The sequence below is a fragment of the Gorilla gorilla genome, chromosome 6 (genome assembly GCF_029281585.2).
Source record: "Gorilla gorilla gorilla isolate KB3781 chromosome 6, NHGRI_mGorGor1-v2.1_pri, whole genome shotgun sequence".
Classification (NCBI taxonomy): domain Eukaryota; kingdom Metazoa; phylum Chordata; class Mammalia; order Primates; family Hominidae; genus Gorilla; species Gorilla gorilla.
Genome location: NC_073230.2, coordinates 135174058 through 135318236, shown reverse-complemented (window position 1 = coordinate 135318236; position 144179 = coordinate 135174058).

Sequence of the window (144179 nt, the reverse complement as noted above, 5' to 3'; positions counted from 1 at the left end):
TAAAATTTTGTATGAATGGAAACTACATTATGTATTATTTTGTGAAGTTTATTTTGCTTACTGTAGTTCTCTTATTTCCAATTTTAGGCTGTTGAAATAGTGCTTATGTGAACTTCTAAATGTGTTTGTGTATGCGTATGTGTTTTGACAAACATACATATTTCGGGAAATATATACCATAGGGTGGAATCACTGTATTGTAGGCTGTGTCTGTGTTCATGGATAATAGTGAGCACTTTTTCAAATGATGTTGCAAACTCTCCTCAGAAGCATATGAGAGTTCTAGTTGCTGAATATCCTTGCCACTGCTTTGTTATTTTATTTTTATTTTTGTCATTTTAGCCTTTCTGGTGGGTGTTTCATGGTATTTCATTGTGGATTTAGAGCACCTTTCCATTTGTTATATTTCAATATTATATTCGTTAAATGCTTGTATATTTTGTACATTTTTGGGTGGCATTTGTCTGCATTTTTAATTGGTTTGTGCTATTCAGGATACAATTATTTTGCAATACGTATGTATATCAAATAAATTTTCCTTCCAGTGGCTTCATGATATGTTCTCTCAATGGAGGGAAGTTCTTAATATTAATGTATCTCAATTATTAGGGATTCTATGTTTAGCATATTAAATATTTACCTATAGCAAAGTCATAAGGATTTTCGTTTTTTTCTTTTAAAAGTAGAGATGTTTGATTTTTCGATTTTTTATGTTTAAAATTAAAATATATAAGGTAAATAATAAGTTTTTTCATATAGACAATTTCTCAAGCACTGTTTTTTAAAAAGATCATGCTTTTCTTATCATTTTATATGTTATATTTGTCAGAAATGTATGCAGATCTGTTCTGGGCTCTGTATTTCTCTGGCATATATGTCTATCCTTGGGAACAAATCAACAAAATGAAAGTTGGTTTTGGAAAAGAAAAACAATGATAAACTACTACTTAGACTATCTAAGAAAAAAAAGAGGAAAAAAACCCAGATGAATAAAATCAGAAATGAAAAAGTAGACATACCAGAGAAACACAAAAAAATCATGATAACCTATTATAAAAAACTATATGCTAACAAATTGGAAAACCTAGAGGAAACAAATAAACTCCTAAACACATACAACCTACCAAGAATAAACCAGGAAGAAATAGAAATCCTGAGCACACCAACACAAAGTAACATGATTGAAGCAGTAATAAGATGTCTCCCAACAAAGGAAAGCTCAGGAACAAATGGTTTTACTACTAAATTCCACCAAACTTATAAAGAAAAACTAACATTATTTTTTCTCAAACTATTCTAAAAAATTGAAGAGACTACAAACCTTCCTAACTCATTCTATGAACCATTGTTATCCTGATACTAAAACTAGACATGGACACAACAAAAAAGAAAGCTACAGGCCAATATTCCTGATAAACCAAGTTGAAAACACCCTCAACAGAATACCAGAAAACTTAATTCAAGAACATATCAAGTCTGGGCACAGTGGCTCATGCCTGTAATCCCAGCACTTTGGGAGGCCAAGGCAGGCGGATCATGAGGTCTGGAGTTCGAGACCATCCTGGCTGACATGGTGAAACCCTGTCTCTACTAAAAATACAAAAATGAGCCAGGCATGGTGGCATGTGCCTGTAGTCCTAGCTACTTGGGAGGCTGAGGCAGGAGAATTGCTTGAACCCAGGAGGCGGAGGTTGCAGTGAGCCCAGATGTCGCCACTGCACTCCAGCCTGGTGACAAAGTGAGACTCCATCTAAAAAAACAAACCAAAAAAAAAAAAAAAACAAAAGATAACACACCACACCATGATCAAGTGGGACTTACTCCTGGGATGCAAGGATGGCTCAACATACACATATCAATAACGACAATATATTGCATCAACAGGATGCAGGACAAAAATCATATGATCATCTCGATAGATGCAGAAAATGAATTGGATACAATTCAACCTCCCTTCCTGATAAAAACGCTCAACAAATTAGGCATAGAAAAAAAAACATACTTCAACATCATAAAAGATATATATGACAAACTAACAGATGACGTACTGAATGAGGTCTGAATGCCTTTTCTGTAAGAACTGCAACAAGACAAGAATGCCAACTTTCACTCCTGTTAGTCAACATAGTACTGGAAGTCCTACCCAGAGTGATTGAGCAAGCGAAAGAAATAAAAGAGGAAGTCAAATTGTCCCTTTTCATTGGTGACATGATCTCATATATAGAAAAATCTAAAGACTTCACCAAAAATCTCAGAACTATATACAAATGTTAGTAAAGATTCAAAATCAGTATACAAAAACCTATAGTATTCCTATATGCTAATTTTAAAAACTAGCTGAAAAAGACATCAAAAAAGGAATCCCATTTACAATCAGTATAAGAAAATAAAACATTGGAATAAGTTAAGCAATATGGGGACTGTCCTCTATAATGAAAGCTACAAAATACTGATTAAAGAATTTTAATGGCTGGTCTTGGTGGCTCACGCCTGTAATCCCAGCACTTTGGGAGGCCGAGGCGGGCGGATCACCAGGTCAGGAGATCGAGACCATCCTGGCTAACATGGTGAAACCCCATCTCTACTAAAAATACAAAAAATTAGCGGGGCGTGCTGGCAGGCACCTGTATTCCCAGCTACTCGGGAGGCTGAGGCAGGAGAATGGCGTGAACCTGGGAGGCGGAGCTTGCAGTGAGCTGAGATCATGCCACTGCACTCCAGCCTGGGCGACAGAGTGAGACTCTGTCTCAAAAAAATAAAAAATAAAAAAAATAAAAAATAAAAACAAAAGAATTTTAAGAGGAGACAAAAAATGGAAAGACATGCCATACTTTTGGATTGGAAGAATTAATAATGTTAAAATATCCATAATACCAGGAAGAAATAGAAATCCTGAGCACACCAACACGAAGTAACATGAGTTAAGTTATTTACATATTTAATGCAATCCCTATTAAAATACCAATGGCATTCTTCATTTTCTTAGGGAGAAAACACCTTAAAATTCATGTGGAACTAGAAAGGCCCAAGTCGCCAAGGTACCTGAGGGAAAAGAACAAAGCCAGAAGTGTCACACCACCTGACTTGAAAATATGCTACAAAGCTATAGTAACCGAAACAGTTTGGTATTGCTATGAAAATAGACACATAGACCAATGAAGCAGAATAGAGTGCCAAGAAAGAAATCCATGTATTTATAGCCAGCTGATATTGTCAAAAACACTAAGAACATACATTGCAGGAAGGACACCTTCTTTAACACATGGTTCTGGGAAAACAGATTAACTGTATGCAGAAGAATGACGCTAAACCCCTATCTCATACCATATACAAATATCAACTTAAAGTTGACTAAAGACTAACACATAAGACTCAAAACTATAAAATTACTAGAAGAAAATAATATGGAAAACTCTTCAGCACATTAGTGTAGGAAAAGATATTATGGCTAAGGATTTAAAAGCAAAAACAACAAAAACAAAAATAGACAAATAAGGCTTAAACTAAAAGCTTCTGCACAGCAAAGAAAACAATCTAGATAGTAAAGAGACAACCTATGAAATGTGAGAAAATATTTGCAAACTATTCATCCAACAAGGGACCAACATCCAGAATAGACAAAACACTCACACAACTCAACAGCAACAAAACAAATACTCACAAAACAAATGCTCCCACTAAAAAGTGGTCAAAGCATCCGAATAGCTAATTCTCAAAAGAAAACAAAGAGCCAGAAGATGTATGAAGAAAAGGCCCAACATTACTAATAACCAAGGATATGCAAGTTAAAACCACAATAAGATCATATAATCTCGTCCCAGTTAGAATGCCTATTATCAAAAGACTAAAATAACAAATACTTGCAAGTCTGAAGAGAAAAGGGAACTCTCATACACGATTGGTAGTAAATTAGTCAAGCCATTATGGAAAACAAATAGAGGTTTGTTAAAAAATTGAAAGTAGAACTGTCATGCAATCCAGCAACAACACTACTACATATTTATCCAAAGAAAAGGAAATTAGTATATCATTGGGAACCCTGCACCCGCATCTTTATTGCAGCACTATCCACAATAGCAGGAGATACAGTATCAACCTAAGTGTTCACCAATGGATGAATGGGTAAACAAAATGTGGTATATATATATATACACAATGAAATGCTATTCAAAAGTTTGTAAAAATAATGAACTTCTGTAATTGAAGGCAACAAGGATGGAATTGGAGGTCTTTATGTTAAGTGAAATAAACCAAGCATAAAAAGATAAATATTACCTGTTCTCAGGCATATGTGGGAGCCACAGAAGTTGATCTCATTGAAGTAGAGAATAGAATGATTACCAGAAGCTGGAAATGACTGGTGTGGGAGAAGGGATCATGAATAGAGATTGGTCAATGGGTGCAAATACAGTTAGAAAGAATATGTGTTAGTGTTTGATAGCATAGTAGAGTGACTATAGATACAAATCATTTATTGTGTATTCAAAATAGCTAGAAGAGAAGACTGGAAATCTTCCCAACACAATCAAAAGACTAAAGTTTCAGGTGATAGATATCCTAAGTACCCCAATTTGATCATTACACACTGTATGAACGTTTCAAAATATCACATGTACTCCAAAAATATATATTATTATTACATATCAATAAAAAATAAGGGAGAGCAATATCATCTTTACATTCCTGATATTAGCAATCTTGTTTTCTGTGTTTTTATTGATTTATTTCACTCATTTATTTTACTTATGGAGTGAATTGTTAATCCTTACAATTTACTAAATTTTGTATTAATTACTATGTATTTATCACTATTTTATTTCTACTTTAAAAATTTTTTATTTATTAATTTTTTAGCTTTTTAAAATCGGAACAACTAATTAATTTTCAGTCTTACATTCCTGACAGTGTGTATGTAAGACCATACATTTTCCTCTGTAATGTGTTAGCTGTTTTGATATGCATGTCTTCATTGTCATTCATTTCATAATGTCTTCTACATTCAGTGGTTGTTTTTGACCCTTGCACAATAGAGTTTATTGCTTAATTTTCAGGTAGTTATAGATTTTCTAAATGTACTTTTGTTAGGTATGTCTACCTTAATTCATTTGTTAATGGTCAGATAATATATTCTTTTTTTTTTTTTTTTTTTGAGACGGAGTCTCGCTCTGTCGCCCAAGCTGGAGTGCAGTGGCGCTATCTCGGCTCACTGCAAGCTCCACCTCCTGGGTTCACGCCATTCTCCTGCCTCAGCCTCTCAAGTAGCTGGGACTACAGGTGCCCACCACCATGCCTGGCTAATTTTTTTGTATTTTTAGTAGAGACGGGGTTTCACCGTGTTAGCCAGGATGGTCTCGATCTCCTGACCTTGTGATCTGCCCACCTTGGCCTCCCAACAGAATCGAGTGAATATTATTTAAGCTTTCTCTGTAAACTACAATATGAGCAATATTGGTAAATGTTCCATTTGCACCTGAAAACTATATGTAGTCTTTAATTTTTGAGTGCAGTGCTTTATGTATGTCAACTGTGTCACGTGTATCAGTTATTTATACCTACTTGATTAGCAGTATTGATAGTTTGTATATTTTTTCTATCAGCTATTCAGAATAGTCTGTAGAAGTTTCCCACTATAATTGTATATCTATTTATTATTGTATTTCTTAAGAGTATGAAATTGAGTATACGCATGTGTTATAGCTTCCACATGGACACATAAAGGGGAACAATCTATTGAAGGTTGGAGAGTGGGATGAGGGAAAGGATCAGGAAAAATAACTAATGGGTACTAGGCTTAATACCTGGAAGATGAAATAACCTGTACAACAAACCCCCATGATACAAGTTTACCTATATAACAAACCTGCACATGTACCCATGAACTTAAAATAAAAGTAAAAAAAGATAAAATTGTTATAGCTTCCTAGAGAACTGTCATTTTATGTCTATAGTAATTTTTTGACCAAATCAATTTTCAAAATATTACAGGGCTGAATGTGGTGGTACATGTCTGTAATCTCAGTTCTTTGGGATGCTGAGGGGAAAGGATCACTTAAGGACAGAAGTTTGAGACCAGCCTGGCCAATATGGCAAGAACCTGCCTCTACCAAAAAAACAAATATATATATATAGCCAAGAAGAGGCAAGTGGCAAATGCCTTTCATCTTAGCTACTTGGGAGGCTTAGGCAGGAGTGTCACTTGAGCCTAAGAGTTTGAGGCAGCAGTGAGCTATGATCAGGCCACTGCACTCCAGTCTGGGCAACAGTGTGAGATCCTGTCTCTTAGAAATAAAATTATATAGTAATATCAGTCTTCTTTTGGTTACATGTTGCATAACCTTTTCCTCTTCAAAATTTTTCATTCTTTTACTTTCAACATATCTGGCTCCATATATTTGAGTTGTTTTTCTTATGAGCAGTATAAGGATGAAACTTTCCATGTATTTTTTCTATCAGGTATTGAGATAGTTGATATTTTTTTCTATCAGCTATTGAGCACTATTTTAGTGCTTCTCTTCAATCTTGTATTGGCAGTTCTATTAGTGTGATAGGCAAGAAAATAAAACAAGGTACATACCCTTTGGAAAGAGGTACCATTTGGGAAGAAGTACCATTTGGATAGATTGTCTTTACTGACGTAAAACATTATTATGAACATAGAAAACTAAAGTGTACCTAAAAAGATAGTATAAAACAAATAATTGAGTTTAACATGATCACAAGATACAAAGCGAATGTAAAAATTAGTTGTATTTCTAAATATGGAAAAATGAAACTGGGAATTGAAGGTTAAACAGCATCAACAAGCATAAACTACTTAACACAAATTTAACTATACCCATGAAAATTTGTTCATTCAAAACTACTGATCCTTGCTGGGAAAAATTTTTAAAAATTATGAAAGTATATAAGATTCATGAGTAGGAAGACTTGATATCTTTAAGATGGATAATATTTCTAAATTGATTCATGGATTCCATAAAATGCCAGCCAAAATCTCAGCAAGCTTTTCTTTGCAGAGTTGACAAGCCAATTCTGAATTTATATGGAAACCTTAAGAGCTTAGAAAACTAAAACAATTTTGAGGAAAAAAGAAAAAGAGAACTTACATTACTTTTTTCAAGACTAATTACGATGTTACAGCAATCAAGACTGCATAGTATTGGCTAAGGAAATACATGTCGATGAATGAAAAATAATAGAGAGTGCATTAATATAACCACACAAATATGGTCATTGATTTTCAAAAGGTGCTAAAGCAATTCATTGGAGAAAGATAGTCTTCAAAACAGGGTTCTAGAACAACTACATATTCATATTTTTAAAATTCCTTTACTTTACATCGTATGTAAAAATTAACACAAAACTGATCATTGGCCTAAACATAAAGATAGAAACTGTAACACTTTTGGAAGAAAAGAGGGAAAAAAATCTCCCTAACCTTGGAAAGATTAAGATTTCTTAAATAAACACAAAAAATCAGAAAAGAAACTATACATTAAAAGTTGTACAAATTTGATTTGGTAAATATGGAAATCTATTATTTGAAAGTCACTTTTAAGAAAATGAAAAGAAAACCAGACCATAGGCTGGAAGAAAATAGTTTTGCAATACATACATTTTATTTGTATGCAGTAGATGTAAGGAATAAGTAAAGAACATTTATGACTGTATAATAAACAAAGATATTCAATAAAATTTTTCAACATATATTTCATAGAGGGTATAAAAAGAGCCAATAAAGCCCTAGAAAGGAAGCTTCTTTTTTCATCAGGGAAATGCAAAATAAAACCAGAAGAAATACCACTACACAGAAGTCTCCAATAGTATTTTTGAAAATGAAAATAGTACCACCAAGTTTTAAAATAGTTTGGAAAATCCATTAAGTTAAACTTATCACATAATCTTGAAATTCCATTCAATTATTTACCCAAGAGTTATGAAAACATATGTTCATTTAAAAACTTGTGTGCAAGTATTTACAGTAGTTTTATTCATAAAAGCCCCAAACTGAGAACAATCCAACTGTCAATCATCAAGTCAATGATTAACACGTTATAGTATGTCATAACATAATAATGCTACTAAGTTTAAAAAGAATTTTTTAATACACAAAAACATGGAGTATTTCTCAAAATATCCAGATTGAAGGAAGCCAGACATGATGCAATAGAGTGTATGATTCCATTTATATAAAACTTTAGAAAAGCTTAATTTAATCTATAGTGATGTAAAACAGATTAGTGTTCTCCAGGGACTGGTGTTGGGGTGAAGAATATTGCTGTATTATTTCATCTTCACGTTGCTATAAAGATACTATATGAGACTGGGTAATTTATAAAGAAAAGAGGTTTAATTGACTCACAGATCTACATGGCTGGAAAGGCCTCAGAAAACTTACAATCATGATGGAAGATGAAGGGGAAGCAAAAAACATCTTACATCGTGGCAGGTAAGAGAGAGTGAAGGGAGAAGTGCCACATTCTTAAACCATCAGATCTTGTGAGAACTCACTCACTGTCATGAGAATAGCATGAGGGAAACTGCTCCCATGGTGCAATCACCTCCCACCAGGTCCCTCACTTGACATGTGTGGATTACAATTGGAGATGAGATTTGGGTGGGGACACAGAGCCAAACAACATCACCTGCAAAGTTTTGGGTTTTGGGTTGATGTAAATGCTTTATAACCTAATTGTGGTACAGTTACAAAGGTGTGTACATTTGTCAAAATTTATCAAACTATGCACTTAAAATTCATAGTTATAATATGCATTTATGGTTATAATACAAGGCATAAAATTTGATTAAAAAAGCAATGAGCACACACATACACTTACATCTATATCACATTATAATAATCACAATGTATAAACAGAAGTAAAAACAAAAATCATATGATCATCTCAGCAGATGCAGAAAAAAAATTCATAAAATTCTACATCCCTTATAATGAAAACCCTCAATAAACTAGGCATTGAAGGAACGTATCTAAAAATAATGAAAGTCATATATTACAACCCCAAGGTCAAAATCATACAGAATGGGGAAGAGTTTAAAGCATTTCTCCTAAGAACTGAAACAAGACAAGGATGTCCACTCTGACCACTCCTGTTCATAATACTGCAAGTCCCAGCCAGAGCAATCAGGCAAGAAAAAGAAATAAAAGGCATACAAAACGTGAAAGAGTAAGTCAAATTATCTCGGTTCACTGATAACATGACTGTATACCTGGAACGCACTAAATACTCCTCCCAAAGACTCCTAGACTTGATATACATGTTCAGTAAAGTTTCAAGATACAAAAGCGATGTATAAAAATCAGCAGCGTTTCTACACATCCATAACATTCAAGCTGCCAACCAAATCAGTAACTCAATCCCATTTACAGTAGCCACACAGTATTAGTCCACTCTCAGGCTGCTAATAAAGACTTACCCATGATGGGGTAATTCATGAAGGAAAGAGGTTTAATTGACTCACAGATCAGCTGGCTGGGGAGGCCTCAGGAAACTTATAATCATGGCAGAAGCGGAAGCAAACATGTCGTTTTTCACATGATGGCAACAAAGAGAAGTGCAGAGCGAAGTAGAGGAAAGGCCCCTTGTAAAACCATCAGATCTCCTGAGAACTCGATCACTATCACAAGAACAGCAGGAGGTAATCACCCCTATGATCCAATTACCTCTTACTGTGTCCCTCCCCTGACACATAGGGATTATGGGAACTACAATTCAAGATGAGATTTAGGTGGGGACACAGACAAACCATATCACACAGACACAGAAAATCTGGACTACATTTAACCAAGGAGGCGAAAGATCTCTACAAGGAGACCTATAAAACACTGATGAAAGAAATTGTAAATAACACAAACAAAACATCCTATGCTCATGGATTGGAAGGATCAATATTGTTAAAATGACCGTATTGCCCAAAGCAATCTACAGATTCATCACAATTCCTGTGAAACTATCAATATCACTTTTCACAGAATTAGAAAAAAAATCCTAATGTTCATATATAAATAAACAAACAAAAAGTGCAAATAGCCAAAGCAATCCTAGGCAAGAAGAACACATTTGAAAGAATCACATTGCTTAACTTCAAGTTATACTACAAGGCTATGTTTTGGAGCCTTAAAATCAAGAAGAAAATCATTGTTTATACAATGATCTAATTATATTGTTTATTTCTCATTTCCAATTAGATGAATGTCTTAGTACAAATTATTTTTACATAATGAGATTAGTTTAAACATTTGAGACTTTTTCTTATATTACTTGGAAAGGCATATGTTGCTCAATTTTGGAAGTTTATTAATGCACAGGCCACTAGGGTAGTGCTTAAAAAATTACATTTTTACATATATTAAATGATATCTATGTGACTTTTCAGATGCTAATATTCATTAAAATAATTTATTCATTCCTTGTTATGACTGAATCATACAAGGCTTATATTACAAAGAATCCTTATGTCTGTTCTGTAAAAATTTGAAAGTGACTACCTGCTTGTTTGTTAATCACCTAATACAACATTTTGATCATTGGACATATTCTGTTTTCTGTATGTCCAGTGTGATACCCACCAATTACATGTGGCTATTAAGCCTTGAAATGGGGCTGAAGAACTGAGCATTTAATTATATTTACTTTTGAGTAATTGAAATTTAAGTAGCTACATGTGGCTGTTAGTTATCACAATGGACAAACAGATCTAATGCCTGGTATGGATGAGGTTGGACACTCTTTGCATATATACAACTCTACTATCTAACATTATGGGGGTCATTCTATCTACATCTTCTTACGTCCACATCTAGGAGGAAATACCTGATTTAGTCACATTCTGAGCACTTGCTAGACCAACTTTACATTGGTAGAATTATTATTTATTAAATGATACTCTATTTGAGTATGGTCACCTCAGAGTTTTTCTGCACACTGATATGGCTTATTGAGAAAGCTGAGCCCAAAACTGTCTCACTGGGCAGAGTTTGAATGAGCATATTTCCTAACAACTTTTCTCACACAAGTTGTTAAGTGATTGGGAGTTTTTGGTATCTGGTTAGTATTAAGATTTAAATTTGAGAAACGTTAGAAGCCCATTGGCTACTATAGCTCAGCCATTTGTTCCACTTCATATTTTCAGAGTTCACTGTTGGGAATAATGGGCACTGACTATTAACGAACAGTTCATTGTTTCCTATTTTATATTGCCTTAATGGATACAGAAGATTTTCTACTTAATAGTAGGTTGGATTGTGAAACATTTTTTTTTTAGTTTTACATCGCTAAAGAAGAGTTTACATATCTTGTTCCTGAATATTTTAAAATGAGGCAGTCATATTCTTTTAGTATTTGTACCTTGCCTTTCAGAATGGTTCCTCCTGTGGGATGTTTTATCATATATGATGTAACATTCATCATGTTCTCAAAACACTTTCATTTTTTCTGTTCTCTCTTCTTCGTTTCTATCATTATATCCTCTCTACTTTTGCTGGTGTTGGAAAGAATAGAGTTAATGGTGCCTATATAGCAATATAATCTCAGCATATCCACAGTAAACAGGGAAGAGACTGTAGATCGACTAGTCTATTGGTGTTCAAACTAGGGTATTCATTTCATATTGTACAAAAGATAGGGATGTCTCTCAAGGCATTAAAAGTAACTGTAGAGGCACTTAAGTAAGTGTCGGTTTTGAAAAAGTGAATAAGTCTAATGTGTACTAATCATTGTTCAAATAAAGTATTTATACTTCATTTATTCACACAAAATTAAAACAAAAAACAAGCTGTCTACTAACAGATGATAAGAATAAAGTCTGATGAAAGAGGTATCGGTGATATTTGGGATACAACTCAAAAGTTCAGAGAATTTAGTTGCAAAGCTCTTTCCATACTTATCTACTTATCTATGCAAACAAGATTTCCCAGATCTCACATCTGAGGGTAAACATTAGGGAGGGATGGTATAGCTGCTGAACACTTTCATATTCTAGCAATGAATGATATTATTTAATGGCACATTGACTATAAAAAAAAGCCCCGTTATCTTAATTTTAAGAAAATTTTAGTTTTTACTTTATAATTATTATAAAATGTAATATAATTATATTTTTTACTAACAATGTGCTAGTCATTATTGACTCCAATTCCAGATAAATTTTGTAAAACTTTAGGATGTTATGTTCATGGAAGTTTTTTTAAAAAATATTCAATTAGCATGCTTTTTTAAATAGAGAATTAAGGAATAATATATATTACAGAAATGTCCTTTGGGGTTAGGTAACATGGTGGCCTGAGAAGTTCATCAATGAAACTGTCTAGAATAAAAATATATTTCATTACCACAATGCATTAGTATTATATCAGTTCTGTGAAGGAAGTGGAATATAAATGAATTAAAGGAGGAAAAAATAATGTAAAATTTATGACCATTAGGAAAAACCTTGGAGATACACACACACACACACACATACACACACACACACACACACACACACACAAAGAGAATTCACAGAGGAAAATTATATATATTCAAGGTGTACAATGCAATATTTTGATATACATATACATTGTGAAATCAGTACCTCAATCAAGGTAATTAATATCTCTATCACCTCACATAATTACCCATGTGTGTGTGTGTGTGTGTGTGTGTGTGTGTGTATGTGGAAATATTTAAGATCTGTTCTCTTAGAAAATTTCAAGTATATAGTACATTATTATTAACTACAGTCATCATGATGCACATTAGGTTTCCAGAGTTTATCTTGTAGCTCCAAATTTGTATTCTTTGACCAACATTTGTCCATTTCCTCTACTCTCCAACCTCCGGTAACCACCTTTTAATCACCTTTCTACTCTGTTTCTATAAGCTCCACATTTTTGGATTCCACATGTAAATGAGATCACGTAATATTTGTCTTTCTGTGTCTAGCTTGTTTCACTTAGTATAATATCCTCCAGATTCATGTACATCTTGAAACGTTTGATGGTGGGTATTAATTCTCTGTTGTAGACAGGGGCCATTGAACACATTTATTTGTTATTCTAAAGAAAACCCATTTTTACAACTACTTAAGTATGTGATAGAAATTTAGGACTCAAAATTAAAATTCATTTGTGTATGCATGGGTTTAAAAACCACTTTAAGAAGACATATGAACAAAGTTTTTGAAGGTCAATGACCTAGACCAAAATGGCTAGCAAAACCTCAAACTTTGTTTATGGGGTTTGCAAGTTGAGTTTATGTGTGGAGATTTGGTAATTCTATTGACACTTTACCTGGAGGATGACCGACAAAGTGATCTGAGTAACCTGTTCCTAAAACCATTACAATATATATATATATATTTATTTATTTATTTATTTATTTATTTATTTATTTAGATGTTCTTGCTCTGTCAACCCGGCTGGTATGCAGTGGTGTGATCATAGCTCACTGCAGCCTGGAATTCCTAGACTAAAGTGATCCTCCCACCTCAGCCCCCAAGTAGCTAGGACTACAGGTTCACACAACCATGCTCAGCTAATTTTTAAATTTTTTTGTAGAGATGCAGTCTCTCTATGTGGCTAGGCTGGTCTCAAACTCCTGGCCTGAACTGATGCTCCTGCCTTGGCCTCCTAAAGTGCTGGGATTATAGGTGAGCTACCGTGCCCAGCCAAACCATTAAGATTTTATACTGATTTGAAGTATGTAACTGCGGCAATGACTGATCGATGAAAAGGAATATATAGAGACATAAAGGTTCTCAGAATCACAGGGCAATTCAGCCCTGAGTCACAACCCTGAAACATAAATGGAAAGCACTGTTATATAATAGCACTTAGTACAGTGCTTCATGCAATCTGGGCATGCAATAAATGTTTTTAAAATAAAAAGTAATCCTGGACTGCTGATATAAAATTTGATAATTTTTAAGGTACATAAAAAAGAGCCCCTTTCTTGTATAGTATAAGACATAGACACAATAATTTGTATGTATGTACACAAATGTAGACATCTTTGGACATAATCTTACTTTTCAATTTACAAAGACTCCCCTTGGAATTTTATTTTTTATTTTTGAAAATAATAGCATATAGATGACTCTTCTTTCTCAGCTGTGAAACCCTCTTTCTATCATTTCCATTCCTACCTTGCGGGAGAAACTGGTTTTGAGAAATATTTTGCCTTGAGGTTTTCCTAAAAGTTTAATATTGTAATAATACGGACATTTTATTTCCTTGTATCAAATTATTATTTTAATAATACTTATCTGCCTTGGATAAGTTGCCTTTTCAAATTTAGCTTTAGAAAATATTTAAGGCCTGATAATTAATTAATTATATTAATTTGTATACATTTGGAATGAATAATTTTACTAGTTCAATAATTTATTTTGTTGTATTATTCCCTAATTCTTAGTGAATACATCTTCCACTAGATATTCTTTTAAAATACTACAAGAAATAATTGATATCCACTTTACCAGGAATTTGGATGAGAAAGAGCTCTCACTATGTAACAATTTATTTTTCTATATCTTACGGAAGAATCCCAAGCATTCCCACGTGGTTAATGCCATCTGTTTTAACTACCAAGATGCTATGGGCTGCTTCTTCCTCAGTCTTTATTTACAATCCAAAATGAACATTTGTCATGTATAAAATCTATAAACAGAAACATGAACTTCCATGCAGAATGTGCAGAAAGGGAAATTTCTCTTACTTTTATGCACAGCTGCCTGTTGTGTGGTATTCTGGAGCTTGGGGAATTCAGGGTTTTAGGTCCTTTTGCAAATCAGCTATAAGAGGATAATGAAACTCATCATAATAAACCTGAATTATTAGGACTGTTGATTCAACAAAGACAAATTATGTTTTGTTTGGTATAGGCTTAATGTCAAAGGTATTTACCTGAATTCTAAAGCTTGGAAATTCAATTATCTGAGAAATAGATATAGCTACTATTAATCAGAATGCCTGATTAAGCAGAACTGTGATGAGCCACCCAAAGATCACACCTGATGAAGAGAATTAGGCAAAAATGTGTATAAAAAAATACTCACAGATGGTTTCTATTTGTGTATCTGTGAGTCTGAAGATCCACGTCTCACAGTGAGAGCTACATTCTCACATACAAGTTTGCATTTATTAGTATATTTATCACTCTATTTACACAACAAATGTATGTTCTAGCTGCAGTCAGTTCCATAGTTCTCAGGCAATTACTGGAATTCATGTTCTGCCTTTGGATATCATGCAATATTCTCTTCCTTTCACTTTTATACTTTCTTCTGCCTCAAAGTAGAGGAAGTGGGCAGGGAGTCAGGAGTTCGTAAACATGCATCTTTGCCATCGCTTTGTCAATAACTAGCTGTATAATTTTCATCAAGTGACTTTACTTAGTCTTATGTCAATTTTCTCATGTAACAGTGTGTTGGAGAAGATCACTGTGTGGTTTAACAAAAAAAAAAAAAAAGAAGAAACATTTGTACCCTTAAAAACCTTACCAAAAAAATTCTACACTAGACCCTTGTGTGCAAGGCAGATAACAGGAGATTGTTCTGGGTTGAGATCAGAAGACTACAGCCCTGCCCTCTCAGCAGTGCATACGGTACATCTGAGAAGCCCCAAAAACATACTTTCAAAACATATGGACTCAATTTTCTCCAAGATTCCTTCCATTCTCCATAAATTATGATTTAGAATAAAATGCAGATCAGTTATTGAAGACTTGAAAATAAGAGCAGTTGAAGTTAATGAAAATTGCATTTTATATCACCTGTAGATTTCTTTTACTCATATCTTGACATTACCTCTTGGAACACAGAATGAAGAGTTACCTTATTTCTATTACTACTGCTTCTGGAATCACTTGTGTTTTGCCAAATGTTCTTTATTTATGGGTGAAAAGAATATCACTTCTATATATTACTGAAAAATGCATTCTATTTTCTCATTCATTAAGTGAAAGGGCTGGCTTAAATGGTCTCAAGTCTTTTTCAAAAGACTAACATTCAACACTTATCTAAATCTATAATAAAGTTGACCAAATTTAGATATAGATTACTGCACCAAGGATGTTTCAATGTAAATGAATTTAATTTAATCTATATTTAAATTAGAGTTAATTACAATAAATTTTAGAGAAAACTTTGCTATTTCTATAATCAATAATTTACCTAATCTTGTCCACTCTTTCTTCTTTTCCACCTACCCTTTACTCCTGCTTTACCACGCTAGACCACCAAAAGCTTAGCTATTTCATTAACCTCCACCCTCTGGATTAATCTTTCCACTGATACAACCTATCTGCTCATGTCAGGCAATTCTTTTTAAAGTAGTCCCACTCTGAAATCTCAGAGGCCCTCTTAAATCACCACTGTGGTTTATTGCAAAAGTGACCAGAATTCTTTCCCTCTCTCTGTCCATGCTTTTTGTGATGTAACTTTGCAACAATTCTGATCATGAGATTGGAGTCTATTTTCTGACCCCTTGATTGTGGGCTGAACTTGTGAAACATGTTTTTATTCAACATAGCAGATATAATGATGCAGATCTAAGCCTGTAAGATGGCTTTTTTATTTGTTTCTGCTCTCTCCTGGTACTTTGCCACCTCCGTGTATTCAAATCTGAACTAGAATGGTGGATAATAAGATATTCATGGTTCTGTGACCTTCACCTGCCCAGCTGACAATCAGCCAGTATATGTGAATGAGGTGATCCGAGACCAGTGAGGCTCCAGTCTACCTACTGGTACATCACAAATGCAAGAGAAGCTCAAGCCAAGATCAGCCAATCCTGGTCCAGTTAGACAGAACTGCTTAACTGACCAACATGTAGCAAATGACTGTTTTCCAAGAAACACATGGAATTCGGTAATTTTAAGAGGATCAGTTTCCAGAGCCTCCATTTCCATGAGTGACTCTCTCTAGAATGGACATGCCTGAGGATAAATGATTCTGTGATCAAAGTTTCATGCTAGTAATTCTCTCCCACTTCCTCCTCACAAGATCCCAATTCAAAATAAATACTGGTTTTGGGAAGCATCTTTATAATGACTACATTATTGCCCCAGTAGTTTTAAGAAGTATGGAAGCAAAAATGTTTGACAAACATCACGTTATTGCCAAGCACATTTTCCAACATGCAAACTTTGTTAGTTTTCTTGCTAGTTTAAAACACTCCAGCAGCTTCTCATTATTCATAGGATAAGAGTCAAAATCCTTGGCTGGGTGTGGTGGCTCATTCTTGTAATCTCAGCACTTCGGGAGGCCTAGGCAGGCATGTTGCTTCAGCTTAGGAGTTCGAGACCAGCCTGGACAACATGGTGAAACCCCATCTCTACAAAAAATACAAAATACAAAAATCAGCTGAGCATGGTGGTGTGTACCTGTAGTCCTAGCAATTCTGGGAGCTGAGGTGAGAGGTTCTCTTCAGCCTGGGACTGCACTCCAGCAAGACCCTGTCTAGGAAAAAAAAAAAAAGTCAAAATTCTTTACGTGGTGCTCAAGACACACCAAAAACTAGATCTCCTAATTTCCCAATTGTATTTCCTTTCACAAAACTGTTTTAGTTGCATTGTATCACTTTTAAGTCTCTGGGGAATCGGATTGCTCTGTCTGTCCTCCTGCTTTTGCTTTGAAAGCCTTCTCCTTACACCTTCCTCTCTGTTTTTCCAAAGCCCACTCTTCCTTACCATTGTTGAAAGCCCAGCTCACATGCTTGCTCCTCCATGAATGCCCATCTGCATCATCCACCACCTCTCAGGTGGAAATCATCTCACTTTTTAAAAATTTTCAGAAGACTTTATTTTAATCTGTTTCAAACTTTTTTTGCTCATTTTATTTTTATTTCTATGTTTACATCTCATGATTGTGATTTTCTAGGAGAGTAAATAGTTCACTCATCTTATTATCTCCTTAGTGGCTTCTTAAAGGAGACTTAAGTATTTGTTGAATGACAAATCAATGAATAAGTGACAAACACTTTACCTAGTGAGAAGAAGAAACAAGGGTTAGAGACTTTTTAAGAGCTGGAGTGGGAACGATCTTAGGCCATTTGTGTTTGCTAATTGGGTTTACTCAAAGGAAAAGTAACTATCTAGTATCTTCATGGCAGGAGGTGATTTTACAGCTTGGACCAAAGATACCCTAAGGACGTTAGCCTCCTACTGAAGTTATATGTCTATCTTCCCACCGAGCCTGAGAAATAGGGCCCCATCTTCCTTGTGGATTACATTTTAAAGGGATGGCTTCCAGGTTCATGAGAAAGACAGTCCTGGGTTGTAAATCTGGCAGAGGGTTTTAAAAATATTTATATTTCTAAATGGCAAAATTACAAATAGCAAATTTTCTAAGGTAAATACCTAAGGAGATGGTGTGGTCAAAGGCCTAGAGGCAAAAAGAAGCCTTCTTAAAGTTTGGCCAAGCCGAAAAAAATAAACCCTAAGGCCATCTTGGTCAATATGAAATGATACTTTGAAGTACAATGTCTGCTAAGGTATCTAAAAGGGTTTTAGAACTAGTTCTTTTATTTAACTATCTTTATGAAAGTCTAAGAATTTTAAATGTCATCTGTTCCAAACTTTATCCCAAGGTAGGGATTCCCTCTTGGTTGACTCTGAGAGTTAATTATTCACAAAATTATTCTCAATTTTACTGACAAAGTTATTATCTCACAAAGCAATTATTCTAATTCTACATAATTCTAATTTTTTTAATATAAACTCTCAGTTTCACTTTCTAACTTTAATACAAAGGCACCTGACTAGCACCTTTTAGGTTAACTATTCCATGGAACATTATGCAAAAATAATATAGTTAAGTAATCCATGCTTCTATTTTCAGAATAAAATGGGTACATTACCATTTCTCTTAATATGAGAGCATATGTGTAGAACTTACTTTCATCAGAAAATAGTCTGGTGATGCATGTTTTAGAGGCATGTAAAGCAACTTTGATAAAACTTTGGCCAGGCTTAAAAAATATGATTAATTCTTTTTCTTTCTCTAAGTGGTGAATAATATATGAAACTCAGACAATTAACACAGAGGTGTCAAAATAATTGATAGAGATGTTGCCTCATCATAGTTATCAGTACAGTACCCTGCTTGTTTTTGTTACACTTTCCAGTAAATTTCCTTCATGTAATTTTAGGCAGCAAGCAAAGGTATCTAGGGAAATGTGTGAGGCTATCAAAATATATTGCTGTTCTAATGTGCCTGAAACCTCTGTTTTAAATGCAGTTAGTTAAATTTGCCTACTTATGAAGCATTTTCTCCTTACCTCTGTTCCGTTGCAAAGGCTATAGTAATCGTTATAAATATTAAGGTGCCATCATTTCCTTCTTTATCTATTAGCTGGAATCCGTAAGTCCAGATATCTGCAAGCTCATGCATACTAGATTTATCTTGACCACACTAGGTAGCACATTGAATTCCAATGACACACACTTTGGTAGAGTTAATAACTAATGCAGGATGGAGTTCTATGTTCAACATGTAAAATGAAAATCACAAATAGGAAAGAAAGTGACCTTTGAAAATCCCCTGAATCTTCCAGGATTGAAAGATCCTGCCATTTCTTCATTTGAACACCAGATAAATTTCTTTGTGTTAAGAAATCATTTTATGAAAAAATACTTTAAATATACAAATCATATGGTCAGCATACAGTATTGACATAACAGACAGAATATCAGAATTATATCTGGCAGTTCGGGAACTCTCAGGAAGAATTATTGGAATAACAGTCCCCATTCATGAAATTATAATTTTCTCTTAGTCTCTCTTTCAGCCTCTCTCTCTCTCTCTTTCTCTCTCTCTCTCTCACATACACACATACAAACACACACACACAGAAACACACACACACACACACACAAACACAGAGCCACTGGAATTCAATTCTTCTAAGCTATGGGAAATGAACCCAAGATAATTCCCTGTCCTTGTGTTAAACTATGCTGGAACTAAGGAAAAATAATTTTCTGCTTGTCCCAGGAAATACCTGCTTCTAGAAGATAAGAGTATGAACCAACTAAACGGATTACTTATCAGGGCTAACAGCTTCTTGATCAAAACTTGCTTCAAGACCCTTGGCTCTATACACCCATCAATCCAAAGTTTTAACATCTTAAATGCTACCAAATTCTGTTTAGTTTCTAGTCTTGCAAGTCTCCTAGAAAATCACTTGGTTCAGACCCTAAAACCCACAAGTACCTTATCTTAGTTTTCCGTGTTGAGACTACTAAGAGTTTGTCAAATTGTGTTTGCCTCTACTGCAGTAAATCTAATAAACACAACTTTGATCAACACATTCTTTTGGTGTCCTTTTTTGGATTCAACAATTGAAAGCTGAATGTTTCTATGACGTGTTTTTACTATATATTTAAAATTCCAACCTCTCTCATTTCCCAACTATTTGTACCCTAAGCATGCAGAATATCTTCTCCTAAACTCTTAACCATCAGCATTCATACAAATTAGCTTCTGATTTTTTTTCAATTAACACCAATATAGTTTGAAATTTGCCCTGAGCCCTCAAAGACTTTGATGAGGCCCAGACTCCCAGCTACCTGTCCTCTTCACTCCTTCACACTTCCCCCTAGAAAGTCAAGTATTGTTCCATGATTCCATGATGTTGCTGCTCAATTATACTTTATAATAGGGGTGTGGACTTGTAAGTAGCCTGCTAGGAACCAGGCTGCATAGCAGGAGGTGAGTGGCGAGACAGCCAGCATTACCACCTAAGCTCCACCTCCTGTCAGATCAGTGGCAGCATAGGATTCTCATAGGAGCACAAACTCTATTGTGAATTGCACATGTGAGGGATCTAGATTGTGAGCTCGTTATGAGAATCAAATGCCTGATGATCTGAGGTGGAACAGTTTCAAACCGACCAACCACCTTTGGTTCGTGGAAAAATTGTCTTCCAGGGAACTGGTCCCTAGTGCCAAAAATGTTGGAGACTGCTGCCTTATAATACACATTACTTAGAAATGCCAGTTCTTTGTCTATCTGCTAGACGAGATCCAAAAATTTCAGACCATTTCTCATGCCTTTCAGGGGCAATTTTATGGGCAATACTCTTAACCCCTCAACCCATGAATCTTTGATAATTTCCCTTTGCCAATATCTTAACTATGGAATAACCGACTTTGACCATTATCATTATATGGTTTTTACAAATAGAGTTTATTTATATAAATAAAGTTATCATAAATATAATTTATAAGCATGTTTGAATCTATAACCTGATTCTTACTGTGTAAAATTTAGAGCTACAGAAATTCTCTAAACCTAAATTTTCTCCATTATAACAGAAAAAAATAGCAAAATGGTTTAAATGATATCTGTGAATATAATTTACAAGCATACAGTTTCAGAGATATAGTATTTAGTTAGCAATCTATCAATTGACTAGCATGCTTTGTTTACCACAAAACACAAAAAAGATTCATAACCTTGTAAAGTGGATGAAAGAACTACTTTGTTAACTTGAGCTGCATTCTTTATTGAAGACAGAGTGTAAGTATGTTATACTCACATATACTAAAATGACAATATCTTCTTGAGTGTTCTAGAACCAATTATTCAAATTTTTCCATCTTTTGGGACCCTCACTTCTCATTCCAGGGCTCTTGCTGCTGACCTTCTGGCTGTGGTGTGCTCATTAGCATCAGAGTCTGAGCCTGAACAAAGCATGTGAGCTGAGATAAAATTCTATTCTGTATGTGACTTCTTGTTAGCAGCCTTGTAAAATATTTGTTAGAGGAAAGACTTTACTTTTGCATTTCTTCTCTCCTCATTCTTGGAAGGGCTAAGCAAGGCATAGGCTATAAATACTTAACTTTACGGTCTGTGAACTATGACATAAAATGGCTTCAAAGGGATAGCTGTGCCAAAATGTGTTATACTTAACATCATTAATTTCTTCCATTTGGGGATGTAATTTTGATTGTTGATCTGTGCAATTTATATGCACATGATATTATGTTTACATTACATATAAACATAAATATGTATGTGTATATCTTAAAGAGATCGATATTTAAGGTTAATGGTACTAAGAGTATATGTATATTTTTGTGTAAGCATGTAAAGAGGAGATACCGATACTTTGCAGTTACTGAGGTTAAAAAGAAAATGAAACAGAAATATGTGTAGGCTTTCTATTCCGGACTGACTTGACCCTGATTTTCAAATTCAAATGGACAAAGGATATAAAATGGAAAATCTCCAGATATGATAGGGGCCTTCTAAAAAAGTTTTAAAATTCTTCATCTTTAAGTGACTGAAAGAGGATTTTCAGTAAATAAGTTTTGATTCAGCTATTACTATCAAATGAAGCACCTTGGGAGGTTTAAATAGCTGGAGGCATTATTCAGAGACAGAGCTTCTCACTGTTCCCTCAGGGCACACATTGTTAGCAATCAGAAGCAGTTAACAAGCTCTCTGCTGTGTTCTCCCTGGTTGCAGCTCTGGAAACTTATGAGTAGTTCTTCTAGAAACCCTTGATTAGAATTCCTCACAGTAGTCCAGCTTGGAGGACACAAAGGGCAAATCCAGCTGTGACCATGGCTGTATATAATAAAAAGTTTGGTGATTAAAAAAAAAATAGCTCGTATCGCTGAAGCTAATCCCATGAAAACACAGTGACTTGTTAATAAACACTTAAATCTTCCTTTTTTCTTTTTTTGGTAACTTGAAAGAAAAAATAATAATATGCTTACTGAAAAAGAAACCTCTATATTATTTTATTTATTTTTGATAATTATATAATGCGTGGTTACAACAATCATTTAACATTAAATAAGCAAATTTATGAGCAGTGCTTTAAAACTAGTAAGTTTATTTTAGTAATTCAACAAGGAGAAATATATTCACATTTCTCTCAGACTGCTGAGGGTCACTTGGACAATTCCGCGGGGTCAGGAGTTACTTCAGGGCCATGGCAGCTTGAATGTAAGTGGTTCTACATTTCCAAGATTAATCAGGAGTGAACCCGTGCACAGGCTTCCCTCATCTGCCCTTCTATTTTCTGAGAAACTGCCAAAGTCATTGCACTATATAATACTCTATGGGAGAAATCCAAACCAGGCTTTCAGAGATAAAGCAAAGAATTAAATTAAAAGACAACATTAAGAAGATAAATAGGCAACCCACACAATGAAATAAGAAAAATTCACATTACATTTATCTGGCAAAGGATTTGTATCTGGTCTGTATAATGAACTCCTACAGATAACCATAGAAAGGCAAACTGTCCAATAAAAATGGGCATAAAGATTTATATAGATGTTTCAAAGAAGAGATATGTAAAAACCAGCAGGCACATTCAAAGTTGTTCATCATTATTAGTTATTAGGGAAGGTAAACTAAAAATATACTAAATTGGCTAAAATTAAAGACTGGCAATAGTAAATATTGACAAAAAACCCAGAGCAGCTAGAACACTCAAATGCTGCTAGGAGTGAAAAGTGGTACACAATTTGAAAAGCTAGCAATTTCTGTAAAGGAAACATGCTTTTACAATATAATCACCCTTACATATTCACCTAATTATATTTCTACATACTTATCCAAGAGAAATGATAATACAGGTCCTCAAAAATCTTGTATAAGAATGCTCACACTAGCCTTATTTATAGTAGCCAGAAATTGGATACAGCACAAATAATCGTCAATTAAAAATCAATACATAACTTATGGTATATCCATACAATAAAATAATACTTAGCATTGAAAAGGAATGGGTTACTGATGCACACAAAAACTTGGATGAATCTCAATAACACCATGTTGAGTGAAAACAAATGGAATATTAATATACACATCAATATGGTTGTATCTAAAAAAACATTATTCCAAGTGAAGTCTGAAAATGGTTGCCTGTGGAAGGGGGTAAATTTTCCAGAAAGGGGCATGAGAGAAATCTCTAGAGTAATGGAAGTGTTCTATATTATGTGTTGGATATTGGAATATAATTTTAAGAAATGTATTGTACTAACACTTAAGGTTTGTCTATTTTGCCAAAAAAAGTTACCAAAACAAAAAAAGATAGAGGAAAGGAAAAAATAAAATTACAGAAAAATCTAAACAACGGAAAGAAAGAAACATTTTTGACATACCTATTCTATGAATTAAGCATAAAGACACACTTCCAATCATGCAAAACACATTCATGTACACAAATTATCCACTGTGGAATTACTTGTAATTCCAGAATATAAAAAACAACGTAAATGCCCAAACATAAAAAAATAGTTGATTGAACTATTTTACTGCTATTCAACATAGTACCATGGCAGATGTTTTTTGTTTTTGGTTTTTTGTTGTTGTTGTTGTTGCCAGAATCCAGAAACAGCAGCTGTTTTAAAAACTGATGAGTGATTTCCAGTGTGTGTGTGTGTGCACATACATATGCTTACTTTTAAAAAAGAACACAAGATGATGAATAAACAAAAAATTAATAAAGTTTATTATCTATAGAATGGGCCCAAAGAAGAACGGGGGAATGTACACACAATTCACTCTGGGTGTGTGTATATGTATGTATCTGAAGGATTTTGTCTTTTCAAGCCATGCAAAGGCTTTGCCTAGTTTAAAAATAAATGTAATCAATGGGATGGTAACAACTATAAATTTAAAACAAGCAAAAAATACATGAAACTAACTGTATATCCAAATAATAGCAACATGTAGGAACAAAATAAACTAAGCACTTTCACAGTATAAGTTCAGTCCAAAGATAGAAAGAAAAAAAATAGAAAAATATCTTGAACATTACTTTGTATATTCTAAAGCTAGTGTGTGTGTATATGTGGGTGTGTGTAGTATAGAATCTAGCAAATGGGTAAACATATTGCTGCTCTTTGGAGTCAGGGTTTTTGCTGTAGGAGAAAGTGGGTTACAACCAAGGAAAGAAATTGGGAAAGGAGATGCAGAGCCTTGTTGTATTAGACTAAAATTTGAGGCATCAGGATGAACTAGTGAACCTGCAAGTGAACTATATATAAATAACTATATATACAGAACCACATAGTGAATACACTTGTTTTCCAAATCTTGGTTTCTAAGTACTATGCTCTATTAAAACCATCCCATTGCATGATGATTCTAGGGTTGGGAAAGGAGAAATGGATGGATCTGGGAGATCTTTTTGTTTCAGAAAGTAAGATAGTACTCTCTATTAGTCTGATTTCACACTGCTATAAAGAACTGCTTGAGAATGGATAATTTATAAAGAAAAGAGGTTTAATTGACTCACAGTTCTGTGTGACTGGGGAGGCCTCAGGAAACTTACAATCACAGTGGAAGAGGAAGTAGGCATATCTTATATGGTGGCAGGTGAGAGAGAGTGAGCAAGAGCAGGAAAAATGCCTTATAAAACCAACAGATCTCGTGAGAACTCACTCTTTATAATGAGAACAGCGTGGGGGAAACTGCCTCCATGATCCAATCACATCCCTCCCTTGACCACGTGAGGATTACAAGTCTCTCCCTCGACACATGGGGATTATAATTCAAGATGAGGGTTGGGTGAGGACACAGAGCCAAACCATACCATACTTGTAAAATATTGGTAAATAATTTCAAAAGTACATAGGAGCCAGACTTCAGGAAGTTCACACTGGCTAAGTTAAATATATTTATATGTTAAAACATATTTATATGTTAAAGATATATATACAAGTTAAAAATATATGTTTAACTTTGTCAGTTTAATATATTGAATTAAAAAAATCCATGAGTCACGTGTTACTAAGAAAATACTATATACATACACACTTAAATGGGGGAAGGACAAAAGCTCTTCTTTGCAGCAACATGAAAAATGAAAAGTGTAGAATAAGTAATAGAGTGAGAAAAGCACTATTTTGTAATTCTCTATTAATAATTTATTCAAGTAAAAATCACACACAGTTGCATTTCTTTGCACCGTTGTATGAATTATGCCTGTAATTGCAATTTTATTGAATGTTCTAAGTCATTTCTAAATAGTTTTTACTCAATGACAATACTCATTATCATACCTGGGTGATCTCTCAAACTCTACATAAATTTTTGAAGTATGAGAGAATTTAATAAAAAGGTACCTTCTCCACTCAAATTTTGTTACATTAAAAAATCATAGGCCGGGCTTGATGGCTCACACCTGTAATCCCAGTACTTTGGGAGGCTGAGGCAGGATCATGAGGACAGGAGATCGAGATCATCCTGGCCAACATGTGAAACCCCATCTCTACTAAAAATACAAAAATTAGCTGGGCGTGGTGGCACTTGCCTGTAGTCCCAGCTACTGGGGAGGCTGAGGCAGGAGAATCACTTGACCCCAGGAGGTGGAGGTTGCTGTGAGGCCAAGATCGCGCCACTGCACTCCAGCCTGGGTGACAGAGCAAGAATCTATCTCAAAAAAAAGAAAAAAAACCATAAATTTTAGATTCTGGAGGGAAAACAGCAGATAGAAGACAGGACTAATGTGCAACTCCCATTTGGATGGAGAGAACAGCATCTGGAGACTCATACAGTTGTATTAGACTTGAAGCTTTTGCTCCAAGAACCAACACAGGAACATACCAGGAAAACTGAAAGAATTCACAGACCATTTGAAAGAATTGGCTTGCTGCTGAAAACTCAGCCAATTGAAAACTGAGTTCCCAAAGAGTGAGAGAGGGAAAAGCCTGCCTCTGAACACACATCTTCACTGGGGAACCTGAAAATCCAGATCATGGGTGAAGGATTTAATATTACCTAGAGCTGATATGGATTTAGAGAGCCAAGCAAAATATAAAAGTAGAAGAAACAGCTGGAAGAGCCCTGTAGGCATTCCCAGTCCCCAGCTCAAGCCCAGGGAAACCATCAGTGGTTTTATCTCACAAGAGTCCTTCAGAAAGGCAGCCAAGAGAACTGGGGAAGAGCCACAGGGTGAAGGAAGCTTCTAGCTGAATTTCATAATAATTTTGAATGAGCATGAATTTCCCTGAGCAGAATCCAGGAAGTGCAAGCGGGAAGTGCAGATATGAGCTCAGACACCACAGCCAATGGTGCAGGCAGATGGGGAGGGGCAAGGCCTGAGAACTCTGCTTGCTTTCTCAGTGGAGAGGGTTGTAGCCTGGGAGAAGATCTCAGTTCTGCTCCCAAGATGCCTGGATATAAACTCAGCACTGTTGGTTGAGCACAGTGGGAATGAGACTGGCCTTGTTGGCTGCATGGGAGCTGCGTGAGGCCTGTCACTGCCGGCTTTCCCCCACTTCCCTAGTGACCTGTATAACATAGCAGAGGCAGCCATAATCCCCTTGGGAACATAACTGTATTGGCTTGAGAACCACCCGCTAATCCCGCCTCCCCACCACCCCCCGGCCCAGCAGTGGCCACAGCAAGCCCCACTCAGGGAGAAATCTGAGTTCAGACATACCTAACTCTGCCCCCACCTGATCATTTTTCTCTACCCTCCCTGGTAGCCAAAGACAAAAAACAGAAAACTTTTGGGAGTTCTATGGCCCCGCCATTGCCTGAGAAACGTTAAGTACTTCTCCTATCCAATGTAGGGCAAGCTTATATCCCTCTTCTACCACAGCTGCTGGTGCTTTCTTGAAAGCAGCACCTCCTGAGTGGAGGCCAACCATCTCAAGCCATTACAGCAACTGATAACAGAACAACTCTGCTCCAAAGAAGAAGGAAAAAACAGCTAATTCCACTGCCTGCATCACCCTGGCTAACCAGAGGTCCTGAGTTTGTCCAGCATTTGAGAAAACCAGAGCACTAAACACAACTACAACCAAGGACTCCTACAGAGTCCACTTCACTCCCCTGCCACCTCCACCAAAGCAGGTGCTGGTATCCATGGCTGGGAGAACTGAAGACAAATCACATCGAAGACTCTCTGCAGACATTCCCCAGCACTAGCCCAGAGCCTGGTAGCCCCAGTGGGTGGCTAGAACCAGAAGGACAGTAATAATCACTGCAGTCTGGTTCTCAGGAAGCCTCATACCTCGGGGAAAGGGGAGAGCACCACGTCAAGGGATCACCCCATGTGACAAAATAATCTGAACAGCAGCCCTTAAGTTTCAGATCTTTTCACTGAATCACCCTACCCAAATGAGAAGGAACCAGAAAAAGTAATTCTGATAATATGACAAAACAAGTTTCTATAAACCTCCAAAAGATCACACTAGCTCTCCACCAATGGATCCAAGCCAAGAAGAAATCTGTGAATTGGCAGATAAAGAATTCATAATGTTGACTATTAAGCTACTTATATAGTTTGGCTCTGTGTTCCCACTCAAATCTCATCACAAATTGTAATCCCCATGTATTGAGGGAAGGAGCTGGTGGGAGGTGATCGGATCATGTGGACTATTCCCTCTATGCTATTCTCACTACAGTGAGTGAGTTCTCATGAGATCTGATAGTTTAAAAGTGTTTGGCAGTTCCCTCCTGCCTCCTGCTGCCATGTAAGATGAGCCTTGCTTCCCCCTCTTCTTCCATCATGATTATAAGTTTCCTGAGGCCTCACCAGACATGCAAAACTGTGGGTCAATTAAACCTCTTTCCTTTATAAACTACCCAGTCTCAGGTAATGCTTTATAGCAGTGTGAAAACAAACTAATACAAATACTCAAGGAGGTACCAGAGAAAGTTGAAAATCAGCTTAAAGAAATTTAAAAAGAATATAGGATATGGATGAAAAAATCCCCAGAGAAATAGATGTCATAAAGAAAAGACAATCATAACTTCTGGAAATGAAAGAAAAACTTAGAGATATGCATCACACACTGGAAAGATTCAACAATAGAATCAAACACAGAGAAGAAGGAACTTCAGAGCTCTAAGTAAAGGCTTTTGAATTAATTCAATCCGACAAAGACAAAGAAAAAAAGATTTAAAAAATGAACAAAGCCTTTAAGAAACGTGGCATTATGTTTAACAACCAAACAAGAATAATTGATGTTTCTGAGAAGAAAGATAAATTTAAAGGTTTGGAAAACATATTTGAAGGAATAATTGAGGAAAACTTCACTGGTCTTGCTAGAGATCTAGACATCCAAATACAGGAAGTGCAGAGAACACCCAGGAAATTTGTTACAAAAATATCGTCGACTAGGCACGTAGTCATCAAATGATGTAAAGTCAAGGTGAAGGAAATAATCTTAAGAACTGGGAGGCAAAATCATCAGATAACCTACAAAAGAAAACTTATCAGATTAATAGCAGATTTCTCAACAGGAAAGCCTACAAGCCAGAAGGGATTGGGTCCCATTTTTAGCCTCCTTAAACAAAATGATTATCAGCCAAAAATTTTGTACCCAGTGAAACTGAGCTTCATGAATGGAGGGATAAATTATTTTTCAGAAAAACAAATGCTGAGAGAATTCACCACTACCAAGCCAGAGCTACAAAAAATGCTAAAAGGAGGTCTAAAGCTTGAAACAAACCTCAAATGCACCAAAAATAGAACCTCCTTAAAGCACAAATCTCACAGGGCCTATAAAACAACAACACAATGAAAAAAATCCAAGATATTCAGGTCACAACTAGCATGATGAATAGAATAGTACTTCATATGTCAATATTAACGTTGAATGTAAATGGCTTAAATGCTCCACTTAAAAGATGCAAAATGTTTTTTTCTTGTAGATTTGTTTGACTTCATTGTAGATTCTGGATATTAGCCCTTTGTCAGATGAGTAGGTTGCGAAAATTTTCTCCCATTTTGTAGGTTGCCTGTTCACTCTGATGGTAGTTTCTTTTGCTGTGCAGAAGCTCTTTAGTTTAATTAGATCCCATTTGTCAATTTTGGCTTTTGTTGCCATTGCTTTTGGTGTTTTAGACATGAAGTCCTTGCCCATGCCTATGTCCTGCATGGTAATGCCTAGGTTTTCTTCTAGGATTTTTATGGTTTTAGGTCTAACGTTTAAGTCTTTAATCCATCTTGAATTGATTTTTGTGCAAGGTGTAAGGAAGGGATCCAGTTTCAGCTTTCTACACATGGCTAGCCAGTTTTCCCAGCACCATTTATTAAACAGGGAATCCTTTCCCCATTGTTTGTTTTTCTCAGGTTTGTCAAAGATCAGATAGTTGTAGATACGCGGTGTTATTTCTGAGGGCTCTGTTCTGTTCCATTGATCTATATCTCTGTTTTGGTACCAGTACCATGCTGTTTTGGTTACTATAGCCTTGTAGTATAGTTTGAAGTCAGGTAGTGTGATGCCTCCAGCTTTGTTCTTTTGGCTTAGGATTGACTTGGCGATGCGGGCTCTTTTTTGGTTCCATATGAAATTTAAAGTAGTTTTTTCCAATTCTGTGAAGAAAGGCATTGGTAGCTTGATGGGGATGGCATTGAATCTGTAAATTACCTTGGGCAGTATGGCCATTTTCACGATATTGATTCTTCCTACCCATGAGCATGGAATGTTCTTCCATTTGTCTGTATCATCTTTTATTTCCTTGAGCAATGGTTTGTAGTTCTCCTTGAAGAGGTCCTTCACGTCCCTTGTAAGTTGGATTCCTAGGTATTTTATTCTCTTTGAAGCAATTGTGAATGGGAGTTCACTCATGATTTGGCTCTCTGTTGGTCTGTTGTTGGTGTATAAGAATGCTTGTGATTTTTGCACTTTGATTTTGTATCCTGAGACTTAGCTGAAGTTGCTTATCAGCTTAAGGAGATTTTGGGCTGAGACAATGGGGTTTTCTAGATATACAATCATGTCGTCTGCAAACAGGGACAATTTGACTTCCTCTTTTCCTAATTGAATACCCTTTATTTCCTTCTCCTGCCTAATTGCCCTGGCCAGAACTTCCAACACTATGTTGAATAGGAGTGGTGAGAGAGGGCATCCTTGTCTTGTGCCAGTTTTCAAAGGGAATGCTTCCAGTTTTTGCCCATTCAGTATGATATTGGCTGTGGGTTTGTCATAGATAGTTCTTATTATTTTGAAATACGTCCCATCAATACCTGATTCATTGAGAGTTTTTAGCATGAAGGGTTGTTGAATTTTGTCAAAGGCTTTTTCTGCATCTATTGAGGTAATCATGTGGTTTTTGTCTTTGGCTCTGTTTGTATGCTGGATTACATTTATTGATTTGCGTATATTGAACCAGCCTTGCATCCCAGAGATGAAGCCCACTTGATCATGGTGGATAAGCTTTTTGATGTGCTGCTGGATTCATTTTGCCAGTATTTTATTGAGGATTTTTGCATCAATGTTCACCAAGGATATTGGTCTAAAATTCTCTTTTTTTGTTGTGTCTCTGCCTGGCTTTGGTATCAGAATGATGCTGGCCTCATAGAAAGAGTTAGGGAGGATTGCCTCTTTTTCTATTGATTGGAATAGTTTCAGAAGGAATGGTGCCAGTTCCTCCTTGTACCTCTGGTAGAATTCGGCTGTGAATCCATCTGGTCCTGGGCTCTTTTTGGTTGGTAAGCTATTGATTATTGCCACAATTTCAGATCCTGTTATTGGTCTATTCAGAGATTCAACTTCTTCCTGGTTTAGTCTTGGGAGAGTTTATGTGTTGAGGAATTTATCCATTTCTTCAACCCCATCAAAAAGTGGGCGAAGGACATGAACAGACACTTCTCAAAAGAAGACATTTATGCAGCCAAAAAACACATGAAAAAATGCTCATCATCACTGGCCATCAGAGAAATGCAAATCAAAACCACAATGAGATACCATCTCACACCAGTTAGAATGGCAATCATTAAAAAGTCAGGAAACAACAGGTGCTGGAAAGGATGTGGAGAAATAGGAACACTTTTACACTGTTGGTGGGACTGTAAACTAGTTCAACCATTGTGGAAGTCAGTGTGGCGATTCCTCAGGGATCTAGAACTAGAAATACCATTTGACCCAGCCATCCCATTCCTGGGTATATACCCAAAGGACTATAAATCATGCTGCTATAAAGACACATGCACTCGTATGTTTATTGTGGCATTATTCACAATAGCAAAGACTTGGAACCACCCCAAATGTCCAACAATGATAGACTGGATTAAGAAAAGGTGGCATATATATACCATGGAATACTATGCAGCCATAAAAAATGATGAGTTCATGTCCTTTGTAGGGACATGGATGAAATTGGAAATCATCATTCTCAGGAAACTATCACAAGAACAAAAAACCAAACACTGCATATTCTCACTCATAGGTGGGAATTGAACAATGAGATCACATGGACACAGGAAGGGGAATATCACACTCTGGGGACTGTTCTGGGGTTGGGAGAGGGGGGAGGGATAGCATTGGGAGATATACCTAATGCTAGATGACGAGTTAGTGGGTGCAGTGCACCAGCATGGCACATGTATACATATGTAACTAACCTGCACAATGTGCACATGTACCCTAAAACTTAAAGTATAATAAAAAAAAAAAAGATTTTCTCCTAATTAAGGAAAACATTAATTCACCTTAAAAATTGGGTCAAATGATTATCATTCCAATAATACCAATTCACTTGTCATTGCAAACATTGTATCTAGTTAAACAGGAATTTTTTCAATTGCATATACCTGCCAATAAGCTCTATTTTTCTCTCCACTCTAATATTTGATTATAATTTATTTTATAATTTGCTTCCCTTTGAAACGACATATTTATCAAATATTGTTTTGGGTTTTATTTTCAAAACAAAATTTGTAAAATCACTTTTAGAATCAAATAAAACATCAAACAAAAATTTTCATGAAAAAAAAAAGATGCAAAATGGCAGAATGGATAAAAATCCAGGAACCAAATATCTGCTGTCTTTAGGAGACTCACCTAACACATAAGGACTCACATAAACTTAACATGAAGTGGTGAAAAAAGATATTCCATGCAAATAGAAACCAAATGCAAACAGGAGTAGCTATTCTTATATCAGACAAAACAGACTTTAAAGAAACAACAGTTTAAAAAGACAAAGAGGAACATTATATAATGATAAAAGGACTAGTCCAACAGGAAAATATCATGATTCTAAATATATATGCACCTAACACTGCAGCTCCCAAATTTGTAAAACAATTACTACTAGACCTAAGAAATGAGATATCTACATAACAATAGTGGGAGACCACAGCAGAATTAAATTAGAAATTAACTCCAAAAGGAACTGTCAAAACTGTACAAATTCATGGAAATTAAATAATCTGCTCCTGAATGATCCTTGGGTCAACACTGAAGTCAAGCTGAATATTTAAAAATTATTTGAACTAAATGATAAGAGTAACACAACCTTTCCAAATCTTTTGGATACAGCAAAATCGGTGCTAAGAGGAAATTTCATATCACTAAGTGCCTACATTAAAAGTCTGAAAGAGCACGAATAGACAATCTAAGGTCACATTTCAAGGAACTAGAGAAACAAGATCAAACCAAACCCAAACCCAGCAGAAGAAAATAAATAACCAAGATCAGAGGTGAAGTAAATGAAATTGAAACAACAAGAAAAAACAATACAAAGGAAAAATGAAACAAAGAGATAAATGAAACAAATTAATAGATGATTGGTGAGATTAACCAAGAAGAGAGAAGATCCATATAAGCTCCATTAGAAACAAAATGATAAATGCTACAAATTGTTGTGTTTGCCAATAATATGATCATACGGCTAGAAAACCCTGAAGACTCGACCAAAAATCTCCTAGAGCTAATAAATGAATTCAGCTAAATTTCAGTATACAAAATTAATGTACACAAATCAGTAACACTTCTATATACCAAATGCAACCTAGGTAAGAATCAAATAAAGAACTCAACCCCTTTTACAACAGCAGCAAAATAACTAAAATACTTAGAAATATACCTAACCAAGGAGGTGAAAGATATGTACAATGAAAACTACGAAACCCTTCTGAAAGAAATTATAGATGACACAAATAAATGGAAACACATTTCATGCTCATGGATAGGTAGAATCAATATTGTGAAAATGACCACACAGCCAATTGTATAAATTCAATGCAATTCCCGTCAAAATATCAGTATCATTCTTCACGTAACTAGAAAAAACTATCCTAAAATTCATACGGAACTAAAAAAAGAGCCCAAATAGCCAAAGCAAGACTAAGTAAAAAGAACAAATCTGGATGCATCAAATTATCCAGCTTCAAACTGTACTACAAAACTATAGTTACCAAAACAGCACGGTACTGGTATTAAAAACAGGCATGTAGACCAATGGAACAGAATAGAGAACCCAGAAATAAAGCCAAATATTTACAGCCAACTGATATTCAACAAAGCAAATAAAAACATAAAGTGGGAAAAGGACAGCCTACTCAACAAATGATGCTGCATTAATTGGCAAGCCACATGCAGAAGAATGAAGTTGGATCTTTGTTTCTCGCCTCATACAAAAATCAACTCAAGATGGGTCAAAAACTTAAATCTAAGACCTGAAACAATAAACATTATAGAAGCTAACATTGGAAAAAACCCTCTAGACATGTTTTAGGCAAAGAGTTTATGACCAGGCACCCAAAAGCAAATGCAACAAAAACAAAGATAAATAGATTAGAGTTAATTAAACTAAAAAGCTTTCTGCACAGCAAAGGAAATAATCGGCAGAGTAAACAGACAACTCACAGAGTAAGAAAAAATCTTCACAAACTATGCATCTGACAAAAGACGAATATCCAGAATCTACAAGGAACTCAAACAAATCAGCAAGCAAAAAGGAAATAATCACATCAGTAAGTGGGCCAAGGACATGAATAAACAATTCTCTAAAGGACATATACAAATGGCCAACAAACACATGAAAAAAATGCTCAACATCACTAATTATCAAGGAAATGCAAATTGAAACCACAATGTGATACAGACTTACTCCTACAAGAATAGCCATAATTTAAAAATTAAAAAAAAAATAGATGTTTGTGTGGACGAGGTGAAAGGGAACACTTTTACAGTGTTGGTGGGAATGTAAACTAGTACTACCACTATGGAAAATGGTATGGAGATTCCTTAAATAACTAAAAGTGGAACTACCATTTGAACCAGCAATCCCACTATTGGGTATCTACCCAGAGGAAAATAAGTCTTTATATGAAAAAGACACTTGTAAATGCATGTTTGTAGAGCACAAATTACAAATGCAAAAATATGGAACCAGCCTAAATGCCTATCAACCAAGTGGATAAAGAAAATAAAGAAAAAATATATATATCACATATATGATATATATATCACATATATCACATATATGATACATGTATCATATATATATATACCATTTGTGACTTCCCATCATGGTGTTGTGTGACCCTCAGGCTGGTGGGAGCTGAGTCCTCACTGAGCAGCCACTTTCCACATCTGCTAGAGGAACAGTGACACAGACACTTGTGTGACAGAGAGAGGACAGTTAGTGAGGAGGGACAGACAGCTCTTCCATTCGGAGCCTGGCTAGTCTAGGACAGCACCTTGCTATGTCTTCACCTTCTCAAGCTTTTAAAATTGACCCTGAACATGTGACAGGATCCTATGGTGTTACTCAAAGCTGTGCAGGGTAAATGGTGACATATTTATTCTTTTTCTATTTGTTCTAGAAACAGTGCCTTTTTCATTAATTGCATTTTCCAGGCTGAGAGCTGTATAAAACATTTTGGATTGTGATCATGTACCTTCTTTTTTAAGAAAAATAGACTGCTTTATGTTAAAAAATATATATATATCATATATACACACATATGTATACACATATATCTGTATATATATCGTATATACACACACATATGTATACACATATATGTATATATATCGTATATACACACACATATGTATACACATATATGTATATATATCGTATATACACACACATATGTATACACATATATGTATATATATCGTATATACACACACATATGTATACACATATATGTATATATATCGTATATACACACATATGTATACACATATATGTATATATATCGTATATACACACACATATGTATACACATATATGTATATATATCATATATACACACACATATGTATACACATATATGTATATATATCATATATATACACACATATGTATACACATATATGTATATATATCGTATATATACACACATATGTATACACATATATGTATATATATCATATATATACACACATATATCTGTATGTATATATACATATATCTCATGGAATACCACTCAGCCATAAAAAAATGAAATAATGGCATTTGCAGCAACCTGAATAGAGTTGAAGACTATTATAAGTGAAGCAATTTAGAAAACCAAACAGCGTATCTTCTCACTTATTTATAAGTGGGAGCTAAGCTACAAGGACGCAAAAGCATAAGAATGATATAATGAACTCTGGGGGCTCTGGGGGAAGGGTGGGAAGGGGGTAAGGTACAAAAGACTACACACTGGGTACAGCATACACTGCTTGGTGATGGGTGCACTGAAATCTCAGAAATCACCACTAAATAACTTATTCGTGTAACCAAATACCACCTGTTTTTCATAAACTATGGAAATAAAGAAATTATAAATTTTTGATTAAAAATCATAGTAAATTCAATGTTTCATGCCTATTTACCTTTTTCATATTTGTATTACCTTTTTGTCATTTAGTTATAATATTCAATACGTTTACATCATTTTCAATGGGGTAGTTTTATAGGATCATGTAGTAACCACCATAATCAAGAGAGAGATCACCCTCCTCACTCTAAAATTTTCTTGCTGTCCTTCTGCAGTTGACCTCCTCCCTCCATTCTCAACCTCTGACCATCACTGATTTGTTTTTCTGTCACTATTTTTTGTGTTTTTCAAAATTTTGTAAGTGTATGATAATAAATAGGTATTCTTTTCTATTTGACTTCTTCAGCTTAGCAATATCACTATCTTAACAATATTTAATTTTCCACCTATAAACACAACATATCATTTCATCTTCTAGTTGTTCATTGCAGGTATAGAAATGTAATCAATTTTTATATTAACCTTATATTCTGTAACATGTTAAATTCACTTATTAGTTTCAGTAGTTATTTCATAGACTCTTGGATTAACTATACATAATTATGTCATCTGCAAATAAATATCACTTACAGTCTTCCTTTCCAATTGATTTGCATTTCATTTTCATTTCATTTGTACTTCATTTTCTTGCTTTATTGTGCTAACAATAATGTTAAAAAGAAATAGTGAGTATAGATATTGTTTATTTGTTCTTGATTTTTAGTAGAAAGCATTTGGTTTTTCACTGTTGATCATGATCCTAGTTGTAGGCTTAGATAAAAGGCACTAAGTAAGAAAATTTCCCACTATATGTAGCTTGTTTATGGTAAATTGTAGATATTCTGGATTGCATTATTTTTCTTTGAACACTGTTTCTCTGCTTTTAAAACAATAAATGTAGATGCCTTTAAGCCAATTTAAATAGGAGTTTTCCTTATTTAGAGCTGGAAGATATTAAGTTATATGATACATTTAATATCAACAAATGGGCATATATATTATGGATCCCAGTAGAAAGGGCTCATAATCAATGATTAACATGTGAATCATTAAAGAATGTACAGTGACATTGTTAATCCTTAGAGAAAACTTACTTTTGGCTTGCACTTGCTCTGTGTGTGTGTGTGTGTCTGTGTGCATGCATGTTAAGGAAGTGGGTGTGTGGTAGAAGGGGCAGGACAGGATTACTTTGAGTGTTGTTCAAATTTAACATTGGCAATACATTTCTTTTTGTAGAGATGTGATCTCACAATATTTGCCAGGGTGGTCTTGCACTCCTAGCCTCAAGCGATTATCCTGCCTTAGCCTCCCAAAGTGCTGGGATTACAGAGAAGAGCCACCACATCTGGCCAGCAATAAAAATTTAAAAAGCATTTTAATGTATGCACATATGTTAATAGATACATATTTATACTGTGTATAATTACAATGTATTTCTAATGTATGTTTATAATATATATAATTATAGTTTTTATAAAGTACATAAGTCAAAGAGTAATATAAACAAATGTTTGTAGTATGTATGTCCCATTTAGATTAATACAATAAAAACATTTTAAGATGTAGTGGAATACATATTTGATTTTAGCCTTATGTTTTCTGTTTAACCATATGTAAATACTAGTGGTGTTGGCACAACTGAAGGTCCAAAAATGTGTTTATGCTTGCAAGGGGTCCCAATAGAGGTGAGTGACACTTTGGGGAGGACAAGATTAAGTCTACCTGTTTGTATTGCCTGACTCTGGTTGTGGTATATTACTGCTTCCATGCTGTCTCATATGTAAATAACTAGATAAGCTCTTAAAGAGGTTTGAAGTAATTGTCACTCTCTGAATAAATTTAATAGGTGTTGAACAGGATAAAGAAGAGATAAAGTTCCCAGGTTTATGAAAAATGGAACAGGAGAGCAGAAAGAGCATGGCCTTTGTAGTCTGACCTGGTGACTTACCTAATTTTATAGCTTCTTCTTGTTCTTTTATAGCATTTAAGGAACTTATCTTTTACAGGTATGAAAATTAAATAAGATTATAGTATTATGAAGTTTAATAAATGATAGCTTTTTATGAGTCTTATAATAGACAATCTAACATTATAAGAACATAATGAAATTTATCAAGAGAAGAAATTATATTGTTAAAGACAATAGAAAGTAGATAATTTGGAACTGAATAAAATGGGATTTGAATATGAATTAAACTTGTTCACTTGAGGCCTTGCTTAAAGCACAGACTTACTCTATAAGAAACTTAAATATTTAATTAACAGTAAATAAGAATAGCCATAATAATTTTACTATTTAGTTGTATTAAGCCATTCCTGCTTTGCTATAAAGAAGTACCTGAGACCGAGTAATTTATAAAGCACAGAGGATTAACTGGCTCACAGTTCTGCAGGCTGTACAAGAAACATGGCTTCTGGTGAGGCTTCAGGAAGCTTTTACTCGTGGCAGAAGATGAAGCACAAGTTTGCACATCACATGGCAACAGCAGGAGCAAGAGGATGGAGGGGAGATGCCACACTTTTTTTTTTTTTTTTTTTTTTTTTTTAGACAGAGTCTTGCTCTGTTGCCCAAGCTGGAGTGCAGTGATGCCATCTTGGTTCACTGCAACCTCCACCTCCTGGGTTCAAGTGATCCTCTCAACTCAGCCTCCCAAGTAGCTGGGATTACAAGGGTGTGCCAACACGCCTGACTAATTTTTGTATTTTAAGTAGAGACAGGGTTTCATCATGTCGGCCAGGTTGGTCTCAAACTGCTGACCTCAAGTGATCCACCCACCTCAGCCTCTCGAAGTGCTGGGATTACAGGTATGAGCCACCATGCCCAGCTGGAGATACCACACACTTTTAAACAACCAGATCTGATGAGAACTCACTATTACGAAGGCAGCACCAAGCCCTGAAGGGTCATCCTCTGTGACCCAAACATCTCCCACCAGGCTCCACCTCCAGCATTGGGAATTACAATTCAACATGAGATTTGAGTGGGGACAAATATCCAAACTGTAATAGTAGTTATACAAACAAAAACAGTAAGCATACATGTTATCAGTTTGGAATTTAGTGATTATTTGCTATATTGACATACCTTTTGCAATAATTGTTTAAAAGATAATCCAGCATAATATTGTATATGTATACACACAGCCATATATGATTTATATTTAGCATAAGATTTATACTAAAATGACTAAGTTGGAGTCAAGTCTAAATTTGTTCTTCCTATGACTCATGCCAGCAGACAGGCATAATCATGAGGTATGTAAAAAATTCCTATGAACGCAACTCTGTCAAAGAGAAAAGATGATCAGAGAATAAGGTAAAACCTGCTTCTAGGGACAGATCTGGGAAATCTGGCCCAAATTTGAAAGCACAGCAAAAGAAAAGCAGACCTAAGAGGTTCAGCACACAGGACCTGTGTTATGCAAAGAAAATAAGACATGCTTAGTAGTCAATCTGGGTGACAGTTGAAATCTGGAGAAGTTTGTGGGTGGTAATTGTCTATGTGGATTTTTTTTTTCCACAAGAGTTTCTCTGCTAATGGGGAATCAGGGGCAGGGAGTGGATAGAAAGAAAATTTAAGGCAGAATACAAATAATAGAGGACAAAATGGTGGAAGGTAATTTTGTACCTGGATTCCAGCAAAATAGGCTACTTTGGATAACAAAAAGGTAAGTCTTAGGTACTGGAGGAGGGTATGTTAGAGTTTATGGGAGAATCAGGTATCCTGTGAAATGTGGTTAAAGGTAGACATATTAACCTATGTGATTAGAGCCAAAATAAGGTAAGGTGTAAGAGTACGCATGTGGGATTTTCTCTAGGCAGTCATGTGTGCCCTTTTTAAAAAGGTGGAGTTTGTGTTAAGTGAGTGAATATTTTTAGAAGAAACTTGTTTTTCTGTAGATGCAGAAGTAACATTTTCTGTTGAAACTGTCCATTCCAGATCTGTAAAATAGATGTGTAGTAGACACATCATCTTTATTGCCCCATACATTTTTCAAAATGATAGGGTCCCCAACCCAGTAAAAATAATTTGATTCACTGTGATTTACAGGTAGAGAGATAGAGAAAATCTAGTAGTTCTACAGAAATATTTTAAGAGAAAAAAATCACATTCTCACATGGACTCCAATTCATTAATAACAAAGTCTGCCGTAGTTAATGAGGAGCTTTTAGAATCACTATTTTTTAAACCTGCATGATGTTTACATGTATTGATAGATTGCTGTGCTTGAGGAAGAAATGAAACATGAAGATCACAGCTGAATAATTCATTGCTAGATTTCAAGGGTAGAAACTGTTTTACATTGATGAGGTGTATAGAATTTCTTTAGACTTCATAAAGAGCAGAAGATAAGCTTTCATTCATCTGATGACAAAACAAGACAAGTAGATATATTTGGGTACTCTAACTTTGCATAAAGTATGTGATCAACTCCTTTCAGTGGAGTACATCATTTAAAAACGATTACTATCACAGCTGCTACAGTGATGAAGGGGGTTCCGTAAGAGTTCTATTTTCAGGTATATAGCATGTTATGACATTTTGTAGGATAGATTTTTACTTGCTTTTTCATCTGAAAAATTTAGATTACTCATCTATACCCCAATTACACCACTGAAGATGAAGATTTATGTCTCAGAACAATGTATATATTTTATAGCAACAGACTGGAGAGTGACAGCAGGCTAGTACACACTATTATGGAAATGGTAACCTAGGAATAGATTGCAAAGCAAGTCTTAATCATATGCAAAAGGCACTCTCAGTAAGCTTGCAAACAAGACAAAACTATAAATTCTACCATAACATATAAAAATAACAAATCATGATAGAAATCACAGCTGTTTCATGGTTGCAATGAAAAAAAACTTGCTAAACATGAAAAATGACTTAATTTTAATTTTATCCTTTTTTTTCCACAAACTATAAGTGAAGAGACAAAAGGTGGTCAAAAATAGTATATCCCGAGAGTCAAATCAAAGAAAATACCTCTTGTCTACAAACTTCTATAAATAAAAATTAGGTAATATTTTTAAAGTAGCCCATTAAAGTACCATTCTGAACTGGGTGACTTTGGAAAAAATCAAACAGAAAATATGTATTATAAGCTAAGATTTTCTCTAGATGAATTTTCATAGTCTATGCATAATATAAGTGAAATAGCTGTACAGCAAAATCCAGGTGTGAAAGAGTCAGAAGTTTCTGATGGTAGGAATCAAGCCATGACTTAAGCATACTGTGAGTGTGCTTCCTGTATTGAGTAAACCTGGAATCACTCTTCCATTATAAAAGCAAACTGTATAAAACACATCCACTGTCTAGCAGTGTTCAGCAAAACACATCTTTAATAAAAGGAAATGCTATAATTAACAAAAATTCAGTAATAATGATCATCCAAAGTTACTGAGCATATATAATACTTCAGGACTTTTTCTAAGCATCGTACATATATAATTTAATTTTCACATTAGCCTCATAAGCTGGGTACTATTTTTTAAAAGTTAATTTTGCTGTAGTAAAAGCTGTATAACATAAAATTTACCCCCTTAATAATTTCTAAGTGTACAATTCAGTAGTGTTGAGTGTATTCACATTGTTGTGCAACCAATATCCAGTACATTTTTTATTTGGCAAAACTGAAACTCTACACTAATTACACAACTCCTTATTTTCACCTCTCTGAAGTCCCTGGCAATTACTGTCTTACTTTGTTTCTATGAATTTGACTACTCTAGATACCTCATATAAGTGGAGTCATATAGTCTTTGTCTTTGTGAGTGATTAATTTCACTTAGTATAATATCCTCATGGTTCATTCATGTTGTAGCATAAGTGAAGATTTACTTCCTTTTTAAGGCTGAATAACCCATTGCATGCATATAACACATTTTGTTTATCTACTCATCTGTTGATGGACCCTAGAGTTGCTTCTGCTTCTTGGTTATTGTGAATAGTGGTGTTACGAGCACGGCCTTGCAAGTATCTGAGATTCTGCTTTCAATTCTTAAGAGTAGAGTTGCTAGGTCATGGGGTAGTTGTATTTTTACTTTTTCTAAGAAACTACCACGTTGTTTTCCAAAGTGGCTGCACTGTTTTATATTCACAGGGTTCCAATTTCTCAGCATGCTCACCAGCACTTGTTATTTTCTAGCTTTTGTTTGATAGTAGCCGTACTTATGGGTATGAGGTGGTATCTCATTGTGGTTTTGATTTACATTTCCTGAGTACTATTTTTAGCCTTATTTTTCAGATGGAGAAGCTATGCCCCAGAGAGGTTATGTAATTTGTGCAAAGGCACCCAGTTCAGGATGGTGCTTAAAATCCAAACACTCTGCCTTCTATGCTTGAGTTTCTGACTCCTGCTTTGCAGTCAGCAATTACAGTCATATTGAAAAAGTGAAGATTTCTGTGTAAGAGCAATCATAACAGAGTAGCTGGTTGATATATACTCTGTACTGGAAATATGAAAGTAGAGAACAATAGAGAGATTGTGAGTTCACCTTAATTGACACCAAAACTGATGAACAGAAATGGCTGGTTTGTCAGAGATTGCACAAGTCAGTGTGTGAATAAAAAGAGTAATGGATAATAAAGGAAGACCAGAAGAAAAACATTTTTCTTAGTCACATTTGGATAGATTTTCTCTAGCTCACAACATGGAAATTGGTAATGTTGTCAATGTGGAAATGTGGCAAATCATACTAGCCTCACACTGGGTGTTATTTGTGATTTACGTGTAAACAACTGCTTGGATGAACGATTTAATTAATATTATATTTAGGAATTTAGATTTACTCATTCTCTTTTAACCTCATTGTTGTCTTTCTTAAGTCCCAGGTTTTAAAGAAAAATCAGAATATTTTACAAATGTATTGACCAGGTGACCCTCATTTAAACATTTCTGTCAAGATTCAAGATTCCAATGTCTTTTTTTGGAAATTCAGTGAGTGGCACATAGCTTAAAAATCAGAATGAATACTCAACAATTACCACCTATTATGCCAAGCTTTCTGCTACATCTTTCACATGTAATGATCTCATTTAATCCGTACAAATCTACTTAACAAAGATATTAACAATACAGCTGAGAAATTCCATGCTATATGCAGTTATTACCCCAAGTCTAAATTCTACTTATGAAAGATACAAAATTCAAATCAGTTCTAATCTGGAGTAAAATCAGTGTTCTAACCAAATAAGCCTGCCCATCATTTATTTGTTTATATCATCATTTAGTAATTTATCATACTTTAGTAAATGTCTTTCATATGTCAAACGAAAAAGACAAATAAGACACAGCCTCTGATTTTAGTGAGAATGAAGTCAACTTAATAGGCTTTGTACACGAAATCTACAAATAAAAGATCATAACAAACTTCAGTTAATGGATAGGATAAACCCACTTCTCCCAGAACAACTGGAAAAATCCAAATAAATCATAAAGATTATATTGTTAAAGACTCCAGAGTGTTGTAGAAACAATGACCACAGGATAAGTTGAAATTTCATGGAGGAGGACCTTTAAGATAAGCTGACTGCCACTGGACTTCTTTATTTTTATCCTGAGGTTTGGGTTTGATATATGGGAGGCTCAATAAATGATAGCCATTAGGATGATGATAGGGAGGAAGGGAAGGAGGAGAATAATGGTGATTAACTGTTTCATAACACGTAATATTTGTTTCTGGAAAGGTATATTTCTCTGGTTGTTAGCTCATTTGCAGAACCATTTTGACAGATATACTGAGGCCAATGAATAATTACCTCCTTCTATCATACAATGTCATCTCCACCCAGATCTCAGTTTGTTTTTGATACATCTCATGCAAAAGATGCTCATCCTAGACTTTCTCACTATGTTTTTGGCAATAATGCATATGATAGCTCCAATAACATTACTAGACTGTATTTACCATTAATAAAGAGAGGTTGTCCCTTCAAAACTTATTTCAATTCTTCATTATACAAACAACATAAGCAAGATTTTCCTTTCTTCTTAATTCCCTCCTTACTATTAAAATTATTTCAAAAGCTGTCATAAATTGTTCCCTTGTAAGTATACAAAGACAGTTGTTAACAGTATGTTCTCTCATGTGTACAAATTCTCATGTTTAAATTCAATGAAATACAGTACTCTTATGAAAATCCTCAAGGTACAGTACAAAAAGGAAGTTTTTAAATGTAATTTTTGCTAAAGGCAAATTGCATTGAAACTTATTGGCTTTTTACTACACTAGAGCATTTTCTCTTTGAAATTTGCCACTAAAAGCTTTACAATATTTTGCCAGGTATAGTTTTTAATTGTCTTAAATAAGTGCTGAATCCTTTCTCCTTGGGGAAGAGTGGTTGGCAACAGAAACAAGATAATTATTCCTCAATAAATTGTTATTTTTTGGACTTTAAGGTTTCTTTTAATTCTCCAAAAGTGTTCTGATGCAGCAGTTTTTATAAGGAAAACACGTGTGACATTTCTTTCATGACAAAAATGAACAGATAAGAGTGGAGGAAATATTAATGAATCTCAATGTCATGGATATGGAAATTTTTTTGTGCCTCTTCTATCTTCCATTTCAAATATGATACATATAACATGTTGATCACTTATTCAAAACTGAAGAGTTTTTTCCCTTTGCAAGAAATGTTTATATTTCTTTATTTCTCTGTTAAAGCTTCCATACATTCTAAGTCTTTCTCACCACATCTTTAGTCTTTCTACAAGGAAATGAGTAAGTATGGAATATCACTCATACTTTCTCATATTTTTTCACAAGCAACACCTTCTAGGGTACATCTGTAAAGTCAATACCTGTTAAATAACAAAACAGAATAGTTCTGTGAATTGTTTTTCTGGCAGCATGTTAGCTCTGGTGGTCCTTAAAGCCCATTGCAAAGAGTTGCTAAAAGCTGCCTTCAGGCTGCAGATGGTGAAAGGGAAGAGGAGAGTACATTTGGGCTGATATTGCCTGAGATGCTTTAAGGATTGGCTCTCATAGTCACTGATCGAAGAGATGCTCAAATGTCAGGATGCTCAGGGATGTGACCTCGGATTCCTTGCAGAAACTTCCGTGTGTATCACTTAATGTGATTAACAAAACTTGCTGATGCCACATTGTCGATGGCTCTAGTTTTGAAAATGGCAATTGTGTTTTGTATTTGTGTTTCTGAATATCATAATTTATTTTAATTTCTTCTTCTCTATTTATTAGTTTTGTGCAAAACAATCATGACTTTTGCCATTACTTCAAAAACCGCAATCACTTTTGCACCAACTCAATATATGATCTTTTAAATTTCATACAATATTTCAACCTTGTGCCTTCTTATTAGTGACAAAAATATCTCTTGAATAAAATGAAAACTTCAGATTGGCATAATTTGTGTAATATTCTTTGTGACTGTGAAGTCTGTTTTAACAACAACCAAAAAGCTTTACTATGAAAAGACAATACCTATTGTACCTAGAGTCTTAAGACAGCTCAAAAAATATTGTTTCTAATATTTTTTATTTTTAATTTTTGTGGGTACAAAGTAGGTGTATATATTTATGGGGTACGTGAGATGTTTTGATGCAGGCATACAATATGAAATAAGCACATCATGAGCAAATGGATTTCCATTTCCTCAAGCATTTTTTCATTGAGCTGCAAACAATCCAATTACACTCTATAAGTTATTTAAAAATGTGCAGTTATTATTGACTATAGTCACCCTGTTGTATTATCAAAGAATACTGTTCTTTTAATTGCAACATTTAGATCCACCAATTGAAGGATTATAGAAGGTTACTTATCATATACCCTATAGCAAACAGGGTACAAATTAATTTTCAAGATACCTTATTAGTTCTGTGGCCAATACCTCCATACATATTTATTTCTGAAAAGCATCCTCTTGGCAGCCCTGAAGTTAGTGAAATGAGACCACTTGTATTCATTTTGGTTTTCAGATACTATTTTAAGCAACTGCATTTTTTACTCACGTAATTAAGTCCCTGGATAAATTGATGAAGGAAATAAAGCTTTACCTGAGTCTTTCTAAAGCAACTTGAATTTTCCCAGCTACCACTAGCCTATGGGTATAAATGAGTCTACATTTATGCCAATACTATTATCTTCTAGATTCATCTTCTCTATCAGCTCAACTCTAGAATACTGGCAACTATAGAAGTCTTTGCATCCCTTCTAACTAATATGAGTATTCTCACACATTCTTTGGAACAAAGTCACTTTTTCTCGAAACTTTTGATGTTCAAGAGACAACTGCTGCCTTTCAGTAGCCATTCCTTCTCCCCACTGCTGTGCTTCCAGGACTGCATTACATTTATTTTTGTAACCCTGGGAAGTATATAACATGTGGTTTAATTGAGTTTTCATTTAAGTAAGACATAATTTAGATATTTAAAAAATTAAGAAGCTTAGGGATGTTAGATAGGGTAGATGAGTGCTACTTTTTTTTTTTATTTTTTGGTATTGAGAGTCATTCAGTACTGTCCAAAACTAAAACATGTAGTTAAAAAATAATTATTACTTGTGCCCAAAAATTTAGATAGGTGAACACATATTTACTAAGGGCCTCTTCTATACCAGGGTCTGTACTGTATGACTAAGGGCTTTATAAATTGATAATACAAGGGGCGCTGTGAACAGGGAGGGTGTGCCCTAAAACTGGAGGTGATTCTTCTCTGCTCTATTTTAGTCATATATTCCGATCATAAGAGAAAAGTAGAGGAAAAAAATCCCCCTGTAACATGATTTATTCTATTGAAAATGACCTTGTGAGAACATCATGTTATTCATATTGGGGAAAAAAGTGCTTCTTTTCTGTTTCAAAGCGGCTTAGAAAAAAATGGGATTTTGTCTATTCTTTAAAGGTCTACCTTTGTTTGGTTCACACAGAAGCTGCACAGCTGTTTCAACTGAACCTTGATATAGAATTTGCTGGGAAAAATCCATTTGCTAAATCAAAGCAGTGTGATATTATTCCTCTATAATTATATAACAATTAGAGATACAGAGATTTCTGTAAGCATCAGAACTGGCTCTGATGCACTAAAAATCCCATGAGACAGTTCTGTAGGATTTTGGCATGATATTAACCTACAAGGACATTTGTCTTACATCTTGCCTTCCTGCATCCTCCCATCCTGGATCTCATCCCAGCTTCTGGATTTAAGCTACCAAATGTTGATTATCTTAAGGGAGATATAGAAAGTACAATGGATAATCTGTTCTACTGATGTATTAAGCTTGATTTTAATGTGTCTTGAGCCAAAAAAATCTTTCCGTACCAAATTTTATATACATATACTTTTCCAGAAAACTTACTGGAGTGTGGTAAATTATTGAAATTATTGAATGAATTTGATTAATTCATGTGTGAAAGACAAACAGATCTAAATTTTGTAAAAATAGTAATTATCATGACTTTTCCAATAAGGATTTTGAAGATACGGTTATTTATCTTGTAATTTTACTTGATTATGTATTTTACTCTACTATAGTATTTGACTATACTGTGTATAATTACTATTCATAATTATACACTTGCTACAAAATCTGAATGTACCTTGTTTTTTTTTTAGAAATACACTTGACTTTTCCAAGTTTATACTCTAAGAAAAGTTGCAAAAAGATGGGCAGATGAAACAACATCATACAAAACTTCAAATTTAGGAAATTGCTAACAAAATGGGTACTTTTGGATATTATTTAAAATTCTATTTTTTAGTAAAATTTTTGAAGTATACTTACTTTTTAAAGTAGAAAAATCTCAAAATGAAATTGAAATTGGGAACGAGTCATTTTTTTTCTTTCTATGCCAGGCTGTTTCACTTAGGGCCTTTTATACGGTGCCTCTCAGACAGAATTATCCCTCATAGGTCAAGCCTCCAAAAGTTTATTTAGGATTACGTCAAAACTACTTTGAAAATAATTTTCTGTATGCATAGGGGCTGCCTGCCTGATGTTGAGTTTGTTCTGCTAGCCAGTAAGAATTATTCCAATCTGAAGATGATGGTTCCTTCCTCAAACTTATGCTACTTTTATCCCCTGTCAGATATTCATAGGAAAATCTTGACGATTAAGATTGTTCTGTCACCAGGCAAATGTGGAGGTTTACAGTACAGAGAAGAAGATGGGGAATAAACAAGATTAGAATTCAGAAGCTAAAAATCCAAAAAAAATCTTTCTATTGGCTTTGTTCTAAAACATTTTTATTTTCAATTGAGCTTAGATAAAACCTTTGTACTTGGCATTATATGCACTACCTTATTATTTTTTCAAGTCATAAATACCAATTAGAAAAACACAAAACCAAATTACGCATTTTAAATTGTGTGCATATTTGTTAAAAGATGCAACTGTATTTCTGTATTTATTTTTGAGGTATAATTGAGAAAGATATCAATTTTTTATTTAGACCCAGAATAAAGTAAGTAGAACTGGCATAGATTCTGGTATGTGCCATTTTCTTCTCTTTCTCCCAATTCGTTACAGTTTATGTAACTTTGGGATATAGCTTCTGCAGTCTGATTTCCAAATTTCCATCTATGTGACTGATGAACAAAAGTGGTTGAGTTTAATCTCGAATTTCAATAAATTCATAGACTACAAATCATTTTTTAGTAAGAATTGTAGAGACACAATAGAAGAGACTAGAGAATATATTTCAAGTATTCCTAACTTGAAAGTACTAAGTTTACTGATTTTACTAAGAAAAATATCTATTATTCTTTACAGTTTTTGGATTTTTAGCATCTGTGTGGTTGTGCTTTTAATTTTTTCCTGTATGAGGTAACTGCAATGTATGTGGATAAGTTATTTTACAATGACATTTCTCTATGAACCAGAGTTACGCAAATCCTAAACTTTAGAAACCCTCAGATTTCTAGTTTATGTCCTTTTGATGGGATCAAAAGAGGAAACAAATTTAATAACTGTCAAATAATTCGTACTAGAGACATTTTATATACTTACGTAATTTGGAATATGGATAACATAATGGTAATTTATTATTTGTTTTTACTATTTCCATGCAAGATGAAATAAAATATGTGGACATCTTATAACTAAGCACGATATTTTTCCTAAATGATATTTTATATATACCATCGTCGTGTTAATTATAAAAACATAATAAGCAATGAGTAAATTTAACATGGTTAGCAAATATATTTCACTGATGACACAAGAGAAAGTCTTTTAGAATGAAAAAACTCAGAATCTGTAATTCTTTTTCATTGTTAAATCTCAGTAAATAAAAGTTGTTTAATTAAAGACCATATATTTTCATGTTTTCTTTCTTTTAGATCATTTATAATTATATAAACCCACTGTTTTTTTTTATTGGCTTCCAAACATGTTAACTTGTCAATGATAATTATCCTTTACATAATACAACCTACTTATTATAATCAAAGTGTAGGACTTTTGAAGGCATATAATGAGGGTAGAGTGTATTAACTCTGTCTTTTAAGCATGATAGACATTTAAATCAATACCAAATACAATTAATAGCAATTTTAGATAATCAGAAAAAAGAACATGACTGGTGTTGCCCAAATAGCAACTGTGATCATCCCACTGAGGCTGTATATCAAACAATAGACTGTTCTTTAAATCACTTGGCACCCAACCCTGACTTTTATCAAATAAATGTTTCTTATAAAATTCTACAGGGAATTGTTTTCTGCATAACATCAGCTCTTCTATTATAGAACCATAAATACGCTGTTTTCATGAACGGCATATCTGACCTTGAAAATAAGGTCATGATTCAAAAATATTATATTTCAATTTCCTGAAAGAATGCCATGAAAATATATAGCCTCTTGTTACTGCCTGATTGTTAAATTTGATTGGGCAGTCATGAAAATAAATGCTGTCTTGCATCATCAGTGCTTAAATGTATCTGCATGGATCTAAAGAGAACCACTTAGAAGCCAAAATGAGAGAAATGCCATAAGTAGAATGAGAAATTTAATTTAGTTTGCTTCTGATTTTTATTTATATTCACAAAAATGGATGTTTGTGGTGCAATTTCTGGACATATTTCACGTAGGGCTCTGCTTCTGTTGTCTTAGAACAGAAGTTAAGTGAATAACAGAAGAAAGGGTTGATAAAGAAATAACGTGGGTTCTCTGATTTAGTTTCAACTGTGTTTAGTCATAGGACAATTAGTTGTGTTATATGTGTCACCATATATGTGTATTATGTTGGTTTTTTGAACAAAAAATTATCCGCATGGTTCAAATACGGGTCTTTCTCTGATCAGACTATTAGGAAAATCTTATCATATATGAGACTGCTTTATGTTACCTCCCACGTTAAATAAGTGTGACCATATGTGGTCTCAGCGGACTATAAAGCACACGCAAAGCCCTCTACTCGAAAACCTTTGCAACTATATCATTATAGCAGCAATGTATTATTTCAGGCCTAGCTCAAGATTAAATTATTCTATTAAATAATATAACATGTACATAGAAAACATGCATAACATGCATAAAAGTTGTATATAACTTATGTAAGAAAATCATAGCTAATAATAAAACAAACATTGAGTGCTTACTCCCTCAATTCTATTTTTGTGCCTTTCCCTCAGAGGTAAACATGATTTCGAATTGTTTCCTTATCATCTACTGGCTGTAAATATCAGTCATCACATATGCATATATTCCTAAACAATATTTTATTAATTTTTCCTATTTTAAATGTCATTATACAATGTAATTTTTTAAGCAATTTATTTTTTTCCTCAGCCAACAATACTATCCTAAAATTCATGCATATTGTTGAATGTAGCTTTTGTTTAATCTTTGTCAGTGCTATATAATTATATTCCACTGTGTGACTGAATATGCTGTCATTTATTTATACACTATTCTCTGATGGACACTTGGGGGCTTTCCAGTTTCTCAGTATTACAAACAATACTCATGAATATCTTTATACTTGTCTGCTGGAGCACAGGTGTGGACATTTTCTTAGGTCCTCTATATATGTGGCCTTTTTTTTTTTTTTTTTTTTTGATACAGAGTCTCACACTGTTGCCTGGGATGGAGTGCAATGGTGCAATCTCGGCTCACTGCAACCTCTGCCTTCTGGGTTCAGGTGATTCTCCTGCCTCTGCCTCCCTACTAGCTGGGATTACAGGTGCCCGCCACAACTCTCGGCTAATTTTTGTATTGTTAGTAGAGATGGGGTTTCGCTATGTTGGCCAGGCTGGTCTCAAAGTCCTGACCTCATGCCTCGGCCTCCCAAAGTGCTGGGATTACAGGCATGAGCCACTGCACCTGGCCGTGCTTGGTTTTAAAAGATAATGTTGGATTGTTTCTATTGTGTGAGAATCACTTTTTTTTTCTGCCACCAGCAATACTTACCAGATCTTATTACTTCCACTCTTAGCCAATATTTAGTATTATATGCATCGACAATAGACTCATTCAAAGTCAATGCAATAGTATAAAGCTGATTTATAGGGTTTCATATTCCACATTGAAAATAACTTTTAAAAACTGCCACTTAAAAAGAGTACAACATATCCCTCCCTATTCAAAATACATGTGCATGATATTAGATTTTCCTCATAAACATATCACAACAAATTAAACACAGAAATAAATCTGAGAATCCGGCTGTCTCTTATTAAGCCAGACATTAATAGATTTGTAAAAATGTGAAGCAATGCTACTCTTTCACTAAATTAATTTTGTTTTGAAATCTATAATACTTTTTATAAAATATATTTTTGTTAAAGTATGACACATCTGTTATTTTGTGAAAGACAGTAAAATTTTAATATATTCTCATATCTGTATAATACACACATTTATTTAACAGACTCTTTTAGAGAAATTTTAAATATATGAAAAAGTTAGTTTTTAATGAAAGGAAAGTTTAAAGTTATTATTTTAATGTTTATTGTTCAATGTTTTAATTTTTTACAGTGTAAATTTATAGCAAACCAAATATCAATACATATAACCCATAAAAAACAAAAAGATATTTTGGGTCCTCAATAATTTTTTGTTTTGGTTTGTCAGCTTTATTGGGATATAACTTATAAAACTAAAATTTACCAGTTTTGAGAACATTATTCAATGATTTTGCCAAACACGAACTGCTGTGTAATCATCATTGCAATCACGACATAGAACATTTTTATTTCCTCAAAAGTTCTTCCTCCCATCCACCTTGGCAAGCACTAATCTGCATTGTATCAGTATATCTTTGCCTTTTCTATAATTTTAAGAAATTCAATCATATAGTTTGTAGTGTTTTCATCTGGCTTCTTTCACTTTGAATACTTTTGAAGTTCATTCGTGTTGTTGCACCTATTAGCAGTTTGTTCTTTTTACTGATGAGTAGTATTTCATTGTTTACATATACCACAACTTGTTCGCACATATATCAGTTGGTGGACATTTTTTTTCAGTTTTGAGGTACTAAAAATAGTGTTTTTATGTGTATCCATGTCACATTTTTGTATAAAAATGTATTTTTTCTTTTGGGTTAAAAACCTAGAAATGGAATTTCTGGGACATAAGATATGTAATTGCTTAACATTACAAGAAACTCACAATCTTTCCCAAAGTAACTACCATTTTGCATTTTAACTACTATGTATGAGAGTTTCAGTTGTATCACATCATTTTCCAAAGTTGGTTTTGTCAGTTATTTTAATTTTGGTCATTCTAGTATACACATTATAGCATTTACTATTTCTTGGATTTACATTTCCCTAATGACTAATAATATTACATATCTTTTTATGTGTTCGCCATTTGTATATATTCTCTGGTGAAAAGTCTCTTTAATTCAGCATTTTAAATATTGGGCTCCGTGCGTTTTTATTACTGCATGATAAGGATTATAGTCATTCCAGGACTCCTCACTGATGCCAAAATCTGTGGATAATCGAGTACCTTATGCAAAATGGCGTAATATATACACACAAAATATGTACATCTTTCCACATACTTTAAACCATTTCTATATTACTCATAATATCTAAAACAATGCAAACGGTATGTAAATCATTGTTATGCTTTTTTATTGTTGTATTGCTATTTTAATGTATTTATTTATTTTTAGTATTTTCAGACTGTGGTTGATTGACTCCACATATGCAGAACCTATGAATATGGAGGTTTGACTGTGTTTATGTATTTAGGATATAAGTCCTTTCCTGGATATGTAGTTTTCAAATACTTTCTCCCATTCTCTGACTTGTTCATTTTCTTAACAGTGATTTTTGAAGAACACAAGTTTTACATTTTGATAAAGTTTAATTTACTTTTTATATCTTACTTAATAAATTCTTGCCCATTCAAAGCCACTTGGATTTTTCAAGTGTTCTATTTTAGAAGATGTAATGTTCTTCCTGCTATTTTTATGTCCTCAATCTATTTGGCGTTAATTTTGGAACATAATCTGTGGTAAAGGTCAATCTTTGTATTTTTGCATATGGATACCCGATTGTTTCACCACTACAGTTTGAAAAAATTATTCTTTGACCATTGAACTACCTTAGCACTTTGTTGAAAATTAGTTGGTCATGTATGTGGAGGTTTATTTATGAATTCCTTCTTCTGTTCTATTGATCTATGCATTTATTACATCAAACTACATTGTCTAGATTATTGTAGCTTTATAGTAAGTTTTAAAATTATATAGTATAAATCCTCCACCTTTGTTGTTGTTATAATTTTTGATTTAGTTTAGATCCATTGCATGTACACATAAAATCTTAATTAGTTTGTGAGTTTGTACAAAAAAAGAGTGATTTTAATTGGTATTTGTTGAATTTACAATCAATTTTGGGAAGGACTACCATTTAAAAATATTGAATCTTTGATTCATGTTTGGTTATATCTTTCCATTTCTTTGTGCCTTTTTAAATTTTTCTCCAAAATATTTTGTGTATTTTACTTTACATGTTTTGATCATATTTTGTCAATGTATCCCTAAGATTTTTTTTAATGCGATTTAAATGGTAGTTTTCTTTAAAAATTAATTTCCTATTTTTTGTTGCTGAAATATAGAAATACAATTGATTCCATACACTGAACTTGTATCCTGTGGAATGGCTAAGTTAATTGCTTAGATCTTGTAACATTTTCTAGGTTACTTCAGATTTTCTACGTAAACTTCCATGTTATTTGTAAATAAAGACAGTTTTACATACATCTTTCCAATTATCATGCCTTTTATTTCTTTCTCTTGTATTATTTCCCAGAACTATGACATTCAATGCAATGTTGAAGAGGTTGAGTACACACCCTTGTCTTTTTTCAAATCTTAAGGGAAAGGCTTCAGTTCTTCGCAATTGAGTATGATGCTACTGATGGTTTTTGTAGGCTCTAGGAATGAGTCTGCCTCTGTATCTCTGCTATGCTGAATCTATACTAGAAAAGTTCCCATACCTAGAAACTTTCTATACCTAGAAAGTATAAAAAGCATTAAAGAGTGATGGATTCCAAGAGTGGCTGCAGGGGCAGTAGCAGTCAGTTACATTCCCTGCCTTTGGGGATCTGACAGCCACATTCTCATGGTCCCCTGAGATGGACATTTTTTGGAAGATACAAAATGTAGCATTCTGTGAAATAATTTCTATTTAAAAATCAGGACTGTCTCGTGGAGAATAGACTTTAGAAAGGCTACTGAGGGAGTGAGAATGCCATTTGGTTGTTGCAGTATTCAGGTGAAAGATGGTGATGACTGGGATTTAATAGTAATGGTAGATATTGTGGGATTTAGAATATATTTTGAAGGTAAAGCTGAAGGGATTCACTGATGGATTTAATGTGGGATAACAGAGGAAGTAGAAAGTCAGTGATCTATCTGCTTTTAACTTGAGGTGCAGGCTGCTAGAGGACAAGCAGGTTTTGGGGTGGTAAGTCCACAGTTCAGTCTTAGGTATGTAAAGTTTTAAATACTTATTGGAGATCTAAATGGAGATGTTGAAGGAAATTGCATATATTAGAGAAAGTGCACATTTTAGCCTGGTGAGCCTGACAATGTGGCTAAGAAAATAATAGAGGCTGTAACAGTACAGTATTACGCCCTCCCAAGGCTAGTATATTCATAGAAATGCCACCTCGTAAGTGTGGAGTCCAGTTTAACTTCCTCTATTTTTATTTAATATTGTTTTTATAACATTAATGTGTAGATAAAAGCTCACTGAAAAAGTAGCATATAAATAATGTGCAAAAAATTATAATAATCATGGGAGCAAATTGGCATCAAGGTAAAAAAAGAATTTTTGCTTTCCTTTGATTGTACTGTGATTTGGAACAATAGTGAAAAGTCTTATAATTGTAAAAGAATGTCACTGTGGGAATTAAACTAACTAAAAATTCCAGTAAATATAGATGTTGATATATCTTAGCTACATTATCTCAGTTGATATTTCAGCTGTAAAATGCTTTGCTTACTCAATATTAAATTTGAAAATGCAAGGATCGTATGGTCCGTTGGAAGACCACATGGTGTGCTCTACAATGCCTTGTCCTGCTCCAGGATAGCCACAGAAACGTTTTGTAGCAAGTTCATAATAATAAACTCAGTGACTGCTTTAGGTTCCCCTGACAGGAATGAATCAATTTCCTCACAAACATAGGCACTGATATAAATATGGCCACTATTCCATAAAGTTTAATATTCAAATCGATGTCAATTTATTTAATGGCATATCACTTAACATATTGCGTAAGCTTCCATGTTGCAGGTAAAAATACTGAACATTTATTTCTGAAGTGAATGATTATGGTTCATGATGTAAAGCATTCTGAAATTCTAAGCATTCGAAAATATGTGTCAGATTCTGTGGAAACACAGAGCAGCAAATCCTGTAAGTCAGTTTTGATCTAAAATATACTGCCAGTCCTTATTTTCTTTGCAAGTTCCACTTAGAGTTCATGTAGTTGATGCTATGGAGTAAAATGTAAGTGATTCCACACACACAGAAGATTAGTTCCGATGTGTTAGGAGACCATTATTTGTATTGAAACACTGGAAATCTTCATATCTGATGGATCCAGGCAATGCTAAACCTCCATGACCCTAATTTAATTTTAGGAAATCCAATTCATTGAGCACTTTCTTAATTTTAGGCAAGATGATAGAAACTTTCCTATCTGTTATATCATAGGACAATGTTTCCATATTTTTATTATTGTATAATTTATACACAGCAAAATTCAACATTTTAAAGTGCGCAGTTTCTGAAAGTTTTGACAATATATGCGGTTGTGAACTCAGCACAATAATCAAAAAATAGAGTTTCATCATGGCCCCAAATTTCCCCTTCCTTTATATACAATCTTGCCTTCCATTCTCAACCGATGGACACCATTGATTTGTGTCTTATTCCTACAGATTGGTTTTCTAGAATGTCATATGAACTAAACGATGTAGCATGTATCCTTCTGAGGCTGGCTTCTTTTACTTAACATGGTACATTTGATACCTATCTACATTACTGGTGGATCATTTGCGCATTTCTTGTTATTGCCAATTGGTATTCCATAATTTGATGCTTATTGGTATGCTTAATTGTAACTAAGTTGAGGTACTATGGTATACACATTCACGTAATGTTTTGTGTGAATAAATTTTTATTTCTAATTTGTTAAACAGCTAGGAATAGAATTTCTGGGTCATATGGTAAGTGAACACTTAATGTCATAAAAGACTGAAAAATTATTTTCCAAAGCGGTTGCTCCAGTGTGCATTCCCATCAATGACGTATGAGGGCTCCAGTTGCTCTGTATTGTCACTAGTACTTGATATGGTCATTATTTTATTTTTAAAGCCATTCTAATAGGTTGTGGTGGTATCTCATTGCAATTTTAATTAGCTGTAGTAAAATTTCAATTGGTATCCTAAAAGAGGCTATGGATAGCCCGTACATAGAAATTTCACATTCAAGTACTTTATTTTAGTTTTGGAAAGTTTAGTTAAGTTCTATGTCAATCAGTGTGCAAATAATATGATTAAGGTTTTTATTTCATCTCTCTGCTTCTCTCTCTTCATTGTTATGAAGTGTCATACACGAAATGGCTACAATTCTGAAGGAGGGAAAAAAGAGACTAGGGCTTTCCTAATAAATAATTTATATGGTTGGATTTTGAATATTTGGGAAATTGCCAAATAACTTGTTTTTTTTTTATGTCCTTGACACATGAAAATATAACTTTGATATAGTTTGGATGTTTGTCTCCTCTAAATCTCATGTTGAAGTACGATCTCCGATGTTGGAGGTGGGGTATAGTGGGAGGTATTTGGGTGATCAGGGTGGATCGCTTGTTAATAGCTTGGTTTCTTCCCCATAGTAATAAGTGAATTTTTGCTCTGTCAGTTCATGCAAGAGCTGATGGTTTTAAAAAAGCCTGGCCTCTCTCTTGCTCCCTCTCTTGCCATGTGATGTACCAGCTCGCACTTTGCCTTCCACCATGATTTTTTTTTTTTATTATACTTTAAGTTCTAGGGTACATGTGCACAACGTGCAGCTTTGTTACATATGTATACATGTGCCATGTTGGTGTGCTGCACCCACTAACTCGTCATTTACATTAGGTATATCTCCTAATGCTATCCTGCCTCCCTCCCCCACCCCACAACAGGCCCCCGTGTGTGATGTCCCCCTTCCTGTGTCCAAGTGTTCTCATTGTCCAATTCCCACCTATGAGTTAGAACATGCGATGTTTGTTTTTTTGTCCTTGCGATAGTTGGCTGAGAATGATGGTTTCGAACTTCATCCATGTCCCTACAAAGGACATGAACTCATCATTTTTTATGGCTGTATAGTATTCCATGGCATATATGTGCCACATTTTCTTAATCCAGTCTATCATTGTTGGACATTTGTGTTGGTTCCAAGTCTTTGCTATTATGAATAGTGCCGCAATAAACATACGTGTGCATGTGTCTTTATAGCAGCATGATTTATAATCCTTTGGGTATATACCCAGTAATGGGATGGCTGGGTCAAGTGGTATTTCTAGTTTTAGATCCCTGAGGAATCGCCACACTGACTTCCACAATGGATGAACTAGTTTGCAGTCCCACCAGCAGTTTAAAAGTGTTTCTATTTCTCCACATCCTCTCCAGCACCTGTTGTTTCCTGAGTTTTTAATGATCACCATTCTAACTGGTGTGAGATGATATCTCACTGTGGTTTTGATTTCCATTTCTCTGATGTCCAGTGATGATGAGCATTTTTTCATGTGTCTGTTGGCTGCATAAATGTCTTCCTTTGAGAAGTGTCTGTTCATATCCTTCACCCACTTTTTGATGGGGTTGTTTGTTTTTTTCTTGTAAATTTGTTTGAGTTCTTTGTAGATTCTGGATATTAGCCCTTTGTCAGATGAGTAGATTGCAAAAATTTTCTCCCATTCTGTGTGTTGCCTGTTCACTCTGATGGTAGTTTCTTTTGCTGTGCAGAAGCTCTTTAGTTTAATTAGATCCCATTTGTCAATTTTGGCTTTTGTTGCCATTGCTTTTGGTGTTTTAGACATGAAGTCCTTGCCCTTGCCTATGTCCTGAATGGTATTGCCTAGGTTTTCTTCTAGGGTTTTTATGGTTTTAGGTCTAACATTTAAGTCTTTAATCCATCTTGAATTAATTTTTGTATAAGGTGTAAGGAAGGGATCCAGTTTCAGCTTTCTACATATGGCTAGCCAGCTTTCCCAGCACCATTTATTAAATAGGGAATCCTTTCCCCATTTCTTGTTTTTGTCAGGTTTGTCAAAGATCAGATAGTTGTAGATGTGTGGTATTATTTCTGAGGGCTCTGTTCTGTTCCATTGATCTATATCTCTGTTTTGGTACCAGTACCATGCTGTTTTGGTTACTGTAGCCTTGTAGTATAGTTTGAAGTCAGGTAGCCTTCCACCATGATTTTAAGCTTCCTGAGGCCTCACCAGAAGCAGATGGCAGCATCATACCTCTTATATATCCTGCAGAACTATGTGCCAAAATAAACTTCTTTTCTTTATAAGTTTTCCAGCCTCAGGTATTTCTTTACAATAATGCAAAATGGACCAGCACAACTTATTCAACGAAGAATATTTTTTACCTGGCAATGAAGGACAAAAGATCTTAGGGCAAACTTCATAGATAGATACATGAAAGAGCACCCATACAAAGTTTCTACTTTTACAGACTTCAAAAAGGAGAACATTTTATTTACATTAAAAATCAATTAAATTCCACTACATAAGGATGAGTTATCAAAATTTATGGTTACTAAAAGGCTAGCACTTCCTGAGAGACATCTTAATGAAAGCATATCTCATTATAAATCCTCCAAAAGAGAATTAAAAACAGCAATATACTTTTTAAATTTTCTTATATTTTTCTAGGATTCATGGGGAAAAGTTTCATGGAATACGCAAGACAATTGCTTTAAGCTACCTATGGAATTTTTTGTCTTGCATTTGTTTTGGAGAGAATACACATCAAAAATGTAAGAACAACCCAAATCATTATGCTCAAGAAATACATTAAAGAATAAATGCATGTAAATTATGAAACCATTTTTGAAATGTTTATGTAAGAAGAGGCATGCAAAGGTATCAGAACAAAACATAAAAATATGGGAGGTAAGATTTAAAAAATGCTCACATTATTTAAAACTTTCATTTAGTAAGGAAATTAATATAGGAACAATTTTATCAAAATTTATTAAAAATGAGCAATCACTCTTATTCACAAAATTGCATAGGTGATTTGAGTTAAGACAATATGCCTTTCCTTTTATTTCTAGAAAGGGCAAGGATATGCATCTATTTGACTATTGTTATTTTGTTTGTTTTGAGCTTATTGATTAAGGTAGTGTGTAATATTTTTCTTAAAAAATTAATTATAAAATGCATTCATATTATTTGTGTACTGAATTATATTCTAATTAGTGTAATCATAAAGGTGATAGGGGGTGTGGTCCACCACATGCCACCTGTGGTATTACTTACTCAACGTTGTTTTAAATCCACTCACCTTTCAAAACTTAAATTCCTACTTCATCCTCATCTCAATTAATAATTTCTATAAAATCATGTGTAAAAAATTTAACTCAATTATTTTTATTTGCATTAAAATAAACACATTTTGCCTGCATAAAATATTGGCTTATGAGCAAATTAAAATAATTTTCCATATCACTACTAATGTACAGCATATCACTTACTGGTACAATATTAGAGTTATTTTCAGCACTAGTATCTTTCCAAATTATGTTAACTGACATTGTAAGATATTTAAAATATAATAATGTATTTCATAATTTTAAAAATAAGTTCTTTTTTGAAGCTTAAGACAAAATAGAAAATTGAAATCTATACAAGTTTTTCATTTTTGTGGTTATAGATTACAATTACATACATGTAATAAAATGTATTATAGTAAGTTTTTACAACCTAAAAAGATGCCTAGGTGAGCAAAGAACAATTTTAGAGCTAAAGGATGGTAATATTATATTGGCATTGCATTTTATTACAAAACTCATTTTTGACGCATTCTTGAAGAACTAAAGACTTGCAGTTTTACTAAATTTTATTAATTAAAGATGCTCCATATGTTGTGAATATTCAAAATCATTATAACATTTATTCAAATTTTAATACAATATAGACGTGTAAGTATGGTCATGAATAGTTTTAAACTAGTTTTAAATACTTCTAGTGTGATGTATGCTTTTATAAAGCTCATATTTTAATGCAAACTTCAAACTTTGTTAAACCTTAGGTAATCATTTTTCCCCCAAATTGCTACATAAAAGCTAGAACTGTCAAAAAGAGAATAGATCATGAAAAACAATCAAAACATCCCTGAGAAGATCTGATTTTAATGCTTTAATAAATAGTTGAGTGTAACATAGTATCCTTCAAATTTTACTTAGCACCACACTTCTAGTGCCATAGCTCCATTTGACCCTATAAAATGCTGTTAATGGCTCTATTTACTAGAATTTATTGCTACCAAGATGGAAGGCCACAGTGCTATGAAACTAGTAATGCAGCAATATGCAACCTCAAACTCTGTAACATGGCTATATTTTGAAATCATTAAAATGCAGATGAGGATTAAGCTGAAGACTGATTTTGTGATTGCTTTTAGGATATTGAATAGTTCTTAAAATATTTGTATGGGTGAATGTGTATAAATAACTTTTAGGATATTTAATAGTTCTTAAAATATGTGTATGGGTGAATGTGTATAAATAACTTGCATATTAGTGTATTTTAAGATTGCTGTGTTGGGAAGGGTGTTTTCTTCGGCCCACGATTTCCCAGTTATTTCTAAAATGTTCTGTGATTCATCAAGTAATCATTTAAGTCCCTGGTTTCCACTCATAAATATATAACTTTCTACATTGTTTCCATGAATTTTCAGGTGTTACCTTTTTGTGATATTTAAAATGTTCTAGAACTGAGAAATGTTCCCATTATAACATTTTGCATCACCTGTTTGCTTCATATTATTGTGGGGTATTTAAAATCAGTAGATAATATTGTTCTAGGCAAACTTTTTTAATGGTATATATTCATATGTGCATACATTAACAAATGTTTATATCTATATATAATTTCTTGGATTGAAATCTTGACTTTGTGTTAACCTATTCTTTCAGGATATGAGTGAAAACATCTCTACATCTAGAGAACATGCTTATTATCTACAGGACAAAGCACCACATTATCTAGTCTATTTCTATAGAAATTAAAATCTATTGAAACATTACAATTTGATATTTCAAAGTAGAATTGATTTTTAGGAGAGATATTTCACATATTCTTCATATTTGATGTTACTCTCTCTCTGTTTAGAAAGGCTGCAAATTATTTATCCTTTCTTTGGGCTTCCTGCTTTTACTTAGCTCACTGCCTCTTAGAGGCACTAAGTGGACAAAAGAGGGCCCTTCACAGACCACTTGGTTTTCTTCTACTGCTCTATACTCATTGATCCATAGACACTGTATTTTTTACAAAATGTTATGGAGAAAATTATTCCTTCTTACACTTATTAGAATCAATGATAAAATTCTGGGAACATCTTGACATTATATTTCTGTTTTCACTCTAAATTGTCTCAACCACGCCAATGACCTCAACTACTTTGTATATTCATCAATAGCTTTCAAAGATAAACATTCCCTTCTGACCACTTTTGAGCTACAGACTCTCTACTCTTCAGGTCCGCTTTGAAACACGTTAAACTTAGTATTTTCCAAACCCACGACTTTTTCTTCTTAGCCTAATATGCTCCTGCACACCTGTTCCCTTTCTGTGTTAATGGTATCACTGTGGCACTTGAGTACTCTCTAAACAAATGCAGTCTTCTAGCTGGCTTCTCGAATTTCAGTCTTGCTTTCTTCAGTTTTATTAACCACACTACAATTGGAATGTGATCTATTTAAAAGACAGATCTTAACCTACCATTCACTATTTTAGAAAACTTAATACTTCAAAAACCTCTGTAGATAAAGTTCAAACTCCATGTAGGAGCATACAATTTCTACCTTGGAGAGGTGGAGGGACAATCTTGCATACTGGTTTCCTTGCTTCTCTTAGCAGCTCACTTCTGCCTTTGGGTTATGTTCAGCCATTGGGAAACATTGTAGCGGAATAGAGTCAAGGACTAGAGTCAGAAGAGGAGAACCATACTGCTTTAACTACTATAATTTTGTAACCCATTATGAGATATACATATATATATATATGTACACACGCACATATGTATGTATATATATATATACACACATAGGCACACGCACACACACACATTTTTTTCCAGGAAGTGTAATCCCTCCAGCTTTGTTATTATTTTTTTTCAAGATTGCTCTGGCTATTTGGGTTTTTTCGTGGTTCCATATGAATGGTAGGATTTATCTTTTATATTTTTGTAAAAATGTACATTGATATCTTGATAGGGATTGTATTGAATCAGGAGATGGCTTTGACATATATGGACATTTTAATGATATTAAAGTCTTCTAATCCATGAAGACAGGATGTCTTTCTATATATTTGTGTCTTTTAAAATTACTTTAATAAATGTTATATAGTTTTCAGTGTGTAAGTCCTGGTTATCCCTAGATACTTTATTATTTTTAATGCTATTGTATATGGAATTTTTTAAAGTTTTTTTTGACATTTCATTGTTAGTGTGTATAGAAACACAACTTATTTTCGAATATCAATTTTGTATCTATATGTTTACTGTATTGTTTATTCTACCAGTTGTGTGTGTGTGTGTGTGCATGTGTGTGTGTGTGTGTGTGCAGGCAGCATCCTTAGGGTTTTCTACATATAAAATTATGTCTTTTGCAAACACGGATGATTTAATTTCTTCATTTTTAATTTGGATGTCATTTACTTCTTTTTCTTGCCTCATTACCCTGGCTAGGACCTCGTTGAATAGAAGGGGTGGGAGTGACCACCCTTACCTGCTCCTAATCTTAAAGGAAAAGCTTTCAGTTTTTCACTGTTGAGTATGATGTTAGTTGTGGGCTTTTCATGTATGATCTCTATTATATGGAGGTAAATTCTTTCTATACCAGTTAAGAGTTTTTATCATAAAAGAGTGTTGAATGGAACAGAATAGTGTGTAGAAAAATTGCACACAGGTACAGTTAACTGATCTTTGAAAAGAGTATAAAAAATAAACACAATAGGGAAAGAATAGTCTCTACAACAAATGGTGTTTGGAAAACTGAATATCACACACAATATAATGAAATTAGAACCTTATCTTATACCATACATAAAAAGATGCAAAATTATTAAAGATTTAACCATAAGATTGAAAACAGTAAGAGTCATAAAAGAATACATGGGGGAATCTTCCTGACATTGGTCCTGGCAATGATTTTTTTGTATATGACACTAAAATCACAAACAACAAAAATAAAAAGTAGACAAGTGGTACCACATCAAACTAAAAAGCTTTGTACAGCAATACAGACAACCAACAGAGTTTGAAGTCACCCAACAGAATGGTAGAAAATATTTGCAAACTACATATCTCACAAGGGGTTAATATCCATATATATATAAGGAATGTCCACAATTCAATAGCAAAGACACAAATAACCTGATTTAAAAATAGGCAAAAGACTTGAATAGTCATTGCTTCAAAGGAGACAAACAAATAGCTCACAGGTATATTAAAAGACGCTCAGTGTCACTAATCATCAGGGAAATGCAAATTAAAACCATGATGAGATACCAGCTTACACCCTTTAAGATGACCACTATCCAAAAGAGGAATAAAAAAGATAAATATTGGCAAAGATTTGGAAAATTGGAGTCTTTGTACACTATTGTTGGGAATGTAAAATGGTGCAGCTGCTATGAAAAATAGTAGAGAGGTTTCTCAAAATTAAAAATAGAACTATCATATGACTCAGAAATGCCACTTCTGGGTATATAGCCAAAAGAATTGAAATCAGGATTTTGAAGAGATATTTGTACTTCCATGTTTATTACACTAATATTCAAAATAGCCAAGGTATGGAAACCACATAAATGTCTATTGAAAGATGAATAGAAAAAATGTGGCAAATACACACAACGAAGTCCTGTTCAGTTTTAATAAAAAAAGTAAATCCTGAAATATGTGACAACATGGATTAACCTGCGGGGCATTATGCTAAATGAAATGAACCAGTTACAGAAGGACAAATACTACATGATTCCACTCATATGAGGTATACAAAATAGTCAAACTCATAGAAACAGAGAGTAGAATGGTGGTTGTCCAGGGCTGGGGTGAGAGGGAAATGGGGAGGTCCTGTTTAATGGCTATGAAGTTTCAGTTTCAGTTATGCAAGATGAATAAATTCTAGTGGATTGTTGTGTAACATCGTGCCTATAGTTAACTATTCTCTATTGTGCACTTAAAATTTGTTAATAGGGTAGGTCTCATCTTAAGAGTTCTTATCACAACTTAAAACAAAACAAAATAAACAGCATACAAAGAGAGAGAGAAACTGAGGAGAAAGATCTCTTCCCTTGTCTTTTGAAATGACTGCATGTTCTTTGTGGTTCCTACTAAGACGGGACAAAGCTGAGGACAGCTTTGGCAAGGTTTCCTCCTCTCTTTGTACCTCCAGCTCTAAGAGTGGTAATAATTTCCTGCAGTTACTGATCTCTGGGATTTTTCCCATTCATTTTTTTGTCCTCCTTGCTCTTCAATCACCTTTTATTCTAGTTGTCATTCCTCATTTAGTTGAGTGGAATGGGCTCCCTTTACCTGATTGAAACTTGAATGATAGAAATTTTATGTAAGTACCTCTCAATCTGATCTCAGTGATTAAAAGTAAGGACCTTATTAGAGCCAGGCTTGCCTCATCTGTATAATCATTAGTCATTTGGGCAAATTGCTTACAACTTTCTGGGCCTCTTTTTTCCCATCTGACTATCTGGGGATTCTAACACATGCCGCACAGGATGGTAGAGGATTAATTGAGAAATAATTTAGAATTTAGAATTAAATGCCTATTCGGCACAGTACCTAGCATCTGGCAAGCACTCATTACATGGCATTTGTTCCTGTTCCATCAAGGACTATATGCTCCCAGAAGGCAACAGTAGAATCAGGACTTTCAGCACTGAAGCAGCAATGCCTAGCCACGTACAATAAGTAAATGCTCAATAAATATTAGCTGGGTGAATAATCAACCTCTCTTTTAAAAAGTTCTCATGCAGGTGTCCTGTCTCCTACCTGAATGATTGTGTTAAGTTCTCAACTGTTTTTCCTGCATCACATCTTTTAGTCTTCTTCTATTCCATTAGATTGATCTTTAAGATTGACAAATTCATCTTAATTCTCTTTTAAATACTTACCTATAACTTTAAAATGAAATGTAAACTTCTTAGCATGCTTTGGTTTATGTTGTACTTCTTTTTTTTGAATCCTTATTACAATACTAGGCTCGCATCTTTACCACTTTGTGCCTTGCTTTATGACTTACTTGCAATTTCCTGAGTGAGCTGGGCATCCTCTTGCCCAATTCGATTTGTATTAGCTTATTGCCCTCCCCATAGCCTTCTTCTTAATTTCAAAATAATCTTAACTGTGTTTTTACTCAACAACTCGGCTCAGGAGTCAACTTTTCTGTAGATCTTTTTTTGAATCCCTTCCACTTTCACATGTATTTACAGACCCCCTCAACCCCCACACCACCCACATTGTAATTTTTTTGATTATTTATGTCTCTCTAAATTGATGGTAAATCCCTTTTTCCTAGGTATGTGGCATATAGCAGTCATTCAATAAACGTTTCCTTCATAATGAATTAAGAAATGACTGAGAACTGGACCCTTACATAATGCCAAAAGATGCATCTTTTTTCTGAGTGAATCATCCTGTTAATCTACCCTTCTAAAAAGATTACTCAACCAAATCGTTTTTCTTATTAAAAAAATCATATGAACTACTTTGCTAATGTTCATACACTGTTTATTATCATAGTTCTTTGATCCATTATTCTGGAAACCGTGCTCACTCTCCCCCTAAAATGTAACAAGCTTCTTCTGAAAGTATTTTGTTCTTATGAGTATATTATATGGTTTTCATAAATCTTGTTTATGAAGTGTTAACAACCTATTTTTTGCTAATTCTTTTAAAAATGTTATCCAGATTCTGGGGAAAATGTCTGAGGGAAGGCAGGAATAACTTGCAGCTCCCACTCAGATGGACAGAGCAGCGTGTGGAGACTCCCATCGTGAATTTTTGCTCCAAGAACTATTGCAGAAACATACCACAAAAACCAAGAGAATCCATAGACCGTTTGAAGGAAAGAGGTGGATTGCCCCTGCAGGCTCTGTGGGACAGCTGGAGAACTGCGAGTCAGCTTGCTTTCTCATCTGGGAGGCTTATAGCCTGGGGCAAGTTCTCAGCCCGGCTCACAGGCTGCCTAGAAATACACTCAGTGTTTTGCGGGGCACAGTGGGAGTGCGACAGGCCTTTTGGCCTGTGGGCTGCATGGGAGGTGGGTGAGACTGCCAGCTTTCCTCCAGTTCCCTGGTGATCTGTGTGACACAGCAGAGGCAACCATAATCCCCAATAAGAACATAACTCCATTGGCCTAAGAACCACACCCTCATTCCCCACAGCAGCCACAGCAACCCCCACCAAAGGAGAGTCTGAGCTCAGACATGCCTAGCCCTGCCCCCACCCGATGGTCTTTCTCTACCTGCCTGCCCTTATAGTCTGAGACAAAGGACATAATCTCTTGGGAGCTCTAGGGCCCAGCACACCACCTGATCCTCCCTATACTACCACAGCTGATGCACTCTTGAAAGCACCACCTCTTGGCTGGAGACCAGCCAACACAAAACTAGTACATTTGACAAAAATACAACCAAGGACCCTCAGAAAGTCCCACTTCACTCCCCTGCTACTTCCACTGGGGCAGGTGCTGGTATCCATGGCTGAGAGACCTGAAGATGAATCACATCACAAGACTCTTTGTAAACATTCCCCAGTACAAGTCCAGAGCTCAGTATCTCTTCTGGGTGGCTAATTCAGAAGAGAAATAACAATCACTGCAGTTTGGCTTTCAGAAAGCCCCATCCCTAGGGAAAAGGGGAGAGCACTACATCAAGGGAGTACCCTATCGGACAAAATAATCTGGACAGCAGCCTTTGATTCCCAGATCTTCCCTCTGACGTAGTCTTCCTAAGTGAAAAGGAACCAGAAAAACAATTCTTGGTAATATGGCAAAACAAGGTTCTTTATCACCCCCAAAATATTACACTAGCTCACAAGCAATGGATCCAAACCAAGACAAAATCTCTGAATTGCCAGAAAAAGAATTCAAAAGTCAACAATTAACACAATCTAGGCTTTTGAATTAACCCAGTGCAACAAAGACAAAGAAAATAATTTTTTTTAAAAAAGAAAAAGGAACAAAGCCTCCAAGAAGTTTGAGATTATGTTTAATGACAAAACATAATAATAATTGGTGTACCCATGGAAGAAGATAAATCTAAAATTTGGAAAACTTATTTGAGGGAATAATCGAAGAAAACTTCCCGGGCCTTGCTAAAGATCTAGACATCCAAATATAAGAAGCTCAGAGAACACCTGGGAAATTCATTGCAAAAAGATCATTACCTAGGCACATAGTCATCAGGTTATCTAAAGTCAGGACTTTGGAAAGAATCTTAAGAGTTGTGAGGCAAAAGCCTCAGATAACCAATAAAGGAAAATTATCAGATTAATGGCAGATTTCTCAGCAGAAACCCTGCAAGCTAGAAGGGATTGCAGTTCTATTTTTAGCCTCCTTAAGCAAAATAATTATCAGCCAAGAATTTTGTATCCAGGGAAATTAAGCTTCATAAATGAAGGAAAGATAAAGTCTTTTAAAGACAAACAAATGCTGAGAGAATTTGCCACTATCAAGCCAGCATTACAATAACTGCAAAAAGGAGTTCTAAATCTTGAAACAAATCCTAAAAATATACCAAAATAGAATCTCCTTAAAGCATAAATCTCACAGGATCTATAAAATAACAACACAATGAAAAAAATCCAAGGTATTCAAGCAACAAATAGCATGATGAATAGAATAGTAACTCACATCTCAATACTAACATTGAATTTAAATGGCCTACATGCTCCACTTAAAAGATACAGAATGGCAGATGGATAAGATTTCACCAACTAAGTATCTGCTCTCTTCAAGAGACTCGCCTAACACATAAGGACTCATGTAAACTGAAGGTAAAGGGGTGGAAAAAGATATTCCATGCAAATGGACACCAAAAGCAAGCAGGAGTAGCTATTCTTATATCAGACAAAACAAACTTTAAAGCAACAGCAGTTGATAAAGACAAAGAAGGACATTATATAATAATAAAAGGACTAGTCCAACAGGAAAATATCATGATCTTAAATATATATGCACCTAACACTGCAGCTCCCAAATTTGTAAAACAATTACCACTAGACCTAAGAAATGAGATAGCAACACAATAATAGTAGGGGACTTTAATACTCCACTGGCAGCACTAGACAGGTAATCAAGACAGAAAGCCAACAAACAATGTGCTTAAACTATACCCTAGAACAAATGGGCTTAACAGATATTTGCAGAACATTCTACCCAACAACTGCAGAATATACATTCTATTCATCAGCACATGGAACATTCTCCAAGATAGACCATATGTTAGACCACAAAACAAGTCTCAACAAATTTAAGAAAATCAAAATTATAGCAAGTGCTCTCTCACACCACAGTGGAATAAAATTGAAAATCAACTCCAAAAGGAACTCTCAAAACCACGCAAGTACATGGAACTTAAATAACCTGCTCCTGTATGATCATCAGGTCAACCATGAAAGCAAGACGGAAATTTAAAAATTCTTTGAACTGAATGATAATAGTGACACAACCTATCAAAACCTCTGGAATACAGCAAAGGCAGTGCAAAGATATACGTTCATAGCATTAAATGCCTACATAAAAAAGCCTGAAAGAGCACAAATAGACAATCTAAGGTCCACCTCAAGGAGCTGGAGAAACAAAAACAAACCAAATCCAAACCTAGCAGGGGAAAAGAAATAAAGGTCAGAGCAGAACTAAACGAAATGAAAACAACAGTAACATAAAAATACAAAAGATAAATGAAACAAAAGTTTGGTTCTTTGAAAAGATAAATAAAATTGATAGACTATTGATAAGATTAACCAAGGAAAGAAGAGAGAAGATTCAAATAAGCTCAATAGAAACAAAATAGGAGATATGACATCCAATACCACAGAAATACAAAAGATTATTCAAGGCTTCTGTGAATACCTTTATGTGCATAAACTAGTAAACCGAGAGGAAATGGACAAATTCCTGGAAATATACAACCATCTTAGATTAAACCAGGAAGACATAGAAACTCTGAACAGACCAATAACAAGCAGTGAGACTGAAATCGTAATAAAAAAATTGCCAATAAAAAAAGTCCAGGACCAGATGAATTCACAGCTGAATTCTATCAGACATTCAAAGAAGAATTGATGCCAAAAAGAAAAAGAAAATTACAGACCATAGTCTCTGATGAACATAGATGTAAAAATCCTCAACAAAATACTAGCTAACCAAACCCAACAGTATATCAAAAGGATAATCCACCATGATCAAGTGGGTTTCATACAAGGGATGCAGGGAAGGCTTAATATCCACAAGTCAATAAATGTGACAGACCACATAAACAGAATTGAAAATGAAAATCACAAGATCAGCTCAATAGATACAGGAGAAGCATTTGACAAAATTCAGCATCACTTTATGATTAAAACTCTCCTCAAAATTGGCATAGAAGGGACATACCTTCTGGTAATAAGAGCCATCAATGACAAATCCACAGCTAACATTATACTGAATGAGGAAAAGTTGAAAGCATTCCTCCTGAGAACTGGAACAAGACAAGGATGCCCATTTTCACCACTTCTATTCAGCATAGCACTGGAAGTCCTAGCCAGAGCAAACAGACAAGAAAGAAATGAATAACATCCAAATCAGGAAAGATGAAGTCAAATTGTCATTGTTTGCTGATGATATGATCGTATACCTTGAAAACGCTAAAGACTTATCCAAAAAATTCCTATATCTGATAAATGAATTCAGCAAAGTCTCAGGATATGAAATTAATGTATGCAAATCAGTAGCCTGCTATACACCAACAGTGACCAAGCTAAGAAACAAAGTAAGAACTCACCTCTTTTTACAATAGCTGCAAAAAACAAACAAACAAACAAACTTAGGAATATACTTAACCAAGGACATGAAAGACCTGTACAAGGAAAACTACAAAACACTGCTGAAAAAAATCATAGATGACACAAACAAATGGAAACACATCCCATGCTCATGGATGGGAAGAATCAGTATTGTGAAAATGACCACACTGCCACAAGCAATCTACAAATTCAGTGCAATTCCCATCAAAATACCACAATCATCCTTCAAATAACTAAAAAAAAAATCCTAAAATTCATGTGGAACCAAAAAGCGCCCATATAGTCAAAGCAAGACTAAGCAAAAAGAACAAATCTGGAGGCACCACATTACCCAAATTCAAACTATACTATAAGGCTATAGTCACCAAAACAGCATGGTACTGGTATACTAACATGCATATAGACCAATGGAACGGAATAGAAACCCCAGAAATATAGTCAAGTACTTACAGTCAACTGATATTAGACAAAGCAAACAAAAATATAAAATGAGAAAAGGTCACCCTATTCAACAAGTGGTGCTGGAGTAACTGACAAGCCACATGTAGAAAAATGAAACTGGATCATCATTCACCTTATTCAAAAATCAACTCAAGATGGATCAAAGACTTAAATCTAAGACCTGAAAACGTAAAAATTCTAGAAGATACATTGGAAAAACCCTTCTAGACATTGGCTTAGGCAAAGACTTCATGACCAAGAACCCAAAAACAAAGGCAACAAAAGTAAAGATAAATAGATGGGCCTTAATTAACTAAAGAGCTTCCTGAACAGAAATAAATGAAGAGCAGAGTAAATAGACAACCCACAGAGTGGGAGAAACCTTCACAACATATACATCCAACAAAGGACTAATATCCAGCACCTACAGGAACACAAACAAATCAGCAAGAAAAAAAAATCCCATCAAAAGTGGACATGTATAGACAATTCTCAAAAGAAGATATACAAATGGCCAACAAACACATGAGAAAATGCTCAATATCACTAATTATCAGGGAAATGCAAATTAAAACCACAATGCAATACCACCTTACTCCTTCAAGAATGGCCATAATCAAAAAGTTTAAAAATAATAGATGATAATATGGATGTGGTGAAAAGAGAACACTTTTACACTGTTGGTGGGAATGTAAACTAGTAAAACCACTATGGAAAACAGTGTGGAGATACTTTAAAGAACTAAAAGTAGATCTAGCATTTGATTCAGCAATCCCACTACTGGGTATCTACTCTGCATGAAATAAGTCATTATACGAAAAGATACTTACGCAGACCTATTTATAGCAGCAAAACTTGCAATTGCAAAAATAAAGCACAGCCCAAATGCCCATTAATCAAGGAGTGGATAAAGAAAGTGTGATACAAATACACACACACATATATATGTGTGTGTGTTTGTGTATATACTGCTCAGCCATAAAAAGGAATGAAATAATGGCATTTGCAGCAACCTGGATGGAATTTGAGACCACTATTCAAAGAGAGGTAACTCGAATGGAAAACCAAACATAATATGTTGTTGCTCATAAGTAGGTGCTAAGCTATGAAGATGCAAAGACATAAGAATGACACAATGGAGTCTGGCGTTTCAGGGAAAGGGTGGGAAGGAGTGAGGGATAAAAGACAACACTTTGGGTAGAGTGTACACTGCTCAGGTGATGGGCACACCAAAATCTCCGAAATCACCACTAAAGAACTTATTCATGTAATCAGACACTACCTGTTCCCCCAAAACCTATTGAAATAAATAAAAAAAGAATAAGTTCAAACGATCTACTGCACAGCAAATAAATAAATAAATACATAAATAAATAAATGATAAATAGATAAATACAATGTTATTCAAAATTAACACCAAATCTTCTTGGCTTGTTGTTTGCAGAATCCACTATTTTATTCTTTTTAAAATTAAAATTGCGTAGTTGTGTTTCTCTGTCTGGCACTATTCTTGTAAAATTTTCTGATTTCTTAAAAGTAACTGACATCTCTTCATCTCTGTGTTACCACAATGCCCTGGAATAAATTTCTTCTGGCAGTAGAACTTAAACTCATTTAGAGCAGGGAAGTGGTCTTGCAAAATTTCTTCACCTTTTGGATTTCAATTTTTTTGATCAATGTTGATTTACACTTTAGTCCAAAGTTCAAGTTCTTGGCAGAGGAGATTGATTCCAATTCTTGTGTTGTAGAAATGATGCATTCTGACTTCTATGAATGTGACACATACACACATACACACACACACACACAATTTCACCTTACATATCAAAGAAAAGAAGACTAGTTGATGATAACTTTCTCAAATATCTTTCCTCACTAATTGCAATTCTAGAAATTACCAGAGGAGCAGAGTGTCAGTTTTTTCCTTAACATTTTTTCAATTTAAAAGCAATGAGGAAAAGAGCGAAGAGACTACTGAGTGGCTACCAGGTAAAAAGTACCCACTGATTAAGAATTTCTATGCAAGACCTTGACTTCATATATGTGAGACTTATTTTTTTGTGTGCCTGTGTTGAAGAAATGAATTTTGCTCCTAGATATAAGAAAGCTCATTTTCTTTTTGTTTTCACTAAATTAATAATTGTGTATGTGTGTATGTGTGAATTGAATAACTGAAAAATCTCATATCCTTCCTAGAGTGACTACATGCCTAAGAGAAAAGCTGTAAAGAAATTCCAGGAAAATAAATATGAACATTCTTATTGTCCTGTACACATCTGGACACTGCAAAAACTTGAACCTTCCATAGATATTGTTAACCATGAATAGACAACAAATTTCTATCAATGACTGGCAACATAGTCAATCTTTAATATTTCATTTAATGAGTTATATTAAAAAGATGAATTACATTTAAATCATTTTTATTGTAGTCGATGCTTTGTTATTTTTATTTTTAAAAACCACAAACTTGCTGTAAATTTTCTTTGCCAGGGAAAATGCTTTAATTCTATTTAACTAACTCTATTAATTATATTTAATTCCACTAAAGATAAATAATACCATAAAGCTAATTAAAATAAAATGGAATAAAATAGATTGTTAATGAATTAAGCCTTTGATAACATAAAATTGCATGATTTCCTGTTTGCTTTTTTGCACAGGAAAACACTAGGTATGATTTAATTTCAGTCATCAATGAAATCCATGTGTTTGTTTTATAGCTGTCCTCATACTTCATGGTTGTATTTAAATTGGCAACTTTCTTCTCTTATTAAGCCAGTGTTATGGTTAAATAGTAACCACCAGGGAGCCAAGGGAGTTATTAGTAGTTAAGTTTTAGCAAAGTCAAAAATTATATGGGAGCCAAGGAATAATACTTTAAGTTGCCTTAGAATTATGCAGTATCTAGAATATGGGGATCATTAGAAAATTACTGATTTTTTAAAATTAGTAATAGTTAATGAAAGATATCAATTTTAATTGCAGATATAGTATTTCAATAATTTATGAACCATTTATACATTTTTTGTGTGTGTCATCTAACAACCCCGGTAGTAGCAAACACATACCAATTTCTAAACTTAAATTTTAATGTATAATATTTAGGTAAATTATAATAAATTCATATTATTTGTTAATTTTCCTGATTATTGAAGAAATATTCATTCAGTGTAGGAAATCAAGATTACTGAAAGAAGTATTTAAAAATAAAAATCACCTGTTATTCCAACTCTCAGAAATACCTGATTTTGCACGTTTAAAATACCTGTATACATCTAAGTCTACATATATACACATGCACCAATGTATAAAGATATCTCTTTTTTTTTTTTGAAACAGGGTCTCAATATGTTGCTCAGGCTGGTGTCCAGTTCCTGGCCTAAACTGATTTCCCACCTTGGCCTCTCAAACTGTTGAGTTAAATTAAACCTTAAGGCATTGCATGGAGCTAGACATTTCTTACATTGTAAAACTTCTTCAGTGACTTAATATATTAAGGTTTTTAAAGTTTTTGTATATTTCTAATATATTTTACTAATGATTTGAGTGATAATTAGCTACCTTCATATACATCAGTTTGAAAAGATATCAATATTTATAACTTTAAAAGATTTCCAAGGTCAGTTTTTTTATTGCTGTGGGGCAAATACAGGTAAACAGAATTCATTACTCTAAAACTTCTCAGAGGCATCCATATGCTAGTATGTCTTGTGAATTTTCAAAGGAAATATAATATAGTCTTCCCCAACTGATTTTAGCATGAAATCCTGCTCTTTTTCCCTAGGAACATCTTATGGGACTATATTTCCTTCAAACACAATTGGGAAAATGCTGACTCAGGCATCTGGCTGGATTTTCAAAGAGAGGTTAGATCTTGAGAGTGAATTCTTTAAATAATTGACTTCAGCCTTATTGTGTTGTTCAGGCATTCTGAAATACAGTGGGTCTTTCCTAGAAAGATTGCTATTTTGACTTGTGACTATAGATTTGCCTTTTGGGTATAATTTCATTCATACTTTTGCCACTGATACTAACCTGGCACCATTTCTGGTACATAATATGACACAATAAAAATATACTGATTATATAAATAGATTGTTTGTAATGTTTATGATTATGAAGAGGATAATGATAACTATTGTGCTGAGCTGAAGGAGGAAGTAGATGAGGAGGTTATCATTTATTTATTTAGTTCACAACTATTACAGTAGGAATTATATATGTATATATATATATAATTTAATCTCCTGCATAACCACCTCCTTGGCACAGGTATACCTTTCCAACTTACACATGTAGAAACCAAAGAGTATGTTTGAGTAACTGGCCCAAAGTTATACGGATAGTAAGCCAAATATTTAGTGAATATTATGGCTGATTGTGTAATTTCTGAGTGTTTTAGCTGCTGTTTAATCATTATCCAACATATCAATAAATGGAAGGAACATAGCATACACACACGCACACACACAAACACACACACACACATGCAGTTGGCCCTTGAAGAATGCAGAAATTAAGGACGCCATCCCCTGCCCAGTTGAAAATCGCGTATAATTTTTGACTTTGCTAAAACTTAACTACTAATAGCCTACTGTTGACCAGAAGCCTTACCAATAACATAAACACCCAATTTATACATATTTGTATATTATATGTATTATACATTGTATTCTTACCATAAAGTAAGTTAGAAAATGAAAATTTTATTTAAAAAATCATAAATAAAAAATATATTTACTCTGAAAGTGGATTATCATAAAGGTCTTCATCCTCATCGTTGATATGTTGAGTAGGCTGAGGAGGAGGAGGAGGAGAAGGGGTTAGCCTTGCTCTTTCAGGGGTGGCAGAGTCAGAAGAGGTGGAGGAGGTGGAAGGGGTGGCAGGCCCACTTGATGTAATTTTCATAGAAAAAATTTTGAGTCTACATGGGTCTTCATAGTTCAAGCCCCTGTTGCTCAAGGGTCAACAGTATTTAGTCTTAAGCTATTTAGGATGATGGAATTATGCAAAATTCTAACATGAATAATTGAATAATAAAAAAACTTGAATAATTGAAGAGTTCATAAACCTCATTAATGAAGGTGAAGACTAAGTCCTAGAAAATTCAAATAATTGAATTGCTCAAATTCTGACTGATATCTTCAAAATAATTGTTAAACAGACAGTGGGATATTAAAATCATGTGAGATATAAATCATATTAATAAAATGAACATGTCTAGAAGCACAACTTATCTAAAGAATATGAACATAATTTTGCATTTACTTCTGTGTTATTCTCTAATCTGCTTCTTCTGTTCCCTGTTGAGAAGCAAGTCCAATCCCAAACTTTTTGGTTACCATCCCCTGGCTTTGGTTTACTAGTTGTATTAGTCCAGTCTCTCGTTGCTATAAAGAAACAGCTGAGACTGGGTAATTTATAAGGAAAAGAGGTTTAATTAGCTCATGGTTCTGCAGCCTGTATAGGAAACATGACAGCCGCTCAATTTCTGGGGAGGCCTCAGAAATCTTACAATCATGGCAGAATGCGAAGTGGGAGCCATTATTTCACACGGCCAGAGCAGAAGAAATATAAAGAGGAGAGAGGCGCTACACACTTTTAAACAACCAGATCTCTGTCATGAGAACAGTACCAGAGGGGTGGTGCTAAACCATTCATGAGAAACCACCCCCATGATCCAATAACCTCCCAACAGGCCCCACCTCCAGCACTGGGGATTACATTCCCACATGAGATTTGAGTAAGGACACATATCCAAACCAGATCATTCCACCCTTGATCCCTTCCAAATCTCATGTTCTTCTCACATTGCAAAATACAGTCATGCCTTCTCAATAACCCTCAAAGTCTCAACTCATTCCAGCATTAACTCAAAAGTTCAAAGTCCAAAATCTCATCTGAGACAAGGCAAGGTCCTTTATTTAGTCTATGAGCCTGTTAAATCAAAAACAAGCTGGTTACTTCCAAGATACAATGGTGGTATAAGCATTGGGTAAATAATATTGTTCCAAATGGGAGACATCAGCCAAAAGAAAGGGGTTGCTGGCCCCTTGCAATTCCAAAACCCAGCAGGGAAGTCACTAAATCTTAAGGTTCCAAAATAATCTTTGGCTCCATGTCCTATATCCAGGGCAAACTTGTGTGAGGGGTGGGCTCCAAAAGCTTTGGGCAGCTCTACCCCTGTGGCTTTCCAGGGTTCATCCTCCAAAGCTGCTCTTAAGGGCTGGCACTGAGTGCCTGTGGCTTTTCCAGGCTGAGAGTATAAGCTGCTGGTGGATCTATCATTTTGAGTCTGGAGGATGGTGGCCCTCCTCTCACAGCTCCACTATGTAGTGCTCCAGAGGGGACTCTGCATGGCGGCTTTAACCCCATGTTTCCCCTCTGCAATACCCTAGTAGAAGTTCTCCGTGAGGGCTCCACTCCTGCAGCAGGCTTCTCCCTGGACACCCAGGCTTTTCCATACATCCCCTGAAATCTAGACAGAAGCTCCCAAGCCTCAACTCTTGTACTCTGTGCACCCACAGGCTTAACATAATGCAGAAGCTACTAAGGCTTATGTCTTGTACCCTCTGAAGAAGTGGCCTGAGCTGTACATGGGCCCCTTTCAGCCACGGCTGGAGCTGCAGTGGTTGGGACTCGAGAAGCAGTGTCCCCAGACTGCACAGGTCAACAGCGCCCTGAGCCTGGGCCAGGAAACCATTCTTTCATTCTAGGCCTCTGGACCTATGATGGGAGGGGCTGCCATGAAGATCTCTGAAATGCCTTTGAGGCCCTTTCCCATTGTCTTGGTTATTAGCAATGGGTCCCTCTTTACTTATGAAAATTTCTACAGCCAGCTTGAATTTCTCCCCTAAAAATGGGCTTTTCTTTTCTACCACATGGCTGAGCTGGAAATTTTTCAAATTTTTACACTTTGCTTCTCCTTTAAATATAAGTTCCAGTTTTATGTAATTTCTTTGCTCATGCTTATGAGTGTAGGCTGTTCAAAACAGCCTGGCTATACCTTGAATGCTTTGCTGCTTAGAAATTTATTCCACCAGATACCCTAAATCTTACTCTCAAATTCAAAATTCCACAGATCCCTAGGGCAGGGGCACAATGCTGCCAGGTTCTTTACTAACTCAGAGCAAAAGTGACCTTTATTTCAGTTCCCAATAAGTTTCTAATTTCTCTCTGAGATCTCCTCAGTCTGAACTTCACTGTACATATCACTATCAGCATTTTGGTCACAACAATTTAATAAGTCTTTAAGAAGTTCTAAACTTTCCCTCATTTTCCTGTCTTCTTCTGAGCCCCCCTCCAGTCTTCCAACATCTGCCCATTACCCAGTTCCAAAGCCAATTCCGTATTTTCAGGTATCTCTATCACAATACCTCACTACTGGTACCAATTTTTGTATTCCTTCTCATATTGCTATAAAGAAATACTGGAGACTGGATAATTTATAAAGAAAAGAGGTTTAATTGGCTCATGGTCCTGCAGGCTGTACAGGAAGCATGGCAGTATCTGCTTGGTTTCTGGGGACACCTATAATCATGACAGAAGGCAAAGGGGGAGCCAGCATTTCACATGGCCAGAGCAGGAGGAAGAGAGAGAGGGGGAAGTTACTACACTTTTTAACAACCGGATCTTGTGAGAACTCTATCATAAGAACACCACTAGGTGGACGGTGCTAAACCATTTATGAGAAAGCGCTCCTATGATCCAACCACCTACCACTAGACCCCAACTCCAGCACTGGGAATTACATTTCAACATAAGATTTGGATAGGGACACAGATCCAAACCATATCACTATTTCTATTTCATACATTTTTGTCATTAGTGTATCGATTATTTTTGTTTGTTTTAGAAATATGTAAACATGTTGGATAACTATATAGAGCCTTTTGCAACCAGTTTTATTCACTCATTACGTTACCATAATTCATCCACATTTTTGGTTACAGTTGTAACTTTTATTAATTTTCATTGTTAGGTAATATTTCATTGTGTGAACACTATTTTTTTTCTATTCTACTGTAGAAAGACTTGAATAATTGTTTCATTTCTGGGAATTTCAGTGTTTATTAAAAATATACTGACAGTAATTTATTTTTAAATGTATAAATGGGCACATTACAGAGCGTCTCCTTTTTTCTTCATGTATCTCAAACGCTATGTTTTTCTATATCCTTGACTTTCTGTACTACAATTTTCAGCTAACTAATATTATTTCTTTGGTTGTGTCTTTATAAAATATTTGGTTACTTTCAAACTTGTCATGTGAGATCATCTTAGTGTTGGAACCCATTTTTTTTTTACTATGCATATGGATTATTTTACATTCTGATATCTCCATATGGACAGCCAAACTGTCTCGGTTTCAGTTGAAATTTGGGGCTCTTGGTATCAGTGTCTGCCCTTGAAGCAATCTGACCTTTCCAGTGTGCAAACACTGCCCTGGTTTCAGCTCACACTTCACTTTTCAAAAGTTCCTCAGCCTCATAATGGGAAGATTTTCTTTGTAGGTCCAGTAATCCACTTGAAGTGATCTTTCTGCTAAGATCTAATCACCTTTTTCAAAATTTATTTATTCTAGCAGATCATTCTTCAGAATTTTTAATCCACCATGCCAGAACAGCTCGGTTAGGGAGACCCTAACCCAGCGGCACTAGAGGAATTAAAGACACACACACAGAAATATAGAGGTGTGAAGTGGGAAATCGGGTCTCACAGCCTTCAGAGCTGAGAGCCCCGAACAGAGATTTACCCACATAGTTATTAACAGCAAACCAGTCATTAGCATTGTTTCTATAGATAATAAATTAACTAAAAGTATCCCTTATGGGAAACGAAGGGATGGGCCGAATTAAAGGAATAGGTTGGGCTAGTTAACTGCAGCAGGAACATGCTCTTAAGGCACAGATTGCTTATGCCATTGTTTATGGCTTAAGAATGCCTGTGCGTGGTTTTCCGCCCTGGGTGGGCCAAGTGTTCCTTGCCCTCATTCCTGTAAACCTACAACCTTCCAGTGACGGCGTTAGGGCCATTATGAACATGTTACAGTGCTGCAGAGATTTTGTTTATGGCCAGTCTTGGGGCCAGTTTGTGGCCAGATTTTGGGGGGCTTGCTCCTAACACACCATATTGCTATTAACTAGCAATTTGATTCTTCATCCTGATCTTGACCTCTCTTGGGATTTTGATAATGGTGCTAACTGTATTCTTGCACAAATGCAACTTGTTCAGAGCATTGTGGCCTGGCTTTGTCTATGACACAAATTCAAAGGCTGTGCCTACCAGGGTCCAACAGATTCAGTTATTAAGAGTGATGTAAAGAGTGTATTTTTGAGAAGACTATTTTCCAGCTACTATATGTATTTTCCTGTAACCTCTCTTCCAGAAGATTACCTACTTTATAGTTACTTGCCTCTGAAATTTCACACAGAAGTTTGAGATAGCCAAACCCCAAGAAGAGAGTTTTTTTTTATAGGCTCTGTAAACATGTTGTAAACATGTGGTGGAGGGTGGTTGTGTGAAGTAAGAAGAAAAAGAAAGATACTTTCCCTGGTCTGGTGAGGGAAATGAAATATGTTATTTTATTACATTTCTGAGAGATTAGGCAGTAAGCGAAGCCAGTTGTATGGTATATCTCAGGTAATTCAAGCTTAAGTCCTGGACTTCCCTCAGTAAATCTTCCTTTATCTAACAGAAGTGAAGGAAGCATACTACGATAGGGTGGCAAGGGATTACTGTGGACTGGGATGCTGGAGGCATCAGTGGGGGTTTTATAGTAGCGTTTGAGCCATGATTTTAAAATTGTTGGTCACAAACTCTTGGTCATGTGCATTACATATAGGATTCATATGTAGGAGTTTTAATGTTAGAAAAATTTCAATCAATTTTTAGAGTCTAATAACTCTAGTAGAATAATTTTGTTTCACTTTTGTTGGAAACATTTGAAAAATATTGTATCATTTGCCTGTCACCATTTTTTGGGATCATGTGATCCTCACAATTGTGGAGAACATTTATAAGTAGAAGATAGAATTTCTTTCCAAGGGAATGAGATGAAGTCAGAGGAGTTTGTAAAAATACGTCTATGGACAGATACTCATACCACCTACTCTAGCCATTCCTGTGTAAATCAAAATAATAAGTGTTTACTGTTTGCAGCATCATTGACTTGTTTATTTCAAGGATAATTAAAAATCCAATTCATGTTTAGCTTTTGTCATAAAATCCTGCACAGGTAAGAAAAAATTAGCATTGTAAATTGGCAGTCCTTATGTGTATTTGAATTGCTCATTTTCATTGGATACTTCTGTTAATTATTTTCTATTAGAACTCTTTCAATTTTGTGTTGGAGTTCTTCTTTTTTATGTTAAATGATATCTCTAATATAGACAGTCTTGTAATTAAATATTTCCTCCCCTTGAGCTTCTTTAGGTAATGTAAGAAAAAGTATAGTTTTAATTAAAGAGACTATACCAGTTCATAAAAACATTCATATATATTGAAATTATCAAGCTAACCTAAACTATTGAGATCACAAAATTTAAGTGTATGGTTATAAATGTTTTTTGGGAATGCATGTTTTCCCTCTTCCAAAAATGCATGGCTGTCATTTTATGAGAATAATTATTTTTCCATGTGCTATATTTTTCTAAATTTTGTATAATCCCCAAAGAATGAAGTAATATTTCTTTAGAATGCCATTTGGGTCATTAATAACAATACTGAGAAAAATATAATTTTGTATCTTTAGATCATTGCATAACATATCCCTGTTTAAATAAGCTTAGCATAAAAGTAAAAAGTCATTTCTAGTTATCACCTAGTTGTCTGATATACTAGTGCAAAAGTACAAGTTAAGGACAAGTGGCTACTGTGTTTTTCCTTTAATAAGTGTAGACTTTTATATGTGTATATGATAATTTATGCTCCAAATTCACTAGAAGCTGTAAACAGCAATTATATGCTATAGTGTCAGTTGTCCCACAGGTATTGGTTTGTTAGTTAACTATTTTATTAATTAATAGATACGTCAATGTATTCATTTATTATTTAATTATCATTTATCATTTATTACAGTTCTAGTACTTACTGTGTACTGGGGCCATGATCTTTCATTTTAAACATGTGCAATTTTTTAATGTTTATACTGATATTATTTATGTTATAGGCATATATATTTCTAGGGAGGCCCTCACTCATTGGAAATACATGGTGAAAGAGAATCAGCATCATATGGACTTTCAATGTAAAATGTCAAATTGTCTTCCTGGAATGTTATCAGTTTGCACAACTGCTGGTACTGTATGTGGGTCCTATTCCTAGTCACCAAATATTGTGAAGCTGGTGAGAGACAGAAAATATAGTTAACATGTTATATATGTTAACAGTATGTATTTATAACTACTATATATATGTAGATCTATATGTAGATAGATAGATATGTAAATATATGAAATGTCTATCTATCTACCTGTCTATCTATCTAATCTATTTATATAATCTGTTTATCTCTGACCCGCAATCTGCAGCAACCAGCCCTGGAAACCAACTTATTATCTATAAGTCAGACATGTACAAAGTCAGACCATTCTCTCTAGCAACCAGCCAAGTAAGCCAAACAATAATCTCTGTGACAACTGGTCCCAAACTACCATGGCTTGAAAAATAACTGACAGATTCTCTTCTTTTTGGCTCTACTTCTAACTTAGAATAACCAAAGAGAGCCAAATATGTACCACTAACTAGTCATATAAAAAGCTCTGCTTCTAGTTCATCCACCTACAGGTTTCCTGTGGTAACATGCTTTCAATCAGGACGTACTTGAAGCCTTCCCTTTTTTTCTACTCTAAAGCTTTCCCACTTCCCTGCTTACATTTGAATCTCTACCAAAAGCAAGTGATGGTGGATGACTCCCCTGCTATAGCAATCTCTGAACAAAATGTCCTCTGCTTGTTCTCATTTGGATGGTCTCTGTTTATTTCCACACAGGGTATAATTATGTTGATTTTTATTCTCTAAACAAAATAATGGCATTTCTTTGATTGTGCTGACTTTTTGATTTGAGTGAATGAGCATATTTTCATACCATCAGTCCTTTTATAATAGAAAATTTACTACTTTCTTATTTATTTTTACTTCAATTGCATTAAATTATAATTACATTATATTTTAACCTGTATTACTAATTTTATAACTATTTTTGTATAACTATTTTTACTAATCCAAGAAAATTTATTATATTTTGTTTATTTACTTTAACATGTATTAGATTTTTAGTGAAATTGTTGGGATTACTAAGCAGAAAATTCTATCACCTACAAATGCTTATGAGTTTATCACCTCATTTAGGTAATATTTTTATTCTTTTTGTACTATTGCCTGGCTATTCCAGACAAACATTTTTAGAAAGTGATATTAGCAGCATTCTTATATTTTCCCTGAGCTAACAGAAATACTTTTAGGAAATCACCAATAATGTTGTTATCTATTGTTGTTTTGGCATAAATGTTAATAAAGTACCCTTCTATTTCCAGTTTATTAAGAACTATTATCAAAAATTATTGTTGATGCCTATCAACTATTTTGGTATCTCTCTGTATAACTAATTTATCCTTTGACCTGTTGAAGTGATGAAATACAATAGTGGGTTTCCTAATTTAAACATAGACTCTTAAAATAAACTATACTTAGTTATTACAAGTTTAATACAGTGCTAAAATAAAATGGGAGAGCCTTGAGAATTTTATTATGTGTTTCTTTTTCTCTAAAATTTAAAAACATAATATAAAAGTCTAAGCTATAATATTAGGCTTCTCTTACTCTTAGTAGTTATCTTCCAAATCTAGAGTGTAAAATAGTATCCAAATCTAGAGTATAAAATGGAGTATACAAATAGTATCTATTTGTCTCTGCTTCAACAGGATTTACAGAATTTCAGAAAATGGTGGAAAAATTTGGACAAAATTTCACAGAAATTGTGGGATTTGTGCTGGCTGTTCAAAGAAATGCTGGATATTCATAAACAGAAAGAAGGGGAGGAGATGTCATGAAATCTTCAAGTGTAATTTAAGGACAGGGAATTTTAAAAAGGGGTAAACAAAGATAGAACCGTGTTTTATATGTTCTGTGAGCAATACTTGGGCCTTCCCAGGAGGTCTTCTAAAAGAAAAGCAATGAGAGATACAAGTGAAAGAATAGATTCATATCATATTGAGTAGGGTGTTAAATATTGAGGAGTCTGAATTTTATTAAGTAGTTTCTCAGTCAGGGGTAGATATGGAAAATGATATTTTAGGAATATAACTGCTGTGGTAGTGTGTGGGCTGAATTATAGGAACATAATCTAGAGGAAGAAAGATTAGTAAGAAAGTCACTGCAGTCCTCCAACAGTGGTTTAGCATTCTTGCCATGTGCGAAAAATCTGATTAAAAATTATCTGTTTTGTAATAAGACAGTTGTTTACAATGACAGTTTGTGCATTTTGGACAGTGATTTCCTAATTTTACCCTTGAGTTCTTTGAAACTCTTGGGTAGATGTCAATTGCCCTGTCAATTTATCTACATAAACAGATGTTTCTAACAGAAACCTTTAATTTTTTATTGGGATATGTGATGCCAGAAAAAGAATTTAACTTAACCCATTTGCTGCAGAAGAAATATTTGTTGCAGCTGTATTTTATTTAAAGACACATGATGACGCTGTAAGAATTTGAACTTCATGGTCAAAATTTTACAACTGAGATCCTTTTTATAATGCTAGTTTATGCTAAATATCTAAACATGGTAAAATCAAACATGATTTTAGTCAACATCCTCTAAACATTTCTACTGCATGGCTTTAGTTAGCACAGTATAAAGCCATTCCTCAGAGAAAAGTAGACTTAACAGATGCATAGATTTTCTTTGTGACTTTTCTATTAGAGATAGTTTCTTATTTGAGGATAAAATATATTGAAAGTGATGGCAAAAACCGCAATTACTTTTGCACCAACCTAATGTTAAATTAAAAATTTCTGTACAGAGCTTGAGACAAACCTGTAGGCAACATAGATCCAAATCTCCTCTCTACACTTGTAATAAATAATCAAAACAAAAAAGAACACTTGTTAATATCTTTCAGGGAATAATAGGAGCCATGTGTTTTATATTGTATCAAGTAGCACTTGCAGTACGAAAGCTACAACCAAAGAATTTTGAACAGGTAAGAACTCATGGGGTATTGTTCTCATGAGCCCTTCTTTAGGAAACAACTAGATGATTTCACTCAAACAAAAAAATCACTGAGGCACATTTCAGCAAAATGTTTGAATATATTTTACTGCAAATCTGAGACAAAATAAAGGTACACATAAGAGTAGCTGATTAGATAGGATGACATATGTCCAGGCAAGTATAGAAATTGTATAAGTAATGCAATAGGGGTTAGGTCCAGGAATGGGATGAAAAGGTGAGCAGTAGAATAATCTCATTGTTTGCCTCTTACATGATAGCTCACAAATCAAGTTTTAGAGATATAAGCATATTTATCCACATAAAAGTAAACATAAAGAAAAATAATATTATTGATTAAAATAGATATGAAGGAGAGGGAAATGAGGAAAGAGAATAAGTCAATAATGATTTACTTATAGGCAAAAATTCAATATTGTTTAAAAGGAAAGGGCTCAGAATATTGCACTAAAGCAACTGCTACGATGAAAGTACACAATTTCTTGTGCACATCAAGGTTTACACAAAATGAAAACAATATGAAAAATTGGTGCCAAACAATGATAGAGATAAGAAAATTCCTAGTAATATTAATACATGTAAACCTACCAATTCCTTGTAATATTAATAAGTGTATTATTTGTGTCAAATAACTACAGAGAAAGAAAAAAATTCCTAGTAATATTAATACATGAAAACCTACCAATTAAAAATAATTTTCAAAAGATCACAAATCAAACCAATTGTATGTGGCTTGCGTGCCTAAGTCAAATGATTCATATAGTTTAAAAATGGGAAGATGGGCAAAAGTAATAAGTAAAACAATAATGACAGTTATAGGCAAGGATTTTTACCCAAATACTTAAATGGGGCAGAGTAGTGTAGATGCCGTCACTTATACCTTTTTGGCTTGGAAGAGACTAAAAATGTGATAGAGTCAAAGTGGTACCTCACTCTGAAAGTGCCCTAGGAGTTTCATAAACCTTCACATTGATGTTTTGATAGCAGATTCCTAAGTATATTAAGAATTAGAATAATGTCTTCCAAAAGATATGCAGCATATTGAAGAAAATTCAGGAAATACGATCACGTAGAAAGAAGACTAGGGAACACACAGTTGCTCTAACCAGTCATAAAGATTGATTTTTCAAGTATCATTGTGTGTGATACTTTCATTTTCAGGTTATTGAACATGTATGCATGCAACATATATATATGCATAGGCGTATTGCATATATGCTCTTTAAAACAAAGTTAGAATATATTCAATATACACCTCTGTTATGGTAACATACTTACCCATCCCATTAGGGCATATGGACACTGACGGGAGCAGGAACATTGTTAACTTTTTGTGAACTATGATATATAATTGACACTTTGATTCTATTCTATCTCTTATGTCTACTCCTGCTGAATTTTGCTGATTTACATTTTGTTTTATCTCCAGAAGGTTTGATTTTTTCTGTAACTTTTTTTTCAAAATAATCTCTGTATTTATTTATTTTAGAAACTGATTATTACACCTGAAAACTCATTGTTACACTCAAGAAACACTATTTAAATATTTAGTTTGAATTTATATTTTCTTTGAATTTGTTACAACGAACAAATATCCACTCCTCCTACATATCTCCATTCAATCTTTATAAAAATGTGATATTTTTTAAAAAAATTACATCAAGTATTCTTCTAGCATTTCTTGTTGATTTTATTCTTAGTCACTGGGTTTTTTTGTTGTTGTTGCATATGACAGTATTGTTCTGTTTTCTCATCTCCTGAAAACATAGAAGAATGTTGATTCTTGAATTTTTGCTTTCTACCTGAGGAATACTAAACCCAACAATAACAGGCAATAGGGAAATAACTCCCTATTCAATAAATGGTGCTGGCATAACTGGCTAGCATACGTAACTGTGTGCCATATGTGAAAGAATGAAACTGGATCCATTCCTTTCACCATATACAAAAAGCAATTCATGTTGAACTCAAGGTTTAAACGGAAGACCTCAAACTATAAAAACCCAAGAAGAAAACTCAGGAAATACTCCTTCAGACATCAACCTTGGCAAATAATTTTTGACTAAGTCCACAAAAGCAATTGCAACAAGAAAAAAAATTTGACTAGTGGGACCTAGTTAAACTAAATAACTTCTTCACAACAAAAGAAAGTATCAACAGCATAAGTAGACAACCTACAGAATGGGAGAAAATATTCTCAAGCTATGCATCTGACAAAGTTCTATTAAGCAGATTCTATAAGAAACTTTGTTAATCAAGAAGCAAAAACAAGCAGCCCCATAAAAATGTGGGCAAAGAACATGAACAGACACTTCTCAAAAGAAGACATACAAGTGGCCAACAAACATATGAGAAAAATGCTTCACATCACTAATCATCAGAGAAATGCAAATCAAAACCATAATGAGACCATCTCACACCAGTCAGAATGGCTATTATTAAAGTCAAAAAACAACAGATACTGGCATGACTGTAGAGAAAAGGGAATGCTTATTCACCATTGTTGGGAATTTAAATTGGTTCGGCCACTATGAAAAACAGTCTGGAGATTACTCAAAAAAACTTAAACCATAGCTACCATTAGAACCAGCAATCCCATTACTGGGTATATATCGAAAAAAACCAGGTCATTACACCAAAAAGGCACATGCACTGATAAGTTCATCCCCATACCATCCACAATAGCAAAAAGATCAACCTAGTGGCTCATCAATGGTGGACTGGATGAAGAAAATGTGGTACATATACACCATGGAATACTATGCAGCCATGAAAAGTGTGAATTTATGTCTTTTGCAACAACTTGGATGGAACCAGAGGCCACATTTCTAAGCAAATTAATGCAGGAACAGAAAACCAAATACCATATGTTCTCACTTATAGGTGGGAGCTAAATATAGAGCATATATGGACATAAACATAGGAACAATGAACACTGCAAACTACTAGAGTAGGGAGGGAAGAAAGTGGGCATGGGTTAAAAAACTACCCATTGGGTACTATGCTTGCCACTGGGGTGCAATATACCTATGTAACAAACCTGCACATGTAACCCCTGTATCTAAAATAAAAGTAGAAATTTTTAAAAAATTACCTCATTGGTTCTAATAAATCCAGCTATACTACTTAATTTTCTAAAGTACCAATCATTTCTTCATAATACTAACTATTTAGGTTGATATTATATATCAACAATATTTATTTAGTTTTTTTTTTAACTCTAGTTATAATGTGTGGTTGTTCATGCTTACATCCTAAACCTGTCATGCTTCCAGCTCTGCAAATCTATAGAAATAGGTATGATGCAAAATTATCAGACTGTATAATAAACATTTTAATGTTTTGACTACACTTAAATATATCATGAGAAATAAAGTAGTAAAAGTATATTAAATGTTATACTTGATATCTGTATGCTGATAAATGAAAATGCATATTTTTTATGAAATAATTTTGTTCAATCAATGCCCTGCAGCCATAGATTACCAATTGAACAAGTTGTGCTTATTAATCACTGCATTGAAGAAGAACACATACTGTGGGGGATTATGGAGTGTCTTATTAAGAGAGTGTTAAAGAGGAGTTATTACAGGATTTAGAACTGTGTTAGTGACTTTGGGGAAGGTTTAAGCAAGTACAACTTTCTGAATTAGATGATGTCAAGAAGGTGGAATAATTATGTGATTTTTTAATTTTTAATTTTTAAATTAAAACGTATTTTTAATTGACAAATAATAATTGCACATATTCATGAAGTACATGGTAATGTTTCAATACATATAATGTATAGTGATCAGATCAGAGTAATTAGCACATCCATCATCTCAAACACTTATCATTTCCTTATGCTGGGAACATTCACTATCCTTCTTTCAGTTATTTGAAATTATATAATATAAATTATTGTTAACAATGTCATCTTACAGTGGTATTTCAGAATAGTAGAACTTATTCTTCCTACATAGCTGTAATTTTGTATCCTTTAATAATCTCTTCCTATATCTCCCATCCTTCTTCTCTTCTTTGCTTCTCATATCCTCTGTTCTACTTTTTACTTCCATGAGGTCAATTTTTTTTTAGCTTCCACATATGAGTGAGAACATGTGGTATTTAACTTTCTATTCCTGGCTTATGTCATTTAATGTAATGTTTTCCAGTTCTATCCATGTTGCCACAAATGTTAGGATTTCATTCCTTTTAATGGCTAACTAGTATTTTATTGTGTATATATACCATACCCCATATATATGTACATATTACATTTTCTTTTTTCATTTATTTATTATTGGACATGTAGATTGATTCCATATCTTAGCTGTTATGAATAATGTTGAAATAAACATGGGGGCGCAGATCTGTCTTTGATATATGATTACCATTCTTTGGATAAGTGCCCAGTAGTGGGATTACTGGATCATATGATAGTTCTATTTGCAGTTTTTTGAGGAACCTCCATACTGTTCTCCATAGTGGCCACATTAGTTTACAATCTCACCAACATTATATAAGGGTTCCCTTTTCTCCATATCCCTACCAGCATTTGTGGGGTTTTTTGTGTGTGTGTTTTTGATAATAACCATCCTAACTGGGGTAGAATAATACCAAATTGTGGTTTTAAGGTTTGCATTTCTGAGATGATGAGTGATGCTGAGCATTTTGTTTTCATATATTTATTGGCCATTTGTATGTCTTCTTTAGAGAAATGTCTGTTCATATCATTTGCTCATTTTTATTTGGATTGTTTGTTCTTTTTGCTGCAGAGATGTTTGTGTTCCTTGAGTATTGTATATATTAATCCCCAGTTAGATGTGTAATTTGTATATATTTTCTCTCATTCTCTAGGTTGTCTTTTCACTTTTATGATTGTTTCCTTTGTTGTGCAGAGCTTTTTAGTTTGATATAATTCCATTTGTTTACTGATTTTGTTGCCTGTCCTTTTGAGGTCTTATTTAAAATATCTTTTCTGAGGTCAATGTCCTGAAGCATTTCCCCTATGTTTTCTTCTAGTAGTTTTAGCATTTCGGGTCTTACATTTAGGACTTTGATCCATTTTGAATTGATTTTTCTATAGTGAGAGGTGAGGCTTAGTTTCATTTTTCTGCATATGGATACCCCAGTTTTCCCAGCACCACTTATCGACGACTGTCCTGTCCCTACTGAGTGTTCTTCGCAACTTTGGCAAAAATCAGTTGGCTATAGATCTGTGCTTTAATCTCTGGGTTCTCTATTCTGTTCCATCAGTCCATTGTCTGTTTTTATGTCAGTGTCATGTTGTTTGGGTTACTATAGCTTTGTAGTATACATTGAAGTTTGGTAGTGTGATACCTCCAGCTTTGTTCTTTGCTCAGGATTGCTTTGGCTATTCAGAGTCTTTTGTCATTCCATACAAATTTTAGGATTTTTTTTCTGTTTCTGTGAAGAATGTTATTGGTATTTTGAGAAGGATTACATGAAATCTGTAGATTTCTTTGGGTAGTACAGTCATTTAAACAACATTAATTCTTCTGGTTCATGAGCATGGGTTGTCTTTTCTTTTGTTCATATTATCTTCAATTTCTTTCATCAATGTTTTATAGTTTTCCTTGCAGACATCTTTCACCTCCTTGGTTAAATGCTTATCTTAATAAATCCTACCTAAGGAGGAAAGACTGGAGTGAGGCTAAAGCTATGATAAAGCTTTGATTAAAAAACAACAGTATTTATCCATTTGTCCACTGATGGACTGATGACCACATAAGTCATTTCCATATCTTGGTTATTGTGAATAATGCTACAATGTACATGGAGGTACAGATGTCTTTGTTACATACTTATTTCCTTTCTTTTGTATTTATATTCACAAATGGAATTGTCAATCATATGGTAGTTCTATTTTGAATTTCTTGAGGAACCTGCATACTGTTTTTTATAATAGCCGTAGTAATGTATATTTCTACCAACATTAAGTTTTCACTTTTCTCCACGTCCTTGCCATCACTTGTTATCTTTTGTTTTCTTGATAAAAGACATTCTAACACTTTAGTTACGCCACAATGTATACGTATATTGGAAAAATCACATTGTACCTCATAAACATATACAATAAAAATAAATTATTTAAAAAAATAAAATAAAGATACATGCTTTAAAAAAAAAAAGCAACAGACACTCAAATTTGTCAGAGTAGGAGATTATTTTCTCTTTGGTTGTGGCTTTTTTCCCCCCTCAGATATGGTTTCTGAGTACTCTTGTTTTTGTCTTGTTTTTCCATGGCCACAGAGTAGCCTTGCCTGATGATGTTTTATAGATTTATTTATGTGCATCAGGAGATCTTCTAAATCTAGCTGTGAGTGCCAGACTGGCTTCCAGATGCTAGAGGGTACTTTTCTTCCTCAGAATCATTATAGGCTAAGCCACAACATTACTACCCTATGGGGTTTGCTTTTACTAATGTCAGAGAGTACAGTGTTTCAAAGGTATGTTTTTTTTTGTATGTGGGTGTATATGAATTTATCCATTTTAATTTCTATTGTCCTGCAATGTTAAATATGGTGAATATATTCCTGAGGTTTTTCAAAAGTAGTAATCACAATTTATCAAAGGACTAAATTAGAACAACCATTCAATCTAGCAATCTCACTACCGGGTATTTACCCAAAGGAAAAGAAACAATTATATCAAAAAGATATCTGCTTTTGTACGTTTAATGCAGTGCTAGACACAAGAGAAAACATACTGAATCAATCTAAGTTGACCAATGGATGATTGGGTGAAGAAAATGTATATATGCATAATTGAACAATATTCATGCATAAAAAAATGAAATCATGTCTTTCACAGCAACATGGATAGACTTATAGGCTATTATCTTAAGTGAAACAACTCAGACACCGAAAGACAAATAGTGTGTTCTAACTTATAAGTGGGAGCTCAATAAGTGTAACATGGACATAGAGTGTGAAATGATAGACAATGGAGATTTAGAAGGGTAGGGCATCGGAGAGAGGTGGATGATGAAAAGTTAACGAATACAATGTACATTATTCTGGTGATGCATGAACTAAAAGCCTTGACTTTATCACTATGCAATATATCCATGTAACAAACTTAAACTTGTACCTCATAAATTTATACAGATAAGAAGATTTAAAAACCAGAGTTTATTCCAAAATATAATAATTAGAGATTTGGACTGTTGCACAAATTTGAAATTTTTCTCTTTTATATTGACACCAATAATAACCATTTGTAAATTCAGGTTTGAAGTTCTGAAATTCTGTATTCATAAAGATATTCTGAATTTCATATCTATGTCCGTGTGTGTAATGCATGTGTGTGTATTACTAAAAAAAACTAGGTAATTTACATTGCTGGTAGCTAAGGCTCTTCACTTATATAAGTAGTTATTATGCAAGTCAATTATATATGACTTCACGTAAAATAGCATAAATATATATACACACATCAATTATCATATAACAGATGTAACATGGTTAATGAGATATTTTTTAAAAGTAGGTGTTATATATCTTGAGATAGAATAAGAAACAGTTTTCTCTCAAGTGTTATAGATGAATTATGATTGTAAATAATATTTTAGTAATCTTCTTTTAATAACAACAGAGAAAGCTGTGCGAAAGTTCCCATGCAGTTTATGCAGCCACTTTTGTGAGTTTTTTAAACAAATGGATTTTAAATGAAATATTGATTATCTACTAAACACAATAATGGATATCTACTAAAATACAATCACATTTACTCAATTAATTAAGTAAGTCTGGTAATTTTCCTGCCCACTGGGATCATGTTGTAATTTAGATATTTCCTAGGACTAAAAAATAATAGCTGCATGTTTTCAAATTTCAACATTTAGGATATTAAAGATATCATAACTAATCCATGTTCTATATAAGTTAGTGTTTCTGTTCATTACATACAAAAAAATAAGCTGTTCTGCTATTACGCTGAAGAAGAATAAGGCCACATATAATAAAAGACCTTACATTTAGATAAATGTTTAGCTTTAATCATCAAGTCAGCTGGGGATTTATTTCAACTAGCAGCATTTAAAACTCCAGAACCAAGAATTACTTCTGAAGAATGTCTTTCTATTTGTAATTCATTGTTATTATGTTCAAAACAAAGTTTTCAGTGATTAGAAAGCGACAAGCTCAAGTAGAAAAAAATAAATGAAAGGATGAATAACAATTTGCAAAAGGATAATTCTCAAGCTGAGTAACTTTAACCTGATAACAAGTATTTTTGTCTCTTTGTTTTAAGTAGTCTATATATATGTACGAACAAAGTAAGCAAAATATCACAGAATTACTAGTATTTTGCACTAATAAAGTATACTTCAAGATGTTAAATATGTAAGATATTTGCAGGGGAGAAACAAGAATGTAACCTCATATATACTGAATTATGTGTGTGGAGGTTTTTATCCATTTTGAGCAAAGGTATTAAAAATATTAGAGAGAAAATGGCTTATTTTCACTTTTCAGAATATCTTAGTGATATTTCTTTCTTTTCTCTATTATCTTTTACATCTGTATTTTATTCACAATTGGTCATTTGCTATACCCTGGCAAACGGTGCTAGCTTCATTTTTCCTTGGTGCTCTTACCTGCTAGTTTTCTTTTTCCAAGCATTTCTTTTCCTCCTTACGTGATGATATGCATTCATTCCGGAACCATGATACGAACACTTAATTCATATTGCATATACAACGAAAATGTCAGTTGGCATAGCTTATAGTTATTTATGCTTATTGCTTTGATATGATTAAAGTGGCCCTAAGCAGAATTTATTTTATGTTTATTTAGAAATATATCTATTATTTTGAACTCTTGCCTGTAAGTTGTTTATTCACTTAGTCCACCAGAATAAAAAAAAAGTGCATTCTTTATAGATATTTTCCTAATGCCCCCTAGGAAACGCATCATATAAAGAGTTAGAAACAATCCACCAAGAAAGACTTAACAGAGGTTTATGTTGGTAATTAGAATTGGACTGACTCCATCCTGATTATTTCAAGTTCATAAACTTGCTCAAGGGAAGCTATCTTTAGAACCAGGGTGTGAAATGTGGAAAATTTTAGTCGTCTTTGAGTTTTCAATGTGCTGTTGTTCAGAACATATGGGCACCTTATGCATATGGAATAGCTAAAAAAAACTAATGTCTCCCAGAGAGTATATGACAACAAGAGTGCTACTAGTAGCGAGATTTCTTGTTCTCCTTTTCAGATAGACAAAGGACTCCTCGGTGTCCTAATTTGTGATGTGGGGTGGGTGGTGGGGAGGGGGGCGTGGAGAGCCATGGTAGTGATCAAAACATGGTGAGGGAGTTGTGAGTTAAGTGATCCTTCTAAAGTTAAAGTAACCATTTCAATTATAGTCTCAACTAACTCCACGCAGGTTTATTTAAAACAATTGCTGCCTCTTCAGTTAATTTATACACAATCACATACATACTACACAAATGTACTTCCTCATTGTTTCTCCTCAAAATCTCTATTCTTTGTCCTGCCAGAAACATCCCATCCCTCCGCTCTGGGGATTTTGGTAGATGTAAGTTCACACTATAAATTCTCTCATAAAAAGTGTTTTTTTGGTGGTGGAAGGGTTGGGGAGAGAGAGAGAGACTAAAAAGAGTGAAACTGTAAATGCCCAATGGGTTCACCTTGCCTGCTGCTTAAACAGAGTCAATTTATCAAGACAGGTGAATTGAAATGGAGGAAGAGTAATTCACGCAGAGCCAGCTGTGCTGGAGGCCAGAGTTTTATGATTACTCAACTCAGTCTCCCAGAGCATTTCGGGATCAGAGCTTTCAAAGATAATTTGGCAGGTAGGGGATTTCAGGAGTGTGGAGTGCTGATTGGTCAGGTTGGAGATGGAATCATAGGGTGTTGAAGACAACTTGCTGTCTTCTGTTCCTGGGTGGGATCACAGACCTGGTCGAGCCAGATTGCCAGTCTGGGTGGTGTCCGCTGATCGATCCAGTGCAGGGTCTGCAAAATAGCTCAAGCACTGATCTTAGGTTTTACAATAGTGGTGTTATCCATAGGAGCAATTTGGGGAGGTTCAGACTCTTGCAGCCAGAGGCTGCGTGATCCCTAAACCATAATTTCTTATCTTGTAGCTAATTTGTTAGTCCTGCAAAGACAGACTGATCCCCAGGCAAGAAAGGGGTATTTTGGGGAAAGGACTATTATCAATTTTCTTTCAGAGTTGAGCCATAAATTGAATTTCTTCCCAAGGTCAGTTCAGCCTAGGCCCAGGAATGAACAAGGACAGCTTAATGGTTAAAAGCAGAATGGAGTCTGTTAGGTCTGATCTCTTTCACTGTCATAATTTCCTCAATTATAATATTTGTAAAGGTGTTTTCAATACTTCTTCATAAAATCCAGGACTATCAATTTGAGAATTAAATGTATGTTCCTTTAAATGTATTCTGGGGGAATGTCTTAGTTACTCACATGACAGTACTGAAAACTAAGAAATAATGTAATTTCTGTCCCTTTTCTGGTGGACAAGAGAGGGTGTTTGTGGTAACAGCTGGGATTGTGTAGAGATTTCTGACTGTCGTGCAAATTTTCAGAGTGAATAAAAAATATTTAAATGTTACAATATTAAAATGTTTTCAAATGTCTTGAATTTTCTCTTTGGTTACTTATCTAAGCATCTGAAAGCATACTTAAAATACAGTATTAGAATAAGTGATTATTATTTTTATTTATTTATTTATTTATTTATTTATTTATTTATTTATTTATTTATTTATTTATTTTGAGACAGAGTCTCACTCTGTCGCCCAGGCTGGAGTGCAGTGGTGCAGTCTCGGCTCACTGCAAACTCTGCCTCCCGGGTTCATGCCATTCTCCCACCTCAGCCTCCCAAGTAGCTGGGACTACAGGCTCCCGCCACAGTGCCTGGCTAATGTTTTTTTGTATTTTTAGTAGAGACGGGGTTTCACCGTGTTAGCCAGGATGGTCTCAATCTCCTGACCTAGTGATCTGCCTGCCTTGGCCTCCCAAAGTGCTGGGATTACAGGCGTGAGCCACCGGGCCCTGCCAGAATAAGTGATTATTTAGCTGTGATTATTTAGCTGTGATTATTTAGCTATGATTATCTAGCTATGATTATCCTTAACTCATTTGTATATTCACATATCTATGTTTATTTCCAACTGATCTTCAGGCAATCTTTCGAGCAATCTTCAATCTTTCCTCCTTTTAATCATGTGAAGTCTTTAACTGTTTGGCTGTTTTCAATCTCAGGTATTTCATTTATCATGATTATTTAGTGACTGTTGTATCACCAAAATATTTTGTTATTATTAATGTTACGTGTAATAATAATATAAAAGCTACTACTGTTAGAGTACTTTGTGATTTACCAAGCTCACAATGCCCTGTGTAAAATGTAAAACCCAATAGTTATTAACATTTAATTATAGTTTCAATTAATTTCAATTAATTGAAATCTTATGTAAATGAAATGCAATTACTTTAAAAAAGTTTAATATACAGAAATTTAAGGAAACTAAACAGAACATAAGTTTGTTTGCTTTTAGTACTTTTTTCTATGATTAGATGATTTACATAGTGGCAATCATAATATATATATGCATTTTTTAATTTTGCTTTTTGATTTTTCATTATATGAAAATATTGTTCTGAAATCTGGACTAAGCCTTTTGTAAGAAAGAAAGAGTGCCATAATTGGTCATCATTTTAAAAATTGTTTTAACTAATCAGTACTTAAGGAACAATAAACTGCTATATGATTTGTGAACATATCTTTCTTAGCAATTTAGAATAATTTTTAAGGATAATTTCTCACTGTGTAAAAATGCAGAAAAACAAGCTTTCTCCCAAACCAATAAAGAGAAGAAAAGTAAATAGTCACAACAGTTTTGGAAAGCACTGTGGAAATATGTTACAAAACTGTCAATACTCTCATATGATTTGGCCCAATAATTCTACTCCTGGGAAACAATCTCAACAGAACAATAATAAAAACAGAAAATAGAGGCAAAATATGCATTTTAGAATCTTTTTAAACATAAAAATTAGGAAATAGTGTAAATGCTGAATAACACAAATGGTTAGGTGGCTTGCAGTCTATTGCCTTAATTCAATATTATGCATTGATTTAAAATGTTTGCCAATAATATGTTTCCAACAAATTCCAAAAATTTCCAATTATTTTGTAATCTCTTGCATTGGTTCTTCTCCATGTTTCACTTTATACTCAGGTTGGTTTGGCTCATGTTAACAATATCTAGAAGTAGAGAGACTCCTTAATACTCTGTTAAATGAAAGTTTAGGGCTTTAATTAGAACAACTCAACTCTCTTGTTTCTCCCTGAACTCGTTTACTGTGTCAAAGAGGAGTGAGGTGGGAATCCCAGGAGCTCATGACAGATCAATATCCTACACTGTAAGGCTGCTATGTAACGGGGAGCGATTATAATGAATATTGGGTAGGCAAGCTACTATGGTTTCAGAAGAAGACTTGTGCAAATATAGGAGGGCAATTGTCATTTAGCAGATCTTCAATAAAAGAGGAATAAAAATACAATGACATTTATTGAGCTTTTGAATAAATCAATTTTTCATCTTATCAACAATCTGGCAAAATTTGTACTACTGTCAACATTTTACAAATGGGAATACAGAGGATTATTGGGCAGAATGAATGTGTCAAAGTTATAGTCACTGTATTTGGAATCAGTTTTAGCTGTAAATCCTATGCTTATTCTATAGCTCATGTTACTTCCTCTCTGGTGGTAGCAGTAAATAGAATAAAGCATGGATTCCTTTTAACAAACTTCTAGAATAAGTAATCTTTTTTAAAAAATTTTAAACTAAGACATTTTCTAGGTTTATCATTATGGGAAGAAATATTAAATATATACTTTAAAATAAAATTATTAGATATATGTGAAAATAATGCGTGTGGGTGATGGTGCACAGTCCCTAGGGTGACTGAGGAATATGGGCAACTCCATGTAATGAAATAGCTTACACACTAATCATAGGCCCCTGGCTGGGTATATTGGAATCCTATACACAAAAGAGTAGCAAGTATGTAACAGTAAATTGCTTTCCAGCATTGGGAAGAGAAGCAATCAACAAGAAAGCATATTACAAACATATCAAAATGCTGACATGGAAACATAACTAAAGAACATTCTAGAAAGTCTCTGAACTATTTCTGTCTAAAATATTTTCAAAATTTGAATTTTTTTCAAAATTGATATAGAGGAACCCTAGCTTTTTCAGTCCAAGAAGTTCAAAATAAAAATTTATTCTTTTTAAAAAGTAACTTATTATTTAATAGAGTTTATGGCAAACTCCAGCCCTATAGTCATGTTAGGATCTAGGGTCCAATGGCCTTGCCCCAGCTATGCTGTAGGGATGTTTATGACTTTGGCAAGTTAATTTACTTCATTATGTCTCCATTTCTTATATGATATGGCTGCACTAAATTATGTCTAAAATTTTATCTGGTTCAGAATAACTATTATTTCATAATTCTACCTAAACAAATAATTATTCCAGGATGTATGCACATTTTATTTTGAATTGTCTACTCATAAATGCATGAGAATTGACTTGACAAATATTGAGTTTCTACTCAACAGGGGCTCTATGTGTGCAGTGGCCAACAAGAGGTGTGGACTATTTTTGTTTACTGAGGTAGACTCTTTGAGGTATAAGCAAATTTATTTTTTCCTAATCTTTATCTTTAGCCCTAGAGGAATAAATATCCTATCTATCTATCTATAAAGATATATCTTTCTTCATATATATACATACATATATGTATATATATAGAGAGAGATATCCTTCATTTATACACACACACACACACACAAGCATACACACCCACCCACCCACCCACACACACACACACATACACACACACATATAGAGAGAGAGAGAGAAAGAGAGGGAGAGAGGGTTCCAGGTATTTTTTTTCTTATCACTTTTATGTTTTCATGTTTAAAAAAGCGTGCATGATCCAGACTTTTCATTTTAATGCTTAAAAAAGTCTAGGTTGATCTAAATTAAAATTATAGTTTCTCTTCCAATGTAAAGCATATCTTTCCCACAGTCTCCCCAGCTCTACATCTGATCTTCACCTTCTCTTGTCTCCTCTTTTCCCACTCACTACCTACTGCTAATAGATGGTGTGATGGTCGAGAAAAGCTTCTCAGAGAAGGGTTAATTACAGCTGAATATTCCAGAAAGAGGGAGCAGCATGAGAAATTACTTTTTAAGTTCATAAACTGAAAGCCAACAGGCGCCATCCAGAATACAGATATGTTTTCTCTGATCCTGCCATGCTTTAAAACATTTGTACCTAATTGTCAATGTTTATAAAGTTGAATGATTTTACATTATAATATAGATTTCCAGTTTCTTTCATAAATTAGAAGAGCCAGGACCCCTGGGCCAGTGTATTAGTATGACCCAATACCTAGAGCTGGGCACAGCTGCCCCCTCCTAGCCTCATTATTATGTTCCTGACATTCACTAATGGATCATACCAGGCTTCTTTGCTTAAAGATCTTTCTCTCATTGGCATTTGGGGTTTGAATGTTAGCCTACAGGCACGAGAAACTACAAGTTCCTTAATATGTATTTTAGTTAGCATTCTTATTTAGAAACACTGGGACTTAGTCTAACAAATTTAGATGGAAAAGCAATTTGTTAAAGGCTGGTAGGTCGTTTACATAAACTGTAGGAGGAGCAGAGAATCTGGCTCAGAATATATGCAGCCAAATACAACACCCCAATCACAGCCAGGTGCCACGATGACGGGTGCTGTTTCACCCTGCGACACAGGCTCAATAGCAGGCATCATGTCAGGAGGCATTTTATGGTGTCAATGGGCGTCTGGCAGTGTTTGCTGAAAGCTCTTTCTGTACAGCATTCCACCACCCTCTCCAGCAATGTGTGGTCTGCTCAATGCCATCATCCTCCTGTTATTTTCTTCTGAGCCATCCTTTGAAAGAATCTAAGTATACATGCCTATATTCTATCTCTAAGCAAGGCCTATATTCTATCTCTAAGCAAGGCTACACAGGCAAATGTGGGCATCTACTTGATGGGCTGGGATTCATCAACTGGGAAATCAATACAATATTGAAAATGTGTTCAAAAGATACTTAGTACTGAGAAGGACAACAGTTAACGAAGAGGCTTGCCTAAAGACATATAGTGAGCTGTCCTAGTAAGGGTGAAATTTGAAGCCATTTCTTCTGTGTCCCAAGTCATTATTTTATGCTTGCCTCTCACTCTATATTTAAATAGAGGGATATAAAGCTCTAATCCTAAGGAAAGGATCTGAAATGGGCTTTTGGGAACTGTAGGGAGCTTTTTATTTTTAATTAAAATATCTCCACCTGAAAACCAATATTTCTTAAAACATGCACTTACTGAACACCCAGTGCTTCCTGTATATAAACTTGCATGTAACTAGAAGATATTTGACACTGATAGAAGAACAGGTTCCTAATGGACTGCTGTTAGTTCAGGGAAGGCATGTAATGTTAACAATGAATGCAATTATCTTCCTCTCTATAGCATAGATATCTTATTCTAGGATTTATACTTCACAGTGCCCCACAATTTGTCCCATAAGTACCACCTGGTATCATTTAATCTCATATTGAAGCCTTAGATTTTCCACTAGAAATTGAATTATTCTAAGTAATAACAACAGTGAATTTTAGCTGTTTGTATATAGGACAAACAGGTAGATAGTATAAGATATGAAATTGTTGACAGAATTAATGCATGTGTGTGTTTGTGTGTATTTCAAATGAGTAAATGCTTTTAATAACAGGCTTTCAGATCATCAGCATAGTTACAGCAAGCAGAGCTGAGACAGTTTCCATATCCTCAATCATACCACATTTTTTCCACATCATAATGAGAGAGTAAACTGTCCTCCTTCTTTTGCCAAGATAAGTAGAGGTATCAATTATCTGAAATGTAATGTAATTCCTTTTGTGTGTCAGGCTAATAGAAACCCAGAGATACAGATGAGGAAAAAACAGCCATAATCAAGAAATCATAAATAATTACATTCAGAAGTCTAGTCTAAGAAGCTTGTTCAGACTTTTGTTTGTCTTCATCTAATTATGGGATTTACAAAAGTGGTGATTACATCAATGAATAAATGATCTTTTCACAAGCCAGAAGAAATGTAACTGACTGTTTGATCACTGATCACTGCTGAGGGAAGGCCAGGAAATTGAGTGGAGGAGGCAGAGCAGTGGCTCAGAGCAAAGGGTCTGGAATGAAAGTGCGATAGGAAAGAGCGCCCAGGAGAGTGAATTAAGTGTCAGAGATCATCGACTTTCTCTGCCTTATTTTATTACAAAATGTGTGGAAGGAAAGAAGTGACTGAAAATGAATAGTCTTTCCTCTGGCAATATTGAAGTAACCAGCCTGTGTTAGAAGTGTGTTTGCTTTCTCACTTAATGCACAGAGAATTTGTAAAGATGAGAATACTTCAATATATCATTGGTCTAATTATTAGAGTTATGTCATTTTTGAGATAAACACATCAGGATAATTGTAGAGTGCCTCCCTCTTTCTCCTCCTTCCCCCATCCCTCACAAGCACATCATTTTAAACATATATCTACATACAAGGGGCACTGCATACCAATAGAAATTGAACCTGAGTTAGGGGAATAACAGAGTACACTCTTTTATTCTTTTAAATACTTAAAAGTTCCAGAGAACTTTATAATGTCTACTACTATTGCTCACTGTGAGTTTGATTATAGTTAAATGTCTCGTAAGATTTTCTCTTACAAAAAAACAACCAAACAAGCAAACAAACAAAAAAACTCCAGAAAACTAAGTTTTCTAAGTTTCCCATCTATTGAGAAATCTATACCATTTTTCCTATCCTGAAAATTTCTCTTTCAACTACCAGGTTTGTCTTTCATTGTACATTCTAGTATTTGGTAGACAAGTCTGCAACGATCTTACAATTTCATAGCAGCACTAAGATAAGAAAGCCTGCATAGGCCATTTGGATAGGAAATAAAAAGTAATTTATTTTACATATTTATAGTCTTTCCACATTCAGAGAAAAAAATGGACACTTGTGCATTCTTGACTGGTTTAAAACCTGGTCTCCTGATCTCTAGACATTTTGTGCTTAGGTAATAGATGCCATGAAAGAGGACAGGCTCAAGGGAAATGCTGACACCAGAAGACGGTGCATAGGTTCAGTGAAGGAGCACAGCCACCCTGGAGTCAGGGTACCATGCTTGCCAGCCCACAAAAGTTGCTGAACAGGTGCCCTTTGTTTAAGCTGCACCTTTTTTTTTTTTTTTTTTTTTTTTGAGACGAGTCTCGCTCTGTCACCCAGGCTGGAGTGCAGTGGTGCAATCTCGGCTCACTGCAAGCTCCGCCTCCCAGATTCACGCCATTCTCCTGCCTCAGCCTTCTAAGTAGCTGGGACTACAGACGCCCGCCACCACGCCCGGCGAATTTTTTTGTATTTTTAGTAGAGACGGGGTTTCACCGTGTTAGCCAGGATGGTCTCGATCTCCTGACTTCGTGATCCACCCGCCTCGGCCTCCCAAAGTGCTGGGATTACAGGCGTGAGCCACCGCGCCCGGCCTCAAGCTGCACCTTTCTTTATCTTTACAGCATTTCACAGTATTCACCGGGTCGCCCTTAGAAGCACTCACCTTGCTTGAACCAACGCCAGAACAACTAGGTTCTCTTTATATTTCTGATTTTTCTACCTTCTTACCTCCCAAGCTACTCTTTCTTACCTACACTGAAGTTGTTTTCCTGCTCTGGGGGCATTTTGTTGCAGTTGTTGTAATTGCAAATAGATTAGCTTTGTTAACATCTGTTTAAATTCCTAAATCAGCAATCTTCATTCCCAATCTTCCTCAGAAGCTCAAGACACACATTTCATTCTATTGAATATTGAATACTACCACTTAGATTTCAGTTTTAAAGTGGCTCCTGTGAAGTCTACATTTTATTGTTATTATTACTCTTGAAAATTCACATGGTTTATTCATTACTCCTTCACTCTTAGCCTTAACCCTTAAGTCCAGTGAGTTGCAGGTTTTGTTTCATTTATTTATTAGTTTTTAAAGATGATTGCCAGATTTACATCTGTGCTTTGCATTAGTCTGACTTGTGATTCCTATTGTCACTACTCTAGTTTAGTTTCTGCTTTCTCAATACCTGCATTATTGCTAATGGTCCCTTGTATTCTGTCCATTTCACTGATTAGTCAAACCTTCAGGAAATTACCACATTAATCTTTCTAAATTACCATTCTCATTATACAATCCAGTCTCCTTTCATAAATCTTCAGCAATGTGCTGTTTTATAACAAATGCTATCTAAACTTATTCGAAGTTCTTGAAAATCAGATGCTCACCTGTCCCATCTTATAAGGTTTCATATTATGTATCCTGCACTGTTGATATAATATTCATCTTTGTGTGTTAAAATAATACATCTCTTTCAAGGATGTGTTCAAATACCATGAAGCATCCACAAGTACCTATTCATTAACTGTCATGGACCTGAGTTCATCCCTTCTATCTTCTCCTGTATAATTGTATCTCTCTTTCCCTAACAGTGTATCCATTTAATTTCCCTCCTAAGCTTCTTTCAGACAATGACTATATTATTTTGCCTAATCCTTCTTGTAGTAAGTTTTGTTAAATATCCAAGGAAAATATTCATATAATATGTTATCATAATAACATAATGAGTTACCATCTTAAAATGACATTGGAACAGATCATCTCTTATAATCTCCACAAGTAAAATGAGTCCATAAATGCAAGAAGCTTAAAGAAAATGTCTTCAGATATCCTAGTATAAATACCTAAATATATCTTTTATATTTCTTAATAAAAATTGTATTGTAAAATAAATTTCTAATAATTTACATGAAATAATGTTACAAAGTAGAATCCTGCCACATCAGTTTGTAACACCTCAGAGGTGTCCACAACTATCCTGAACAGGCAAAATTGTTAACTTCCATTAATGCATATTATTCCATTCTATTTTTCTTCACTCTGTTTTTTGGTACTTTGTGATGGTAGAATCTCATGGTTTTCAATAAAAATTATGTGGTAAATCAGTCTTAATTTTATTTTGTCATTTCCAATGTTATACATTTGTACATATTATATTTATTTATCTTTTCTAGGCTTTGTTTGGATTGGCCCCATATACCTTTGAGCCTCCATGGAAATGTTTTGTTGTTGAGGAAATTCTCTAAGACCTTAAGCCTAACCATTATATCTAGTATTCATTAAAGATCCTCTGCCTAGGCATTAGTTGAGGGTGAGGAAATACGTAATATGACAGTTAAAGCAACTATGCAGTGAAATTCTCAGGTGCATTGATGTTTTCAAGTGCAAACTATTAAATACTACGTGGGAGAAGATCATGCGCTTATCATAGGCCAGCCCTACTGCTTATTATTAGCTTAGCTCTGAATATGTTGTCAAAACTCTCAAAGGGTCAGACTCTTTTTTTATATGAGAAATGAAGATAATAATGCCAACCTCATAATATTGTTATGATGAATAATAGAGATAATATAAGCCAAGTAAGCAAAACTTAGTAGGGGTTCAATCATTATGGCTACGCTTTCTTAATGCCTGTAGTCACATGGATTTACATTTTCAGTATGCTTTTCTGAAATACAATACATAACCAGGTATTTCTTTATTTGCTTTTTAAGCAAGTATATTTCTAGCAACCAAAGCATCCACTGACAGAGGTCAAAATCTTATTACATGCTTGAAGTTGCTTGACCAGAAGAACCTTGCTCATTTATATATTTCTTGTATGTCACAAAACACCTGAAACCTGGCTACTGCATACTCTAAGTTCATTGAGTAAAAGTAAAGAGGACAAAAGGGAGATAAAACCTCAAAATTATTCCCCATGATTTTATCAAAACACAATACAACAAAAGTGAAAACAGATTTTTCTAAAACATCACATGGGTAAGAAAGGTTTCACAGTCTATGAGAAATAGCTTCATTTAATAATAAAATTTGCTTATAAATACAAGAAGCAAGATCAAGAAGCATTAAAATTTGCTTATAAATACAAGAAGCAAAATCTGTAAAACAATGAGATCTAGGTAATGCTCGATAATAATTTAGAAGTCAGTGATAAAACATGTGTGCCTTTTGTTGCCTTTGTCGCTCTTACAGTTATCATAAACCTACATTAAATAAATATATTATTTTCTTCCTTGAATTGAGACTGGTTTGTATAATTTAATACTGTACTTTCCATAGTCAGTGTATCTCTTGAAAATTTCTAGAGAATTTGGTTAAAGAACCAATGTTCAGAAACTTTCCTTTTTTATCTGTGGCTCTTTAGCCCCTGCCCCTGTGCTAAATCAGGCTGTGAGGTTTCTCCTCTTTTCTTACCCAAGTGCTTGGGGCAATTTCATGTGCTGATTCTAGTTGAAAGTTCTGAATTAACTTATTGTGATCCATATATGTGTGTTAAGATGCTCTGAAGTAAGATCTAACCTGCATTTCTCCACTTACAAATCTTACCTGCTTTGGGACTCAAGAAAGTTAACTTGTTTCTTAGTACCCACTCTATGCCAAATAATTTACATATTATTCTATTTTTAATTTTTACTGCTATGTAATTATTCAAAGAGGATATAATAAAGTGCAACTCTTACAAAGTGAATCCTGATTTTTTTTCTAAAATTTTAAAATGTTGTTCTTTTCTAAGATATTGTACTGTGAATATTGCATCTCAAGATGTTTGTTCTAGAGCAATTGAGACAGGTAAAATTGAGTGTTACCATAGAAGACTGGTTGTGTTAAAGTAATTTATTTTAAATCAGTAGTAAAGTGTTTGATATGTTCTAGTAATTACGATCATGGGTGTTCAATCCAGCTGGAATATGAATACCTAAATATTTCAAGAAATCCCAAAACAAATATGAGGCTACTCTTTTGCTTTTGAAAAATCGTATTTAAAATTTTTGAGAAATTATTTTACTACAGTTAGGAGGATACCCTTGAATGTCCTTGAAGCAATAATTCAGGAACAGCTATGAGTGGATGCTCTAAAATGTACAATTCATAAAAAAAGTGATTGCTTTGGAGAGGCATAATGTAGCTTCTGAGTTTAAAAGAGAATCCTACCAATGGCAAGTTCTTTATAAACAGCCTGACTCAGTAAGACAGATTTTTACTCAATATGCAAAGTATATTAGGTCACTGATTCTTATTTTTAACCATCTTTATTATATTCAGATGCAGGTAATACCATCTGTAACACTTCCTTTAAACAAGAAAAGTAAGAGTTCTCCATATTGTTCATCACCAGTCACATAATCATCTCTAACTTATTCCACAACAGATTAGTTCTCTGTCCAAACCCTCTGGGAATATTATAGCAATAATTTCATGTCCAACTGGAGGGATTCTGATCTTCTAAATTAGTTCTGACTGTCATTTCTCTTAATAATTTAGTGTTTTTCTGTCTAAATCAATCTATTAAGAGATCTGTTTATCAAGTTTTATACTTCTTTTCCTCTAGCTCTAACTTCAAATGTTATTTTATTTATATAGTAATATATTAATCTAATAAATGCCATATAAATAACATTTATAATAATTTGTGGATTATAATTCTTATTTTCATGCTGTATGAGTACTCAAACACATATTGTTCTGTCTCTCTTTTATTGTTTATTTTGATATTTCACATTTCGAAATATGTCCTTGTTCAGATGACATCAAAATCAACATTTTAGAACTTTGGAGATAACAGAAATAAAAAGATGCTATCACTTTTGCTACGAATAAAGTTTAGATTTAATACAATCACCTATAATCTAGGCAAATATCAGGTTGAAAACATAATAGCAGCTCCGAAATTAGACCATTTATGTCAGAGTTCATGTAGCATATACTTCTCATATGTTTCTTGGTCCTGTATGGACATTTTTTCAGATGTTCTGGACAAAATATGTAGAATTGGAAAAGAAGCATAATCAGAGCTTAACCAGGGCTAGTAATACCTGAAATCATGAATGAAGAAATGTTGTACAGATATCAGATTTTTAGAATTATCAGGCACTTGGGTGATGTAAAGCTGCTCAGGAAACTCCTTGGCCCAAACTGACTATCTTTCTAAATATCACAAATAAATAGAAAGTACACTAAAACATTATCACTGCTGTGAAAAATCAGACAATGTTATGATACTCATGCCAAGGAGAAGGAGAAAGTAATGCAATTGAGTAGAAAAAGTGAGGATAGATATAATAAGAAAAAAAGAATTCTAATTTAGTGATCAATTACACTGGATTTTTTCTATGGTTCTTCTGTGTGTATTGTTGCGTGTTATACAACACAATAGAGGGTGATCTTAAGCAACTGAAATAAAGACAGAAAAGTTGCAGTGAACTGGAGGCTTGAAATTTTTTTGAGAGTAGGATAAACTCTCACTGGTATTCCAGGCTTTATTGCTGAATACAAGTGCTACTCTCTAGGGAAGCAGTTCCATTAAGAATACAGAGAATCCAGCTCTATTGGAAAGTAGATAATGCTCACTACCATATTTTATTATAGATTTTGTTGACAGATTTTTACTATCTCTTGTTAATTGGACACTGGCTAGGTACAAACTATATAGATAGATGGGCAGGAACATATGATTGAGAATTAGCGAGCAGCTTATTAAAAAAAGTTGGCTAGAAGCATTGTAAAAATCATTTTAAATGGAAAAAAGTATCCACTTTAATGGCTTGTGGACTCTTTATTGTTCTTTCGTCTGTAGAAAAGCATGATTGGATGAGAGTGGGGCATAAGTGGAGTACATATTTTGTGCAAATTAGATCTGATATGTTGTGCCCACTTTGTATGAAAAGTAATGTGATAAACCCTAACTGAATTGGGATTTCATAGTTGGAGAAGAAACCATCTATTCATTTAAAAGTATTTATTAAGAATCTTTATGCCAATTTATGTTTCACATGTTAAAGGGCCAATAAGAAGGAAACACTACCTGCTCTCAGGGAACACATGTTCTAGTGGGTAAAGAAATAATGGCTAGTAGTATATAACTTTTTATAAAGTTCTGATACCTCATAAGCAGATGATAGAAGTCTCATATTCTAGAATATGAGGGAGCATGAGAGGAATAACTTAGTTTGTCTGGAGAGGTTATAAAGTACCTTAAAGAGAAAGGAATATTGGGTTGAAATTTACAAGGACAAGTAGAAATACATTTCATTTAGTATGGAAGTTAACTCATTTCCTGAGAGGGTGTTGCAAGTTGGTTTCTCTGTAAAGATGGCTCTGAAACAGATTATCTTGAAGAGTGTTTATAAAGGAGGACTTTCGGGTTCAATCACTATGAAAACAGAGAAAGGGAGCAGGATGGGATAGAGGGAGAAATCTAAATGTGATGGGCGCCTAACTATAGCCTTGATCTACTCCATACGGAGCTCTGGAACTAGAATGAACTTTCAGAGATGCTCTGAGATGGGCTGAGATGATCAAGCCTTTGTAACTCCCATGACATTCAGTAATTTCCATGTATGCCACTCTAAGAGGAGAAGAAAGACAGCTCCTTGCAATTGCAATCGCCCCTGAATCAGGGACTAACACCTAAATGTCTTCTCACCACACTCCCAGCAGCTGGGTCACATGTCTTTCACTGAACAGGGACCTGGGGGCCATATCACAATGATCATGACAAAGGTGATATAAATAGAAACTGCAGCTTGGTGCAGATGGTTTGTGATAGCCACTGTGGATAATGGAAAAACTTGTTGGATGAAATATAAATTATAGAAGTGTCCAGGGGAACTGAGGACACAGCAGAGGTTGATTGTCACACTGCAGATGTCAAATCTTGTCCCCTCTCTGGGATAGTACTATGATATCAGGAGTTTTAAACAGAGATCTTAGAAAGTGGTTCATGTTGATGGATAAGGAAATTTAACATCACAGGAAATTTCACGCTGTGGAGGAGACATAGCTCTGAGAATTTGTCTTCAGCTGAGGGACACCAATCCTATCCTCTGCAGGGACTCGGCAAGACAGGATACAATTTCCACAGAAACTATACTGCCAGAAAGAAAGGTATAATAAAGGTGTGGTAGTCAGAATAGAAGCTCCTAAAGAGACCCATGTCCTAATTTTCAGGACCTGTGAATATGTTAGTTTACATGGCAAAAGAGACTTTGCAAATGTGATTAAGAATAAGAACCTTGAGATGAGGAGGTGATCATTATTTGGATGAGCCTGATGTAATTACTGTGGTTCCTAAAAGTAGAAGAAGGATGCCAGAAAGAAGGTCAGAGAGATGTAATGTGAGACAGACTTGAACTGTCCTCGCTGACTTTGAAGGTGTAAGTGGGTTGTGAACCAAGGAATGCCGGCGACCTCTAGAAGCTGGAAAAAGCAAGAAAACCCAGAGCACACAGAAAAGGATGCCACCCTGCCAGCACCTTTATTTATGATACTCATCAGACTTCTGACCTCCATAAAGGGTAAGATAGCAATGTAAGACAGCAAGTTTGCATTATTTAAAGCCATTAATTTTGTGGTAGTTTATTACAGCAGCAATAGTAAACTAATACAGAAGATGTATCTTAGGAGTTAAGCTCTAAATTCGCACACAAAACTCAGTTAGTCAACACTGACTTTAACAATATCATGTATGATCAATAAAGTACAGTGTTCATCATCTGGTTTGTATGACCCTATATATTAATCTGTATCTATAAATAGATAATGTGGAGAATAATGTACTTTTACATTATATATAGTATTTACAGGAAAAGTACATATGCAAAGGTAAAACTGCTTTTAAAAATCATGTGCATAGTAAAAAATGCATGACTAATTGCATATATGATGTTTAACTCTACATTGATAAAGGAAGATAAGAAACATAAAACTATCATTGAAAATAACATTTAAATAATTCCCTTTGATACAGATGGATGAGACTGGAAATTACTTACTAGAATAGAGTTAGAATATTGAACAGGAGAAACAATTCTGATTTAATTCTAGCTAAATTCAGATTTCATGAATTGCTGATAAAAGGGTCTTACTTTTCTTTCCATCTACGAACAGGATTGTCCCCAGAATTTGTTTCAGGAACAAAATTCTGGGACAGCTTAAATGTTGTATGGGATTCAGTGGCAAAGAGTTAGGTAGATCATTACAGAGCCTGACAATTCACTAATAATTTTCTTTTCCCAGAATCCCAAGAAAGACTTCCCTTAAACAGCTATCAGTACTTTAGTAAGTAATGTATTGATAAAATTACAGTGTAGCACTATTTTTCGCTAAAAACAATAACATTAAAATTTATAATTTATGCTATTATAAACATGTGTTCTTTAAAATTGCATTATATGATTTGGAAAGAATCCTAATCTCCATCTATAAGGACAATAATTCACCCTTAAATAAACTGGCACCTGTAGTTTAGTTAACATTTACCAGGTTTTTCTCCTTCTGTTCTATATTTCAAGATGTTGAAATAAATCCAGAGCCTATTTTTACATAGAAGGTGCATGGTCAACAGGAACTTCATGCTTGGAGTAGCTTCAGAAGTGCAGGAAAAAAAAAATCAAAACACAATTTGCTATTTCCCCCTTTTGGGAAACTGATCCATTTTATTTTATGCAATTTTCAGTGATACACAAAATGCAATCTGAAAAAAAGGCTACATATGCTTATCCTTGCAAATCCAATGCCAGAAGACAAGGGTGGAGGGTAGAGAAGAATGAAACACCAGTATTTTTGGTTTGTTTTGGATTTTAATGCCATTATATAGGCAAAGCAAAGCTTGGTTGTATAACCCTACTTGGGGCATTTTATGACTATTTAGTGGTTTGTTTTTTGAATATAAAGGAGCAAAAGTGGGCATCACAAAGGGGCCATTCAATAGCTGAGAAGATAGGAAGAGTAAAACAAAAGTCTTTGGAACAAAAAAAGTAATTGTGGATCATTGACTCCAAATGTTGTTTTGGATCCTTTAGGGTTCACATTGCTGCAGGATTACCCATTCTATCTCTTTGCTTCTCTGACTCTTTCCTCACCCCTGACCAGCACTGTGTAGCATAAAGTACGTTTACTAGGGTGACCTCAGTTAAACTTCTTATTCTCGTTATTACATGATAAATATTTACCTAGTGAATGATGAAATAAGTAAATAAATGAATGATTTGACACTTAAATAAGGACCCCAAACTGCTTCAAAAGCTCTCTTACTGTAAAATGCTTGACTTTTGACATCTCTCTGTGGTGATAAGTCTGTTTTCTAGGATTTGTGTCCAGTACTAATTAAGTGTACTCTCCTTTTAAGTGCTAGTTTTTCCAAAAGTGATTCTTTGTTGGCTTAGGGATGAGCTCACTTAAATCTTTGGAATTGGTTTGCCAAGGAGATAGCCCTGACCTCCTTTCCCTTTAGATATAGGCTGATGTTCTATGTTTCTTAAACTAAGGCTATGTTCATACCACAGTAATTGACTGAATAATTGCCTTAATGGGATTTTAACCTTACTCTCAGTATTAATTGGATGATTGCTCCAGTGTGAACAGACTCTAATAAGACCCCTAAGAAAAACAGCTTTTACCTTCCAAAACCAGTCTACTATACCTTTCTTTCACTGAATTTTTAGCAGAGATGTAGTAAATGTTAAAAATAAAACATCTGAAACAGAAATATACGTCGCAATTAAAAGTTATACAATTGACAAACTGCAGATGTATTTGTTAGAAAAAGTTTGAAAAGTCTCCAGAATTTCTCCTCTTTCTCTATATATATGTGTGTGTGTATATATATGTATGTATATACACATATAAGTATACATACACACATAAACACACACAAACATACACATTTAAATATATACACATGTGTAAATGTATATATTCAAATAACTATATACACTCATGTATTTTTATGCACATGGAGACATGTATACATACTGAAGGTGTCACCAAGTGGGCATTTGGCTCCAGGTAAGATGAAAAAAAGTTTACATAAGTATTTAGCCAAAAGCCAAGTCAAAGCCAAATATCATTACTGTAAAATGAACTCCTGTAATATAGTAATAAATCTGATATTTTAATTAAAATAATTATTTTGACTTTCTTACTAAAATGTTTAGTTATACAAATTTAAAAGTTTGAAATTATAATACTGGAACAATAAATTATCAGCACTGTCTGATATAACAGTGATCCCATAGTCTCTGTATCTATTTAACATTCATAAAACTAAATAAAGATTCAGTTTTACCAGACGTGGTGGAAGAGAAGGACTTAGTAGGTGTGGGGGAAGTTATCTCATTTTTTCCCTGTAAGACATGTTTTTCTCAAACTCTTTATATTATTACTATTGCTATGATGATTATTTATTTTGTTATTGCTAGTGGATTTTGCAAATTTTCCTCCTCATAATGTTTTGTTCTGGTAAAATTATCATTTTCCTTTTCTTCAATGTCAATAGACATAAAGAATTCCCAAATAGCATTTTAAAAATCCTTATATCTTAAATTGATTTAAACTAGTTATTAAATACAGTTTATGAGTTATTTTGTTTAATAATGTGATGTTTATATAATCATGCAACATTTAAAGAATAAAATCATATCTAACACCTATTTTTCTGATTTTTATTATTATTAAATAATTTGAATAAATTTATTGACTTGAAAGGGATATTATGTTCTTTCTCAAGTTCATCTTGTAAATGTGCTTTTGTAATATTCATTTTAGCAATCTATTTATCTAGTTATTTTAAAGTTATAATTAAAAAATAGTTCTCATGGCTATAATTAGTGTAACATTTTGCTTTTTCAATCATAATGTACAATTGAACTTAATTGTCTAATGTATCTATTACATATAAATTACCTAGGAGATTTTTTAATCTAAGATATGTCCAAAATAATTAGTTATATTTTAAAAAATAACATTTATTGGTGGATTCCTAAATACTTATATATTTGTTTTTATGAGTGTGTATGTAGATACCATACACATGTATTTTTACCTATGTATAGACATCCATGTATATTTACATAGTTTATCTAGAAACATAAGAGCAATGTTGCTTTCCACTTAGCAGCTAGCAGTCATTTTTCATGTTAGTACAGATAGTTTACATATATGGATATATGATACTTTTTAGAATCTCCTCTAATGGGCATACAAGTTATTTGCAATTTTTACCTATTACAAACCTTTACGCCATGGTAGTTCCTTGTAATAGACATTTTTTTTGTGTGTACCAAAAATTCAGTTTCCCATCTGCCTTCCTAAGAGAATCATAATTCTGTTCAGGAATCTACTCTTCTACGAGGCCCTTCTGTCTCAGCGTAAGGTAGCCATATTCATATCCAAAAGTGGGTATGATTGGTCTAACAGTAATCCTGCCCACTGAAGGGGTTCAGGACATGCTATTCCAAAAGATGGCACTTTGGCATTTGTGAAAACAGCAGAAGCAGGAAGATCATTCTCACCTTGCCCTCTCCCACCCATCTTCCTTGAAGCAGGTTATAAAATGTAGGAAGATCACTCTCTGACCTACCTCCCTTCTCCCCTGAGGGTTGTAAAACTCTTGTTTAAGAAGTGCCTACCTTATACCCAACGAACGGGAATGTTCTTGTCTCTGAAGACTTAGGGACACAGAAGAAAATCTGAACCCACAGGCCTTGCTATAATAATTTCTCCCCAGTTTATTATCGTTAGATCATTCTTCTTTTGTCAATCCTACTACTCCACAATTGTCCACTTCTTCATCAAATCAAACATAAAAAACACACACGTTTACCTGTTTGTTTGGGTATTCATGTCCTTATGGAAGCTCTCATGTCTTATAATATATATATTATTAATTTGTATGCTTTTCTCTTGTTACTCTGTCCTTTGTAATCGGGCCTCAGCCATGAACCTAAGATGAGAAGGAAAGATACTTCTTTTCTCTTATATTACTTTGCTAGTGGTTAGCTGAGAAATAACCTATTTGGGTACATTGATGTGAAGGGAAATTTTCTGAGCAAGTTCTTAGGCACACTTTGGGAATACTTCCAGAAGCCACTTTTTGTCTTTCTTTCTTTCCTTGAACTTTTCTGTCATTGATTTCAAACCTAGAAATGCTGTAGGCACACATGGAGAAGGACAAGGCTAAAAGGCAATTCAAGCTGAAGCCACAGGGTGTATCAATGGGGACACTGTACTACCTCTTCAGATGTGTGAGCAAGTTCATTTCCTTTTTTAAAAAATCAGTTTGAGGAGGATGTCTTGTAACTAGTAGATTAAAAGCAATGACATTCTTTGCTTGACTATATGAAGCAGAAATTTTAAAAATCAAGAAAACATGAGAATAGGTTATTTATTTATTTTTATTGCTGTATACCTAGCACTTAATGATATCTGGTGCATATAAGTATGTAAGAGACGAATGCATAAATTCCTACTTATGAGAGTCTTGTGACAAAGCCCACACAATTTTAATAATAAACTTTATAATTCTACCTGCCAACATTCTAATTCTTAAAATGGATTTAAAGAAATAAATATGTGTACATACTAAATACTTAAGTATTTATTTCAAAGGTTTACAAGTAATAGCTTTGTTAAAACAAAAACTTTAGAAAAATTAAATTTAGATTTGTGTATTCGGGCAGAGAAATGATTAATGAATTGCACAGCGCCCTGAAACACAAAGGTTCAAAGAGCTTCACCCAGCAACATGGGCAGGGAATAGTTACAGACAGTAAAAGAAGTGGTATACAGAAATAACTTGATTGGTTGTAGCTGGATGTTTGTCTTATCTGGACATATTTTGGCAGTTTGCAGCCTGTGATTGGCTGAAAGCCTGGCTGCTATAATTGGCTGAGACTCTGTTACTTGATATAGAGCATTTTCTTAAACATGCATTTTCAAAATACATTGTTAGGTTTCAGGTCATAATATATGGAGGTAGTTTTGGGCCAAATTTAATTTAACAGCTTCTTTGTTGTTTTTGCATAATATAAATATTTTCTTTAAAAAAAATCTGCCATGTCAGCAGATGGGATGCTTTGGTGATGAAAAAGTCATGTACAAACAGTACATCTGTTATGGGATGCTGTCAATGCCATATGTTTTTTCCAAAAAAAAAACCCGAAAAACAGAAATGAATGATAATGTAACACATGTCCTTGACATTTTTTTTGGCCTCACATATTTTATTTGGTTGTAAAAATTGTTCCACAAAATGTGACAATTTATTATGATATGGAGTTAAGATTATTTACTTATATTTTTATAAAGAAAATACTACCATTTATATACTCTCTTAAAACATAATCAGAGAAATAATTAACTCACACTATTATATGATTGTTATTTCTCTAACTAGTGTCATATAAATCCCTTTAACCTTAGCTAGACATCAGTCATCTCTTTAGAAACTCACAGTTTGAAAGATGAGTGTAATTCTCCACAACTATTTTTAGCTTGTGTTCACTATTCCTGTATCCATTTCCCTAACGCTAACAAAAAATTGATTATTTTCTCTGGCTGCTAAGCCAACATTACAGTTCTTATCAATTCTAGGCTTCAATATTTTTAATATTTAATGTATCTAAAATTGGGGTGCATCTTACAATTGATAGTACATGATGATTTAATTAAAGTTTTTTTATTTTATAGTAGTATAAAATAATTAGGCATCATAAAATCATTACCATCTTAATACATATAAAATTAATAGATATATTTAGAATGGTCGTTTGAAAATATTTCTACTACCAAGCATTGTGGGTCCATTTTGTTATAATAGTCACCATTACAAAACTCTTCTGTAAACTTAATTGCTAGCTGATTACTGCTCCTACCACAGCTTTGGTGATCTCTTTGTGGCAAATAATCCTGTGTTGACACACTTTTTCTTTTTGGAGAAGAACCACTCCATCCTTACATTATCTATGATATGGGTTGGCTGTGTCCCCACTCAAATTTCATCTTGAATTGCTGTTCACATAATCGCCATGTGTCAGGGGAGGGACCTGGTGGAGGTAATTGAATCATGGGGGCAGTTATCTCCGTGCTGTTCTCCTGATAGTGAGTGAGTTCTAACAAGATCTGATGGTTTCATAAGGGCATTTTCCCCCTTTTGCTCAAAACTTCTCCTTACTGCTGCCATGTGAAGGACGTGTTTGCTTGCCCTTCCACCATGATTGTAAGTTTCCTGAGGCCTCCCCAGCCATGCTGAACTGGGAGTCAATTAAACTTTTCTCCCTTATAAATTACCCAGTCTCGGGTATGTCTTTATTAGCAGGATGAGAATGGACTAATACAATCTAATTGTTTTATTTTGTTCTGCTTGAATATTTATTTAAAAATATAAAGAATTGAGCCATTTGAGCAGGAGTTTTCAAATTTTATTACATAATGGAATCATCTGATAAGCTTTAGAATGTTCATATGCCCAGGCCATCTCCCAAGCCAACTAAGTCAGACTCTCTGAGGGAGACCCCAGGTTAGTTTTTTAAAAGCTTCCCAATGATTCCTAAGTGCAGCTCCATTGGAGAACTAGTGTTTGAGTGCCTTTACCTATTGTCAAGTCCTGCCTTACCCACATTTAAACATTCAAATTAACTTTACCTAATCTCAAAACCCATCTAACAAAGTAACTAGCCTCCAAATTAGTTAAAAAACTCTCATAAACAAAAATTTATTTTAAATTCATGAAAGACCTTTTAATAGTTTTCTTGCTAAATTTAAAGAAATTCTTATCAAACTTCAATTAATTGCACATATACTGGGCATAACCTATACTGAGACCTGCATGATGTAGGGAGAAATATGCTTAAAATTAAATTAAAATCATATTAAATTGTGGACTATACTGGAAATGTTACTTGTAACTTTCTTTTAAGCGTAAAAAGAAAAAATAATCTAGAATACCTGCTTCTCTGGTATCTTGCATTCCCTTTCAGCAGCTATCCTAATTGGTCTTTCTTGTATGAATGTTAGTTTTGATCAGTCCTGACCTGCCCTAGCTTCCTTAGTTCAGCTCTTTTTCTGAGTCTGGAAGGGCAATTGGCCCTATCCTATGAGACATGACCCTATCCTCTGCGACCAAATAATTGGTTATATGATTTTTTAAAAGCTTTTGTCTCTGGGTAATAAAATGGGGAGCAGAGGCATTTTTTCAGAGTTGATCTGTCTTAGCAGGAGCCCTAGAAAACTGAGAATGACATCAGCTGTGTCACTGCTCTAATGGTGTGGATTGGATTCAAGCATAGCACTAACAAGATGCACAGGCAATAGGGGAAAATAGTCACAGGAGAAGGCAGAGGTTTAGAAATGCTGCTCTGATTGTGCTCAGATCTTGTCATTTCAGAATAGGGACTCCACAGTGCAAATGTGTACCCGGAAGTGTACAGTGAATTTACAGTGGTTGCAAAACTCAAGGTGCACTAGTTGTCACTGACGGTGGCAAAGCTGGCAATTCTAAATAATTCATTGCCTGAGCGATAGGGCTTAGAAACTAATGACAAGGCATTGTTGGCAGGCTTAAATTTAAATACATGCATACAAATATAATATAATATAAATAATATATATACATATATAAATTTCATATATACATATATATAGGACACTGTAGCAAAATGACAATTCAACAATGAAAGAGTGCCTGGAAGTGTATTGTTGCAGGGATACAACTGCACAAGGGATGTTTTTATGCTACACAACACTTACACTGATCACATTTGAGGGTGTGGTAACTTTAAATTGTAACTTGTAGTTTCTGACCAAGTTTTTACCCTTCCACCGTATCCACCATGTATATTTAATTACAGAGAATGCCCTAAAAATGTTCAAGAAAATCAACTTAAGTTTAATTTAACATTCCACCCTGCTATTGCTTCCCACTGAACACAACCACACACACAGTAATTGATGAAATCACCTGCTGACTAACACTGACTTATCGTTGTCTTTTTCTATTTTTCAGAAAACAACCCATTCAGCAACCTGGTTTTTTGTTCCTGTCCTAGCAGGAAGTTTAAAAATAACTTTGTTTTGTATAAATTAGGTTTAATTTTGTCAGTATGATAGCATCAGTGTGAGATTTTTTAAAAAGCAGGCTTCACAATTAATGCTCCTCATAGACATTGCTACTCATTTACGTATAAATGAACAAATGCCTGAGTAAATGCCTGAATAAATGAATGAAGGAGTGCTTGTAGTGAGACATCCTAATGAGGCTACTCATTTGCCTTATAATTATCATTTAAATTAGTCAGGAGTTTCAGAGGAGTCATTTTTACATTCATCTTCAGTTTTCTTTTGACAATACTAAAAAATTGGAAAATTTAGCAATTACCCAATTTTCATATGAGGTATTTTCCTTAATCCTCATGAAGCAGTAACATAAAGTAGTAAGTAATAATAGTGACAGCTAAGCGCCTGGTGGAGCTTTAGGTACCTCATATGGTGCATCCATTTTCTCTCTTTGATATAATGTAACTACCCCAAAGAATGTTCATAACATTCTTTGATATAAACAACATTTTCTCAATCTTATATAAATTGCTGTTAAAACACAGCCTGAAACTTGTTTTGTCTACCTACCAAAAAATCACTACCCTTGACTAATGGTGTTTTGAAAACATGGCACTACCATTGAATATAATTAATAGTAGTAGCTTTTATTAAATGTTTATTCTAGATGTAGGTTACCCCCCTTGTATTGTCACAATATCCTTTGAGACACATGCTGTAATTATTTACCTACTTTATAGATTAGAAAATTGAGGTTTGGAAATACTGAGAAATTTGATCAAAACCACACAGCTAGCAAAGGATTCAGGATTTGAATTCAGAGGCTTACTTTTAACCAGGATATTATCCTGACATTGATATTAGATTTGTTATAAGAAATTACTGTGTCAATTGTACTTTTTAGAGTCGGGTAGAAATAAATTGAGCTTCTTGTGAAATTAGGATTAGAAAATATTTATTCACCATCAGCTACTAGTCATTGGGAAATTTTATGAATACTTAAGAGAAACGGGTTCTTTTCTCGAATATGTTGATAAGACTTTTATTCTATTTTTGTGTCTCCAGAACCTAACACAGTGCGTGGTATGTATTTTATAACTGTTATTATTAAACTATTGAAGTTAGATTAAGATTGAGAAATATATATATTTTTAGTCATTTATTTATTCATCAGATATTTATTGAGAGCTAGACACTGGGCTATTGCTAGTCAACAGGCTTCCTATATTTTTGGGCAGAAAAATCACAATCTAATCTACCGAGGAGGGAGAAAAGGTATTTTACTCTTCCATGTATTTTATAACTGACTAAACATAATCTGTACTTACTAGAGAGAAGGGAAGAACTTCCCAGTGAAATGTATCCTTAACTACTATTAACCTAAACTAAGGTTACTAAATTTGGCTTACTCCTTACTGTATTTCTCAGGAGTCACCTGACTACTTCAAGTTTGTTATAGTTTTTGAAGCATCTGGATTTGGAAGGGCGATTGTCCCCCTGAGAACCACTTACTTAGAAATTTTAAAAATCATTATGAGTTTACAGATAATTAGCGGTTGTTTTCTTGGCCAAACATTCTTTCAGGCTGCCGTTAGAGAGGCAATCCATAGTACTAGAAGATTTGATAAAATACTCTGATTACCACGTCATACCCAGTTTGGTGAATTTTGGAAATTATTTAGATATTATGATATCAGGTATGGATTGTGGTAATCTAATTCTATTTGTCTTAAAAAAGATAGTTGTTCTATTTGTCTTAAAAAAGATAGTTGTATACTAAGATGTACATATTTATAGGCTCTGTTCTCATCTATATGCAGCTTTTGAGAGGATAGGTTCATAATTTTGTGACTGTTCATTGCTTATTCAATGATATTTCTCTAAGAAAAGACCACAGAAACAAGTCATCTGTGAATTAAAACAGTGCAGTAAAATGCATAGAACCAAATTGTCACACATGCAAAGGTTTATAAAAATATTTAAAAATTCTCATCCTAAACTTGAATGTTTAATAAATCTCTTCTTCTGCTTTAATGCCAATTGTCTGGAAAGTTTTGGGTTTCATTTCTACTTAGATTCAGTAACCTCAGCACTGGCTTGGTGATTCCTCACATCCTGTATCTGAGACTTTTTTTATTATCTTCGTAGTTTTCACGTTTAGCAGCACAGTGATGTCAGTGATGTTGGGGTTATTCAGTACAAGAGTACCTGAGGGATGTGCTCTAATTTTTTATTTAAAAAGGTAAGTATTCGGTCCCCTTTTCTTTCTCAGCTTCTCTTCTTGGCTCCGTGACTCAAGCCCTGACTGATTTTTCACTCTTCAGAAGCCAGTCAGAAATATGCCTCTGCCTACTCTGCCCAATTATGTGAAGAAATGAAGGAAAAAAAAAGAGGATAGTGGTGGAGGAATATTAAATACAAGTATTGTGAAGGTTACTTCTCCTAAAGGTATGAGAATGTCCCAAGGGCATTTTCTCTTATTCTTAAATATGTGTGTGTGGGGGAGGGCCCTGGGCGGGGGGAGGGGGGGGTGGTTCCGGGCTTCTTTTCCATTTTATTATTTTACTTTTTTTTGAAAAAAAAATAAGAATTGCAAAAGCTTAAAATTAGGATCAGGCAAAATCCTGTATTTACTTCTCACACAAGCAGCTTCGCTTCCAGAAGGGTAAGGTTCATAGGGGTTTAAACTTGGCTGCAATGGCTTTCAATCCAGCCTGTACATTAGAATCACCTGGGGGGTTTTAATGACTCTTGATGCATGTGCCTTGCCCTGCCTAGAGATTCTGGTTTACTGGCCACACATGGCGCCCAGGATGAAAATTATAAAAGCTCCAGAAAGGATTCTAATATACAACCAGGACAGAACTGAGAAGCTCTCTGTTTATTCTAAACAGACTATTCTGGTTTCATACAGATTTGGATGAGGAGTGGAGATTCAGAGAAATTTTGATTACTATTGTCAGGACTGAGCAGGTGTACAAATTCACTCTACTCATTTTCTTAGACAGAACTCTCTGGGAAGCAAATGTAAGTTTTATCCTGAGTAGACATGAATTTCTCATGGCTACCTATTCTCCTCATCCTCACACCACCAAAACCATGACCCCTGCTTTTTCTTAGGGACCTGGTCACTTAGAAGTATAGTCAAGGTTTTAGTTCTCTTTCCAGTATGAAATATGTGAATAAGGTCTAATTCTATGTGCACTCATGGGGCTGCACAATTCTTTCAGTAGCTAAAATGAATTTTCCCTGTCATATGGCATATATACGTATTTTTACTCCACAAATAATCAGACATACTGTGATTCTAAACAATAATGCTCAGGGGTGTTTGATGTACTTGGGCATGATCTGAACTCTTGCTACATGAATGGACAAAGCATTTTCAGTTTGTATGCTGTCAAAAGATGTACTTTACCACTCTTGAACTTTGAATCAAACCTCTGCTTAAGAACAGATTCAAAAATTGAGAAGAGTGGAAAAGATGTAATATATTTTGAGGTGCAAAACCTGATCTTATAAATAGTAATTACCACTTTGGCCAGGCACAGTGGCTCACGCCTGTAATCCCAGCACTTTGGGAGGTGCAAGCGGGTGGATAAGCTGAGGTCAGGAGTTCCAGACCAGCCTGGCTGACATGGAGAAACCCTGTCTCTACTAAAAAATACAAAAATTAGCCAGTCTTGGTGGTGCACACCTGTAGTCCCAGCTACTCGGGAGGCTGAGGCAAGAGAATCACTTGAAGCCAGGAGGTGGAGGTTGCAGTGAGCTGAGATTGGGCCATTGGACTCCAGTCTGGGGAACAGAATGAGACTCTGTCTCAAAAAAATTAAAAATAAATAAATAAATAAATAAATAATTAAATAAATAATAGTAATTACCACTTTGAACTGCAACTGGCCCAAACCAACATACAAGCAAGCAAAAAACCCACTACCAAAACCAAAAAAGGAAATGTTGAAAAAAGGCAAGCTGTATGAGGCAGCTCCCTATCGCAGTCAGCACCTCCAGTATTTCCAAAAATAATTTTAAAATTTTAGAACAATTTTGGATTTGCAGGAAAACTGCAAAGATTGTGCAGATACACTCCATGTACTCTACACTCAGCTTGCCCCGTGATTACTCTTTTACATTGGTAAGGTGCATTTACTACAATAAACACATGTTGATACTTTGTTGTGAACTAATGTCTACACTTTATTCAGATTTCCTTAGTTTTTACTGAATATCCTTTTGATGCTCCAGAATCCCATCCTGGATACCACATTCCATTTAGTTGTCATGTGTCCTTGGGCTCCTCTTGGTTGTGACAGTTTCTCAGACTTTCCTTTTTTTGGTGACCTTGCCAGTTTTGAGGAGTTCTGGTCAGATACATTGTGAAATATTCCTCAGTTGGGATTTGTTTATCTAATTTTTTAGTCGAAGGTTATATTTTCTTGTGAGGAAGACCACAGAGGTAAAGTGTCATTTTTATCACATTATACCAAGAGTATTTACATGACTTATCATGTAAATGTTGAAGTGAAACTTGAACACCTAGCGAAAGGAGTGCTTGTGATGTTTCTTCACTGTACAGTTACTTGCTTTTCTTCCTTTCCCTACTGTACTCTTTGAAAGGCTCTATCTGCAGCTCACCCTTAAGGAGAGGAGAGTTATGCTTGCCCTTTTGGAGGGCAGAGTATTTACATCAATTATTTGGAGCTCTTCTTTTTTTTTTTTTTTTTTTTTTGAGTCCAAGTCTAGCTCTGTCTCCCAGGCTGGAGTGCAATGGCATGATCTCAGCTTAGCTCACTGCAACTTCTGCTTCCCATTCTCCTGCCTCAGCCTCCCAAGCAGCTGGGATTACAGGCACCCACCACCACACCCAGCTAATTTTTGTATTTCTGGTAGAGACAGGGTTTCACTGTGTTGGTCAGGCTGGTCTCGAATGCCTAACCTCAGCTGATCTGCCCGCCTTGGCCTACCAAAGTGCTGGGATTACAGGCATGAGCCACTGCGCCTGGACTGGAACTCTTTTTCATAGAAATTTGTTTCTTCTCCCCCATGTAATAATTGAATTATTTGTTTACATCAGCGTGAAATCATGACTATTTATTTTATACTTTGGGTTATAATCTAATATTACATAATTCATTTTGTTCAAATTATTCCAGTTTTGGCCATTAGGAGCTCTTTCAGTTGGTTCCTATGTCCCTTTAACATACTCTTCATTTTATTTTTTGTTGTTTCTGATAAGTTCCTTATATCATGGCACTAGAAGATGCTTCAGGTTCATATTGTTGATTTCCTGCCCTCATCTTAGAATCAGTCATTTTTCCAAGGAGCCTTCATTCCTTTTATTGGAAAACAGTATTAGAAGCCAAGGTATTGGTGCTGGGTATGTTCATTGTTACTGGATTATTGTTACTTCTATACCTTCTCAGTTTACAGAACAAAAAGTATCTTTGTTATGTATGACAATACATATGTATGTAAATATGTATACATACTTTTATATTTAGCCACTTGTATCTATATTAACATAAACATTAGTTTAAACTGCTGTTTCCACCTCTAATCTATTACTACATGTGTCATTCTGGACTGTTCCTTTTGCTTACCTGTAGTCTCCCTCTCCAACAATGAGAAACCAGGTTCCTACCCTCTACCATCCATATACTTCATTGTTCATTTCAAGTATGTATGTATATCAATATTGGCATGGTGAACCCTTACATTCATGGGAAACAACTTTGCCAAATAGCTTATATTATCTATGTGCATTTCTATTTATTTATTTAAATTGAAATATAATAATTGTATATATTTATGGGGCACGTGATATTTTCAATACATGTAAACAATGTGTAATTCTCAAATCAGGGAATTGGCATGTCTGTCTTCTCATACATTTATTGTTTATTTGTGTTGCGAACATTCAAAATATTTCCTCTTAATTATTTTGAAATGTAGAATACATTAATTTTAGCTGCAGTCACTCTACTATAATATAGAATATTAGAACTCATTCCTCCTATCTAACTATAATTTTGTACCCCTTAACAAACCCGTGCATATTTTCTCCCTACCGTCTACCCCCTACACTTCCCAGCCTCTGGTAACCTCTATTCTACTCTCCACTTCTACGAGATCACCTTTTTAAGCTCCCACTTACATGTAAGTGAGAACCTGCAATATGTGTCTTTCTGTGCCTTATTTCATTTAACATAATGTCCTCCAGGCTCATTCATGTTGCTGCAAATGACAATATATCATTCCTTTTTTGTGGCTGAACATAAATACCTACATATTCATATATTCATAAATGCACACATATTTATACATTCATAAATACATATATATTCATCATGTATGTATACCACATATTCATTATCCATTCCTCCATTCATTAACATGTTGATTCCTTTTCTTTATTATGAAGAGTGATTCAATAAACGTGGAAGTGCAGATCTATCCTTGACATATCAGTTTCTTTCCTTTGGATATATATCCAGAAGTGGGGTTTATAGATCATGTGCTATTTCTATTTTAGTTTATTTGCAGAATCTCCATACTGTTTTGCCTAATGGTTGTACTCATTTACATTGTCATAGTGTATAAGAGTTTTCTTTTCTTCACATCCTTACCAGCATTTGTAATTTTTTGTCTATTTTTAAATTTTTAATTTGTATGTGTACATAGTGTTTATATATATGGGGTATATATTAATAGAATATTTTAATACAGTCATACAATATGTAATAATCACATTATGGTAAATGAGGTAGTCATAATCTCAAACATATATCTTTTGTATTATAAACAATCCAATTATACTTTTTTAGTTATTTTTAATGTACAATTAAATTATTATTGACTGTAGTCACCCTGTTGTGCTATCAAATATCAGATATTTTTCATTGTTTCTAACTTGATAGTAGCCATTTTAATTGGCTACTATCATTGTAATTTTGATTTGCAAATTTTCCTGATGATTAGTGATGATGAATACTTTTTTATATACCTGTTTGACATTTGTATGTCTTCTTTTGAGAAATGTCTGTTCAAGTAATTTGTCCACTTTTAAATAATTTCGAGTTTTATTTTAGATTCAGGTGGGTACATGTGCAGATTTGTTACTTGGATATATTGCATGAAGCTAAGGTTTGGAATACAAGTGGTCCTGTCACACAGGTAGTGAGCATAGTACTCAACAGTTAGTTTTTCAACCCTTGTCCCCACGCCTTCCGTCTCCTCTCTAATAGTCTCTAGTGGCTATTGTTGTCATCTTTATGTTCATGAGTACCCAATGTTTGGCTGCCTCTTATAAGTGAGAACATGCGGCATTTGTTTTTCTGTTCCTGTATTAATTTGGTTAGGATAATGGCCGACAGCTGCATCCATGTTGCTGCAAAGGGCATGATTTCATTCTTTTGAATGTCTGTGTAGTATTCCATGCTGTGTATGCACCATGCTTTCTTTGTCCAATCCACCATTGATGGAGTCCACGTCACTGTTATTGTGAATAGTGCTGCAATGAACATATGCGTGCATGTATCTTTTTGGTAAAATGTTTCATTATCTTTGTTTTTGCCCATTTTTAATAAGATCATTTTTATTATTTATTGTTTGCTGTTGAGTGGTTTAAATTCTTTACATATTCTGGACATCACTTCTTTGTTATATGGCTAGTTTGCAAATATTTTATCTCATTCTGTAGGATGTCTCTTCACTCTATTGATTTTCTTTGTTATAAAAAAAGCTTTTTAATTTAACATGATTGCTTTTGTCTATTGTTGCTTTTGTTACTTGTGTTTTTGATATCTATCAAAAAAATCTTTGCTCAGACTTATGTCCTGAAGTATTTCTCATATATTTTCTTCTAGTAGTTTCATGCTTTTTTCATTTAATATTTAATCTATTTTTATTTTATTTTTATATTTGGTGATTGATGGGAATCTAGTTTCATTTTTTGCATATGGATATTCAGTTTTCCCAGAACAATTTATTGAAGAGACTGTGCTTTACCCAATGTATATTTTTGGAGCTTTTGTGAGAAATCTATTGGCTGTAAATACCATGGGTTTATTTCCGGGTTCTCTATTCTGTTCCATTGGTCTACATGTCTGTTTTTGTGTCAGCACCACACTGTTTTGGTTACTGTAGATTTGTAGTACATTTTGAAATCAGGTATTTTGATGCCTCCAGCTTTGTTCTTTTGGCTCAAGATCTGCTTCGACTATTTGGAGTCTTTGTGGTTCTATACAAATTTTAGGATTTTTCTGAAATTTCTGTTAAGAATGACATTGATATTATTATAGTAATAGCATTGAATATGTAGACTGCTGTAGGAATTATGAACATTTTAACAATATTAATTCTTTCAATCCATGAACATGAAATATCTCTGAACCTTTTGTGCTCACTTCAGTTTCTTTCATCAGTGTTTTATAGCTTTCATTATAGATATCTTTCATCTCTTTGGTTAAATTTATTCCTAGATATTTATTTTATTTTTTTATTTGTAGCTATAGTAAATGTGATTATATTCTTGATTTCCTTATCAAATTGTTTGCTATTGAAGTATAAAACACTACTTAATTTTGAATATTTGTTTTGTATCCTGCAACTTTATTAAATTTGTTTGTCATTTCTAACAGTTTTTTGATGAAGTCTTTACATTTTTCTAAATATAATATGCTACGTGTAAACAGCAACAATTTGACTTCCTCCTTTCTGATTTGGATGCACTTTATTTCCTTCTCTTGTCTAATTTCTCTGGCTAGTAGTTGGATTATTATGTTGAGTAAAACACGGGAAAGTGGTCATCCTTGCCTTGTTTCAGTTATTAGAGAAAAAGCTTTCAACTTTTCTCCATTCAGTATTATGTTAGCTGTGGATTTGTCATATGTGATCTTTATTGTTTTAAGCTATGTTTCTTCTATAACTAATCTGTTGAGAGTTTTATCATAAAGTGTTATTAAATTTTATCAAATACTTTTACTGTGTCTATTAAGATGATCATATGGTTTTTGTCCTTCATTCTATTGATGCAATTTATTATCTTTATTGTTTTGCATATGTTGAATTATTCTTGCATTCCTGGATAAATTCTACTTCATCATGGTATATAATCTTTGTGATATGCTATTGGATTTGCTTTGCTAATATTTTGTTGAGAATATTTGCATCTATGTTCATCATGAATATTGGGATGTAGTTTTCTTTTTTTGTGTGTCCTCTCAGGTTTTGATGTGAGAATAATGCTAGCCTGGTAAAACCAGTCAAAACATCATTTTTCCAAAGTTTCTTAGGTTAGCACATTTTTCTCCACTCCCTTCACTGATATGTCATACATGTGTAATATAGCTAGATTCTTTCATTATAGTCTGTATTCTATCCTGGAATCTCCCAAATGTCTTAATGTATACACTAGGCTTCAATGTTTATGCTCTAAAGTCCTTTGCGTTTTGATAATGGCAGAGGGTCATGTATCCCTCACTACAGTACAATAAAGATTAGTCTCACCACCCTGAAACATTTTCTGTGCTTACTCTTGTCAAACACTTTCCCATCTCCTTGCCCCTGACAATCCACCTGTTTTTCATCCCTATAGTCTTGCCTTTTCCAAACATCATATGAGTAGAATGTTACATCATGTAGCTTTTAAAATCTTTTTTCTTTGACTTAGTAAAATGTATTTTACATTCATTCATATGTTTTCATGAAGTAATACTGCATAAATTCACAGTAATTTATCATATGGATGTCCCACAGTTTGCTTATACATTCAGTTATTGAAGATATCACGGTTGCTTCCAATTTTTAATGATTATGAGTAAAACTTCTATAAACATTCTCATGCAGAGCTTTAATTGGAAATACATTTTATATCAGCTAGGTAAATACCTGGGAAAACAATTTCTGGGTTATATGGTAAGTCTTTGCTTAACTTTATAAGAAATTGCAAAACTGTCTTCCAAGTGACTGTATTATTTTGTGTTTTTACTAGCAATGAGTGAGAATTCCTAGAGCAAGTATTAGAACATATATTCTAGATTTTTTTCACATATTACAATAGATAAGAAATTTGGGATATAGAACAATCTGTATTAACCATCTAGATGAACATGTAATTGAAACATTGACAGTAATATTTTTATTTATTAATATTACATAATGAGTCAAGTTCAAGGGAATTTGGTAGTTTCCCCATGAAATGATAACTTTTCCATTATTTTAAATTTCTTCTTAGGTATTTTGACTGTGGACATGAACTAGGATATTTTTCAGCTTAGAAGTCTAAATATCTTAGAAATATTTAAAGAGAAGGTCATTTTAACATACAATGATTCTAAAATGTTTTATAGATCATGACTAATATAATTTAGATTATGATTTGAGTGTTTTTATTTTTATCAAATACTTAAAACCTAATTACCTATTTTTATAGTTTTTTTCTTTTATTATATTCTCACCTTTGGTCAATACATTTATTAATAATTATTAAATAGTAACTTTGCTCTATCTGATGAGAAAAGCCTAAGAATATGTGACTTAGAAGGTGTAATATGTATTTATCATTAACTATACTTGATGGTTGAGTGAGAACTCAGTTGTTTTAATCCTTATTATATGTAAATTTCTGCAAGCATTAGTTTATCTTTCAATCTTTAAGTATAATATCTAAATATTTTTTACAATATACTTTGGATCAATTCAGCATTTCCACTCTCAATTTTGGTTATCTTTTACCATTAATGTAGACAATAGGCCATATAAAAGATGAGGCCAAAGTTTTGCTGATTTGCTTTTATATGAGATCCATAATGGTAGAAATCTTTATCAATATTGTTTTTCAATGTATACTAGACATATAGAATAGAATTTTACACAAACTAAGTTATCAATGAATATTTACTAGTGAAGAAGAGGAAACGATTCTGGAATTTTTGGCTCTCTAAAAGGTTTCTACACCCTCAGAAGTTGATAAATAGAGTTTAAATAATCCCACACAAAATAAAATATATTTATGGTATTTCTAATTGTTATTGTAATTAATTATGTGTCTTCACATCAGGCATCCTATAACTATGTAATTCTTAATGATTTAGTGCATAATCTTATCCATCTACAGTAACTAGGTAAACATTTATTGTGGATAAGTTAATGAATATTTGTTAAAAAAAGATCAACAATATTTGAAGTGATTGTTTCTAATTACAAGGTAGTTGAAAACTGAAAAGTCTTATTTTTTGAAAAAATAAGATTTGTGTTTAATTCATAGTTGTGGCTTTTATAAAGTCTTCACTGATAACAGTTTTACTTCTCCTCTTCATAGTCCATTAAGAAGTCATTTTAATTTATCAAAAATTTCTTGAGGGTGATTTTGCAGCTCTTTTCTAGAAATGAACCATCTTACTTCTGATTACCCTATACCAGGGTGCCCTGTCTCTGGAGATGCTATTTTCTGGCTGTTCTGAGCCATGCAACAACTTTGAAGTACTTCATTTTTTCTTTGATGCAGTGTCATTATATGCAGTGGTGCTATTTTAGTTCCTCTTACAGCTTTTATTTGCCCGCTATTGTTTATTTCTGGGAATTGCCCAGTACAGAGGAAATGAATCTTAAAAATTACCGTATATATTATAAAAAGAGGTAGAGATAACATAGAGTGAAATTCTAGACATTGAAAGTATGGGTTTATAAATTGTGGCAAATACATGCATTCATGTGACCATCAAGATATGGACTATTTTGAATAGAAATGGTGAAGGTGGACGTTATTGTCTTGATCCTGGAGGCCCTACCTACAGCAGTCAGACAAAAGAAAGAAATAAAAGCCATTCAAAAATTTTAAAAAGGAAGTCAAACTATCTCACTTTGCTAATGATATGATCTTATACTTAGAGAACTCTTAAAGACTCCTCCAAAAGACTCCTAGATTTGCTGAACTACTTCAGTAAAAAGTTTCAGGATACAAAATAAACACACAAATACTAGTAGCATTCCTATACACTAACAATGGTCAAGCTGATAACCAAATCAAGAACTCAATCATGTTTACTATAGCTACATAAAAAGTACCTAAAAAATTAACTAAGGAGGTAAAAGATCTCTACAAGAAGAACTATAAAATGATGTAGTTCTGATGAAAAAATTGTGGATGACACAAACAAATGGAAAAACATCCTATGCTCATGGATTGGAGTAATCAATGTTATTAAAGTGACCACACTGCCCAAAGCAATCTACACATTCAACACAATCCCTGTCAAAATACCAATGTTATTTTTCACTGAATTAGAATAAAGAATTCTAAAATTCACAGGGAACTGAAAAAAATAGACCAAATAGCCAAAACAATCCTAAGCAAAAAGGACAAAACTGGAGGCATCACATCATCTGAATTCAAATTATACTACAGGGCAATAGTAACCAAAATAGCATGGTACTAGTATAACCACAGATACACAGATCAATAGGATAGGATAGAGGACCTGGAAATAAAGCCACACACCTAAGACCAACTGATCTTTCACAAAGTCAACAAAAATATACACCGAGGAAGGAAATGCTCTTTGATACATGGTGCTGGAAAAATTGGATAGCCATAAGCAGAGGAATGAAACTGGACTCCTATCTCACTATATACAAAAATTCACTCAAGGTAGAATAAAAACTTAAATGTAAGATATGAAATTATAAAAATACTAGAATAAAACCTAGGGAAAACTCTTCTGGACATTGACCTAGGCAAAGAGCTTATACCAAGTCCTCAAAAGCAAACACAATAAAAAACAAAATAGTCAAATGGGACTTCATTACACTAGAAAGCTTCTGCACAGAAAACTACAAGAGTAAACAGACAACTTGTAGAAGTGGATAAAATATTTGCAAAGTGTTGATCTGACAAAGGGCTAATATCCACAATCTATGAAAAACTCAAAACACTCAATGAGAATAAATCAAAGAAAAAACTATTAAAAAGTGGGTAAAGGACACAAACACACATTTTTCAAAAGAAAACAACCAGCCAACGAACATGAAAAAATGCTGAACGTCATTTATCATCAGGTAAATGCAACTTAAAACCACAATAAGATACCATCTCATATGAGTGAGAATGGCTATTACTTAGAAGTAAAAAAAAAAAAAAAAAAAAAAAAGATGCTTACAAGGATGTGGAGAATAGGGACTACTTACTCACTATTGGTGGGAACATAAATTAGTACAACCTCTATAGAAATCAGTATGAAAATTTTCAAAGAACTAAAAATAGAACTACCATTCAGTCCAGCAATCTCTCTATGAGATATTTACCCACAGGAAAAGAAATCATGATGTCAAAAAGACACTTGCACTCATATGTTATCACAGCACTCTTCAAAATAGCAAAGCCATGGAATCAAACTAAGTGTTAATTAATGATGATAGGATAAATCTTGTAAGTTACCTACTGGGCACAATGTTCACTATTCGGATGATGGATACACTAAAAGCCCAGACTGTACCACTATGCAATGTATACATCTAAGAAATCTGAACTTTTACCCCCTAAGTCTATTTTTAAAAGATTTAGACTGCTGCATTATGCCCAGAATTGCTTTGTGTTCCCTTGCAAACTAGAGTTCCTCTTACCTCAGAGAACCACAGCAGTTCTGGTATGGTTCAGTGGCGATAGAAATCAGTTATATCACCATATATTAGTTTTTCTTATTACTGAAATTCATTTAAGTGGAATCATACATTTTACAGTTTTTCTTTAGTTTCTTTTACTTAGCATGATGCCTGGGAGATACATCCATGTGGCTACATGTATTGGTAGTTTGTTCCTATACACAGAGGATTAGTATTCCATTCCAAGAACATGCTATTCCGCTCTTGATAGATATTGAGTTGCTTTAACTTTTTCGCTATGAATATTTTGGACAATACATTTTTTGAACATATATTTTTATTTTTCTGTGTAAACACCTACAAGTAGAACTGCTGCATCATAGGTTTGTGTTTAAGTTGATACAAAATTGCCAAGGATTTTACCAGAATGGTTGAAGTGTTCACACTTCTATTACTAATGTATCAGACCTTTTGTTTCTCCACGTCTTTGATGACATTTAGTGTTATCTGTTTTTTTGAGTTTTGGACATTCTGGTAGCATACAAAAAAACCTCATTGTCATTTTAATTTACATATACATCATGACTAACATTGAACACTTTTCATGTGCATATTGTTCATTCATATGATATGTCTGCTCAAGTATTTCTCCCATTGTTTAAGCTGGAATATTTTATTTTATATTATCGAGTTGAAGCAGTTCCTTGTATACTTTGTACAAAAATACAAGTCTTTTATCAGATACATAATGGAAAATTTTCTCCTAGTCTGCCGCTTGTCTATTTTTTTCCTTTTTGATGTGCCGAAGTTTTAAATTCTGATGATGTCAAATTTATTGACTATTTCATGATTAGTTTTTTCTGTAGCTTATATAAACAAAACAATATTTGTCTAACACAAAGGTCTCAAAGACATTCTCCTGTTATTTTTGACGGAAATGTTATAGATATGGCTTTTACATTTTGATCTATAATCTTCATGAATTAAAATTTATGTTTGGAGTAAGAAAGGGGATCAAGATGCATTTTCTTTCCACATGGATATTCAATTGTTTCAGTATCATTTTTTGAGTTAAATTCAGCACAGTTATTTTCTCTATTGTGTTACTTGGGGGCATTTGTAAAAATCCATGCACTCTATTATACATGGTTCTACTTCTGGGTTCCATTTGTGTCTATTGGTCTATTTCTTTTTCTTTTAGCCATTGTCATACTTTTTAAATTATTCTAGCTGTACAGTACAACTTGAAAACATGTGGTAGACGTCATCTAACTTTGTTCTTTTTTCATAAGTGTTTTTGCTATTTTCAGATTTTTTCGATTTTAGCATCAGTTTGTCAATATCTACAAAAATCATGCTGGCATTTTGCTTTGCTTATATTAAATTTTATTTGATTTCATTAAAGATCAATTTAGAAAAAAGCAAAAACAACTAACATCTTAATACTACTGAGTTTTCTTAAACATTAGCACGGCATTATTTTCTTTTTTTTTTTTTCTTTTTTTTTTATTATACGTTAAGTTTTAGGGTACATGTGCACATTGTGCAGGTTAGTTACATATGTATACATGTGCCATTCTGGACGGCATTATTTTCATTTATTTTAGTCTTCATTAATTTGTCTCAGCAATGATTTTAGTGTCATTGTATATGTCTTACACATCTGGCATTAAATTATTTCTAAATATTTTGTGTTGTGTTGCTATTATAAAAGATATTTTATACTAACTATTCATTTTTATTTATATTCAAGAAAATACTTACATTTTTAATGTATTTTAATGAGTTTTGATAAATTCACGACAACCATAATAAAAATATAGACATTTTTATCTTCCCAAAAGGTTTCCTAGTATCTTTTTTCAGTCAACACTTCAACTCCTAGTTACAAGCAACCACTAATCTGATTTCTGATACTTTAGATTATAATTTCCTTCTTCAGCTTTATAGAAATGAAATCATACAGCATATACTCTTTTGTGTTGTCTTGCGTTGCTCAGCATGATGTTTTTGAGGTAACTCCATGTGGTTGCTGGTATCAGCCATTTACTTCATTTTATTTCTGAGTAATATCCCATTACATAAATCTCAATGTTTCTGGTTGTCCATTCACTTGTTGCTCTTCATGTAGGTTGTTCCTAGTTTGGGCTATTGTGGATATATTAATATTTACTATGAACATTCACATACAAGATTGTGTTCACATTTTTTCATTTCCTTTGGCTGATATCTAGGAGTAGAATGGCTGGGTCATATGGTAAGTGTATGTTTAATTATGTAAAGAAATACAGCACTTCCAAAATGGTTATGTTATTTTACATTCTTACCTGAAATGTAAAAAGTTCTTGCTTCACATCTTCATCTTAGTATTGTCAGGCTACTTAATTTTTCCAATGAGGTCTTTCATTGAGATTTCAATGTGCAATTCTTTGGTGAGTAATGATGCTGAATATTGATTGATATGCTCATATTCATTCTATAACTTCTTTTGTTAAGTGTCTTTTTAAATACTATGCCAAGTGTTTGGATTGTTTTTTGCTTGCCATTGATATGTAAGCCCTATATGTCCTGGTGATACAACTTTTGTCGATTATGAAAATTGAAAATATTTTATTGTGAATATAGTATTGCAAATATCATATCAAAATTATTATGTTGTGAACATTTGTATGGTAAATGTTATTCAAACACATATATTTGCAAATATTATTTGATTCTAGAAGTTGCCTGGTCCAACTGATCTGAACCTTAGCCAATGCCTTTTAATTAATGGTAGTCAAATTACCAGAAGGCAAAGAATGGTACTGGTGAAGCTTGTTGGTAGTGCCTGTCTGTCATCCCTCTAAGATCTTTCTTCTCCACAATTACATGTATTTTCTTATAGCCATGCTATACTACCTATTATAGTAAATTAGATAGCTACGCACCTCTTGAAAGACTGGAGAAACCCAACAGAGACTTATTCTTACATTTGGCTCTTTGGGTAATTCAGACTTACCTGTCTCCCATTTTCCCAACAAAATGTTGGCTTAAACACAAAATGCTATACTGTACATTACATCGGAATTTCAAAGTAATTTTTTCATAAAAGATTCTATTTGATCAAATATTATATTTAATGACAATTAAAAGGTAGTATTCCTAGTATATACTTAAAAGACAGCCTCAGTTTTTATTTGTGTGGAATACCAAAATTTTGAACAAAAAAATGAAAAGAATAGACTTCTTTATCTTTCCCTAAGAGATCTAACTGCAATTTAATATTAAACAATAAAAATAATTTCTTTCAGTTAGATCATTCAGATATTAGGATCTATACACGTACATGCCAATCTGCATAACAATTATCCATTGTGTTCATTATTATTCAACCATAAGTCTTTTTAATGCCTTGCTGAAATTCAGATATGTTGCCTACACCATTTTCTTCATTTATGAGATTGTAAACTTATCAAAGGAAAAATTAATTGGACTGAACTCAATTTATGTGTAATAAACTAATCTACCTTATAATTATTTTTCTCACAATTAACAAAACAATACTTTACAATTTGGTTTTAGATAAATATCATCTTTTCCACTGTTCAATTTATGCAGTTTTTAAATTAGACCATCTCCTTGAGTTTACCTATAATCTTGTAGTAATTCCACTCTATCCAGCTGGAGGTTTATCTATCATTACAACTGCAACAGAATTTTCACAGTAGAAAGAAAGAGATTAAAAAATATCTTATGATACCATCCTCAGTCAAGATCAGTGATTAACTTTGGTACTAGCTGCTGTTAAATGCTTTCAGTATTTTTCAGTGTTACTTTATGTACACATTTCAAATATTCTTCCACACAGTTTTTATTAAACTTTTTTCTAGTCATTTTATAATGTATATTGCTAACAGGAATGGTTTATTCTCACTATATTTTCTAATTGTGTATTTCTGACATACAAATTGATTGCTAGTTATTGTATATTTATTATGTCTTTGGACTATTTATTAAACTTTAATTTTGTGTCACTTTCTTTAGGTTTCTTTAGATTAGTGTTATAAACAGCATGTGTTTGGATTTAATTTTTTGACCCAATGTATGAAGCTTCATCTTTTAATAACACTTTTAAGCCCACTGACATGTATAATTTATCTTCCCTCCTTCCTTCCTTCCTTCCTTCCTTCCTTCCTTCCTTCCTTCCTTCCTTCCTTCCTTCCGTCCTTCCTTCCTTCTTTTTTCCTTCTTTCCTTCATAATGCTACTTGGTTTTAACTTGTTAATGTTTAGGCCATTTGTTTAAATCCTATCATATGTGGTGAGTCTTGGATTTTTTTTCTCTGTATTTAGAAGAGTTTGTTTTCTCATCTGAGATAGATGGAGAGCTAACAACTTTGTGCCCTTTACATTGTTCCATATCTTGATAAAATTACGTTGCAGGAGGCAGGGTGGCAGGTGGAAAGAGCTTAGAAACTTGGAATGTGAACTTATAAGCACTGCTCCTGCTCTCTGCTCTGAGGCATTTTTTAAATGCCCTGTGCATAAGGATTTACTCTATCTTGTTCAGAGAGGTATAACAATACTGAGACTTGTGGGCTGTGGGATAGTCCCTCAATCCAATATATAGTCATTCAATTTCAATTCTCTTAGACTTGTTTACCTTCCACTTTTCATCTGTTTCTGCCTGAGAGTTATTTCTTGTCCTTTTCTGAAATAAAATAAATAACTTTTCTTCTTTCCAAATTCTGTAGTCATGGTAGGTTGAATAACAACCCATGGAAGATATGCTGTCCTATCCCTGGAACCTTTAAATGTTACCTTATTTGGAAAAAGGATTTTTGCAAAGATGATTACATTAAAAATCTAATGATGGAAATGCTGTTTGGGATTATCATTATTGGTCCTAAATATCATCACAGGTATCTTTATAAGAGAGAGGCCAAAGAAGTGTTCACATAGACATAAGGGGAGAAGATGTGAAGACATGTGAAGATGGCAGCATAAACTGAGGTGATACAGCTATGAACCAAGGAATGCCAGCAGCTAAGTTACCAGATGCTGGAAAGGGTAAGGGATGCATTCTCTCTAGACTCTCCAAAGAGAGCATGGCTTTGCTGACACCTTGATTTCAGTCTAGTGATAACTTGATTCAGACTTTTTGTCTCCAAACCTGTGAGAGAATAAATTTCTGTTGTTTTAAGCCACCAAGGTTTTGATACTTTATTACAGCAGCCACATAAAAATAATATAGTAGTTCTCAGAATTTTGTGATCTTACTTATATGGCTTTGGGAAATTGGGGTGATTGCATTAGTCAGTTTTCATGCTGTGATAAAGACACACCTGAGACTGGGAAAATTAGAAAATAAAGAGGTTTAATTGGACTTACAGTTCCATGTAACTGGGGTATCCTCACAATCATAGCAGAAGGCAAGGAGGAACAAATCATGTCTTACATGGATGGAAGCAGGTGGAAAAAAGCTTGTACAGAGAAACTCCCCTTCTTAAAACCATCAGAACTCATGACACTTATTCACTATCATGAGAAAAGCATGGGAAAGACCTGCCCCCAAGACTCAATTACCTCCCACCGGATCCCTCCCACAACACATGGGAATTCAAGATGAGATTTGGTTGGGGACAAAACCAAACCACATTATTCCACCCCTGGCACCTTCCAAATCTCATGTTCTCACATTTCAAAACCAATCATGGCTTCCCAACAGTCCCCCAAAGTCTTAACTCATTTCATCATTAACTCAAAAGTCCACAGTCCAAAGTCTCATCTGAGACAAGGCAAGTTTCTTCTGCCTATGAGACTGTAAAACCAAAAGCAAGTTAGTTACTTCCTAGATATAATGGGGGTACAAGCATTGTGTAAATACAGGCATTCCAAATGGGAGAAATTGTCCAACACAAAGGGGCTACAGGCCCCATGCGAGTTTGAAATCCAGCAGGGTAGTCAAATCTTAAAACTCCAAAATGAACTCCTTTGACTTCATGTCTCACATCCAGGTCACACTGATGCAAGAGGCGGGCTCCCATAGCCTTTGGCAGCTCTGTGCCTATGGCTCTGCAGGTTATAGCCTCCCACCTGGTTGCTTTCATGGGCTGGTGTTGAGTGTCTGTGGCTTTTCCAGGCACATGGTGCAAGCTGTTAGTGGATCTACCCTTCTGAGGTCTGGAGGATGGTGGTCTTCATCCCACAGCTCCACTAGGCAGTGCCCCAGTAGGGACTCTGTGTGGGGATGCCAATCCCACATTACCCTTCTGCACTGCCCTGGCAGAGGTTCACCATGAGAGCCCCACCCCTGCAGCAAACTTCTGCCTGGACACCCAGGCATTGCCACACATCCTGTGAAATCTAGATGGAGGTTCCCAAACCTCAATTCTTGACTTCTGTGCACCCACAGGCTCAACACCACGTGGAAGCTGGCTTGGGGCTTGCACCCTTTGAAGCCATGGCCCAAGCTGTACCTTGGCCCCTTTTAGTCATGGTTGCAGCAGCTGGGACACAGGGCCCCAAGTCCCTAGACTGTACACAGCATGGGATCCTAGGCCTCTGGGCCTCTGATGGGAGGGGCTGCCATGAAGACCTCTGACATAATGAAGGCATTTTCCCCCATTGTCTTGGGGATTAACATTTGGCTCTTAGTTACTTATGCAAATTTCTGTAGCTGGTTTGACTGTATCCTCAGAAAATGGGATTTTCTTTTCTATTGCATTGTCAGGTTGAAAATGTTTGAAACGTTTATGCTCTGCTTCTCTTATAAAACTGAATGCCTTTAACAGCACCCAAGTCACCTTTTGAATTCTTTGCTGCTTAGAAATTTCTTCCATCATATACCCTAAATCATCTCTCTCTAGTTCAAAGTTCCACAAATCTCTAGGGCAGGGGCAAAATGGCACCCATCTCTTTGCTAAAACATAACAAGACTCACCTTTCCTCTAGTTCCCAAGTTCCTCATCTCCATCTGAGACCGCCTCAGCCTGGATCTTATTGTTCACATCACTGTTAGCATTTTTGTCAAAGCCAATCAACAAGTTGCTAGGAAGTTCCAAACTTTCCCACATTTTTCTCTCTTGTTCTGAGCCCTTGAAACTGTTCCAACCTCTGCCTATTACCCAGTTCAAAAGTCACTTCTACATTTTCGGGTATCTTTTCAGCAATGCCCCACTCTACTGGTATAAATTTACTGTATTAGTCAGTTTTCATGCTGCTATTAAAGACATATCTGAGACTGGACAATTTATCAAAGAAAGAGGTTTAATTGGACTTACAGTTCCACGTGGCTGGAGAAGCCTCACAATCATGGTGGAAGGCAAGGAGGAGCAAGTCTCATCTTATATGGATGGCAGCAGGTGAAAAAAAGCTTGTGCAGGGAAACTCCTTTTTTTAAAAACCATCAAATCTTGTGAGACTTATTCACTGTCATGAGAACAGCATGGGAAAGACCTGCCCCCATGATTCAATTACCTTCCATTGGGCCCCTCCCACAACACGTGGAAATTCAAGACAAGATTTGGGTGGGGACACAGCCAAATCATATCAGTGATTTAAGCAGTTGAGTTAAGCTGCTTATCCCATTCTTTTTGAAAACTACTTTTTTTTTCTCATTTTGTTGGATTTTGAGCTCTGTTACTTATTTTGTTCCCTTACCTGTTTGATTGCTTTATTTCATTTTTATAGATAAATTTATTTTTTTTCATAATTTTCTGAAAGTGTGTAATGGTATTTCAATATTGCAAACTTAACACTGACATCTGAATTTAATATTAAATGTTTTATAAGAAGTCAACTCCCTGAACTGTGGGATAGTTCTTTTACAAAAATTTTGTCTGCTGGGTCAAACAATTATTGATAGACACAGGTAAAATTGACAGTGCTTTCGAAAAGCAAGTGTAATTTTGGGGGGAAAAATAAGGACTCAAAATACATGGATTTCAGTACTGGCAGGTTCTCTAGTATATACAATTTGTTTCAATGCTGGTCTTAGAGAAAATGTAGGCTAATTCCTCTCTAAGTCCTAGTGCTTAAAATTCAATAAAGTAATTTTAAAGAGTCATAGCTGCCATGTAATTTTAACAGTAATATTTTAGAAATAATTTGACTTTATGACATTGCCTCACAGGGTCATACAATCCTTCAGTTCTATCAAGGGTGGAGAATGCAGGGTGAGCAAAGTAGCCTCCACAAGGTCAGGCTTCATATCTCCATGAAGTTTCTCTTGGAAAGAATCACAAAGCCACAAATTTTAAATTTTTGTTCAGACAGTACTAATTTTTCAACAAGTGGACAATTAATAAATTTATAAATCATGTCTTTCATTTCTCCTTGGCTGGCAAAAATTCATTAAATTACCTCCACAGTTCCTTTATGTCAGATAGAAAAATGTTTTCTATGGGGTGTTTCAAAGGGTCAAGCTAGGAAGTTGAAAGTCTTAGAGATATACAGTAAATACTTTCATTATATGAGATTAACCAGTGCTAAATATGTCTTTTAGCATAATAAAATTTATAAATGGTGCTGTGGTGGCCTATAGAAGATATAACATGCTACCAAATGACAATTTATTGCAGTATCCAGCCCTTAGGGCTAGTTGATGGATTATTGTTATAAGTACATTTTCCTACTTTATCTTGAAAGTCCCTTTGATTAATCATGGATAGTTTATTTAGCAATTTGATATATTATTATCCTTATACTTTTTTCTTTAAAATATATTTTTAAATTACTGTTAAGCAGATGTTTTAATTCCTTTCAGGGTATGTGATTAACATAGCTCTGATGAAACTAGAAATTCTGTATTATCAACATACCCAGAGGAGTGCTGGGCTTAATACAATTTTTTTTTATAATAGTTATTTGAAAGACTTCCATTTACTGTAATACACAAGTACTTTCTGTTACATGATGCTTTTTAAAAATCAAGCCAGTTCGAAAAGACATTTATACTTTGTTCTTGTGTATACTAACAATGAAGGAAAGAGAACTGACGCTTCTTATGGATTTGATCAGGTCTTTGCATAGAAGAAAATATTTGAGCCCTTATTAAATTCTATGTAAATTATCAAAAACAGACCTAGCCTTATGTTAATTAAATCTATAGGTTTACTTTTAATTTAAGAATATTAAGGAAAATCAGATTCCAAAAATACTTTATTGGCTGAAACTTTTCCCTAGGTAGCTAGTTTCTTTATAAAAGGATAGGAAGCTTTCATTTGAATATGTGTTTCTAATGACACTGGTATTTTGCTTGTCTCAAAGTCTTTCTCAGTGATACTGCTATATACTGAATATTGTGTTATTATTTCCAAACTTTATTCTAAATACATGGTTGATTAAAAAACAAAATAAAGCAAAAACATTTTTAGAAAAATTGCCTTCTTTCCATCTTTTTTTTTTTTTTGGTGGAAGATGTCTTCGATAAAAGTGAATTCACAAAAGTGTTTAATGCAAATAAAATGTGGATAACATGAAGCAAGATGACCAAACATTAGAAATAGGTGAAAATTACTAGGTAGGAAAGAAATATAGGTTGAGATTCCACATGGAGCCAGAATTAAGGCTGATACAAAATGCCTACCATGACAACTTTATATCTGCTAACAGTAGAACACTAGTAAATCTTAAGCTTTATTTTTGTCAATGCTGAGGGAGAAAGGTGATCAGCTACCTAATTCACAGGGTCCAAAAGAGAAAAACAAACTAATTAATTAGAAAACGTACAAATATTCCTGATACTAGTGTCATTTTTGCCCATGTATCTTCATAAAGAATATATTGTAATGCAGAGTTTAACTTCGAAGCCTTTTTCATAATAATTCTAGCAGCAAGATTTACTTTAATTACCAATGCAATTTCATGTCCTCAATAGCAAACACAATCAATTAGAGCAAATCAGTGTAACCCGCGTGTGTATGTCAGTGTATGTGTGTGGTACATGCACTTGAATTTGTGTGTTTGGCTAAGGTGTAGTGGAAATGGCACATGGCAAGTTGGAGCTAATCAAACAATGGTGAGCTACGACACCTAATTCTGTGTATTTTACCTCTTCAGTGGTTACAGTAAGACTCTAGCAAAATAGATAAATTAAGTATCCTTTAGAATATTTCCCCCAAATATAGTTTCAGTAAGTTTTTATGGATATTTGGTTGTATTAAGCTCAAAATTATGTTCTCTGTAAAGTGTAAATTCTAAAATCAGAGCTTAAATTTAATTCCCATGTTATTTCAAGTAATATTGAGAATTAAGTGTGCTGCTTTATCTTTTGTGTCACTGCTACATGATTTGTTCTGCCTCAGTATTCTCCTTTAATTAGGCTTTGTTGCAGAGGCACACATCCAGCCTAGTGAGCAATGTGCCCTTTCTTAAGCACTGCTAATTCATATATAATGTTGAATTGGGGTTTCTTTGGATAATCAGTTAGGTTGGAGTTGTGATATGTAAATTGTTCATGAAGAAAATTCAGGAAAAAACAAAATAATGAATTGAAAATGGAATCCTGATTATTTAGACACAGAACTTGATCAAATATATCTCTTTTTACCTTGGTATTTCTGAAATTTATGAAAGTTGAGGCTTTAACAAGACAGGAATAGTCTTTTGTTTAATCATTTTTCAATTATTCATTAAGAAGTCAATATTAATAAATCACAGGCTTTTCTTCATTCTAATAACTAAGATGCAAGATTTATCTCTAATAGGTACGTAACATCTAACAGGAGGTTAAACTTGACCTCTAAGTTCCCAATTCACACTGAGAAGCTATTATCCTATGGCTCTTCTTTGTCCTCATCTACTTCCTAGTCAGGAAATCATAATGAGTGTTTTATTAATGGCATGGAGACCAAAACCTTTGTCATGCCCACTAATTTGACTTTCCTTTCTTAGTTGAGAAAATCATTGTGTCTTCTTCCAGATATACAGTGCTGTGTCCAACATCTGTGCTTGGTTCATGCTCTCTGACAACTAAAATCTTACCTCCTTCTTTTTTCTCCTCCTCTTCCCTTTCTTCCTGCTCTTCCTCCTCTTCCTCCTTTCTTCTACTTTCTCTTCTCCACCTTCTTCTCCTCTTCTTTTTCTTCGTGAAATTCATGAACAGAGCCTTTGTTACCTTCCCGACGACTAATTTACATGTAATGAAATTCTACTATTTGCCCCTTGTCCTCTGTGTCTGTCTATATTGTAAGTTTTCAGATTCTGAAACTTGAGAACAGAATTCTCATGGATGAAAAGAATTCTTTGGTCTTAACTCCTTTACATCATTCAGGCAAGGACAGAGATAACATGAGGAGACCTGATTTCACTCAAAGGCATACAGCTTAATGCTGGAAACTTAATTCTTAATAAAGAAGGCCCATAGGGTGACTATCTTCAGAAGATGACAGTGGAAGGTATTGGATTATTTCTTTTGTGAAGCACGAGTCCAGCCTTTTTCTATGGCTTGCTGATTAGACCTCAAAGTTATCTGAGAGACTGACTCAGCCTAACAGCACAGCATTTGAGCCTGAAGCCCATCTATATAGTTGTTTCCTCTTCTTGCCATACTTCTTACTGGCTTTACTGCCTCCAGCTGACATCAAGGATGTGCATGCCATTTGCACATCAAGATCTCTCTGTCTCTGTT